Here is a 144,179-nt window from a genome sequence, read left to right on the forward strand (position 1 = left end):
CAGTAATAATAATGATCATAAGTCCAAATAATAGTCAAAATCTCTAACAAAAACCCAATGTCCTGAATAGTAATTAAATAATTGCCCCAAGCCTAAATGAGTGTTGGAATAAAGTTCCTAGTTTGTGGACAGAAGGTCCTGGTAATCCTCCCACTCACTTTTCAGTACAACATTCTTTATATTCACTTCTGAAATGGATGTAACTGAGTGTTACATCCCATGAGAAATTCTATACACGTGGGTTATGAGGGAAACATGTAAGACAGATAAATTAGGAGATGGTACGACATGAGATGGAGTCAACTAGAGAAACAGATGAGATGGTTCTGCTGCCATTAAGTATTTTGTAAATTACATAAAGTTCTGAGCTGATCAGTTATCTAATCTTGGATTAGCTGGACCTCCCATACTCAGTCACAGATATCCTGTGAAATCGATTCCTAACACCCCGCCCCAGATGAATCTCAAGACCTTGTGAAAGAATACTGACCCCCTCCTACTGGACTGGACTGATGCAAAATACACAAGCACCCAGCCGTGATATTCACAAAGTAAGCTGCATCGTTTGTGCATGGTCCAGGTTGGCAGCATTGTCTAGGTTTAAGGAAATACACTCTTCCTGATTCTCGTCCATTGACAACCCTTACATGAGGATAACTAGTGAAGTGGGAGATAATCACAACTAAGAAACAAACAGCTGGGTTCATTTGGGTGATTTCTTTAATAATGAAGATTCAAGACCCTTCCAGTATATTTAGATGGGAAATCATGGATATCTGTTGATGTGTTAACATATTAGCTGTTTTGTCATTTGATGGGGGAGATTTTTCATTATATGTAGTGAGAAAATGCTCTTCTTTGCATGGTTGTCTGAATTTTACGCTGGTTTTTAGACTCTACAAAGTGGAGCACTGCTGTCCAGTCCCCAATATATATATTCTCAGAACCACTAACACATATAGAAACTGTCTAATCCCTGATACGCTAATTTATCTTACTAATAAGGCCATAGTATATGGTGAGGAAAATACACCTATGGCATAGAAAGTTAAAATATCACCTGTGGACTGCAATACGTATTTTGTCATCCACTAGTGTGACAAAGGAAAATATGGCTTCAACCCTAACATTGCAGCTTGACTTCTGCTGCGTATCTTCTGCAGTGCAGCCTTTGAATATAACCCTTTTAGGTTGAGGCTAGATTCAGCGCACAAACACTGTTCTGGTGAAGATCTGCTGTAGTTCAGTACGTGAGGAAACCCCTGCCCATATTTTTCATTGGGTGATTTCTTTAATAATGAAGATTCAAGACCCTTCCAGAATATTTAGATGGGACATCATGGATATCTGTCGATGTGTTAACATATTAGCTGTTTTGTCATTTGATGGGAGCGATTTTTCATTATATGTAGTGAGAAAATGCTCTTCTTTGCATGGTTGTCTGAATTTTACGGCTGTTTTTAGACTCTGCAAACTGGGGCACTACTGTCCAGTCCCCATTATATATATTCTCAGACCCACTAACACATATAGAAACTGTCTAATTTCTGATACGCTAATTTATCTTTCTCATAAGGTCATAGTATATGGTGTAGAAAATACACCTATGGCATAGAAAGTTAAAATATCACCTGTGGACTGCAATACGTATTTTGTCATCCACTAGTGTGACATAGGAAAATATGGCTTTAACCCTAACATTGCAGCTTGACTGCTGCTACGTATCTTCTACAGTGCAGCCTTTGAATATAACCCTTTTAGGTTGAGGCTAGAGTCAGAGCACAAGCACTGCTCTGGTGAATATCTGCTGTAGTTCAGTACGTGAGGAAAGCCCTGCCCATATTTTTCATTGGCTTGTGTATTTGTCCTTCGAAAATGCTGCAGTCGGATATGATTATAGATTTGTTAGTCCCTCCTCATTACGGCCATATCATCATTTGTACCCTCCCATGGCTACTGGCCCTTTAATTGAGTGATACAAGGTACGTGTTATTTGGACTGTGAGCACTATTTTCTTTAATGTGATTCTCCTACTGCCTTCTCTAGTCCCCCTCCCTCCTGTTGTCTGTGCCTCCTCACCCCCTCCCCCACCCGCACTCCCATTGTCCATGCCTTTTCCGCCCTCACTCCCGTTGTCGGTAACACCCCCCACCCCCGCCCCCCTCCCGTTATCCGTGATGACTACTGTTTGCAATGCAATAGGTCTCTCGTAAATGCTAGCCCTATTGCATTGCAAATGCTTGTTATTTATTTATTTATTTATTTATTTTAAGGTTTTATAGAGCGCGAACTCCCGTGAGGGTATCAGAGCGCTTTGCATATTCAAAGGGTAGTATAGAGCGCAGTATATCACAGGACCTGTACATCATAGAGCTTACAGAATTGCGGGGTCATAAGGTAGGCAGGAGATTCTTTTAACTGGATTAGTTTAGCTGGGATTTTTTCATTGAAAAGCTTTGAATTGAAATTCAAATTGATTGTTTTTCAGGGTCCACGTCAAGGATTAGTTAGTGGTAAGTAATGGCAGATATAAATTAAGGTGACACATTTCCACAGCTCCAACAGTAGGACTCTCTCTCTTTGAGCCTGTCTCAGGCAGGTCGCCCCCCCAGCCGCCACACGGTCCTCCTGTGTCGCCGCCCCCGCCTGTGAGATTACCCTGCTCCTGCCGCTGATTGCAGCCTCATGAGTCCCTCTGCCCCTGCTCTTGTCCCTCGCTCACCTGCTGCCTGTTGATTTGCTTTTTGTATCTTACACCCCCTTTGCCTTCTGTGCCCCGTGTTGCCTCGCTGCATTTTGTTTTGGTGTACTTTTCTCCCTTTTGATTTCTGTGCCCCCCTCCCCCCGTATTGCCTCTGGGTCCTCTTCCCGTGTCCCTCTGTTCCTACTCTCCTGCCGCTGCGTCCCTGTGGCCCCGCCCCCGCTGCTCCCATTCGCCACCCCGCTCCCGCCTCCCAGCTGCTCCTCCCTCCCACAGCCCTTCATATGGAGGCCGTGCAGCGGCCGCGCAGCGGGCACGCCAATGGCGTGCCAAAGGCACCGCGCCCAGCGCCAGAATCCATGGCCCCCGCCGGAACCAGGGAACTCGACTGAGATACGACTCTTCCGCTCTCAACGCACTCAACACCGGTCGACAACCCGCCTGCTACAGAGCGACCCCGAAGCGAACCCAGGGACCTTTCACCTGTCAAGCCTGCAAATTCACCTGCCTCCAAACCTGCAGACCACCCACCGGACTCAACATCAACAACAAGCACCTCAATGCATCCTCCTTAACACACGCTCTGTCCACAAGCACGCCGTCGAACTCTGGGACCTCCTCGACACAACAGCACCAGACATCGCCTTCCTCACAGAGACATGGATGAACGCTTTCTCGGCCCCCGACATCACCATAGCCATCCCAGAAGGCTACAAGCACCAACCAAACCAGAGGAGGAATCGCCATCATCTACAGGGACACCATCAACATCAACATCATGACCAACGTCGAAGACACACTCTCCACCGCTGAACACCTACACTTCCAGATCCACACCGACCCCAAGACCACCCTCAGAGGAACACTCATCTACAGACCCCCGGGCCCGCGCACACAATTCAGTGAAACCATCACCGACTTCATCAGCCCACACGCCCTGGCCTCACCTGAATACATCCTCCTAGGGGACCTGAACTTCCACCTGGAGAACAACAACAACAACAACAACACCACCACCCTATTCGACAACCTCGGCACCCTCGGACTCAAACAACTGGTGAACACCCCCACCTACCTAGCTGGCCACACGCTCGACCCCATCTTCTCTGCCAGCAACCATGTCTCCTTCAGCCACTCCACCGGACTACACTGGACTGACCACAGAAGCCTCCACTTCACCTTCAAAAAGAATACTTCACACCACCGCATGCAACAAATCCCCCGTAGATGCTGGAGCTAAATCACCACAGACCAGCTCCTCTCATCACTAAGCCAGAACCCACCAGCCGACACCGCTGACACCAACGACGCAGCCCACAACCTCGCACAGTGGATCACCAACTGCGCCAAGGACCTCGCTCCACTAAAGAACCCCCCAGGCAAGACCGGCAACAGGAAAACCTCATGGTTCACAGACACCCTCAAAAACTCAAAGAAATCCTGGCGAACCCTCGAAAAAACCTGGCGCCGCGAACGGACAACAGAAAACCTGACAGCTCTCAAGAACACAACTCACAAACACCACCAGCTGATCAGCACCACTAAAAGAGCATCGTTCAAAGAGCCGCTAGACAACAACACCCACAACAGCAAAGAACTCTTCAGCATCGTCAAAGAGCTCTCCAACCCCAGCGCCTGCAACAACGACATCACCCCATCGCAAGATCTCTGCAACTCCCTCGCCACGTTCTTCCACCGCAAGATCGCAGATATACACGACAGCTTCTGACCCCAGACTCTGCCTCCAGCCAACGAAGCATCGACCCCCACCACCACCCTCAGCACCTGGACCCCCATCAGCACGGAAGACACCATCCACGTCATGAACACCATCCACTCTGGCTCCCCCTCCGACCCTTGCCCCCATCATATCTTCAAGAAAGCCGACAGCATCATCGCACCCCACCTCCGGAACATCATAAACAACTCCTTCAGGTCAGCCACCTTCCCTGAGTGCTGGAAGCACACAGAAATCAACGCCCTTCTGAAGAAACCCACAGCGGACCCCAAAGACCTCAAGAACTTCCGCCCCATCTCTCTCCTTCCCTTCCCGGTTAAAGTCATCGAGAAGACCGTCAATAAACAGCTGACAGCTTTCCTCGAGGCAAACAACTCGCTCGACCCGTCCCAGTTCGGATTTCGAGCCAACCACAGCACCAAGACCGCCCTCATCGCAGCCACCGACGACATCAGGACCCTGATGGACAACGGAGAAACAACCGCCCTCATCCTCCTAGACCTCTCAGCCGCCTTTGATACCGTCTGCCACCGCACCCTAACAAAACGCTTCCACAACACTGGGATCCAAGGAAAGGCCCTGGACTGGATCACCTCGTATCTCTCCGACAGAACTCAGAGAGTCCGCCTCCCTCCCTTCCGATCAGCATCCACCGAGATCATCTGCGGAGTACCACAAGGCTCCTACCTCAGCCCTACCCTTTTCAATATCTACATGAGCCCCCTCACCGCCATCGCACGCAAACACAACATCAACATCATCTCCTACGCCGATGACACCCAACTGATACTCTCCCTCACCAAAGACCCAGACACCGCCCAAGCTAACCTCCATGAAGGAATGAAAGACGTCGCAGAATGGATGAAGCTCAGTCGCCTGAAACTGAACTCAGATAAAATGGAGGTCCTCATCCTTGGACAATCCACATCCGCCTGGGATGACTCCTGGTGGCCCACAGCACTGGGCTCAGCGCCAACACCCACGAACCACGCACGCAACCTGGGATTCATCCTGGACTCCTCCCTCACGATGACCAAACAAGTCAACGCCGTCTCGTCATCTTGCTGCAACACCCTGCGCATGCTCCGAAAAATCTTCCGATGGATCCCCACCGAAACCAGGAAAACCGCCACCCAGACCCTCGTCACGAGCCGACTGGACTACGGAAATGCCCTATACGCAGAACCACAGCCAAACTTCAGACACGACTTCAACGCATACAGAACGCCTCCGCACGACTCATCCTCGACATCCCTCGCGACCACCACATATCCGCCCACCTGAAAGACCTGCACTGGCTCCCCGTCTGCAAGAGGATCACGTTCAGGCTCCTCTCCCACGCACACAAAGCGCTACACGACAAGGGCCCCGAATACCTCAACAACCGCCTCTCGTTCTACAACCCCACCCACCAGCTCCGTTCCGCCAGCCTCGCCCTCGCCACCGTCCCACGAATTCGCAGAACCACCACCGGAGGAAGATCCTTCTCCTACCTGGTAGCCAAAACATGGAACTCCCTCCCCGCGCACCTACGACTGACCCAGGAGCATCTCACCTTCAGAAAACACCTCAAGACCTGGCTCTTCGAGCAGTAGCGACACCCCCCCTCCCTTCAGCGCCTTGAGACCCTCACGGGTGAGTAGCGCTCTCTATAAATGTATTGATTGATTGATTGATTTATTGTTTTTGTTTTTTTTAAAAGCTTTATTAAAGATTATAAGCAAACAAAGACATCAGCAAAAAACAGTAAAAAGGATTTTAAAACAGAGTAAGGAACAGTGGGTGCTAATGTCAATGATTGGAGAACAAAAGCATTTTATGGGGATTTTTAAAGAGAAAAGGGAGAAGGGAGAGGTGGCGAGGGGGGAAAGGATAAAATCAGTGCATAGTATAATATTAAAAATAATTACGCCAATAAGCAAATAACATGTCGTGCAATACAAAATAAACTGCATAAAAGGGTGACAAAACATGTGAAATCCTTAAATGAGAAAATAATAAGAGGGAGAGAGTAAAGGTCCTTTAAGGAGGTTTAAAGTTTTCGGAGTGGACATGAGTAGGTTTTTTCAAAACTACTTGATCTAGGTATATGGTGAGAGGTAACCAGAAAAGATCAGTGTTACGTATAGGTTTGCAGGAAAATGCAAAGGCGACATCCAGCCTGTGAAAGTGACATAAGGTGTTCCACCAACCCTGTATGGAAATATTTGTAAGGGATTTCCAATTAGAAGAAATATGCTGGAAAGCAAGAGCAAGCATGAGGTCAAAAAGGCCGAGTGAATGTGCAGGGAGATCTAAAGAATCATAGAGACTACCCAGGAAGAGAATGGTGGGTGAGAAAGGAGTAGAGAATGTAAAAATACGAGAAAGGTATGACCACACCTTTTCCCGAAAAGAAGAAACAACAGGACAGAAGAAGAACAGATGAAGAAGATCAGCATGTAAGGCACCACAGGCAGTAGCGGTCGGCAGTAGGAGTTACTGCAGGGCGGTGACGTGGGCAGGGGGAGGGGCAGGGTGGGGGGTAGTAATGTATGGATTACGGAGTTTTACAGGTAAGTAAGCATTTAAATAAATAAATCGAATTTCGTTGCGCGCACTGCATCACATTCGGTGATGCAGTGCGCGCACGAAATTCGTTTTATTTATTTAAATGTTTACTTACCTGTAAAACTCCGTGATCCATACATTACTACCCCCCATCCTGCCCCTCCCCCTGCCCACGTCACCGCCCTGCAGTAACTCCTACTGCCGACCGCTACTGACCACAGGTCCAGCACTTAGAGTCAGAAGAGGAAATGAAGCGGGACAAAGCAAGAGGAAAAAGATATAGTCTATGATAGAGATAGAATAAGGATTGAGTGAGAGAAGCAGAACGAGAAATGTTTATAGATCTGGACCAGAGTTTATCCCAAAGAGCAACAGACCACGTACAATCGAAATCCGCCTCCAAAGCAAGCCCCACTTTAGTTTTAGCACGATCTGGAGCAGGAGAAGAGAAACATTTGTAGATAAGAGATGCTTTAGGGAGAGAAGCAAGAATAGTAAGCAGAAAAGGCTGAAGGGGTAATGATGTCGATGAAGGGAGGGAGTAATGACGATCAAGAATTATTGCCATAAGAATAGTGAATTTCTGCAAGAATGTACGTTGGCAATTGAATAAAATCTGAAACTGAGGAAAGGAACAAGGTAATGAGCCATCAAAGAGATGGTTAACCCAAATGACGCCCTTGAATCTCCAAGAGGGCCAAAAGATAGGTCTATTGTTTAAAAGAACAAGAGAATTATACCAAATGGGGGTGTTCAAGAACGATTCACGTGTGATATTAGTCGGGAGAAGTAAGGGTTTTAGAAGAGAAGAAGTATATTTGTATAAAGGAAAGGAAATATAGGGAGATTTGGAAGAGAAACACACCACCTCATCTAAAGAGAAAGGTAGCATTAGTGATTGTTCAATGTGTAGCCAAAGAGGAGTAAAAGGAGTAGGTTCCAAAGAAAGCTATCGCGATGCCTGGCGTAGAGTGAAGGATTTATGATAAAGGCGGAAATCTGAAAATGTAATCCCACCATTCAGTTTAGATTTGCGTAGGGTAACAAGTGAAATTCTAGATTTTCTATTCTTCCAAAGAAACTTCGAAAAGGAGGAATCAATACGTTTAAAATAAAGGGCAGGGATATGAACAGGTAGCATGGAAAAAAAAAAAATTAGAATGGGGGTTATCATCATTTTAATTGAATCTAAACGACCTCACCAGGAAAGAAAAAGAGGGTTTAAAGAGGAAAACAATTTATCTATATGGGATAAAACTGCGGACATGTTTAATTTAATTTAAGAAGAAATGGAGTTAGAAAAGAAAATACCTAAATACTTAATCTTTGAGCTATTCCAGGCTAAACCAGTTGAGGAAAAGAGATGAGGTAGACAAGTTTTAGTAAGGGTAAGAATTTCAGTTTTATCTGAATTAATCTTATAACCTGAGACTTGAGAAAAGGAGTTGAATCAGAAAGCAAAGGGGGAATGGACACTTCTGGGTTAGAAATAAACAAAAGGATATCATCTGTATATTCAGAAAGTTTCAAATGGTTGTCACCATAGGGAAAACCAGAAATAGAAGTCTTGTTACGAATAGAAGACAGAAACGGCTCAAGGGCGAGGACAAAAAGAAGTGGAGATAATGGACAGCCATGACGAACTCCCCGCGGAAGAGAAAAGGATGAAGAAAGTTGACCATTGACAAGCACCGAGGCTTGGGGCGCAGAATATAGCAAGGATATGAGAGAAATTAATTTGGGACCAAAGCTATGCCAACATAATGAGGCGAACAGAAAAGACCAATCAACCTTGTCAAAATCTTTTTCCGCATCAACAGAAATAGCGGCCAAAGGAATCGAAAGAGAGGGGCCCTTATTCAAGACATTAAAAAAGAGACGAGAGTTATCAGAGGAGAGTCTACCTTCAACAAAGCCACACTGTTCCTTACCAATAAGATGTGGAATAAAGGGATCTAAACGTAATGCGATTTATTTGGCAAACAATTTGTAGTCCACATTAACTAAAGAGATTGGACGGTAATTTTGACAAAATTTGGGGTCACGTCCATCTTTCGGAATAAGACAAATAATGGCATCCTGAAAGGTACCCTCGGTTTTACCAGATGAGAAGAACGATTGGAAAAGTGTTAAAAGTTTGGGAAGTAAAAGATCAGAAAAGTGTAAATAAAATTCAACAGGGAAACCATCAGGGCCAGGTGTTTTCCCCTTAGTAAGGGACGTCAGGGCTATCCTGTAATGAAAGATCATTTTCAAGATCTGGAAAATTGAGATAAGGAAGTTGGGAGACTTAGGCAGATTCTGAAAGTACTTCTGAATAAGTGAAGAAGTAGGAGGAGATTCTGGAGAATAGAGTTGCTGGTAGAACTGTCGAAATTGGTCCAATATTTCCTCATCTCTATGCAAAAGAGTATTATCAGAAGAATAAATGGAATATATAAGGGTACGTTCTTTACGAGATTTAAGGTAATTAGCTAAGAGTTTCCCAGATTTGTTACGACCACCATAGTAACGAGCACTACTACGTAGGAGAATTGAAGATGCATTGTCAGTAGTAAATTTGTTAAATTCTAATTTTGCTCTTAAAAGAGCTGGTGACATACACTTATCCGAGGAAGTATATCATTTATGTTCCAAAGACTTTATGTGTGCTAGGGAGGATTTGCGTTTCTCAAGAAATTGTTTCTTTTTCCTAGATACAAAATCAATAATGAATCCCCTTGCAGTGGCTTTAAAGGAATCCCAGAGAATATGAGGGAGGGTATTAGGATCAGAATTAAGTAGAAAGAAGTCGTTAAAAAAAGAGCGAATGAAGAAGAAAATTGAGAATCATTAAGAAGTGTGCTATTAAAGCGCTAACGAGATGGCTTGGGAAGCGGTGGAAGTAAACCAAGGTCTGTGACAATGGAACTATGGGCTCAATAGAGGAAGAAAGTAGATTTTGAGATAGGTGTGGAGAGAGAAAAATATAGTCCAATCGGGAAAAAGATGCATGAGGAGGAGAAAAGAAAGAATAATCCAAAGTGTCAGGGTGTGAAAGTCTCCAAGAGCCAATAAAATGTGATTGCATAATAGTGTCAATAAATTGCCTATGTGTTTTGTGAGGAATGAAACGAACTGAAGATTTGCGATCCAGGAATGGGTCAACAATCTGGTTACAATCACCACCTAAAATAAATAGTTCATCTTTATGTTGAATACACTTGTTTGTAATTAAAGGCCAAAAAGAACAGTCAGGATGAGTAGGACCATAAACATTAAAAACAGTTAAAGGTACAGAATTAATAAGCAACTTAGTTAGTATCCATCTACCATCATTATCAGTATCTTGTGACAGAACTTTACACTTTAATTTTTTATGACATAAAATAGCAAATCCATTCTTTTTGTTGGTAGTGGGGGAAAATAAAACTGTTCCGACCTAATTTCTTTTTAATTTGAGAGATTCAAGTTCTGTAAGGTGAGTGTCTTGTAAAAGGACTAAATCAGGGTTATAGGACGCTAAATGGGAAAGGACTCTCTGCCGTTTAATGGGATTAATAAAACTTTTCACATTCCATGAAACAACTCTGAATTTATAACAAATATAAAATTAGTAAAAACAAGAAATGCAAGAAGATTTATACTTAGAAAACAGCCGAAATATAGAAAAAAAGAGCAAAAGGAAGCAAATAGTAAGATAAGTATCAATAAGTGGAGTTGAGTGAGGAAAAGAAAGGAAATAAGAAACTGAACAAAGTCGAGAATTGATAATGGAAGAGAAAAGATGGAGAGTGAATACATAGAACCTCAGAGTAGAAGATGGAATGAAATGAGAAAGACAAAAAAACTGGTGAAAATCGGGATTTGATAGAGAGAAAGAAAAAAGAATAGGTAAGCACATAGAACCCAAGAATAGAGATTAGAAGCCAATGAATGGGGAGAAGGGAAGGAAGGGAAAAGAAGGGAAAGAGAGAAGACAGAAGAAGAGACAGTACATATCCAAAAGGATGACTGAAAGTAACGTACCTGAAGGAAACAAACAAAAGGAAGTTGGGGTAATGGCGACACTCGACAAGACGAACCAGGCAAAGGGTGGGAATCCAAACCGCACCAGGACATTAAACCGAAGAAAACAAACCACCTGGACTAAGAGAGAAAACATTGTGAACCTATGTAAGAATAGAAAAAGACAAATTACAATAGGGAAATAACAACAATAGGGGCGTACAAGGCAATATATTTAACAAACAAACAGAACAGTTAATCAAAGAGAGCAGGTGATAATAAAAAATAAAAAATAAATGAATAACAACGTATATTACATATGTAAAAGTAAACCTGAATAAAGAACACCAACAGAAATTCTATAAGAAGAAAAACAAGCACAAGCAAACAGAAATGATGATATAATCAGCCACAAGAAGAATTGGAAGTATCCATGGCACCATTGGATTGAAAATGAATAACGTTTTTAAGTTCTAAACGATCTTGAAAGGTCCATGTTCTATTTTGGTGAGTGACTTTGAAGATACAGGGATGAAACAAGCCATAACGAGCTCCCAGAGATCGCAGAGGCGCACGAAGATTCAGAAACTCCTTCCTCCTGGATGGTTTGGCGTTGGAAACATCCTGAGAGAGGAACACTCTCTGACCCAACCAGGATACTTGACGTTTGGATCTGGCTGCAGAAAGAACTGAAAGAAGATCTGTAAATGAAAAAAAATGAATAATAACTCCTCGTGATTCAGATGAATGGGGACCAAGTCTATGAGGTCTCTGGATACTAAGAGAAGTGGTGGAAGGCATATCCAACAACTTTGGAAGAAAGGAGGTGAAAAATTTCACAGGGTCGTCACCCTCCAAAGATTCTGGCAGACCATAAATACGAAGGCTATTCCTTCTATTTCTGTTGTCTAAATCCTCAGTGTGTTGCTGGAGGGCACGGACCGATTTCTCCAGAGAAGAGATGCCTTGAGAATTGGATTGAACCACCAAAACTTGTTGTTCCACTGATGTCTTCCAAAATTTGCATGTCCCTGTTAGTTTCCTCAACAAAGGGGCATAGAGCACGTATCTCCTCCAGAAGTAACTCCATAGAAATGGGAGAGGATGGTTTATCAGGCGATGGAGGATCTTGTTTCAGACGCTTAGAAGAAGCATTAGGAGAAGATTTTGTTGATGTTGAGTGTGTTGAAGAAGAACGATGTGGAGCTACACCAGCCATTTGATCCACAACTGTAGAGACTCTGTAGAATGAGGTGGGCACCTCTTGAGGAGGCTTAGAGGAGATAAAGACAAACTTTGGTTTACGCAGTTTGCCCATATAAAGAAAAAGACTGCTACTTGTGAAGTAGGAGACCTAAATACTTAAAATGAGGGCAGTGTTGCCCAAAAAAACTGCGCGGTGCATATGAAATAAGTAAGCAAAGATTGCGCTGAAACCCAGCCTCCCAATAGTGATGGTAGGAATGGGAGAATAAATAAAAATTCCTTGAGGCCAAGAGTAAAGTTAGGAAGCAGTAAGAATGTCACTGTAGATAATAATGTAGTAACCGTTCAAAAAAAACTGCTTGGCAACGTGGTACAATATAGATGCGAACCGGCATACAGAAAGTCATGAAAAAGGCATTGGAAAAATTTCCTCCTACGTAAGCCTGTTAAAAAATGCAGTAAATAGCCATACAAGTGGTTAAAAAGAGAGGTGTGCATCCAAGTGAGGGAGAATAGGCGTCATGTCATTGAAGCAACAAAGCGACATGGATGACAAGCCCTCTCCGAATTTACAGTGATGCACAAATATTGTTAAACAGTCAATCTCCTGTAATGCCTTGTGAGAAATAGGTATTTCTGCGCTTGAGGAGAAAAAAATACTGCAGTTCTAATAATTACACACTCCATTTCTGTAGCAGGAGGTGTAAAAAGCAGGAGAAAGATGACATAAATAATAGGGGGAGCCAACCTGTGGAAAACGAGTTGCCATGTCGAGTCGAGATGGGGAGCTCCGTGAGGAGAATTTGCGCCTCAAAATGGCGGACGCAGCAGGCTCCGGAGCGCAAAGGCTTCAAACAGCTGATAACGCACTGACAGCAAATATCCAAAAGAGCGCGTTAGACGCAACTCACATTCCGAAACAGCGGGGCGACATTAAAATCTCGAGAGGCTCCGTAAAACTGTAGGAAAAGCAATGAAGGCAGGTACGGTGCGTACGGAGAAGCACCCCTCAAGGACCTCCAATCGGGAAAAAGATGCATGAGGAGGAGAAAAGAAAGAATAATCCAAAGTGTCAGGGTGTGAAAGTCTCCAAGAGCCAATAAAATGTGATTGCATAATAGTGTCAATAAATTGCCTATGTGTTTTGTGAGGAATGAAACGAACTGAAGATTTGCGATCCAGGAATGGGTCAACAATCTGGTTACAATCACCACCTAAAATAAATAGTTCATCTTTATGTTGAATACACTTGTTTGTAATTAAAGGCCAAAAAGAACAGTCAGGATGAGTAGGACCATAAACATTAAAAACAGTTAAAGGTACAGAATTAATAAGCAACTTAGCTAGTATCCATCTACCATCATTATCAGTATCTTGTGACAGAACTTTACACTTTAATTTTTTATGACATAAAATAGCAAATCCATTCTTTTTGTTGGTAGTGGGGGAAAATAAAACTGTTCCGACCTAATTTCTTTTTAATTTGAGAGATTCAAGTTCTGTAAGGTGAGTGTCTTGTAAAAGGACTAAATCAGGGTTATGGGACGCTAAATGGGAAAGGACTCTCTGCTGTTTAATGGGATTAATAAAACTTTTCGCACGCCCCCCTCTCTCTTTATTGTTAAAGCAAACAAATTCAATCCTCGACTGAACAAGTATTGTGTATAATTTGTCACTGCATTGTAGTGGCTCATAGAAGTTTTTTGAACTTTCAGCACAAAAGGTTTCCCTGCATAACTCTGGAGGACGCGATCAACTGACGATCGTTTATTTCAAGTAAAACTATCATACTGATTATATTTTTTTTAATGATTTTATTAATTCACACCAACAAATTAATTCGGAACTGTGTGCACAGCACTGCTATCCCACATGCCCCATAGTGAGTTTCTGCTTTATTTGAATGCCTGATCAGCACACACAACAATCACACGTGTTTACCGTTGGTGCCCTGTGGCACCAATGAGACTCAGGGCTGTACGGAGTGTCCTCTTTTTCTGAGACTGGTAGCGCTGGCAGCAGATTCTAGGTACAAACTGTACCTAACTTGTCTTTAAGTTTGTCTGAGAGTTGCCTGTAATTTGGTCCTTCAAGCCATCTAGGTCGGACACGGGAGACACTCTGGTGTGGGGTTACTCCCTGTGCAGTAGGACATGTAAGGGAGCTAGTGTACCAGAGAGTGACTGTAGCAGCCTGGGGTCATATTGATTTGATGAACCAAAACCTCTCCTTTTCTGTGCCTTTTTTCTGGGAATCTCTTACCTGAGTTTCCTAACTTCATACAGCCATTCTGACACATTGAGGCTGGACCAGTTGGGAAGAATATGCAAAAGTCAGGAACTGTCACAAATCATTCTCAGAGTTGACCTTCTGAAATTCACAGAATTTTAGCCAACTTGGCATAAGTATGGAGCGGAAACTATCAACTGATGTGCTGAGATTTCTCTAAGAGAATCCAGGATCTCGGATCAGATTCTTTTGAAAATAAAATCATTGATTTAAGGTAGGACTTCCCTGAGATCAGCCCCCACACGAATCACCCTGCTCCGCTAAGGACCACAGGGACATTCCCCTGCTTCCAAGAGATCAGCATGGATCAATCAAGACATGCTATTCTGGCCTGCAAATTGGGCTCTCCTTTTGATCCCTGTCCTCCTAGAGTACTTCAGTTACTTGTAGACATTTTCAATCTGCCCATTTATCAAATAATTAATTAATCCTTTGAATCCTCCAATGTACCAGACATTTGGAAGATTGCGGCAGTAAAACCCCTCCAAAAAAGAAAACCTTGGATCCAGCCACACTTACCAATCTCAGACCAATCTCATTGTTACCTTAGCTGAGTAAATTAGTGGAAAAATTGGCTAACTCACAACTCAACGACTTCCTGTCGAAAGAAAACATCCTTCATCCAAAACAATCAGGTTTCAGACCCGGCCATTCAACAGAATCAGTGCTGCTTCACACTAGAGAAACATTAAAGCTTGCCTTAGATCAGGGCAAGGATGCAGTACTGGTTCTGTTGGACTTGTCTGCCGTGTTTGATACGATTTCTCACACCATTTTACTTAACAAACTCCTAACCAGTGGCATCACCAATAAGGCTCTAGCCTGGTTTTCCTCTTTTTTAGAAAATAGACGCAATATAGTTACCCTCGGTCAACACATGTCCATGGAAAAACAGCTTCTATCGGGGGTCCCCCAGAGCTCTTCCCTAAGCCCAACACTTTTTAATCTTTACATGACCCCACTGCTCGGCTTAATAGACTCATTTGATGTCGAAGCTATCACCTATGCTGATGACACCCAGATCATCCTTACCCTTGATAAAAACTCTTCAATATCTGAAGAAAAATGTTATCACTGCTTAACAGCTGTCATGAATTAGATGAATCTTAACCATCTAAAATGTAACAGCCAAAAAAACGAAATCATGCTTTTCGGGAAAACAAACCTCTTTACGCCCAGTCTATGGTGGCCTGAAAACTAGGTTCCACTGCAGAATACTGCCGACACTGCACGTAACTTAGGGATCAAGTTCGAGCATTCCCTATCATTTCACAGCCAAGCATTAGCAGTGGCAGGCATGTGCTTCCATACCATAAAATCCTGAGGAAGTTTCTGGACCTATTGCCCCTAAATGCTAGGAAAACAGTTGCAGTGGCTTAGTTCTTTCGCGACTGGACTACTGCAACAGTCTATATGCAGGAGCAAATGCATTGCCAACAAAAAGGCTACATGTAGTACAAAACGCAGCGGCCAGGCTGGTGCTCAGATTACCGAGAGGATTTTCCTCTAGAGAAGCACTCTAAAGTCTACATTGGCTACCGATCCACAAATTAATTCTGTTTAAAGTACTAACAATCATTTATAAAGCAGCAAAATCATCAGGTCCGACATATCTCAGGTCCAGAATCCGGCCATACACAACACAACGTCTTCTGCGATCATCTTCGGGCAATTATTTGGCTGTTCCCAGCTACAGACTGAAAACAAAAGGAGGCTAAACCATAGCTGTTCTAGGAACAAGAGCCTGGAACAGTCTACCATTACAGCTGAGACTAGCGAAATCAGAACGTCTCTTCAGGAAGCTCCTAAAAACTTGGTTGTTCGCTGCTCCAAACAGTATTGTGTTTTCCCTCATATGACACTAGATAAGAGTTCTCAGTTTACTCTTATGCCCTATTTTCATTCCTGTTTTTGTTTTGATCCTCTGTTTTACAGCGCCAAGATGCTCCTTGGAGTGAACGTAGCGCTTTACAAATAAATTCATTCATTCATTCATTCATTTATCAGTAGTGCCTAAGAAACTCTTGGGTGCTCCTTGATTGAGCTTGCTGGCTGACAGTTCCACTACTGAAGACTCAATACCAGGTACCTGGACATTCTGCAGTGTGCTGGGAGGCGCAGGCTTGGACCAGCCCTGAGGATAAGAGCAGACAAGCTGAGGAGGTGATGGCAATGCTCTTTCTTGTACCAAGGAGACTATAAGCGAATAAATGTGAGGAGCTGAGGTGGGAAGAGCAGAACACGCAACCTGATGCAGCACAGGGAAGGACTGTCACTGAAGGTCTTATGTGAGGCCTTGGACACTGTGGCCCCTGTGGTGTGTGAATAAGCTGACTTTCGGCATTCTGTGGTCTCTGTGCAACAAGAACAAATGCCTGTAACTTCGTGATGCCTGAGGAACTGAAATTGTATTTCAGGGGTCATATCAACAGACACCAAAGCACGTAGAAAGAATTGCCGGTACATCAGTTTCTGTCGTATGACCATCACGGCCCAGGGTGGGGTTCTTCATTTTCCCTGTGTGGTGCATTTGTGTTTGGAGTAGAGGAAGAACCACCAGTCAGGACCTATTAGTTTCTGTAGCCTCCATTGCATGTGCACTGCCCTGCACCCAGTGCCAGAACGCACCACTTGGCACCAGATGTGAGGCCAAAAACATCAGCAGCATCAACCTGGCCTGATTCAGCACATCTGTTCCAGGTGGGCCATGAAGAATACAGCCACTTGGAGCCATACAGTCACCACTCTAAGCTGGCAGAAGTAGGCTAACCCATTACAAAAGATTACAAAGTATACAGTGCACATACGTGGCATCGTGTTGGGGACTGGGGACTTTTGGAAATAAATTTGACCATAGCATATATAAATTCATGGGTTGGGCTAGGGGGGTGAGGCTGGTGACACGGGGAGGAGTGGTGTGCACACTCCACAGTGGGCATGCCTGCTTGGCTGGACGTCTTGGGCTGGCGAAACAGTCATGTGCATTTTGCATGTTCCCCACCAGGCTGCATTATACAGCCTGGTGAGAAATTTGCACAGGCTCCCTGTCCCAGTCTGAGCGTCGAACCACGGCACTCATACTAATCACAATGCTGCATTGCAACTTTGTGATTGGCTTAAGGGCTTAGGGGAGGGAGCCTGGGTGTTTCCGGTTTGTAACGAAAGCTGAGGAGAGACGCGGCGGAAGGAAGGGACCAGAGCTGGAGAGAGACGGAGGGTCTGCAAAAGGTAAATGTTCTTTTTAGATCCAATACTACCACCAACCATACCGCCACCACCAATACCACCACCACCAATTCCACCACCATCAATACCACCACCATTGCCAATACCACCACCAATACCAATGCAACCACCACCAATACCACCACCAAAACGACACTACCAATACCACCACCACCAATGTCACCACCACCACCACAACCTCCAACACCAATACCACCATCACCAATACCACCAATACCACCATTGCACAATAGCAGGGGAACAGTACTAGGCCGGAGCTGCAGCCCAGACCATCCCTCCCTCTATGACTGCCATAAAGCACAGCCTGCCCTGCACCAGGAGGTGAAGCCAGGGCCCTACTACAGCTGGAGTGTTTTTTATAAAGCCAAAGATAGCAATGACATTACGCAATGCCACACTGCACACTCAAATCACGGCGAGGTCAGGAAATAGCCCCCCCGTCCCGTTCTTCCTCCTGAGCCGTGACAGTGTAACCACAGAGCGAAAGGTGTTGGAGCACTTTGCTAGTGTTTATACCTCAGATCATATGCAGCTCTCACTTCACACTTTGTGCCTGTGGAATTTACAACACTTACACATCTTCTTCACTGCACTATTTATCACTACGTTGAAGACGTCGCAGGCCGGTCTCTTCCTTTGATATTTACAATCCAACAAGCAGTCGAGATGGCTCTTTATTGCAATGCAGTAGGTCTTGCATTTGCTAGAGTTTAAGGTATTAGTATTGTAAATGAAAATACCTTTTTTATATTTTAAAACCCAAAACATAAATAAAAGGCATTGTCATTTACAATGCCAATAGCTCAAACTCACCTGAATGCGAGACTTATTGCATTGCAAATGCTTGTTTAACAGGTAAATACCTCTCTTTTAACCAATAATAAGCCACCCATATGCAAGCATCGCAGCCCAAAACGTATGGTGCACAGTATTTAAAAGTGAGATATGTTGAAAATTATTGTTATCATGTCCTTACAGTGACAAGGCACTAAAAGCAATTTTCATAGACTCAGGCCTAGCAGTCGTCTGCAGAAAACCAGAGTACAGCTTGAAATACTAATACTGTATCTTAGGAATGGGACCACCTAGAAAATAATGAAAGCATGATTTTCTATATTTATTATCATCATCGTCATCCCAGATTCAATTTATTTGGCTATTTTTAGCTATAAAAGTTCATCAGGAAGATCAGATACACAGTTAAAATGAATGCAGTAGGCTCAGACCTATTCCAGGGAGGAATTGTTTGCCACACATAACCAGTTATCATGTGGCAACCACAGTCTGCACCCTGCCAGGCTTCCTTTACACTGTAAGGTATGTGATTTTAAAGCTGAGGTGTCTGATAGGCCTCCTTTTCTGCAGACCTGCACTTCACAGATTAATATCTTCAGTCTGAACTGGATGTCGCTAGTTAAACACCACAGAGACGTCTACGATCTCCTCCAGGACTCTGAACCAGACATACACTTTGTAACTGAGACATGGCTAACAAACGACTCTGTGGCAATCCCTACTCTGGCCCTCCCTTCGGGCTACTCTTTGCTGGCTCAGAATAGACCTAGTGGAAGGGGAGGTGGTCTAGCAGTAATATTTAAATCAACCCTCTCCTGCATTCTATCTCCCCATGACATCCCAGATTGTGAGTGTGCGCAGTTTAAAATTAGTATATCACCTACTTTTAACATTTCAGGGCTCCTTATTTACCGCCCTCCAGGAACCTCCAATGTTTTTCGAGAGGCCCTCGCACGCTCGGCATCCACACTTGCCTTGGAGGCGGCCAACTTCAGCAACCTGGGCGACCTGAATCTGCATCTGGACCGCCATGACTCCCGGGATATTGTTAATTTCCTGGGGGACTTGGAGGCCTGCCAGCTTATGCAGATAGTGGTGGGCGCATCTCATCTTGCTGGCCACCTGCTGGATCCTGTGTTTTCTAATATCCAGCCTGTCATCGCACATGCCCCCCTTCAACTAGCCTGGTCTGACCATTTTCTTATTCATAGAAGTTTAGATCTCGCAGACACCCCTTTTCAAGTCCTCCAGCATTCCACTATGAAGCGACCGTGGCATAAATTGGATACCTCTGGCTTTGCGTCCAGCCTAAAAGCTTCCTGCCCTAAATGGTCTAACAATCTGGAAGAAGCAGACACGGCTTACAGGAGCTGTTTTAGCAGCACATAAGACCACTGCATCCCAAAAAAACTGATCCATGCGTGGTACAATGAGTCGTTAAGGCAGGAAAAACAACACTGCAAATCCCTGGAACGCTTATGGAGACGCTCCTACGACCCCTCAGCAAAACTACTCTACAGACGGGCGATCAAAGCCTATCATAAGCTTGTCCAAAAGGCCAAAGCCGCATATTATACCAATTTAATCACTTCAAGTGACAATCCCTCCAAAACCATATTTTCCCTGGTCGATGACATGACGAAGCCCATAGCAACCACTAAAAATATCATCTCATCTAACCAACAGTGTGAAGAGCTAGCCCAATATTTCATCAATAGAATTGACCACATCTATGCTACACTCGATGTACGTAGGGCGACACTGGACTCTTTGCTTTCTATCATCACCACAGACTCCTCTCCCCATCTCCAAGCCCCACCCCCCCTATCCTGTAAAGACATGGACATCATCTCGAACAAGGTGAAATCTGGCTCTCCTGCCGACCCGGTCAAACCTGATATTTCAGGAAGTTCAAAGATTGCCTGCTGACTGCAGGGAGGGTGCTGATTAACAAATCACTTCAGTCAGCGGTGATCCCGAAATCATGGAAATACGCTGAGGTCGTCTCAATCCTGAAAAGGCCTACATTGGATGCCTCTGCTCCTGAGAACTTCCGGCCTATCTCTTTGCTCCCTTACCTGGCAAAAGTCATGGAATCCTATGTCAATACCACCCTTACCAGGTATTTAGAGGAGAATGAGATTCTGGACAAATCACAAAACGGGTTCCGGTCTAATCATAGCACGGAATCCGCCTTGCTGGCAGTCACAGAGCAGCTGAAGGCGGTACTGGATGAGGGTGGCACCACTGTTCTGGTGCTACTCGACCTGAGTGCAGCCTTTGACACGGTCTCCCATGGGATCCTACTCCATCCACTCAGGGAGATCGGGGTCTGCGGCATGGCCTGGGCCTGGTTTGCATCGTTTCTATCTGAACATTCCTTCCATGTTCATGCCCCCCCCTCATCAGTCCACTATCCATCCTCTCAACTGCGGTGTCCCACAGGGCTCTGCGTTGAGCCCTACACTTTTTAACGTTTACATTTGCCCTCTGGCCCTACTAGCCAAGGCCCGTGGGATTAAGATGTTATCTTACCCTGATGACACGCAGTTGTTGTTTACCTTCGCTAAAGACCCTGGCCTAGATAAACTGAGGTTCATTGAAGAAATTTTGGCAATCTCAGACTGGCTAGCAGACAACTATCTCCAACTTAAAGCCTCTAAAACGGAGGTGCTCCTGTTTGGGAGAGACTCGCATAACTGGGACCACCAATGGTGACCCGCTGAGTTGGGTCCTCCCCCTCAAACAAAGAACGCATTAAAAACTTAGGGGTCCTAATGGACAACTCCTTGTCCTTTGAACTGCATGCAAAAAAAGTGGCAGGCACCTGGTTTGGTCTCCTACATGGGCTGAAACCCATCCTAGGATTCTTTACTGCCTCCGTCTGTCAGACGATCATTCAAGCAGTAGTCTTGTCTCGTCTGGACTACTGCAACGGACTCCTACTGGGCACTACTAACATGGTTAAGAAGAGATTACAACGAGCCCAGAATGCTGCTGCCCGTACTTTGTTTGTCCTCCCTAAATACTGTCACACCTCCCATCTCCTGCGACGCTTACACTGGCTCCCGATTAAACAGAGAATCCACTTCAAGACTCTCTGTATCCTTCATAAGATCTCATTCAGCCAGGGCCCCCCGATTTTACAGGGCCTTTGCTCATTGTAGGTACCCACACGGGCTCTGCGCTCCGCTGACCTGCACCTGGCCTGCACTCCTAGAGTGCGCAGATGCAGAGCAGGAGGACGCTCTATCAGGTCTCTGGCCCCTCTCCTGTGGAACTCTATCCCGATAGCGGCCCGCTGTACCTTAGACCACTTAGCCTTCAGAAAACAGATTAAAACCTGGCTGTTCGCTTCCATTTAGCTGGGCTGCCTTCTAACCCTGCTAGGCCTGCTCTGCGGGCTTCTGACTCTTTAGCTCCCTCTTTACCTCTGACATGCGACCTGCTAGCGCTGGAACGCGCCGTTGCTGGGGTAGCCATGCGCTTTATAAAATTTGTTAACATAACAGTAAATCGCGGCAGATTAAATAATGTGCATTTACACAACCAGGGGAGCAATCTGACACAGACAATATAACATTTTACAAAGAGTAATATAAAGTGCATGATGTAAAGTAAAGCACAACAATTTTAGTTAAATGTGACCTAAGTCTGGAGTTAACTTGAAAGTGCATTAATATAAGATATAGATGATTAAAATGTAATCTTGCAAGAAAAATCAAAGATTAAAATAATTTGCCAGCAGCCGATATTTACTCATGAACCATTATACAAGCCACTTAATTTTGCAAAAGTTGTAAGTGCAACAGCGCAGGTCTACATTTTCGAATATTAAGGATCTTTAATAAAGGTTATAGAACAATTTCCTTGGCACTGTGTATAGTTTGAAAAAGAGCAAAAAATGAAGCATCGACTAAGAGGTAACCGAATCACAAGGAGAAACTAATAAATCTGAGTCTCTCAATAGTTATTAAAAAAGCAATTTAATGGGGAAGATTAATTTTTTATAAATATTTAGGAAGAGTAACTTTTAGAAGGGTACCCTTTACTTGCCTGAACTGCCAGAAGGCTAATTACCATAAGCCTCTGCCATCTCCCAGTCTTTCATCAAGCTCAGGAAAAGGTGTAAAATTCCTCCCAGGAGCACACAACAAGCTGACCTGAATGGGCAGAGTAAAAACCTCTGATCTCAATAGTATATGCAAGGTGGGAGCTGTGCCCCGCCTGCTGGTCTACCAGACTTCGGTCTCTGGGTTTGTTGTGGTGACATTGCATGCTTCAAACAGAAATATATTGTGTTAGATGTGGGAGGACACTAGTATTAGCCTGGGTCACTCCCCACTCTTACTTCCAGCTTCAGAGCCCAAGTACAATGTGGTTGAGGACTTTCACCATCTTGGATTCGCCATGACACATTGCATTTTGCAATAATGCAAACAAGAACTACTACAAAAGTAGGGAGGCCAGGGCCTAGGAACCTTTCCTCTATTGGTCAGTGAAAAACTAACAGTGTTTTTAGGGAGTCCCTCTCTCACTGGTTGGTGAACCCTACAAAGCTGGATGCTCACCCAGCCTTCCTCAGAACACTGCTGGACTTGAGAAAGAATACAGGCATACTCAACCTGCTGCACTTGAGACAGTAAGAAGGACCTGAGGAGGTTGGACAGCTTTCCATTTGATATCCAAGGACAGAAAGATCTCCAAGGATCATTAGGCTGGTCCCCTGGGTGGCTCCATGAACATAAAAAAGCTGAGGACGTTCCTGTGAAGAATCCAAGCTGACCAGTGGCAACTGGAACTGGAAAGGACTTTGTTGTTGCCCTCTGTCCAACACCCTGAGAGTCTCTAAGAGTTCCACCTGAGGCTCTCGGGGTCTAGGCAGAGTAGTCCTGTGGTTTCTTTTACGCCAATAGACCTTTGGGAACTTTTTGAAAACTTTCGCTCCAGAGCTTCAAGGGGACAAACCACAAAACGTTTCCGACCGGCAGTTCCATGGTGTCAGACTCAATTCCAGGTTTGTGCCGCGCGGAGACATTTTTTTAAAAACGTTCCTACTTCGAGACCCTATCACAACCATTGACTAATATTGCAGCTCTGTGGACTTTGGCACTATTTTCATTTAAATCCTTATAAAATCATATCCTTGGTTACCCTTCTTCGATTTTTATATTTTGGCGTCATTTTGCCTATTATATTTTTCTCTCTTTTTATAGACTGGAGTGGGATGTTCAATATGTTGGATTTTGAATGCCTTCCTATTTTGGTACTCCTAATGCTTTACACATTTTCTGTAGGTTAAGCCTGTCTGCTCTGTACTACAGCTAGCAGGGGTTGAGCACAGATTTAAACTTCTGAAACCTTTGAATGGACCTAATAAGTTAGTGACTTTATTAACTTGGGGTGGATGACCATCCACCCCGAATAATATTTCACTTTCTCACCTGATGAATTTCTTCCTTGTTCTTGTGATAGCTTTTCTATCCAAGACACTATGCATTTTACTATGTTTTGTGGGCATTTTTTAGCAGAAAGAAGGAAGTATCTTGTGCCAATCTTAAAAAAGGTAGGGTTTCTGCAAGTTAGACCAGCACTTCTTTATTTGCAGTTGTTAAATGACCCTAGCACTGTCTTTCACGTAGCTAATTACTTGGTGTGTGCGGTGCGCACCAAGAAAGGACTCATGGCGAAAGAGAGATTGGACACATTGTCATGAAGTATTGCACCTTGCACTTTAGTGGTTAAACATTATTATTAATGTATATCAGGATCAAGGGGATGGCGGAACGATATATTTTTAATTTTTTAATTACATAGTTTTTTATACAGTGATGATTTTTAAAATGTCTTGTATCTTTGTTTTTAGTTAAATCGTGATATGTGGTTTTTATCTCTAAAGTTGTATATTTTTAACTATTGTATAATGTGTGTTTTTAATTATGATTGTATGTTTCTTTTTGTACCGTGCCTTTTTTTATATTCATTTATCGAAATAAAGATTTTGACTGACTGACTGACACTTTCTCACACTCCTGAATAGAATGTGTTCACTCTGATCATTTCTAACCAACACCCTGCCATACTAGTTACACTAATGTACACCTGAATGGTACGTATGCTCTAAAATTGGAAGCTAGGATAAATGGGTGAAGGAATTGGCTCATGAAATCACAGACACACAGTGGACATATCGCTGAAATCCAACAAAATAAGCCTCTACCAACCGTTAGTTTAGATTAATACAATTTAAATGTATACATAGAGTATACCATACTCCAGTCAGCATGGTATAATATAGTCTAGCCACAGGCTCGGACTGATGGAGGAGTTGTGTGCCAAGCGATGCTTTTCTGCATCTGGCATGTGCCAGTCTGCTGGTCCACTCATACTGGCTGAGAGTCTTTGAGGTGGTGAGGTCAATCATTAAATCCAAACTAGTGATTTCGCCAATTATTGCCCTCCTGGGCTATGTGAAAGACAGTCCTACAGCGTACATGAAATATATTGCATTGGACATAAGGTTGAGCAATGCAGAGTTGCCAGAACCAGGGGTGAGGTTACATCTCCGCAGTTTGGAAATTGTCTGAGGAATCTCTCTATGTGTTGTGAAGCCTCAGAGGTGTACTTGTCCATGATTCCATGTACGTCTTGACCCAGTGACATTTTGGGAACACAACAGGCATACCTTGTTAAGAATGTTGCCCAATATTCCCCATTTTCCAGCAACCTAACCTTGTCCTTCCCGCATTTACTGCCAAACATATATGTACATGTGTGGAGATCTCTGCACAGCAAGCAGATCTCCACACAGATAAGATAGTTGAGGCAGAAGTGCATGTTTCGGGACGAAGGTTTGTGAATAACATTTTATAGAATGATGGCAGTACTTTTCTAACAGTACTAAATATGCTACAAAGTGCAGTTTGTTGATAGGCCCCAAAGTATTTTTCGGGGGACAAACCTCTGCAAAAGCACAGTTTTAGCAACAGAATTCACTTGTAAACACTTTTCATTTGTGCGTGCTGAAAGCGGGCTGTTAAATGTTTGCCAAAGTTGATAGACTCGGAAAACTTCACATTGAGCAGCGTGCTAACTATGCCAAACTTTAAGGGCTAAGTTTGAAACTCTGCTGAGCCCTATTTCAGTTGAACTTGTTGATTCAAAATAGCAAAGCTAGTATGTAGCCTTATAGCCGAGGGCTATATCGGTTGTTAAAGGCCCTGAACCCGAGTTAATAGTCCCAAGCCGCAGGCTAGGGCCTATAACGAGGGCGAGGGCATTTAACAAAAAGGTATTGCACTGGCAGATGAGCTGTAAGGCTATTAGGACAAACCCCTAAGGGTAGAATGTTCTAAATAAAAAAGGGAGAAACAAAAAGACAACAAATTGAATGTTGGAGCACAAGGCTTATACCAGCCATTATAAACCCTGATTCAATCCATTGTCTTCAATGGAGTTCTCAACATTCCAGTGTTCTAAAATAGGTCATTGCCAATGTGGCACATTGGTGACGTCAGGGTTTATGCAAATAAAAAATGACATTGTTCCAATAGTTACAGTTTCACAAATCAATGGCAGGATATGTACCGAAGTAAATACAGATTTTCACGTTACTCCACAATTCTCATACGCTAACTCCTTGTACCCCAATATTCTCTCAACCTGGAAGTGTCGATGTCCACAGTATTAATCACAATTGGGTTTCAACAAGTTGCTCTAGGCATTGTAGCAGGACTGGAGCCATTTTTTATTATTTTTCCCTTTTGCTTGACTAAAAAGATGCATGTTCCTCTGTGCCGGGGAAGAGTGAGTGCCCCCTTCTCCTATTCACTGAACACGTGCCAACGCTATTAGTAGCCTACACGGCTAGCAGGGAGTACCCAGATAGGCACGCAGTAATCCCAGATTGTAAACAGGGAGTTATATCCAAGTTTACTGTTGCGGTTATCCTGCATGTCCCGTAGATGGGTAATATTTTACGTTTTATGTTAGAAATGCGATAATTTACAAAGTGCACTACTTAATTCACACATATAAATGTATTATTCGACCAAAGTTTTGTGAAGTAAAACCAGGCCTTCATGAGAATCCAAACACCACGACCACACACAAGTAATGAAACCCTACCAAAATATTTGCGTAGGCCTCTTATTGAATTAACTAGTAAACAAATGCTGAATACATGGATTGCATACCTCATGACCTCACACAAGTGAAAGTGATATTGCTGATCTAGGAATACTTACATAAGTGCAGTTGAATACATTCTATCGTGAAATGTTTTCTGTAGGATTCTAGCATGCTAAACTAACCTGAATTTACAATGTGTATGTGTGCTATGTTTTCCCCTGGCATTCAGACGGAAGTGTAGGTTTAGGGTGTGCAAGCTGTTCTAATTATATATATTAAATGACTGTGCCAATTGTTCTTGAGAAAGTTTGTTATTTACAATGCAAGCTTCTGTTCTTGTTTTAGCAAGAAACACTGTGATTTGCAAACAGCACGCCAAGATCACATGTATGTTCTGATCCGACTTTAACACATTGCAGAACCTCAGCTAAAATTTCCAGCTGGGAAGAAAACAACAATAATCCAGCTTGTGGTCTTAGCCAGTAACATAAACCTAAGAAAATGTAATCTTAGCAACAACAGGATTTGGTATTTATGCCCAGGAGCTTTTCACAAGACTCCTTTGCAGCAATTAAATAGGAGAAAGCAATCTTTTCAAAGATTCCTTTGTGGAGAAAAAAATGGAGGCATGCAGAGGTGGAGGCGGTGAGGCACAGCCATGCACTTCCAATGGGATTTTGTGTATTAACTACTTTATTTAAATCAGACATACACTTATCAACCAAAAACAAGCTGCTTCATTAACAGGTGTGTCAAAGGTAGCTGTAATGTCTTGGGTTCATGCACAGTTTCTCCAATGCTTGTGTTATATTTAATTTCTAAACACCCAGCCTATGTTATAACAACAGCACCCTACAGTTGTGTAGTTGGTTGATAGTTAAAGAAGCACATATTGAAACAAAGTAAGAATTTGGTAAAATTAAGCAATCAGAAAATAAAATGTGCTATGGAAGAGAATGGTGTACATGTTTAATAGAAAGATGTCAGAAAGCATTGGATTAGGCTCGTACCGCCCCAAAATTAATCCACAGCTTCGCTGTCAGCAGTCTCTCAAGAAAGGTTATCAGGCTCTCAGCCTGTGTGAGCAGGCGAAGTGAAATCCATTTTAGAGGCCTTATTTACACTACAGGGGAATAAAAAAGATACACATAGTTTTCGGCCTGTGTTTTGCCTAAAATCATCCATAAAACTATGCAGAAATGTTCTGGCTCTTTAGTTACCAACACCCATTGGCTAATGGCAACAGAGAACAATTAAATAAAATGTGAATTAAATGGTTTGTAAACATATTTTTTTATACTACAATTCTAATGCAATCAGTATGAGTGAAATAGTTAATTCCGGTCCCTGGAAAAAAAACTACCTGTAAAGGGATCAGAATTGTTAGTTTTCTAGCAACTAGTGCTGTTTTACCTCTAGTAAAATTAGGCTTGTCAAACCTGAAAAATACTGTTCAATATCAAGACATGTGGAATGCGGTGTGAAAAGCACATGTTCCAATAAAGATTCTCTTTTCTCACTGAGGAAACATACAATTAGCGTCAATTTTGGCACCTGTTAAATTCCAAACCCCATAGTATCGGATTTTACCTGGTAAAATTATTACTTAAACCTCATACAAGGCACTCATAATGTCCCCAAAAATGTTATGACGCATTTCTAATTTCTATATATAACCATTTTTTGTATTTTGAAGATGCAAACCAGCAACTCAGAGGACAGGCAAAAACAGCTAAAGGTACTTTACTAATGAACAAGTTGCAAGTAATGGGGCCCCACCAGGAGCTGCGGTGTAGCCAACCCAGCCACTGGCTGTTGACAGAAACTCTGGCTGTCACACTAATAATATCACACATTCAACATGGCTCACAACATTCGACACCAGGCTAGAAAAGAAATAACACCAGCCTAAAACAGAAGGGAGAACGCTGTTGTTACTATTAAAGCAAACACAATGGACGGAGTGTTGAAACTTTTCAGACACTCACTCCCAGTCACAGATCTGGATTGAATCCATCATCATTCTTTAGTTCACTTTGCCACCCCAGTTCAGACCCCGCCATATGAAAATCAGTCTTGAACATGTGCCTCCTGGGTACAGTCCAAACCAAACTGCTATGCCAGGTCTTCCCTGACGGGAAACAAGCACCCTGGGACCGGTTTCGGGGTAGCACTCCTCACCAGCCAGGCTAGCTTGAATCCAGTGGCAAAGTGAGCAAGGTACACACATCTGAGCATACCCTACCAACTTAGGGATAACAAAGCAAACACAAGGAGATGAAGAACGGAGTCCTGAAACTTTTAAGACACTCACCCCCAGTCACAGATCTGGATTGAATCCATCATCATTCTTTAGCTCACTTCACCACCCAGTTCAGACCCAGCCATATGCAAATCAGTCTTGACCCTGTGCCTCATGTTTAGCCCGAACTGCCAAGCCAGGTCTTCCCTGGACTGGAAACAAGAAGCCTGGGACTGGTTTTGGGGTAACACCCCTCATCAGCCAGGTTAGCCTGAAACCAGTGGCAAAGTGAGTAAGGGACCCACGTCTAGACATACCCTGCCAACTTAGGGCGAACAAAGCAAACAGAAGGAGATGTCACTATTAACCATTTAAGGATACTCTGTACACCAACTTCACAAGGATGAAAGCTGAGCAGGTCTTGAGGGATTTAAAATCATGATATTAATGTCATAACATAGGTTAGAAGTAAGCCTTCTATTTACTGAACCTTATCAGCCTAGTGTACCACATTTCTTTGTTTTTTGTGCTCACATCTCTAAATCCAGTTAAATGTGGCAGTAATGTTATTCTTGCTTTCGAGCATTATCACTTAAATTCCTAAATATGCAACATATTCTAAATTAGGCAAAATGGGTATCACCATTGTACTATCCATTTATCTATTTGGAAGAGTAGTGGTTGTGTTGACAGTCCAATGCCACATTGGGTATGGAGAATGTTTTACAGATTGTATTTGTTTAAATATTAAAACAGAGTTAGGATATACTGGACAGTGTTTGTAGGACAAAGGAATGGCAGAGCATTATATTATAGTATGAAAGCCTGCTGCCAATGGCTATAATTGTTTGTTAAAGGCTCTCTTTCCGAGTTAGAGGTCTGAGCTGCAGGCTACAGCCTATACGAAGTGAGAGGGTCTCTAAAAAGATTATAGCCTGTGACTGAAGGGCTACCTTTGGGATAATTGACTCCACATTGTATATTATAATGAGAAGTCACTAAGGAGTTCTGTGACCATATAAAGGAACAAGACCAAAGGCAGATTCTTTATCAGGTCATGGAACTCTGGGGTGACTTGCATAGCTTTAAAATGTATGGAAAACTGTATGATATTCCTTATAATACATGGTAACACCATCACCTTTCCCACAAACTGCTTACATTCTTGGAGTCTTACTCTTCTATATGAAAAAGATTGTTGCAAACATGAAGAATAAAAGCAGTGTCTACTGCAAATTTTAAACACATCAAAAAACAATTAGGAATGTGCTTCAAAAAAATTTAAGATTCATTTTAATGTAAATCAGATTTTTAAAAAATGATGGAGCTTACAACATGTATCCTTTTATACCTGTAATGAGCTTTCATGTACAAAAAATAAACATTTCTGGATAAATAACTCCTTTCTGCTAATCACTGTTCCTTTGAGAATAAAAATCAGAAGAATGAAAAGCCATTACCCTCTCATAAGTGCTCTTCCTCCTAGTCATTACCTTAGAAAGGAGGGTGGCCCCAACCTCAGACAGGTACATAGAAGGCAGTTTTTCTTTGTAACCCTGGAAGGGCTCCTCCCTTCCTCCCGCCCTTCTGTTTTGATTTCCTGTCATAGACAGGTAAGATGTATGCATTCATTTTTCTAAAAAGTTTATGGTATTTACATTGCTTAAGTTAAAAGCTTAGGGCCAGATGTACGACCCTCTTTTGCGGCCGCAAACGAGAGAACCTCCCATTTGCGGCCACAGAAAAGGGTAATAGCATGTACAAATGCTATTTTGCGAGTCACTGACTCGCAAAAAAGCATTTGAGACTCTCGCTATTAGGAAGGGGCGTCCCTTCCTAATAGCGAGTCAACATGATATGTACTACTGTTTTGCGACTGCATTTGCGGCCGCAAAACACTTGCAGTTTACTACCTACACCAAGTAGGTGGTAAACGACTTGCAAAGGGGAAGGGGTCCCCAGGGGACCTCTTCCCCTTTGTGAGAGTGTTGGAAAACATTTTTAAGAGAAGGCAGTGGTCCCAGAGACCACTGCCTCCCCTTAAAAAAATGAAAAAGAAAAGTTTAATTTTTCCGTTTTAAATGCATCCCGCTTTTAAAAAATAAAAACTGCTTCATTAAAAAAGCAGTCCCAAACATGGTTGTCTGCTGAGCCCAGCAGTCCACCATCCCTAGGAGGGCCTGTCATTCCCAATGGGCTGGCAAATTGCAAGAGGCTCATTAATATTCATGAGCCTCGCAATTTTTGTCCCCATTGGAAATCGCAAACTATGTAAAACACACTGTTGTACATGCAAAATAGCACATCACCAATTGCGAGTTGCAAATGACTCGCAATTTGCAATGCGCTATTTTGCAGGTCGTACATCTGGCCCTCTTAGAGATCGTAGGTAAGTTCACCTACCACAACCGCTTTTCCCATTCATGTGTGAGGCTGGGGCGCTGCACATAGCAGACCGTGGGGCGGACGTACAGTAATTGGGGTTTCTATTGGTTCACTGGCTGTGGCAAGACACACAGTAGCACAGGTACCCACAGAGAGGCAGCACCTTCCAATTTCATTTATATGCCTTATCTGTCTTGATCCAATAATCATTCGCTTGCTATGCAACTTCATAAAAAAGGATGCAGTGCCTTTTCTTTTTGTGTCCTGGGTCTTGTGTTCTGCAGAGTATACAGTTCAGCATGGACACCGCTATTTTGGGAGGAAAGTCCTCACAAATGACTAAACATGTGGAGACACTTGAAGATTTGGATAGGCTACAGATTTGTAGAGCATACCTCCAACTCATGATTAATCAATCTGTAGGTGCAGCTCTTAATGATCCAAAAGTAGGGGCAAGACTTTGGTTCTCTCTTACTCAATGTATTGGGTACTTTCAATCATACAGGAAGGTCATTGGATCTAATTTATACATATCCCACTGAAGGCCTTTTTCTGACGTACACCGTTATCCAGAGAGGTCCCAAAAAGAATAGCAATGCCAGCAGGGACAGAGAAACTAATCATAATGGTGATTCTGGTTCCTCTCCAATACAAAAGGGAGGGTTTCTATTCAATACTCTTCTAGGTTCTGATAGCAAACAGATCCTTCTGACCAGTATTGGACTTGAAAATCCTGAATAAATATGTAAATTTGCAATCTTTTTTGGATGATTACACTCCAATTGATAATTCCATTAATCAAGGAGAGTAACTTCTTAGCTATGTTAGATCTGAAGGACAATTACTTTCATTTCCGGATTCATCTAGAAAGCCAGCAATTTCGTAGCTTCCAGTAAATGGGAAGCATTACCATTTTCAAGCTCTGCCATTCGGCCTCATAAGGTCACCAAGAATCTTCACAGAGATATTGGCACCACTTGTAGCAGTATTGCAGCTTAAAGTGTTTCAATTTTTCCGCATTTGGACTCTTTTCTTGCTAAGGCATGTGAGTGGGTGGCCGCAACAGCCAATATTCTGCAACAGGTGGGTTTCAATCTATATTGTTGGACTTTCAATGTAGAACCAGCCCAAGAAAGACAAATCACAGGTGCTCTGTGCAACTCTAAGAGGGGTTGAGAATTCCTCCCTTAGATCATGATAGATGTGCTTCACTAAAATGTACAGAATTACTTATCTCTTCAATCAGCAACCACTAGATTTTGATTATAAATTCAAGCACTAATGTCCGAAACAACATTGGTGGTGCCCTAAGCATGATTTTGCCCAAAATCAGTAGTTTACCATATTGTACATCATTGGACCCATTCTAGAGCAACTATGAATTCCAGATCCACGTTGCCACCTTTGATAATTCAAGATCTGAATTGGTGGCTCCAGAAAGCCAAACCTGGAAAAAGGGGTCTCCTTCCAACTTTCCTTACCTCCAATGTTAACAACAGATGACAGTCTTTGAGGGGTGGGGAGCAACCCTGGAAGGTTTGGAACGACAGGTGCAATGGTTTCAGGTAGAAAGAGGATATTCATCCAACTAGAAAGAGCTGGTGGCAGTATGGAACTTGCTCCAGTGGTTTTTAACCTCTCTTTCAGAACAAGAACCCGATAATTTGGACGGACAAATAGGTGGGGATGGGTTACCAAAATCACCAGGAGAGAATGAAAAGTGCCCAATTTAATCTGCTCGTGGTTCGGATATGTTCCTGGGCAGAAACTCACCTTTTATCCCTGTAAGCAGTGTACATACAAGGGGACATCAACTATTGAGCAGACAATTTATGCGAAACCTTGCGAAACCTTGCCTCGTCAGTACTTTACTATCTAGCCCATCCCATCTTCAGTCAGATCTGTCAGCTGTTTGGAACCCCATGGATCCACGTTGTTTCGCCAAAGAAGGTAAAAGTTCCAATCTTTAGCGCTGACCTGAACTGTCAGAAAGTTGGGCAGTCGATGCCATGCCGATCCCTTGGCCTTAGGGTCTGCTGTATGCTTTCCCCCTATTTCCCTCCTCCATAGTGTGCTTCAGAAGATTTGAGGGGAGGTTGTGTAGGTAATCTTGATAGTCCCTTTCTGACCAAGGAGTTCTTGGTTTCCCATGTTGCTGTATCTTTCCAGAAGCAACTTCTTCAAGAAAAGGCTAATTCCTTCCCCTCGCCAGTCTGCAAAGTTACTGTTTGAACAACTTCTGGCTCTGCATCTAACAGCCTAGCACTTGAGAGATTGGAATTAAAATATCTAAGCTGCTCAAGTCAAGTTGCTACAGATATTCAGTGATCCCGGAAAAGGTTAACTTTGTACTAATATAAAATGAATTACACATCTTTTTCTAATAAGTGTTTACTCAAGGGTTTAGATCCGGTTCCAGAGGATCCATTTCAAATCCTGGAGCTTCTTAGAGAACGTTTCATAAAGAATTTAACCCCTTCAACTCTAGCAGCTCCATGGGTAGATATAAAAGCCTTTCAAGTGGCCAGTGGTGGTTTAACTAACCTTTAGTAACTAGACTGTTGAAAAGTGTTCATTTGAGAAAGCCGGTAACCCAAAGAATCCTACCCACTTGGGAAATGCCTACAACAACACCTTTTTGAACTTCAAAAAAAGGCAAAAATGTATGGGCCCTAACTATTGAGTTTGGGCTTAGGGCCGCTAAAGTGCACACAAAATCCGATCAAGTAGGGGCCTACACATCTAATAAACCCATTCACACCAGCAGAATCAACTACATTCTAATTGCTTTTAGGTTATCGCCCTCTCTAATTGATATGTGCGTACTTGAGAGGACTGAAAGTGGCCATAACCCCTTCTCCCTGTTTCTGCTGGCACATTATGTGGCTATCCCCAAGTTCTTCTTACCAGGGAAATCGTACTGACCTCTGACAAGCGCCAGGTAAGGTGGAGCCAACCGGTAAACTCCCCAAATATTCTATCAACCCTCACTGGTGACCTTAATGACATCATGGCAGGGATTGAGGCAGGAGGCATTGTCCTCCCTGATCAATTGATTGTTACACATGCAGCATTTTTTAAATGCATGTCAGGGCATTTATTTTAATTCACTTTACTTTATTCCGGCAGTTAATATCTCGCAAGGGCGCCACTGTCGCAACAGAACCTGTAAACAACATTGCTCCATCTGGTTGGGTTGACTATTTTACCAACCTCTACTCAGGCACTCCCCAGGAATTCTCACTGACACCACTCTGGCTCTACATTGCCCATTCCCTGCCCTGCCTTTGTTTGACATCTCGGACGTGGTTCAATCTCTCTCAGCTGTTGCAAGGGAAAGGGCTGCATTGCCGGATGGCGCACCCGCTAATGTCTTTCTATCTGATATAGAGGCTTGTACCAGTTATAGTCTAACTATTGTGAACACTATTGCTGCGGGTCTGCCATCCCTGAGTCTTGGAAAGTTGCCACTGTAATACCCATCCGCAAAAAAGGTGATAGGTCTCTCCCAAAAAACTACAGACCGATTAGCTTCATTGACTGCATTCAAAAAGTCTTCTGTTGCTGTGTGCTTGCCAAACTCCACTACTGGATGACTGAGATTGACATCTTTAATCCCTTTCAAGCCGGAATCTGGACAAAAGTTTCTACCCTCCACCAGGCTTTCCACTTCCTTCTGATCCACTGGAACACTGTCACTATCGGCAAGGCAACCTTTATGTTGCCTTTGTGGACCTTTGAACTGGTCCAACGTCCAACCCTGAATGACATGAAAATGCCTCTGACTCTCCTGTCTTTGGTGATATGGCTCCTCAAGGATAGTTGTGCCCATATCAGGTGGTGGAAACAAGATGAGCTGACTGAGAGGACCCCATTCCTTAGAGGATTACACCTGGGTTGCGCATTGGTTCCCATGCTTTTCTCTTTATTCATTAATGACGTTGTCCTTTTTTAATCTCAGGTTGCATGGATGCTCCTTCGCTGCCCCGAGTCAAAACTCTAATTCTTTTTTTCACCTACAACACTCTACTGATCTCTAAGATGGCGAGACGGTTACAGAAATTCCTACACCATTTTGGCTTGCTCGGGGTCTGGAGATCAGCACTATAGGTAGCTGGCTCTGTACATACTATACCAAAGTGAGGTATAGTGCACAGAGTCCAGTGGAACTCCAAAGGTAGGCAGCGGTAAAGGTAGATAATACCTTACTCTCTATTTGTGGTAGCGTTGGCGAGAAGTAAGGCTTTATCAGAGGCTAGTATTAAGCATTTGTTGTACACACTGAGGCAAGAAATGATTTCACACACTCAAAGACTGAACTCAGTCCAATTTGTTTGTATAAAAATATTATTTAGTTGTATTTTATTTCTAGAACCAAGCCAGGCCTGGTGCATGTAAGTGAAATAATACTTTGCAAAAACAATACAGTTGAATGCAGTTGTATGAACTTGTTTTGTACACAGGTAGGTCAATTATTTATGAACAGTTGAGATTACTTTTCAGTTACTTTGCAGGTATGATTACTTTTTAGATTACTTTTCATACTCAATGTGATATCAACTAGATATCGCCCATGGACATTTCTTAGATAAAAGGTAAGTACAACAGTTTTTCTCAAAACACAGTTTCTTAGGTTCCCATTCAAAACACCCTCCACACTTAAGAGGTTTTTTAGAGGAAAACAATCAATGCAATCCTATTGGAGGAAAATAGGGTTAACGTTTTGCAGGTAAGCAAATGGTCTTGAGGGGTGAGTTTTGGGGGTTAGAACAACGGTTCCCCCAGGGTCAAAGATGCACTCTCAAAGCACCCTCAGCATTTCTAAGGCAGCCGGGTGCAGAGTGCTGAGGCCCAATGTTATGCAAAGGGGGATAGAGGGCCTCCGGTTGATTGCTGCTCACGAGCAGGCCACAAGGTTGAGGGAGCAAAGCTCCTATGGTTTAGCTCAGGGCAAAGGGGGATTCAAATTAGCACACAAAGTGCACCCACAGCAGCATAGGGCCGGCCGGGTGCAGGGTGCTGTTTTGGCTTCAGGTGCCCTGTTGTTTTTGCCGATTGTAGATTTTGGCTGCAGGCTTGGTCCAGGATGTCTTCTGAGAGGACACAATAGCTGAGCAGATAAGTTGGAGGGATCAGGGACGTAGGTGCACATCTGGTCCTCTTCTCCAGGTCATAGGGCGACCGGATGCATGAGTGCCTTTTGAGGTCAGATTTCACCTACCGAGACTCTCGTAGTTGGGAGGGTCTCCTTGCAGAGGGGTAGGTGACGTTGACGAGTCCAGGAGGGGACAACCCACGGTGTACTCAGACTCTGGAGTGCTGGGTGACCTCGCTGGGACTGGTAGACCGCTCGGTCTCGGGCCACAGGCGACGGGCGCAGTGGTGATTCCAGGCATCAGGTTTCTTTGTCTTCAGTAGGGTCTGAGTCATGCTTTGGAAATTCTTATTAACTGAGCCGCTGTTCACAGGAGATTCAGTCTTTGTTGAAGGGAGTCAGTTCTCCCAGGGGTTCTGGAGGTTGTTGGCTGCAGGACAAGGAGACTTTTGGTGCAGGGTCTCTGGAAACTGCAGATGGGCTGGTAGGGCTGAGACCAAGTCACTTCTTCTCTGCAGACTCCTCTGCTGGGCGTCTTCTTTCGTCCTACTTCTTCGTAGGTTGCGGGAATCTGCCTTCTGGGTTCAGGGCTGCCCCCTATATTCTGTAATCAGGGTTTTTCTAGGGGTCTTGAGGTCAGTAGCCAACGGGCTACTGACCTTAGGGTGACTACACCCTTGGTGTGCTCACCCCACGTGGGAGAAGTATGCACAATCCCTCACACTGATTGGATAGTACCTGCCCTCTGCAAGATGGCGGGCACTAAAGAGTGGGCTTAACCTCGCCTCCCCCATCTGAGGGGTGGGATGGCAGAGGTGGGCACACCTTCCGGGCTGTTATAATTGTTCCTGTCTGTCTTCCCGCTGAAAAGGAGACGAGACAGGAAGGTGGCCTACTCCTGATAGCAGGAGAGACTGGGGGGTCGCTTTACAAAGGCAACAAGGGTTTGAAGCTCCCCTACCACAGATGGCTCTTCCTGACCTGGGGGAGTTGTGACCACTTCCGCCCAGGAAAGGCTTTGTTTCTGGGCTCAGGGAGCAAAGGCTCACTCCCCAGAAATATGTCTAGTGGTGGCAGTCTGGTGTTTACCAGTCAGGGAACCCACCAGAGGCTGGTCGTTTTTCAGGGGGCATGTCTAAGATGCCCTCTGAGTGCATTGTATAATAAATCCCACACTGGCATCAGTGTGGGTTTATTATGCTGAGAATTTTGATACCAAACTTCCCTGAATTCAGTAAAGCCATTATGGTGCTGTAGAGTTTGCAATGACAAACTCCCAGACCATAAACTCTTTATAGCTTTACTGCACTTACAATGTCCAATTATGGACTTAGACACTGTAGGGGTACAGTGCTCATGCAACTGTACTCTCAAAAGTGGTATAGTGCACCCAGCTATAGGGGCGTCTTACCTATACCATAGGCAGTGGGTTGCACGCATGGCACACAGGGTTGTGTGCCATGGCGACTATTCAATTTTCTCCACACCAAAATACACAGCCTGCAATGACACTTACATGTGGCCAGAGAGGTGCTATTTGGGCTACAAGATACTCTTTTGGGAAAGAGCACAGGCCCTGGGAAACTGATTGGCAGGGACCCAGGGCATATCAAGTCAAATCAGAAGTCTGGCAAAAAGTGTGGGGGGGTTACTGCAACAGAAACCCAGATTCCTAGACAAACCACTAAAAGAAAGCTGATGTTGTTCAACCCCCCACAAATCCTTCAAGAAGAGTATTGGTTTGGAGGGGGTACCCCTTGGGACAGTGGACTGTTTTACTGACTGGAGTATTACGTTCAGTGGACACATGCCCTGGTACTCCATGTTAACAAAGCTGCTCTAAAGCTTAATCAAATAATGGGAGCAATACATAAAGAAGATTGTGCCTCCCATACCAAACCCATTCCTCCTGCTCTCTGCATCTAGGAGGTCAAGGCTCTGGGTTCGGTTCTTTATTGGGCGTAGTTGTGGGATTTCTCTAATATTGAATCACTAACTAGCACTGAAAACAAATTCCTAGGCAGCCTTGCTTTCCTCCCTCCCAGCACCCCTTTGTACCTGCTCTTTCATGATATTGGAGTAAGAAATCTCACTGGAACAAACAGTTTATGCCCCCTGTTATATTGGAGACAGCTGTGGACTACCCCAGAACTTGCCCACTACATTCGTACTCCAGGCTGTAAGGATAGCCAATCAGTTTCAAAATGTTCCCTGGCTTCTGAACATCAAAGAGTCACTCCATCTCCTCGGGTTGTCCGACCACTGGGACCACCCTACTACCACCAGCTTTATGTCCAGGAGCTCACTGAAGATGCTCTACTGGGCAGTCAGGACGTCAGACGCCACCAACGGCCGAGCCTCCTAGACGAAACCTTTTATCATTAACGCATATGTAAGTACTCCGATTTCCGATTCGGGCACGATAATATAGAATTTCATATTAGATTAGATTTAGTGATTCACGTTGCGCCCCTATCTGTTTCCTCTTTTTATTATGTAGCGTAACGAACCCTAAATGCAAGAATTACTGTCGACCAGATCCGGTGTGGCAGTTAAACAATTGGTGCCTTCACTGCGCCTTTTTTTTTTATTGCATTCAAAGGTATGTACTATTCAGTCAGATGTCGACATTAGGTGATTGATATAAGCTTTTCGCTCTTTGATATATTATTGATCACGCTTTATCAATATCAATTCCATTAGATTTACTCGTGCCGAATTTTAATAGATATCTACAAGGAGAAGCCTTCAAGCCGCTTCTATGTTTAATCTGATATATTAAACAAGGCTATTCTACATACAGGTAGGAGTAGTGTATCAGGACTTTTATATATATTGAAGTTTTGTACCACAACTATAAAAGATAATGAGAGAGAAGTTAGTTTTTCGAGTCACATAAGTCATACAGACTAAGCAAGTTAGATATATGTCGATTTTTTATCCATGACATATCCGATATGTTCATTATAGAAATAGAATACATATTTGGTAGAGTACTAAGACAAATTTCTATCGTTGCAAAACCATGCCCATAGCGATACTTACAATAAATGGAATATATTAGTCCAGAGAGAGAAAATAAAATATAATTGCCCATGTAGTATATCGATGTAGATTTAATTAAATAGGACAGATTCATTCATTCATTTTCCTATATTTGACTAACAGGATATCCTTGGATTGATCTTTTAATGAAAACTTTTGATCTTCATATTCGTTTTTATTGATCCCTATATCAATGAAAGTGGGACCTTTTAGTAAGTACCATTAAACCTATCCGTATTAGTTTATGCTACAGTGTATATTCAAATAGACCAGTATAACCAAAACCTTCTTACATATGTATATTTCAGAAAAATCTACCTGTCATGCCTGCCGAGTCCAGGAGAACAATGCGTGGTTGGCAACGGTTGGCAAGGAGGAAGATGCGGACCTTGAAGCATGCGCAGTAGCCGCGCATGCGCGAGAGATTAGTGTTGCAGCCTTAAGCCCACCCCAAACTCACAGGAAACGCTTCGCGTTTAGCCAGTGAGAGTCCCATTTCGTTCCGGGTCTTGTTGTGGTGTCCGAGGAGCTAGGTGTTCGTGTTGGCGTTTCTGGGCCGTTAGGCTGTTGGATTGCTCGTTTCGGGAGTTCGTAAGTTGAGGAGCGGCTTGCTTCTCAGTTCCGATTGCATTCTTGAATATTGCCTGTATCGTGTTGTTTGGATTTTGACCGTGGTGATGAACGGTAATCCTCGTTATTGAAAGGTCGTTTGCTAGGAGCTATTTCCTATATTTAGTGCCACCATTTGGTGTGGTGGAATAGGAGTTCTGTACCTAAGCTTTCCATTAGGTATTGGAGTATTTTGTTTGAGCGTGTTCACGTTATTTGAATTGGTGAGTGACTCTTCATTTAGAGATAAGATAAGTGTAGGACTTATGTATACCATTCATGAGGTCCTTTTCCCTTACAGATACAGTGACTAGTAGCCACCAGTTATACTTTCATCATTTCCAGTTCATTTCATACGTTCCCTATGTTAAAGGCATTCACCACTTCTCATAAGGTACATTGGGTAGCAGTACTTTCCATATTGTAGGAACATTAAGGGAGGGGATAGTGTGCACTAATTGTTTCTTATATATATTGCAGTGCTCATACCAGAAGAGAAGCCTCATCTGAAGCAGAGGAGGAGTGTGGATCGCTATCCTTTCTTTTCCTTTCTTACCCTTGTTTTGTTCCCCTGTGTTCCCCTTGGTTACTTGCTGGTTGTTGGTGTCTCTTCCCGACATCCGGGGGGTGACGAGGGGGAGACAGGGTGTTAAGCATCGTGAATCCAGGATACTTCCGAGACAACAAGGTGCGTGCATTACACTACCAAAAAGCCAACAAAATTAAGAAAATAAGCGACTTTTAATTTAAAGTTTGTTCCCAGACTCCACTTAATAAATAGTAAGTACATTTAAAAATTCATCTCTATAATAGACAATACATCACTTCTCTACATATTCGCCTCCTTATATATATTTCTTCTAATTTCTCTCTTCCTTTTTCTCCCTTTTTTTCTTAACTACCATCTAAACTGGTTTATGTATTCTTTATTTAATCCGAAGTAATTTTTCTACCTCACGTTTAATCATGTATCTTTCCCTATATTGAAATGTACTGACTATTTAGTATGTATGTAGGGGTTAATTCAGGAGTCTGGCACCTCTTGCATTAAATATATGTTGCTATCCTACTACATATAACAGTAGAGTACTCTATTAGGAGATATGGTTTAGTTTTAAATATTGTATGTCACTATATATATGAAGAATGGAGTGGTATCCTTTCAACAGACAGTATAGATGGATGTCCATAGATTCATAACTTTATAAAGTTTGTCAATTTTTAGCTATTAAAATTGTACAGTCCATTACAAATTTGAAACAATAATTTTCTATTGTAGGTTGTGTTGTAGTAATTTCCTGAAGAAGGCGTCCACTACGCCGAAACGCGCGTCAAATTATTACTACCTGATTTATTTTTTGATTGTATAATTGTATTGTTCTATTGATTAGATCATTATTGTCCGATTTATTATTGATTGTATAATTCTATTTTTTACTGACTGTATTTTTTACCTGATTTTATGAATTGAGATTTTTTTTTTTTTTTTAAACCTTTATTGCCAGAAAAGTCATACAAATACAGACCTACAACCCCACAGGGCCGGTCAGTAATAATCTGCATCACATTCGAAAACAGTACAAGGCTCACCAATCCCTGGGTTCAGCCGCGATGTTACACGTTAATAAACAGGGCTAGCGGCTGTAGGAGGATAATAAAAAGGTTTCACATTTTATATTTTAAACAAAAAAACACAGAAACAAAGTCCGAGGTAATGACTGCTATCGAGGTGACCATCTCCGTCAGCCGAAGGGGGAATCAAGCCAATGAGGCTGGTCTAAAGAAGGATAAATCCTAAGGGGGTGGAAAGAAGGGCCAAGAGTGGACAATCAGATTATGTATTATAGGAGAAGGATGTATGGAATGCGAGGTCACGGGGACAGAGGGGTAGTAACGGAGTCTATGAAGGGGGGGGTACAAATCTCTCCTCGATACGCATTCCACTGACCCCACACCTTTCCCCATTTCCTAGGCCTACCACGGGCGGTATACACCGTTTTCTCCCTAAACATACACCAATCCATGCATTCCATCCACGCCGACGCCGAAGGTGCCCTCTGGTACCCCCATAACTGGGCTATGTCCCTCTTGGCGATCATGTTGCCAAGGGCGGCCCACCGAGTCTGCGCCACGCTATAATCATTTGGCTCCCAGACGTTCAAGAGGCACCTCCTAGCCTCCGGCAGTAATGACACACCCGTCACCTCTTCCATAATGTCATGCACGCGTCTCCAATAAGATACCACATCCGGACACTCCCATATGATATGGAGAAAAGTAGCAAGCATACCACAGCCACGCCGGCACAACCCATCCAATGAATAACCCATCCTCATCAGGCGTGGGCCCGTGACATAGACGCGGTGTAAAATCTTCAATTGCACTAGCCGGAGACGCGCCGGAATCGCCACCTCCTTCGGAGACGACACCGCGGCCTGCCAGTCTTCGTCATCCAACTCAAGCCCATCCGTGGTCCAGGCATTACGAAGCTGTACAAGGAGGTCAGAGCGGTCGTTAATAAGCTTCTTATATATAAGAGAGATGGTACTGTCACGGACATGTCCTTCGAGCACCCAATCTTCCAGGAGGGAGGACTCCGGGATAACGGCACCAGCCGGGAATACCGACGCAAATGCATGGCGAATCTGAAGATAGCGGTAGTATTCCCTATCACTCAGGCTATATTCCCGCTGGAGTTCGGCAAAAGTCTTGATCCTGTCCTTGATCAGGAGGTCCCCTACTCGACTAATGCCTATAAGATCCCACTTGTCGAACCCCTTCGTTGCCCAGAGATTCCCCAGCCGTTCAGCCGCATAAAGCGGAGTTGCTCTGGTCAGCCTGTCCGTCCATCCCGTGGCAGCCGTCGCACTAGTCCATACTCGCACCTCGACCCCAGTAGGACCAGTAAGTTTCTTCCTAGCCGCTTTAGAGTAAAGTGCCCTATTGTAGTCGCCACCCGGTAGCTGCCATTTGTCCATCTCGAATGCAGGGTTAGGGGTTGGACCATTCATGGCGTGGTTGATAGCACTCAACTGAGATGCCCAGTAATAGCGCTTGATGTCGGGCAGCGCTATACCGCCATCATACCAAGGCAGAGTCAGTTTCGATAACGCAATGCGAGGCCGCCCGCCCCATACCAGCTGACGTTGGAGGCCCTCAACCTCACGGAAATAACTAGCGGGGACCAGATCGAGCGTATTTTGAAGGGCATAAAGGAATCGGGGGAGAGACATCATCTTAAACAGGGCGGGCCTCCCTAACGGGGACAGCGGCAAGCCACACCAAACCGCGACGTCCGACCGCAGCCGACGAAGCGGCGGCAGTAAATTCCTCTCGTACCTTACCGCAGAGTCCAAGGAGATATAAATCCCCAAATACTTAAAGCCGTCATGCACTACAGGTATCGGGCAGACACGGGGCAGTAATTGCATTTCTCCAGTGAGCGGATAAATACAGGACTTGGTCCAATTGATGGTCAAGCCAGAGTTTCTCCCGAAGGAGCGCAGCACGTCAAACAACACCCCCAGTGATTTACGAGGCTAAGTTAAGTACAACAAGATATCATCTGCATACAATGAAACACGATCTTCATATCCTGGGGACCAACTAATGCCCTTGAGCGACGGCTCCCATCTAAGCCACGCGGCAAGGGGTTCAAGAGCAAGTGCGAAGAGCAACGGTGACAACGGGCAGCCCTGTCGCGTGCCTCTGCCAAGAACAAAGGACTCCGAGGCCCTGCCATTCACCACCACTTGAGCCAATGGTTGTTCGTAGAGGAGCTGAACCCACCCGATGAAACGCGGGCCGAAACCGAACTTCGAGAGAGCCGCCCACAAATACGGCCATTCTATTGTGTCAAAGGCCATCGAGGCGTCCAAAGAAACCAAGATGGCCGGCTCACGAAGTGCCCTAGCCAGAACACCATTAAGACAGCAAAGGTTGAGCGCAGTATTACGGTGGGGGATAAATCCCGACTGGTCTGGATGTACTAAGTCCCCAATTATGTAACTAGACGATTCGCCAATACTTTCGTCAGAACCTTAGGCTCAACATTCAGAAGCGAGATTGGCCTATACCACGAACACTGCTCACAGGGCTTCCCATCTTTATGAATGACCACAATGGACGCCAATCTCTGATCCCGGGGAAGGAGTCCGAGATCTCGCGATTCCAAGAACATTTGACGTAGATGCGGCGCCATCTTATCCGGGCACAGCTTATACAGCTCTACCGGAATACCATTCGGGCCAGTGGCCTTGCCTGAACGAAGGGAACGGATAGCGAGCGCTATTTCATCAGCGGAAAAATCCGCTTCCATAAGCTCCTGGTCAGATTCCGAGAGGCTAGGCAGCGCGATATCTCTCAATAGCAAATGTGAACCCTCCTCCGGCCTGTCCGAGACCGGCGCGTAAACTTTCTGGAAGTGCTGAGCAAAAACCGCAACTATTTCAACAGGGTCCATAACCCGCGAACCATCCACCTTTTCCACAACAGGCACAACCCTATTCAACCACTCTCTCTTGTCCAACCAAGCAATCAACTTCCCGGCCTTATCACCAACATCATACATTCGCCCCTGTTGTACACGATACGTCATCCTGGCTGCATCCGTCACCAGAGCCCTGTAGTCAGCCTGTTTAAGGGCCAAAACATGCAACTTCTCAGGTGTAACCCCAGATCCCAAATCGTCCTCCAAAGCTGTGATTTCATTTTCAAGGCGAACAACCTCCTCATTCTTACTTTTCTTTGTGCTAGCAATCAAGGACAGGGCCTGACCCCGAATCACAGTCTTATAGGCCTCCCAGAGGGAAACGGAAGAGGACACCGATCCCATGTTTTCATTAAAGTAGTGTTCCATGCATTTAACCACTGCAGCCCTAGTTCTGGGGCTGCGTAGGTGCCAGGGGTTGATCGGGGCAACACGGCCCTCCGCTCCCAAGGACAAATCAATCCCAAGCCAAAGTGGAGAGTGATCCGAGACCCACCTAGCCAGGTGTCGTACTTCCGTTACGGAGACCATCTGCACCGCTGGCACTAGGATATAGTCAAGCCTCGAAAGACTACCATGCGCTCCCGAGTGAAAGGTGTACTGTGCCTGTCCAGGGTGCAGTTGCCTCCAGCTATCCACAAAACCCATTGCATCTAGGAAATCACCCAACCATGACTGCGATCTCAAGAGAGTTCTGGGGGGGTTACGATCATCATCGCCATTAACCACTGAATTGAAGTCGCCACCCACTATCAACATGCCTTCGGGGAAGCTCAAGACCACCCCACCCAAATCAGAGAACGTAGTGGACTGTAGACCTGGTGGGACATAGACAGAGAGTATGGAAATCGTCTTCCCCTCCCATCGCCCTGTAATGGCCGCGTATCGGCCACGATCGTCAAGCACGACGTCATCTATCTCCAAGGGGAGGGAGTTACGAACCAAGTTTCGAACCCGTGGTGAAACCTGAGTGCGCCACCAGACGATACCCCCCTCCTATTCAGCGCATGGCAATTGTTCCCTATCAAATGAGTTTCTTGAAGCAACATAACATCGGGTGAAAGACGTTTCAAATACTGCAAAACTATACTGCAAAAACTATCCCCCGCTTGATCCTATCACCCAGCCCATTCACATTCCAACTCAACACCCTCAGCCCCCTACCCCCCATTATAGAAATATAACCAGTGTCCCCCCCGCATAAAGACAGTCACGTCCAGCGAATTATGCATTGAAGTGAAACCTCGGAGTAAACAAAGAAACAGAAGCCCCCCCCCCGTCCCCAAGAGAATACCCAACACACACCCCCCCACCCTGCACCCCTGCGTCGATCCAAAGAATCACCCCAACTTGCAGTGTGCCTGTCGCCCCATTAAACTAATCTACGAAAAGAGAGAAGAACCCCTTAGAGGAGGAAGAAACCCGATCCCTCCCACCCCCGGGTAGACAATATACATATGCTCAGTAATAGTCAAACCGCTGCTGCAAGTCCATATAGCTGGCACTCCGGTGGGGACTCACTCCACCCGTTCCTCCAGGCCACCTTCAGCACCGCCGGACTTTTCAGATCGGTCGCGCTGCGTCGGCAGAGTATCAAGCCAGTCACTAGCAACCTCCGGGCGATCAAAAAATAAAGTGCGCTCCTCATATTTGACCCTCAAGCGGGCCGGGAACAGCATACCGTACTTTAGGCCCATGTCTCTGAGGCATCGTTTCACACCCGTGAAGCTCATGCGCTGTTTTTGCACTGCCTGGGTGAAGTCCGGGTAAAAACTAATGGATGCATTGTCAAATTTCGTGGGCCCTCCGGTGCGTGATGCCTGGAGAATAGCGTCTCTGTCCCTAAAGTTGAAGATCCTGGCTATAATGGGCCGTGGCGTCGCTCCCGATTTAGGCCTACCACCTGGGACTCTGTGGGCACGCTCCACGGTGAAAAAGTTACTGAGGCCCTTAGGTGCCAAGTGGTTCAGCACGAGGTCCTCAACCAAAAGACCCGTAGACACTTCTTCGGAACTCTCCGGAACGCCAATGATGCGGACGTTGTTTCGCCTGGCCCGGCTCTCGTAATCATCCAGCCGACGAGCAAACAAGTCATTAGACTTCCGGAGATTGTGGACCTCAGTCTGCAGGTCCGAAACATCAGTAGTGAGACTTGCTGTTTTAATGTCCAGCGATTTTACGCTCATTAGTCTTCGCAAGATCTGTTCTGATGAGGTTGACCTCGATCGCCACAATGTCTATCTTCGAGGCCAGTGTCTCGTACTGCTGCCCCATGGAGGTCTTCACACTGGCAATGGCGCCCATGACGTCTCGCAGCGTCAAGTCGTCTGTCGCAGGAGGGTCCTCTCCAGATTCACCCGGGGTTTTACCCAGCCCCCCAGGGGTGCCTTTCGGGCGGGCGAAGCGATCAATGGTATTAGACTGAGTGTGGCCCCCTCGGTTCGTGATCCTGGTGGCCCGCTTCTCGCTCTCAGGTTTACCCGACATGGTGGCCAAGGAGTCCTGGCAGTCCTCTCGGAGGGTACGGCGAAGGTAGCTCTCTACAGTTCCGCCGTGTACAATCGAGAAATAGGAGAGGCAGGAGATGCGCTGGGGGCGGGCTGCAAGGAGTGGGCCAGCAGTACTGCCAGGCAGGAAGCCACGGAGGACAGCGACCAAAACCGAAACCGAAAGTACCACGAGGGTTGCGAGCAAACCTCAGTGACCGTTGTTGTTCGATTACCACTCGGGTACTTCGGCAAATCGAGACCGTGGGCGTCCGCCGGTGTAGGCCATAGAGTTCGAGATGCAGCAAGTCCGGTTCCCGGCGGCCAAATCGAATTCTGAAAGACAATTTCGTGTCAGCAGGGCTTCTTCTAGTCGAACCCGTCGTCTAAATCAGGATATTGAACAGGATAGTCGGAGGAGGTGGAAGGGGTCTCGGGAGCCCTGTGCTCACGCGTCCATCTTGGATCCGCGCGAAGCTCCTCCCCCCTATGAATTGAGATTTTGAGTTATAATTGGAATGTATTATGATTATTAGTTTTAACTAGTGATGTATTAAAAATATGATACTTACCTTTATGTACATTGTTATTTGTCATTGTTTTCTGTGATACCCTCCGCCCATATATTTGTATCTACTATGACTGCCTAGGAACAGTTTTTTTCACATACATTAGCCAACAACTCCATGAAGGCTGCCTCTTTCACACTGACCAGTGACTTCTTTGCCTTTACGCCTGTGAGTGGGTAGGAGTCATACTGGGGTCAGGTGACTGTCCCCATAGACAGGAAGCTATCCTTTCAGTTTAGTATGGGCCCCAACCTGCTGAGAGTCTTCACCTCAAAAGTGGCCCTGCAGGGCTATTGTCACTTGTCCCGTTTCTATTTCATCAGAAGAGAGTGTGCACAAGTTTTCCTTGACTTCCCACTCTGCGCCCGTCCAATTGTTCCTGGTTAGCTCCCATTTGTAAATGCCTAGATGAGCGTAGTCATTCTGCCACCCTTTGCATTCTGAGGTCAGACTGCAGCCCTACTTTTGCCATACCAGTAGCTTAGAGCCCAATTTCGAATCTGGCGGTCTTGGACCACCAGACTTGCAGAGGCGCAGTGGTGGCAGTCCTGCATCTGCCTCATTATGATGCCGCTTTTAGGACTGGCCACCGATGCACTGGCTGTGCCAGGGAACCGCTGTTCCCTGGCGGTCGGGCAGCACAGAGGGCCTATATAATATGCAAGGCTGGCCTGCCACGGTCCACTGAGCATAATATCAGTATCCCCTCCATGAGCCTTTCAATGGCAGGCTCTGCACCTATAGGGCCCCTATGCCCCTGTTCTCATGGGGATGCATTCAGGGGGGCACTACATGTGCCCCCCAGTCAGCTTGCACCCCCATTTCCAGCACGGCAAGGACTTCACAGTCCATGCCATGCTGGAACATTTTTGCCGTTCCCATTGTGGTGCTCTTTTTCAGGGCATGGCTGTTGGTACAGCACAAGGACCGTCCACCTGCACGAGTTCAACTCATAATGAGGCGGATGGTCTTTGCGCAGCTTTGGCGCTGCTGCGCTGGTGGTGTCATAGTTAACCCCTTAGTTCCTGTATCCCATGTGAATACTTCTCAGAAAGGCACTCCCCCGCTTGTAACACCATGATGATTATTATGTTTTATCTCTGTTCTTGAAAATTGCATGCTGTAAATTCATTTGACCATTCTTGTGCTTTGTGTATGCAACTTGTCATTTTAATCTGTTATCATCTTAATACTTGGTGAAAAACCTCTTCATTGGCTGCTTGTTATTTTCTCACAAAGTTAATGGCTGGAACGAGGAGTTCCGATGAGGTCGAAATGAAACCATTACTTACCACTAAACTTCATTACACTGAACAAGGTCCTCCTCATACCAGTCAATGCCCCTTCCTTCTCTCCCACTGAGTTTTGCGCTCCCACTACTGTATGTACAGGAGGTTGGGAGGTAGGATAGAGGGAGGAACCTTTATAGAGTGTCTCCATTGACACTAAAAATACTGCGTGCTATGTGCCTGTCAGATGGCTGGGTTATCCTCCTCACTCAGGTAATGACTGGGATGAGGAGCACCTTACTTGGGGTAATGAAATTTACCGGTAAGTAATGGTTTCTTTTTTCGTTTTTGCTCCTTTATTTAAAGCAGGGCCAATAATGGCTTATATAAGTCATCTGGTCAATCATTCCAGTGTTTTTCTTTTTGTTTCTATCATTATAATTTCGAACATTCTACCCTAGTTGAGTGGAATGTAGCATGCTAGCCATTCTGCCTCAGGCCATTCCGGTTACTAAATGTTTTCGCCTTCACTATATAGGCCCACACCCGCCGCTCGGCCTGTACCTCTGGCTCAGGGTATTTGCCAACCAGAACAGCCCATGGCAGTGGGCTGCAAGACTATAGTCTTGGTTTTTACATTCCATTTCCAGTTTTTTGACCTGCTGCATACCCAGGTTGACAAAGCGAGCACACCTAAATGCTGCACGCACCACTGGGTCGATCCAAGTGATCTATATTCCTACTCCCTTAATGCCGGATGAATGGTTCCTCTGGCCCATGGATAGACGTTTTAGACTTTAAGGCACTGAAAGCTATGGCCTGACAGCACTAGATTTTAAATACCCTGGAGAAGCCACAACTAAATATAAGAAGCATTGGCAAATCCAAAACGTCTCGCCTATGCAAGATGTATTGGCTTCCTCAATTTTTTTTTAAACCATACTGTACAGCAGGGTGAACTTCAGTGCAACGTGGCTGAAAGTTTTTTAAAAAAGTGCTATGACGTGGCTAACGCTGGCTGTGTCACACAGCTTTTTTCCGTTACATTCAGCCATGTTGCAACATGGCTAAAATACATTGGCAAAGCCAATCGATCTCACACAGAGTAGACCTATTGGCTGTGTCAGTGCTTGTTTTCTAACAGTATATAGCTTTAAAAACAACATTTTGAACAAAACTGTAACAACAACGTTTTGAACAAAAGAAGTGTCTTTCGTGCCAATTTCAGTTAATTGATTCTCATGCAATAAATAGTTGTAATGTGCAAGATAATAAACAGTTTTTCAGGCAATGCCTTGCTTTACCTTTAATGATTTCTTTGAAGAAATTATTTCATTGCTACCCGCGTGGATTAAAAAAAAATACGATCTTGTAAGGAGAATGTGATGAAGAAGCAATACTCCATTCCCAAAGCAAAATGCTGACAGCTTAGTCAGCGTACCGGATATTACCCTTAAATCATATTGGTTTATGCTTTGCACCCTGTCCAAAAATATGAGCAAACTGAGGCTGTGTCATTTACACAACTTAAAGAACAGAGCAAATAAATAATTCTGTAAACACAATCTCAATTTTTTCCCCATATAAATTCGGCAGCCTCCGTCTGCTAGTTACGAACAAACTACGGATTTATTCATGGAAATACAAAGTCTGTGGCAGCAGAGGTGGTTTGATAAAGAAATGTGCGGTAAAGGCTTTGGTATGTTTCTGTACGAGTATCTTTGAAACCACCTAAACTGTACAATGTCTGTTTCCTTTCTGGCACATAGCCATGATACGGCGGGCTCTTCTTTGCCTCTCCTTGTGTACAGAGTCATGCGCAGCACCAATGAGGATGTGGTCCTTCAGCATAAACGCCCGACGTTGATGCTGGAAACCAGGGTTCGAGCCTCAAGGTTGCGTCCACATCCTGAGATTCTGGGCAAATCACTTAATCTCCCCGTGCCTGAATGTGTAATGTAAATACGGTGCTCATGTAGAGTGCTCCAATACCTTTGGGTTGAGTTCGCACTATATAAAATATGCAACAACAAAAAAGCAGCAACGGACCATAAAACCGTTGGTGTTTTTGTGTGTATCACATTAAGACCGGCTGTATTTGACCTTTTGCCATTTATCTATTCAGTAAAGTGAAATAGGACTATTCACTCGTATCAAAACAACATATTTTTTTACATCATGAGCGTATAGCGATTCCTTTAACATTGGTTAGAGAGATCAACAAGCATCGATGAGGGAGGAGGTGGGGGTAAAGGCCAAGCAGCAAAGCAGCAAGGGTTAGGGGATAGACAAGTAACACTAAAAAAAAGAAAAGTAAACAGGTGCCCTCAGAAAATAGCGTCTGACATTTGTCCTCAGTCTTTGAATGCACAGTAAATATAACAAGATAAGAACAAGATTTACAGACCTGTGCACAGAAACATAGCTCTGGCAAGTGAAAACACGAGGGCTCAAGTAAAGTGCTCAAAAACAAAGAAAAAAGTAGTTCCTAAAATGGGAGCAGTGAATGGATAGTAGTAATTGGTCCCTGCTCTCAGGGAGGGTTAAACACAGGAAGAGGTATGAAGCATGCATGCCATGGACAAATAGGGAGAAAGAATATGAGAGCAACGATGGAGCCTGCAAATGGGAAGCCCATGGTCGGGCTGAAGGCCACATATTGAATACAACAGTATCTTCACTGTGTAGCCGAGGGATGGTGCAAAGAGCCAGTGAAAATTTGCTGAATTTGCCCTATATGGATTTTCTAAGACAGGCAATGATTTCCACTACCTTGCGTTACACTACATTTACCAAGCCATGCTGATTGGCCTTGCATGGCTTGATAAATCTCATTGTAGGTTTTGTACCGCCCTATGTTGCCTTGTGAGGCGACATATTTATATAATATGTATCTATATAATAATTATATATATATATGTATTTATATATATATATATATATATATATATATATATATAATTATTATATAATTTAATAATTATAATATATATATATATAAATAATTATAATCTATATATATATAATTATTATATAATAAATGTCACTTGGTCTCTGATATAGAAGTCAAAATCTTCCAGTGGGACAAGGTTCAAGGCTGTCACTCGCAAGGCTCCTTCAAAGTTGGGTATGTCTTTGTCGAGCTCCCACTTATCCATTTGTTTTGGCACCAAAAGCTAAGACTAAGACAAGACTGGAGTTTTTGACCACAAAGTTTTTTTCACTGACCAGATGGATTTTCTGCCTTGTACCAGTCCAAGGTATTACCTTCAGACTTAGGGCCAGATGTAGGTGGCCATTTACCGACTGGTAACGGCCGATTTCGGCCGTTACCGACCGGTAAATGGGTTTTTGGGATGTAGGGGCATCATTTTACAGATTCGGTAAATTTACCGAATCGGTAAATTTACCGATTCTGTAAAATACCGAATCGGTATTTTTACCGATTCGATAAATCCCAGATGTAGGTGGGACTCGTCTGAGTCCCAAAGGCCTTACAGATTCGGTATTTTACCACCCAATCCAATTGGGTGGTAAAATACCGAATCCAGGTGTGCATGCACATGTGTGCATGCACACCTAGCCATGTGACAGACAGACATGCCCTTAGGGCATGTCTGTGTGCCACATGGCACACATGCCCGTCTTTGGGGTGCTAGAGGGTGTCAAAGTGACACCCCCTGCACCCTTGCTGGAATCGGTATTTACCGAATCTGTAAATACCGATTCGGTAATGCCCATTGATTCCTATGGGCTTCAATGCCCATAGGAATCAATGGGCATTACCGAATCGGTATTTACAGAATCGGTAAATACCGAATCTTAACGATTCGGTATTTACCGAGTCTGTGTTACCTACATCCCCCCCCCCTCTATTTTACCACTTCTTAAATGCCGAATCGGTAAAATTCGGTATTTAAGAAGTGGTAAAATAGAATTACCTACATCTGGCCCCAAGTCCCTTCTATGGGAATCAGAATCCTCCAGAATTCTTTAACACAAGGTCGCGGTGAACCTGTTTTCAACAAGGCAGAAAGAGGTACATGGGATTAACCTCGTTTTCTTGCCTGCCTAGTGGGCGACCTTCCTGGTCAAACCCCAGCACCATGTACCAGCCCTCAAGAGGTGGGGAAAATGGTTAAGACCCACTATTTAGCAACTGCTGAGAGGGTGCATTTTGGTCAGGTTACCAGCCCCTAGCTTCTTAGGACGGGCATCTAAGCACAAGGTCTTACTCTGGTCAGATCTCCTGCAGGCCCTCTTAGAGGCAGGCACGCTTGTGCTTGTTTGTCTCCCTGAAGAAGGCAAACAGGAGGCTAACCAACCAACCCTTGGAGATTAGTTCCAATTCTTGGGTGCTAGAAGGAGTAAGCAATCTTTGAGTCCTTCAATGAGCCCACTTCTTCCAACAAGAGTCAGAAGTCTTCTTCCAGCATGGCCCTATCCAGGTGCTATCCTCCCAGGTCTGGGAATGGTTTCAGGGAGTAGTGGTTAGTTTGCCATATTTAATCCTGTGCACTAACTTGTGACTGGGAACATTCTGTCACTTAAATCTAACTATATTCATGCAGTCTCCCACCCCCGTTGGCAGCACTTCCCCTTTGCCATACTGTAAGATGTCCCAGAAGCCACTATTTCAATACAGTAGAACCTCTCTGCTGACAGGCAGGTCTGACTTCAGCTCCTTTGCCATTCCCCTATTTAAATGAGATATCCTCCCACCTGAAAAGGTCCAAAGTGGGTCTCTCCCCACTATGACTGGAGTCTTGTTGTCTAGGAGGGTTTTGGGAATGAATAAGAGAATCCCTCACTGGCATCTCAAACTCAAGAGATAGTGCTAATACTGTTGTATGTTCTTTCAGTTGGCCTAGCCCAGTGACAGATAGCTACTTCATGCTAAATGGTTAGCAGTTAATACTACACTATCCTTCCTGGGCTCAGAGGCAAGCCATTGTCTTCTGAGACACAGCTGACAACTCTACCAGTCAAGGGTGTGTTTTCCAGCTCTGGAGAGGTGACGAGTGTCAGAAATGCTTAAAAGCCAGTTCTGTTTGAGGCAGTCTAAAGTACTTTTTTGTACAGTTACTTTCCACTCAAATATTAAAAATTAGATTTTCACAGTAAATCAAATGTTGAAAATTAGGTACGATATTACTTTGCTAGCATTTTCCAGGCGATGATATACAATTAAATATGTTAAACACGTGCTGGTGTGAACCTACACAGTGAAATGGCTTTTAGGCCTTCAACCACTGTGAAAACACACCTTCTCAATATATAGTTTGCCAATGTATTATATGTTAGGCACCCTTCTTTGTGCTTATAAGCATGTATTGGATTTAATTTGTTAATATATAAAAATAGTTTTTACTCTATGGTAAATGCACTTTCCGTTTCCATATAGCACCTTTAAATAGTTCAGACAAACCACAGTGAGGATCCTGGTAGCCATACACCTTAGTGAGTGTAACACATAGCCTGGATTACACTCCTTTTTAACCTGCACTACACTCTATTTTAAAAAGGTCCTGAGGAAAGCCAGATTTAGTTTAAGGCACTGGCTGAAACATGTCGACCAACTGATGGATGTAGGAGGTAGTAACTCGCCTCCCTTAAACATCCCCACGCCTTATTTTAACGGCTGACGGGGGCCCAGTTATTAAAATTTAATTTACCCTGGGGTACTGGGACCCTCGCCAAGCCGTTTTAACTCACACTTCATTTTACACCTCACACTGCACTCTCAGTAAAATACCAGCTCCGCTGTAATCAGGCGTCGCAGCACATCCGGGACACATTAGGTGTCACTGGGTGGGCCCGATGATGAAACATGCCACCAACCAGGTTGGTGGGTGAGGGCTTCATGAACTCACAAACGAGGTGCCCATGACAAATCAAATCAGAGTCCTAACAATATTGGTCACATTTAAGCTAGTCTCTTTTGATAACACATATAAACTACGGGGACTCAGACTAGCTTTCTAGTCCTCTTTCTCTCTCTTGATACGCGCAGCCATATATTTTTGTCATATATGTGGGTGGTGTAGGTACATACTGCAGCTCACATGTCATTTAATTCCCATGACACTGGCACTTTTTTGCACCCTCTACTATGACCTTAGGGAACAGTTAAACAAACTAATTGGGTGAAATCAAATTTGATTTTAGGGCCAGAGCACATGCACTGTGGCACTAAATAAAAGAGCCACATTGTGCAGTGCCCTAGGACCAGGAAATATAGGGTCCTGAGGTGACCAGGAAGAAAAAAAGGCTGCAGCAAGCAACGAAAATGGGGAAATAACAACAATAACTCACTAAAAAGAAGCTACATATAAGCATACTTGTATCTAACAAGCTTTAAACCAAGTGGTCTTATGTGAGGTCTATCTTTTAGTTAAATGATACAAAACAAAATATTTATTTAGAGTTTTTAGGTTTGATTATCTTTAAACAAGATCAAGCAAGATTAATAGATTTCCACTAGAGAGACAGGAAAAGTGACTTTCAGAGAGTTAGACTTTCTCTGCCTGAAACCACCCTTTCAGTGCTTTGTATGAAAACTGCCCCCACTGCAGAAACAATGACTTAGCCCTTTTGGCAGGAAGGCCTGGGTGTGAGGTATTTGAGTCATCCTCTTTCAGGAAATTGACTTGAGGAGGGTTTGGGAACTTCATTAACTTAAAAGGGACCATGGTGAGGTCTGTTCACTCATACCTAAATATAAAAATAGACCTGGGGAAGAGAGGCTCCTGATCTTAGGGAATGTGTAGCCATATTGGGACCATCCTAGTGGGGGAGGAAGGTGGTCCCAGAACCAGTTTGGTATGGTTGAGGAGGTTGGGACTGCTTATTTCCTGAGACAAATGCCTGGCTGGACAACTAGCTTTCTCCAGGGGGTGTAGGGTTCTGCCATGGTGGAGTTCCTTAGGAATAGTGCACTATAGAATAGACTGCAGTAAGGAAAGCAAGATGTGCTTCAGAAGTGAGAAAGGTCACCCCTAAGAACTTTCTGCCTATTGGTTAGGGAGTGTCCACTAGTCACCCCACAAAGGGTTAGTGCGTTCTCCAAAAGAGGAGCTCAGTCTCCCCATCTCCTTAGAACACATTTGGACCTACAGACGATCAGCATACGACTTGACCCATTGTCTGTGGCCTATGTGGAGAGAGATCTGAAGAGCTGGATCTGCTTTGACCTGCACTCAGGACCAGGAGGACAACTCAAACGATCAGTTGACTCACCTCCTGCTTTTCTTAAAGCGGACTGTTACTACTAGAGTCATAATGGATCGTACTTGGGGCTTCTGCTCCCCCCACCAGGTGCTGCTCCTGAGGCTCTTGGAACATCAAAAGAGAAAAAGAGTAATTGCACCAAAAAGTCCAAAAAGTTTGGAGTTCTAAGATATCTCTTGTTGCAGTGGAACCATTCAGCAAAAGTACCCGATTTTGAGAGGACTTTGTTAGATACTGCTTCCAGTTTGCCCACCTGGAGAATTTTGAGCTCCAAAAAACACACTAAGTTGAAAGGCAGAAATCTTGGCCAGGAGAAGGTGAGAAAATTACCCGTTCTTTGAGAGGACTTCAGTAGGTGCAAAATCTGAATTTTCCTGCTCACAGCTAACTAATGACTACATCTGCACATGACCAATGGGTATCTGACTTCATGTGGACTTTGTCAAATATAGCCTTGAACCATGCCCCGCTGGAGGATTTCAACTTCGATTTCAGATGCAAAGGGCATGAATAAGAGTTTTGCACACAGGTTACCTGTCATAACATAATACATATCCCATCTACCTTATTACAAGTGCTTTGGAAATAATGTACTTTTAATAAGGGGGATAAACAACTTCACTTCTGCCGTCAATATGTAATTGATATTATCGCTCTCAGAAGAAACATCCAACACTGGGAAGTTCACCACATGAGTTACAGATGTAGCCCTGGGGATGAAATCCAATTGCCTCAAATTGAACTTAGACAAGACCAAGGCGGTAGTCTTTGGAAAGAACACCTGGCTGATGAAAGGTGTTACTCCGAAATCTGGTCCAGGATGCTTGTACACGGTCCAGAGAAGACCTGGCTTGGAGTTCGGGCTGGACTGTTCCCATGAGGAACAGGGTCAAGACTGATTTGAATATGGCTGGATCTGAACTGGGGTGGTGAAGTGAGCTAAAGAACGATGATGGATTCAACCCAGATCTGTGGCTTGGGAAGAGTGTCTATAAAGTTTCAGAGCTACGTCCATCATCTTGTTGTGTTTGCTTGGCATACATAGCATAGTCAGACGCAGTAGAACTACATTACCAGAACTGTATTCAGTGGGCCATAATAGTTATCAGGTATAGATTTCGAGAACCTTTCCCCAGCACTCATTATGTTTGAGACAAGGAACAGCTTATAAACATTTTACAGAATTTGTGTTTTTGTTCGCTTTCTGGAATTTTTTCTCCTCGACGTAATGGCAGCGCTATTATTTTTTCTGCACTCTTTCTTGTCAGCTGTTGGACTATCTTTCTATCTGTCGCAGTAAGGCCTGTTGCTACAGGACATGTCCGCTTGGCTCTTTACAGTGCTTTACCAATGCATACAGTCTTGACCAGCTATAACACAGTTTGCAATTAGCCGTCTTGTACTGTTCTGGTATTTCAGATTGTCTGCACGTCTGCTGGCTGCTTCATCCTTTAGTACCTGTCACGCAGTGGCGATCATCTCTAACTAGAGGTCCTCTTTTTTACAGCATTTGTTTGGGCTGCTGGCTCTGTGCTCTTTTGCTTTTGCTTCTCACTGACTATATTTATTGCGTTTTTGTGGTCTTCTCGCTTTCACAAGTTGCACTTTTGAATCCGTCACACTCATCTTTTCACCATGGATCCTATGCAGTCTAACAAACCTCATGGGGCTGCAGAGGCTTCTTTTGGAGGTCGTAAGGACTCTGCAGCAACCACCAGTAAGCGACTTAAGAAGGATCCTTCTTCTCCATCTAAATCACCTCTTCCCCTCACGTTAGAGGACATCATGGATGAACTGCGCCTCATTCGCCCCTTTATCTCGGATACCTCTTCTACTCTCTGAGGAGAAATGGTCCGGCCTTGATTTGAGACTTAGAAAATCGCAACCGGCGTAATAACTTATGAATTTATGGAATTCCAGCAGGTTCAGAAGGTTCAGACAGGATTTTCTTCTTGAAATATCAAGTCTTGCAGACCGCTGGCCTTCCAAAATCAATGGATTTTAATATCCAAAGAGCACATTGATTAGGGCCTCGGAACGCATCTTCTTCCGCCAAACCAAGAGGTATCATTGCCTATTTTCTGCTGTATTCCGACCTTATGGCAATCCTTAATGCTGCCAAACAGCACAAACAGATGCTCTGGTCCGGTCACAACATTTTTTAAAGTCAAGATGAATCTACACCAACAGCCAGCAGATGCAAGGAATTCCTCGACCTCAGACCAGCCTTGAAATACATGAACGCTTGTTATGGCCTTATACACTCCTGCTTTTTCAAAGCGACTTATAAAGACAGAACATATTCTTTTGATGATCCAGCTGACCATCGGAAGTTCATACATGCTCACTGAGGAGAACTTATGGAACTTACCAATCATTGATTGTCTTGTTATTTGTTTTCTTTCGAATTCCCTCGGATTTGCATATGTTATATGTTAACGTTAATCGTTCTCTTGTCTGTTTCTTATTCATATCCTTTAGGTCCTCCCCGTGCTGTTGTTGAAGATTTCTGTCCACATCACCCGTTTGTCTATAATGATCGACTTATCCCGTTGCTTTGTTCCCTAAAAAATTCCATTCCTCCTCGTCACATCCATCTATTATTATTTATCTTCCTTGGAGTATTTTCTCCTTTTCCTTTCTACTGTCATGGTAAAGTTTCCTTGCCTCTAAAATGGATTCACCGGTTGCTGCCATCTTATTGGATGCTGAGAAAGCATTTGATAGGGTAAGCTGGGACTTTATGTTTGGAGCGTTGAGATGGCATGGCTTTAGTCCCCCTATTATTCATTGTATTCAGTTGTTATATTCAGCTCCCTCTACTTCTATTTGGGTAAACGGCTGTCAATCCAAATACTTTTCTCTCTGTAGAGGTACCAGACAAGTATGTCCCCTTTCCCCTCTCCATTTTATTCTTGCTTTAGAGCCATTCCTGGAAAAAATCAAGCGTTCACCATTCTATACAGGTTTCCAATTTCAGAATATTGATATTAAATTGACTGCTTATGCTGATGATATTTTACTTTACATCTCTAATCCGTCCACGTCTTTACCTTCTCTTTTCTCTTTATTACATAAATATTCCTTAGTTTCTGGTTAGAAACGAAATATTGATGAATATGAAGTTTTACCTTTAAACAAATTCTGTCTATCTCATACGTTTCATAGTTCTGGCTTTGAATGGAATCCCAGGAGTATCAAATGTTTAGGCGTCCTTTATACCAACACTATTAGGGAAAGTATTCAAATCAACCATGCGATATACTTAAAAAACTCTCCGTACTCATTGAGGGCTGGTCCCCTCTTTTCTTATCCTGGTGGGGGAGGCTAGCCACTATTAAAATGATGCTCCTCCCCATTATACATTTTTATCTCTCGATGCTCCCTATTTCTCTCCCGCTTTCTTTCTTTAGTACCATAAATCGTCCCCTAAAGAAAATCTTATGGAATAATCACAAAGCTAGGATTTCTCTTTCCCGCCTTCAACAACCCAAAGATTTGAGAGGAGTAAATTTTCCGAACCTTAACCAATATCACTCTGCCTTCATGTTAGAATTAGGGATCTCTGGTTGGCACAGGTATGCACTTGTGACAAGCAGGGATCCTCTCCTCTAGTCAGGGCAGGGGAATTATCCCCTAGAAATAACCCCTGCTCACCCTCTAGGTTGCGTGGCGTGAGCAGTCAGGGCTTATCTCAGAGGCGATGTAAGTTAAGTAGTTGTAACCACACACAGTAATCAAGTGACAACACTACAAATGGACACCACACAGGTTTTTATATTAAAAATAGTAGCTTTTTATATAAGACTTAGCACAAGACCAAGATAACGGCAAAAATAAACCACAATACTGTTAGCAATGCAGAGTTCTGGTTGAATGCGTAGTTTTTCAGTTCTGTGTGACTCGTTCCCTTGGTTCGGCTCGTACAGTAATTAAAAACGAACACAAGAGTCTAATGCGGGCAGCGGACGCTTCCGTCCGGGTCGAATTAGGATGGGGGTTTGAGGCGTACACAGTACCTTTGATTCGATGAGTCCAGCACGGACGAGGCTTGGTAACAGGAGGTGATGCAGCAGCGTTGTCGATCCCTACGGTGCGAGCCCCGGCTCATGTGCAGTCGTTGATGCGAGGCATAGGGCGGGGTGCCGCGTAGAGTGAGGCGGACGGTGCAGGCTGCGAGACGTTTCCTTTACGATGCGGCGTACGAGCCGTACCTTTAAGAGCGGGGCGCCTTTCAATCCCGGACAGCGCAGTGCGAGGAGGACAGTACGCTGCAGGTGTGCGAGCCGTACTCAGCCTTGCGGTGCACTCGTAACTTCAATGCCAGTGGCAGGGGGCCCGGCGAGCAGTGCGGCTCAAAGGAGGAGGGTGAAGCGGTGTGCGGTACGGGGCCATCCTCTTACAGTGTGAGCTACGGCTCGTGGGGGAGCGGAGTCGCTTTGTTCGGGGCGGACACCTGGCACGGGGCTTCACAGCAGTCGAGTCTTTGAGACGCACACAGATCGCGGTGCCAGCGTTACGGGGAAATCAGTGTTTTCCAGCAGCTCTTTTTAAGGTGGTTGAAGTCCACTAGTCCTGGGACTTCGTTCAGGGGCAAGCTCACCCACAAGCCCTTAGAGATTTTTAAAGCACACGTTGAAGCAAAAGTCTTTTCCAGTCTTTCTCCTCTCCTTCAGTAGCAAGGCAACCACTGCAGGCCAATCCCCCAGGTCAGGGACAGTACTCCTCCTTACAGCTTTCCCAGTTCCTTCTCGTCGGGCAGAGGTTTCTTCTTGTCAAAGCAGGATCTGATTTCTTGGGACCAGGGTCCCAATATTCATACCACAATTCTTTTGTTCTTTCAGGCCAGGGGGCCCTTGCCTAGTTCTGGAGTACTTTGCTTACATGACTCTGGCCTTTTATTTCAGTGTGCAGGGCAGAGACATCAGACGCTCCACAGGAGGTGGAGCCAGCATTGTGGTGGCAGAGCACAGCCCTATTCAGAGTCCAGGTGCACTCCTCCCACCCATCTGGATGTAATCTTTCTATTCACCACCTGGCTGCCCCAGCCTGTCTCTTGGAATTCCAAAGCCTAAATACCAACTTTCTAAAAGTAGTATTTGCAAACACAGAACATTAAAACAAACTTTACTAAAAGATGTATTTTATTATTCTGAGTTCAAGCATGCTAAACTCGAATTTCTACCATGTTTCCCGAGTCTGTTAGGATCATAGGATGTAACAATTCCAACAGCCCATTCTGGCTTATGAGAACAGGTAGCCTTGCAATAGTGAACAATGAAAAGGGCTGTAATTCACTATTAGGACATGCCACACACATCAGGGCTTGTCCTACCTTATACTTACAATGCACCCTGCCCTTGGGCCTACCATAGGGGTGACTCACATGAAGTAAGTGGAAGGTTTAGGGACTCGCAAGTGGGTGCACTTGCGCAGTCAGCATGACAGTACCAGACTGCATGCAGGTTCTACAGTGGCAGACCTTAGACACATTTTACAAGGCTGCTTCTGTGGGTGGCACAACCAGTGCTACAAGCCCACTAGCGGCATTTGGATTTACAAGCCCTGGGCACTCCGGGTGCACTGTACTGGGGTCTGACAGTAAACCAAATAAGCAAATCATGGAATCCAATCAACATAGACATTTTATACAGGGAGCACTTGCACTGTGGCACTGTTTGGCAGTGGCATAGTGCTCTGAGCAGCTAACATCAGCAAAACACATGAGGCACAGTAACAAAAAGGGGAAGGGAAACCCACGCCTAAGTGCCAGGTCTAACACTTCACGTTAAACAAATGTAGCCTTTCTTAACCGGCTCTTCTTGTACTCCCTTAACAGCGTGAAGTTCAATAGAACTCACGCAACTCTTACCCTTCTCATTTCTTACAGCTACTCGCTTGTCTCAGCCCCCGAAGCATCTTTCCACCCCCATATTTAATCAATCCAAAGCCCTTGATCTTTCCCTGTCTCATTCCCATCTCTCCTCTGATGATTTTTTCTCCTAAACTCTAATCTGGTATAATAAATTCTTAAAGATCAACAATAGAGCGGTATTTTGGAAGGAATGGATTGATAAAGGCATTATTACTTTTGACCATTTACTGAAGGATAATTCCCTGAGGGACTTCTTAGATACTTGTGACTCGTTTGGCATTTCCAACACACATTCTCTCCAATACCCCTTACTGAAAGCCTCCCTGCCTCGTATTCTGTCTCAAGGTTGCCCTCCTACCACTTCTTTTCTGACCCTTTCCTCCTCACTAGACTTTTCTATCCCACTTAAAGCTGCTGCCATTTATAAATTACTTTCCCGTCCTTCCGTTGATAGATCTAAGTCTAAATAAGAACTCTCATAGGAGAAAGAACGAGCCCAGGAATTTTCATTTCAGACTTAGGATTCTATATGGTCCAAAATGCTCACCTCTTCCTGCTCTGCCAACACCACACAGACCTTATATTTTTTTTTACAACAGACTCTTTTTCACCCCTTTTGAACTGCAAAAATTCAGACTACTAGAATCTAAGAAATGTTGGTTCAGCTCATGTGAGGATAGTGACTTTCTTCATATGTTTTTTCATTGCCCGTTGGTTAAATCCCTATGGTCTCGTATATGGTCAAAATTAAAAGACATTTTATCCACAGAATTCCCTTTTGAGATTGTACATATATTTTTGGGGGGTTCTTCACCTTTATGGAATGTTCAATATAATGTGTGTAAATTTATAGATCTGTATTTAGCCATTTCTTTTCAGATCATCACAACCAACTGGAAAGATACTTCAAAAATGTCGTATCACGCTTGGTGGAACTTGCTATGTCATCATCATAGGCTTGATTGTGCCATCGCCACCTCAATAAGTCTATTAATCAAAAAGGACTTGTTATGGTCAACTGTAACCGCTTTTCTTTCCAGACATGCTCCCTGAGTTACCCTTTTTCCTCTTCAAAGTACCTGTTGTTATCTTTATCACTATTTCACTTCTAATTGTTTACAGAAGTATTTGTTATCGAATATGCATTTCGTGCCAGCCCTCCCTCTCCCTACCCCCTCTTTCTCTTTCTTTTTCCCCTCCTCTTTACCAAACTTTGAAAGTATTTTTTCTTTTGTATAGTTTTATCTCCCTTTTTTGGGACTGAATTGCATATATGTTATTTTAATATCATTCATTTTTCGATTTAATGCCGAATGTTTTTGTAATGATGTTTTACTATGTTTATCATTTTCAATAAAGCTTTCTAAACTCAAAGCACAATCTACTTCAGTGCTCTTTATACATTCTACAAAATCCTTAACCAGTGACAAAATCTCCTTAAATGTACCAAATGTGCCACTAAACCACCTGCGGAAACATAATTTCGACCTTTGTAGTTAGTTATACCTTCCTCTAAGCTCAACACTGGTTATGAGTCCCATGGCCTGAGGAACAGACACAAGGCTCCTTGATGCTTCAACTTCAACAAATCTCTGCCTTGTGTCACATAAACCTTAGCTATTGGAGATCTTGCAATAATAGTCACAAAAATAAGCCATTGTGCTGTCAACGTATCATTATATACGGACGCTCGCTTAAACCGCGTATTTGAATTCCGGTTTCTTTAAAGATTGTCTGTCATAGCGCAGTAACCCTCTCGGTACCGCTAAATTCTCCAGCAAGGAAATGTTACCACTAAATGTGGAATTTTAACCTTGACAACAATAATGTCATGTAATGTCCTGATGATGATGTCTGCATTTTAAGAAAGGCATCGAAACGTCGACCTCCAACCCCATATGCAAACGTCCTAAGTAATTATTGAATGATGCAATGGTGTGGTTTATGCAAATATCCTAAGTCTGACTCACTGAAACACAAGTGTACAGACAGATCCCCTGCTTTTCACATCTTTCTGTTGTTGTCTCCTGTATGTTGAAGGTCACGGCTGTGCCCGCTTGACATTACCGAGAAACGCATAAACTTAAACTTAAATAAAAAATTGAAATCCTGTCCGGACGGACAGTAAACATACGACTTATTAAGTGTATGATCATTGTGCTCTGTGTTCACTACTTCCATATAGGGACCATTGTTCTCTGCAATAAAAAATAATAGTCACACCAGCATAAGTGATCTCTACCACGAACTGTGTCTAAGTCTTCACAATCTTCCCCCTACCCCCCATAAGTTTAATGCAAAATAAAATTACACAATGGACACAAATGATCAATCAAATTGACACTACCAACGAGAATATATACCAGCTCATTTACCAACGAGAATATATCTTACTCTACTTCCAGCACTACCTCCGCCATTCTCCGCTAAATATTTGAGAAGTTATCCACCCTCACTTTTTACTTGGGTTCTAGTCTTTTTTGCACATTCTTCGAAACTTAAAAAAAGCATCCTGTGTACTCTTGTATTTTGGAGTGGGGCACTCGTTGTCCGCGGTGGCAGACCCATAGGAAATTAACTCTGAAGCATGATGCTCACACACCTTCACCCAAATGTGAGTCTCACAATGGTCCAGTGTGTCCACAACCTTTTTATTTTTTTAACAAATTTTTATTGATATTTTTGTGGTACATTGTGGCCGGAAAGGCCGATTACATATATTCAAGTTAGAATGTGTTACAAAATAGTACTGGTATGTCGGATCATCGACAGAAGCATTAAGGTAACAAACTAATAAGACAGCCCTGGCTCAGGCTGTGCAATTCTCTCCCCCTCCCACAGAGAATGTCTGTTGAGTTCGATCAGATGGCCGAATCTGCTAGTCATGAAGGTGTCTGTGGCCAAATGGGTGTAGTACCCTTTCTATGAAGGGTTCTATGGATTGTTTGGGGGGCAAATCTATACCCCTGTATGACCAAATCTTGTTATGTTTCTGTGGGCAGCCTTGCGCCTTGAACACTGCCATTTCCATCCCCATGCACCCGCCCATGGCACGTTTCAAACCACCTATCAATTGTTGGGAGGTCCCTTTCTAGTACTGAGCAATGTCCCGCTTGGCCAGTGTAAATCACGAGAATAGGAGGCGCTGCTTGTATCTGTTTCTGACAATCCCTTCTGTACTGTGTAATAGGAACAATTTGGGCTCCAGTGCAAGACGCCAGGATAGGACTGTTCTAAACAGGAGGATACCTTACGCCAGAAGGGCTGAAGTGCCCCACATTTCAATACTGTGTCTAGAAAGGTCCCTTCCTCATCCCCACATCTGAGGCAGATGGGTGATGGGATAACATCCATATGCCAAAGCCGAGACCGCGTATAGTATGCTCTATGCACATACTTGAATTGGTTCAGGTGGTATCGTGGCCTCTGTCCAGTCGTCGTCCATGAGCTCTGGAACGTCTGCCTCCCACGCCATACACAGTGTGCTTGTTGTAGTATGGTTATGAGTGATTAGTGTTTGGTACATTTGTCTAATTTTGTGGGAACCCAGATCTCCCATTAACAAACACCCTTCCAAGGGGTGAAACTCCAGCAATCCACCCAGAGAACAGATATGCAGTGTCAATGCCTTCCTAAGCTGTAGGTATCTATAGATTTGGCTGCAGTGAAGATAATATTCTGTTTGTAATTGTTGAAAGGACTTAAGCACTGTCCCCTGCATTATGTTCTCCAATGTAGAGATCCTGTTATGGTCCCATGTACCAAAACCTGGAAGCGTGGCAACTTGTCGGGGGGTAAGTTTCGTGCCAAAGTGGGGTCATATGCGCCAAGCATCCTCCCAGCCCATCCTTCTTACTGTGCAGAGCCATACCTGTATTACTACTTTACAGGCTGGAGGTAGATGATGCAGGTTTGTCTGACTATAAAGAGGTCCAGAAGAGATTTGGAACTCATTGCACATCTCTATACTGTGAATGCCGAATCCGTTTGTGCGCTATACCACCACTCATTAATGTGTAGTAAGTGGGAGGCAGAATAATAGGCATAATAATCGGCTGCAGCGATTCCTCTACTGTAGGTGAATTTTGTTTAGGTCAGCAAAGCCACCCTAATGGCACCACCACCCCATAGTAAACCGTTAAGAAGTGCGTTGTCTTGTTGAAACCACGATTGCAGGATAGTATAAGGAAAAGTTTAGAATCGGTATAATATTCGCAGTAGGGAGACCATTTTGAAGGTGGCGGACCTCCCGAACAAAGATACGAGTAGAGGTGACCACCCCTTCATTTCTTCTCGGAGACAAGATAATAGTGGGTGAATATTATGTGACCAAGAGATGATCGGGAATGGTGAGATAAACACGCCCAAGTATTGGAAACCCTCTGTGGTGTGGGTCAGTTGGGTTGCCCATGAGCCCCTCGCCTGGTCTCCGCAGACTGGAAGTAGCACCAACTTCGCTGGGTTGGTTCCGAGTCCTGAAGTTTCCCCAAATGCACAGAGTTTTTGCAAGATTCGTGGGCCAGAAAACCTGGGGTCTGTAAGAAAAAACAACACATCATCTGGGTTTAATGCAATCCTGTTGGAAGCCTCTGCCGACCACTCATACATGCACAAAAGGGTCCTGCCTCACCCACGTCGCTAAAGGTTCTATTACCAATGAAAATAACAGTGGGGAGAGTGGGCAGCCCTGTCTCGTGCCCCAGTGGGTTGGAAAACACTCAGATCGCACCCCCGCTACTCGTATGGAGGCAGAGAGATATGTGTAGAGAAGATAGAGAAAACGCGGACCAAAATTGAGGATGCGGAGGAGAAATAAGTAGTCCCAACTTAGTGAGTCAAATGTCTTATCAATGTTGGCGAGCAAAAGGGCTGAGGGCAACCAAGTTCTGGGGCCTTCGCAATGGCATTATGAACCTGCCTGATGTTGGGTTGGGTGGATCTGTGTGGCATGATGCCTGCCTGGCCTGGATGGACGAGCTCATGAATGTGTGTACAGAGGGGCAACCAACGAGCACCATGCCCAGGAATTTAGATTCAAAATTCAAAAGAGAGATAGGGCGGTATGAGGAGGGTACCTCAATTTCGGCATGCTGCCAGTCAGGAGGAAGGATACATTGTTCCAGGGCTTCATGAAGTGAATGTAAGAGGTGTGGGCCTAATTGGGACATATGAGATCGTAAAAATTCACTTGGGAATCCACTGGGACCCGGTGCATGGCCGGGACGTATGCCCGATAGGGCGACGCCAAGTCCCTCAACCATGATTGGTTCATCGAGCTGTTCACGTATATGGTCAGGTAGTGATTTTGAAGGTATATCTCTCAGGAATTCACTGATTTGATATGGTGATATAGTTTCCTTTTTTGCGTATAGGGATGAGTAATTGGCTGTGAATGCTTGGGCGACGGAACATGGGGTAGTACATAGGATCCCATCTGTGTTTCACAGTACAGGTACCGGGGCGGGTGATGTAACATCCTGCTTGATTTGTCCCCAATTGATAGATTCTGTATTGGGTCGCTTGCCACATGCATTGGGCTCTATTTGTAAGCAGCTGGTGCAGTTGCTGTTGTGTAAGCAGGAGACAGCTCTTAGCTTTGGTTCCCTTCAATCAATCAATCAATCAATCAATCAGAGTACTTGTAGAGCGCGCTACTTACCCTAGAGGGTCTCAAGGTGCTGAGGGGAAGGGGGTGCTGCTACTGCTCGAAGAGCCAGGTCTTGAGGAGTCTTCTGAAGGCGAGTAGATCTTGGGTCTGCCGTATGTGGGTAGGGAGGGTGTTCCAGGTCTTGGCGGCGAGGTAGGAGAAGGATCTGCCACCGGAGGTCGTTTGTTGGATGCAGGGGACAGTGGCGAGGGCTAGGCTGGTGGAGCGGAGCTGGCGGGTGGGGGTGTGGAAGCTAAGTCTGCTGTTCAGGTAGGCTGGTCCGGCGTTGTGGAGTGCTTTGTGTGCGTGGGTGAGGAGCTTGAAGGTGATCCTCTTGTCAACGGGGAGCCAGTGTAGGTCTCTCAGGTGGGGGGCGATGTGGTTGCGGCGGAGGACGTTGACGATCAGTCGGGAAGAGGTGTTTTGGATGCGTTGTAGTCGTCGTAGGTGTTTGGCTGGGATTCCTGCGTAAAGTGCGTTGCCGTAGTCCAGTCTGCTACTGACGAGGGCCTGTGTCACAGTTTTTCGTGTTTCGGTCAGGATCCACTTATAGATCCTGCTGAGCATGTGGAGGGTGTTGTAGCAGGAGGAGGAGATGGCGTTGACCTGCTTAGACATGGAGAGGGAGGAGTCGAGGATGAATCCTAGGTTGCTTGCATGGTCGGTGGGTGTTGGTGCTGTTCCCAGTGTGGTCGGCCACCAGGAGTCGTCCCAGGCTGAGGGGGTGGGTCCGAGGATGAGTACCTCCATCTTGACCGAGTTCAGCTTCAGACGGCTACTCCTCATCCAGTCGGTGTCGACCTTCATTCCCTCGAGGAGGTTGGTATTGGCGGTGTGTGGATCCTTGGTGAGGGAGAGGATGAGCTGAGTGTCGTCGGCATAGGAGATGATGTTGAGGTTGTGATGGCGGGCCACTTGTGCGAGGGGGCCATGAAGATGTTGAACAGTGTCGGGCTGAGGGATGAGCCCTGGGGGATGCCCCAGATGATTGTCGGTGGCTTCGGATCAGATGGGTGAGAGGCGGACGCTCTGGGTTCTGCTGGCGTGGCTGTTGGAGGGTTTCTTGAGCGAGCGAGGGTGTTGGCGCAGTTGTCGATCCACTGTCTGAGGTTGCAGGCTGCAGTGTCTGGGTTGGTGAGGGCGGTGGGTGGGTTCTGGGCGAGGGTGGTGATCAGCCCGTCTTTGGTGACTTTGCTCCAGCAGCGGCGAGGCAGCTGTTGGGTGAGGTGGTGTGTGGTTGGTTTCTCGAAGGTGAAATGGATGCAGCAGTGGTCGGTCCAGTGGAGTTCGGTGGTGTGGTCGAAGGTGACATGGGTGCCTGTGGAGAAGACGGGGTCCAGCTTGTGGCCGGCGTTGTGGGTGGGTGCGGTGACGAGTTGTCTGAGGCCGAGTTTGGCGAGGTTATCGATCAGGGTGGCGAAGTTGGCGTCGTTGTTGTTCTCGAGGTGGAATTTCAGGTCCCCGAGGAGGATGTAGTCCGTGGAGGCGAGTGCGTGGGTGCTGGCGAGGTCGGCGATGGAGTCGCTGAACTTAGCCCGGGGCTTGGGGGGTCTGTAGATGAGTGTTCCTCTGAGGGTGGTGTTGGGGTCGGTGTGGATCTGGAAGTGCAGGTGTTCGGCGGTGTTGAGGGTGTCGTCTGCATTGTTGGCGACTTTGAGGGTGGACTTGTGGATGATGGCTATTCCTCCTCTGTTTCCGTTGGCGCAATCCCTGCGGGTGATCTTGTAGCCGTCCCGGATGGCTATGGCTATGTCGGGCGCTGAGGAATCGTTCCACCAGGTCTTGGTCAGGAAGGCCACGTCTGGGGGCGAAGGTGTTGAGCAGATCCCAGAGCTCGAAGGCGTGTTTGCGTGTGGAGCGGGTGTTGAGGAGTATGCAGCGGAGGTGGTTGGGTCCAGTCCTTGGAGGTTTGGTGGTTCTGTCACAGGTGAAGCTGCAGGTGCGGCAGGCGAAGGGTCCGTGGGTCTGTTTCGGGGTGGCCTGGAAACAGGTGTGGTTATGGCCGGCATTGAGTGCGTGGAGGATGCTGGCCTCGTAGTGGAGTCTGGTGTCATGGTGTTCGCGGGGTCCAAGGGTTCTGGCACTGGGCGCGGTCCAGGCGCGGGCGGGCGCAGACGGGCTTGCCTCTGGCGCGCCAGCGGCGCGGCCGCGCAACGGCCACCATTTAAGGAGAGGTGGGAGGGAGAAGCAGCTGGGAGGCAGGAGCGGGGCAGGATACAGAAACAAAAGGGGGCATGGCCGCAGGGGAGCAGCGGCAGGAGCGGGGACAAAGGCGAGGGGTCTACAAGCGAAGGGGAGGTGTGGCTGGAAAAACAGGGGTCACAGAGGGACAGACAAAGGGCCATGAACCCGAAAAACAGTACGAACGAAACAGTATCACGAAATTACAGGAGTGGCAGAGTCAGCAGAGCTGCTCAGCGCAGCAGGGCAGTGGCAAACTCACGAGGCAGGAGGCAGCAGGGGGGAAGACACTGGCACAACTGGTGGAGCTGTGCGGCGTGTGGAGAGACCTGGCCTGCAAGCAGGGTCAGGGGTCGATCTCACCACCGCGCAGTGGCCACCATTTAAGGCGAGGTGGGAGGGAGGAGCAGGTGGGAGGCGGGAGCGGGGCGGGCTACAGAAAGAAAAGGGGGCGTGGCCGCAGGGGAGGAGCGACGGGAGCGGGGGCAAAGGCGGGGGGTCTAAAAGCGAAGGGGGGATGCGGCTGGAAAAACAGGGGGCACAGAGGGACAGACAAAGGGCAATAAACCCGAAAAGCAGTACAAACAAAACAGTATCACAAAATTACAGGAGTGGCAGAGCCAGCAGAGCTGCTCACTGGAGCAAGGCAGCAGCCCTCCCTCACCTCGGCCTCCAGAGCACGCTGGCGGGTTTCAAGGTCCACCACCTGCGCAAGGTGGTGGCATTTGTTTCCTGTAAGGTAGCTGATATATACACCCCGTATGGTGAGTTTAAGGGCTTCCGACAATATTGTACCTGCAGTGGCGCTGTCGACATTGGACTCTAAATAATCTGTAATCGCTTGCTGGAGGACAGTTTGGTATGTTGAGTCATGCAGGTGCTATAGTGACATTTGTCTTCTAAAGGTTTTTTTTTTTAGGCCTTAGAGTGACGAGTAATGGTCTGAGATCCCCCTGGGCAGGAAGGAGACAGACAAGGCCCTATGGATGTGTGTGAGTGGAATAAAGAAGTAGTCTAATCTAGAGAGTGACCCATGTACTGCCGAGAGTAAGGTGAAGCCTGATTTTGCTGGATGATCAGCTTGCCATGCGTTTGACGGCCCCAGGGTGGAGACCAGATAGTGCAGTTTAGATTTTCCCATTTGGTGACCCTGGCTCATTTCTCGTCATCGATCAATGGGCGCCATAGTGTCATTCCAGTCACCTCCCATTACTGATAGACCATCGGGAAGGTCCCCCCATAGGCGTACAACTCGGTCTACAAACATTTGTCCCTAGGAAGGGAGGGAATAGAAGCTTCACAGCATCAGTGATTCCCCAAACAGTGTGCCTGATACAATGGTGAACCTCCTACCTAGATCAGATCAAACTTTGGAGTGTCTGTATGGGGCCCTACGGTGTATAAGGATTGCCGTACCACGTGACCCACGGACGAACCTTGAATGAAAGATCTGGTTGTATCCGTAGCGAGCTAAGCATGGTGCTTTATTACTCATCATGTGTGTTTCTTGTAAGAAGAGGCTGTCAAGCTCCAATCGTTTGACTTGCCTTAAGATCGCTCCCGCTTGATTTTGTCTAGGACCCCATGTCATCATTTTAAACTTACAGGCAAAGTACTGGTGGTATTCGTAGCCATCCGTGTTTCAGGTAATTTGCCAGGTGCGGAGTGCATGTGGAGAGTCAACGGTGCCATTGTGCCTCTGCCTAAACTGTGTTAATATTTGTATAGCTAAATATAATACACTTTCCCCTCTCCCCGTCTCAATACTTCGCCCAACATGAAGTATCTATTGCAGCTGAGGAGCTCTCTGGGCCCCAACAGGGGACCCCGGGATACTCCACCAGTGGTTCCCCAACTTCTCAATGTCTTTAACCAGGGCTCAGAGCATACAGGAAAAACCTATTAGGGTCCCCAAAGCCTGGTGGTTCTCCAAGCTTTCTTTTTCCTGGACTACTGATCTCTTCAGCGCCTGGACACCTCTGTTTGAGGTAGCTGTTGCGCTTTAAAAGTGTCCGTATTATTATTATTATTATTATTAAGGGTGGACCGTGCAAACCGAGTTAATGAGCGTCAAAATCCGGAGCCTGTGGCAGGGTGCTGGGCAATGATCCTGTTACAGTCATGAGTCTTCCCCCTGTGCCTGGGTGCACCAGTTAGACCTCGACCTGTGTTGTCTTTTTGAGGTGGATTTATTTGGTCAATTACTTTGAGTACCCTGTGAGGAGTCTAATTCCACTGAAGGCGGGGTGTGCGGTTTTGGGTGAACAGCCTCTTCAGTCATTGCAGAGATCGCGTCTGAGGTATCAAAGAATAAGGATTTTGACTTGTAGATGACTCTCATCCATGCCGGGTATAACAGCATGTATTGAATATTTAGTTCTCGGAGCCTGCACTTGGCCGTGATGAATGACTGACGCTGTTGTTGAACAAGTCGGGTATAGTCGGGAAAGATCATGATGGCATGAGAGTCAAAAATCCAGCAATCCACTACCTCCCCTAGAGAGACCTTTTCCATTATAAAAGGACTCCTTAAATGTCCAGTCCCCCCCCCGTCCCAGCGGACCACCCCACAGAACTCGCTGCGAAAACCAGGCTGAGTTCTTTGACAATAAAATTCAGAACATTCTAAAAACTCTTCCTCCAATCGACCCTTTAGCGACGTGTCCTACAGTAGACCTTCCTTCCACTACTCACTACCTGGAAGGTTTTCCCACTCCCTCCCTGGAGACGCTCGTATCACTCCTGCCTACAGTAAAAAGTGGTTCACCAAGTGACCCGGCGCCTATGAACATCTTAACCAAAGTCGTTTCTATTATCGGCTCCACAATCACCGATACTATCAATGCCTCCCTTGACACAGGAGTAGTCCCCCCTTTGTGGTAGGAAACAATGGTCAAGACCCTTCTTAAAAAAACGCACCTCGATCCCGCAGATTTGGGCAACTACCGCTCTATCTCCCTCTTACCAGGGATCTCATAAATCACTGAGAAATATGTAAACCACATCCTCTCTGAGTACCTGGAAACCTCCAACCTGTTACATCCTTCCCAAACAGGCTTCGGCCTGGGCAGAGCACGGAGACTGCTCTGCTGGCAGTTGTGGAGGAAAGAAGGAGACTTTTAGATGCAGGAGGCGTGGCGGCCATCATTCTATTAGACCTGAGCGCAGCCTTCGATACGGTGAATCACCAGGTTCTGATTCACCGCCTGGGCAAGCTGGGAGTAGCCGGTATCGCCCTGAGTTGGCTGCACTCCTTCTTGGAAGGTCTTATGATTTAGGTCTTTGAAGATGGCATGAGCTCCAAACCCCGGCCTCTCCAGTGCGGTGTTCCACAGGGTTCATCGCTGAGCCCAACACTCTTTAAAGTGTATATGATCCCTTTGGCATCTATTGTGGCCCCTTTTGGGATCCATTTTTTTGCCGATAACACGCAATTGGTCGTAGCCTTAAACCAATCTTCACCTCACTCCACGACCTTGAAAGTTTGGCTCACGGAAGTGGTAAAGCTGATGGGGTCCTCTTACCTGAAATTAAATGGAGGAAAGACCGAGGTCATGACCTTTGGCAACTTTGATAACTCGGCACTAAGAACCATCTGGCCAGTATGTATGGGCCAAGTCCCAACTCCAAAGCCTGAAATAAAGAGCCTAGGCATCTGGCTAGATAATAACTGACTTTCCAAGGGCAAGCCAGCAAGACAATGGCAACTTACTTTGGCCTTATCAGAACGGCAAGGAAAGTCCTCCCCCTGCTCCCTCCCCAAGCCAATAAAACCATGGTCCAGTCTATCCTGCTCTCCAGACTGGACTATGATAACGGTAACTGGGAGCCCCCACTTCGGTTATCAATAGACTGTAGGTCATCCAGAACTACGCAGCCAGATTGCTGACGAGAACTACCAAACTGTTTTCTGCAAAGCCCGCCCTACGCCTACTTCACTGGCTGCCAGTGAAAGAGCGAATTAGTTTCAAATCAGTTGTCCATAAATCCCTTCAGGGGATAGGTCCGCCCCTGCTTTCAGCCATACAAAGCCAGGAGAAAACTGCACTTGGATGACCTTCATCTCATTGCTACCCCTAGAATTAAACGATCTAGAAGTGGCAGCAGACTTTTTTCCTTGAACGCAGATAGACTTTGGAACGCTCTTCCTCTCCATCTCCGAAACGAACCCAGTCACTGCTCCTTCAGGAAACAACTTAAACCCTTCCTATTCCCATAAACCAATCATCCTGCTCTGTCCACCAGCTCAGTAGTTTTGCCTAGCGCTGGGAGGCTTCCAGGTAGCCATGCGCTCTAGAAATGCCCTTTTCATTTCATTTTATTCATTCATATATTATTTATCTCTCTGGCCCCATGCGTATTGGAGGATAGTGTCACAGTCCATATAGTTCAGCAGTTTGGCAGTGATGGGTCGGGCCGCTCTCCCAGGGGGGCCTCCTTATTAGCGCCCGGTGGACCCGCTCCATCACAAAACAGGAGGATAAGGAGTCTACTGGCAGGAGGGATCTCAGTCATTGCATTAGGAAGCCCTCCTTTGAGGCACCTTTGTATCCCTACGGAAAACCAATAAGGCGCAGGTTGTTCTGCCTATCGTGGCCTTCTGCGTCCTTCACCCATGAGGCCAGTTCCTGTGTTACCACTGTGAATAGTGATGTGACTGTGCCCTCAACAGACGATACTCTATTCGACCTAAGTAATGTGGTTGACGGACTTCCTAAGGTCTTGTCTTATGAAGGAGACTTCAGAGGCTACTGTGCTGATCTAAGCATCCAACGTGTCACGGGGCTCAGTTATCCCGACGAGCAGGGCAGCATTATCTGGGGTGGGGTCCCCACCATCGACATTACTTGTCCCTCCCGGGATGGTGGCATAGTGGTCCAGTGTACTCTGCTTTGTGGTGGTGCCTGAGGATTTATCATTTGTCATGATGGCAGAGGAAAGGGCCCTCTGATCAAGCGTTGCCTCTCCCACTGTCTATCAACAGGGGTGACTACCTCACAGCTCCTCTCACATCTCTGGGCGCCTCCATAGTGGACGCCGGGGTGGGCCCGGCCTCACAGAAACAGGCCATCCCAGGCTGCAAGCCTCGCAGGGCCTAGCCCGGACACCTCTGTGACCCAGGAACGGACCGCCAAGTGTACCCCCTCGGAGGACCACTGCCACCGGACCCCCAGCCCCCACCCGCATCTGGACTCTCCTGTGCAGGCACCAGGATTATTAGGGGCATATTTACAATAACTGGCGCATCCCTGCAAATCAGCAGGGATGTGCCAGTTATTGTGCGCCACAGCTCCGACATCATGGATGCGCCGCATTTACAATGTGGCGCACCATGGTGCAAAAACGGCACAGATGCGTCACGCATCTGTGCCGTAAAAGTGGCGCATTGCTGGAGTTGCGTCACAAGCGCGACGCAGCTCCAGCAATGCTCTGGGGGCCCTATCTAGTTAATTCTGCGTCAACCCTTACGCCTGCTTCAGGCAGGCGCAGGGTTTTGACGCAGCATGGGCCTAAAAGTGACTGAGTGAAATCTTGTAGATTTTACTCAGCCACTTTTAGGAGGCGTTCCTGCGCCGGAACGCCCCCCCCTGCAGAGGAACGCCTACATGTGGAGCAGGGCATTACAATGTGACGCATCTCCCAGATGCGTCACGTTGTAAGTACCACTGCACCATGGAGCAGGATTTGCGCCGTCGCTGCGTCACTAAAGTGACGCAATGGCGGCGTGAATAAGGCGCAAGGGGCTTGTAAATCTGCCCCTTAGTGCCTATGGTGTGTTTAGCGGGGGCCCCAGGCGCTGTTCAAACCCGGTCTCACACTGGGTGCCCAAACAACAGGGTGTCCCGTCCGGGACCCAGCCCTAGGTCAACACCACACTTCAGGAGGGAGAATTAGCATAGGGCCCCCTTTCTATCCCCGATGTCTCAAAGGCTGCTCTCGCACCATGAATCCTACCTTGCCAGGGTGGTTCCTCATTGGGTGGAGACTCTAGGCCTGTACTTCGGCCCCCGGGGGCGAAGTTTTCTGTCTGGACTTGTGGGTTGTGTGTTCACTGCGGATGTATCAGCTAATGGGTTATCCCGCACTGTCCGTAAAAGACTTCTCGACCCGCTGCTGGGCCGACTTCTCTGATAGGGACCTGCTCGTCCCACCTCGTCTTGGCTGCAACGAGCAATTCTGCAGGGATCCGCTGCACCCCACCACCGCTCCGGCTGCCTCACTGCACTCTGGGGGTCCGGGTCTATCTCTTTTCTCGCTGCGCAGGTCCCACCGGACCGCGCTCCCCGGTCCCGACCTCCATGCTATTGAAGTGGGCCGCGTAGAAGCAGAGCCGGGGATACTCCGGTTTGGGGTTGGATCTTTGTGCACTCTGGTGTGCCACCCCCCTAGTACCGAATCGTTGCCCGGAGGTTACACCACTAGGGCTGCTGTCATCAAGTCCACCTGATGGAGGTTTGGTACAGATACCATCACATTTTGGGCTTGGCAAAACGGAGCTTGTCTAGATGGCATCCGCCATGATAGCTTTCCAAGCCACGCTGTGTCCACTACCATTTGTGAACATCAACATTCTTCATACTACCCTTCCTGTTCCGGCCCAGTGGGTATTTTTGACAATGTTTATGCCGAAAAGTCACATATTTGCTGACAGATACAGTGTGCATCAAACACTACTGTCAAATTCAAAGACGAAGGGCATCCTGAATGGAGTAATCGAAATATGTTACAGATAAAATATAAAACCGGCTCTGGGCAAAGGAGGCATAGACAGAAGCATCAGACATAAATTCAGGCCTAGGTGTAAGTGTACTCTAGTGTGCCTGGTTGGCATTGCTGCGGTGGCGGGTCCTCCGCTATGGTGGAGGAGCGTCGCTCCTCTGCTTTTAAGCAGTGTGTAAAGGTAGAAACATAAAATTATAATAACTTTACGTTATTATCATTTTATACTTTGTGCTGATTTGCGGGTAGGTGGGTGGGAGGGGTTACTCTTCTCTTAGAGCAGGGCAGGGGAGGAGTTGTTTGCCAACTCCTAAGTGCCCAAAGACTGTTTGGTCGGCCTCCCAAACCAGTCATGCGCACCTTCCCCATTCTCCATGCAGGCTAGATAACATCCTGCATGGAGAACATGCCCAGGCTCCCATTCCCTGATTGAGCATCAGACCAGGACACTCAAAACCAATCACAACACTGCATTGCAATATTATGATTGGTCAGTGAGGGCTGCTGTGCTTCCTGTTCCTTGAGGAGAGCAGGAGCTGAGATGCGGGACTGGGCAGCAAGGTAATTTATTTTCTATATTCGCCCCCACACGACCGCCTCATGATCCCCTCACCATTCCCCCGTACCTGCCCTGCCACGAGTGAGCCATGCCAGCCGCCACTGCAATGCTGTTGCAATTCAGACATGCCACAGAGATTTATCTGTTATCTGAATGAACCTGCAAAGTATGTGGATGGGAACGCAACAATTCAAACTTTGTGCTAGACTGGATTACTAGTGCAACAATATCAATGCAGGGTCCAAAGCGGAATACAAAATCTAAAGTCATGGGGGCGTGGCTTGGAGAGCCATCATGGCGGACGCAGCCTGATCACGCTCTGTGCGTCCACACCATAATCCTGCCCAGAGGTGTTCTGTAGATGCAGCCGGCGCCCCTGACTGTGCAGGGTGCCGGCTGTTCCTGTTGCCGGTGGCGGACACGCTGCTGATGGAAAATTACTGGAGAACAGGTGCTGGTGAGGCGTCGGCCGGATCTCCCCCTTGGGGCCCCGACCGCACTCCGAAGACATTGAGGAGGTGCTCGAGGGCGGGTCCCGGCCTAGCCATGAGAGTTGCAGGAGGGCAGCCTGAATCTCGGTACCTCTTTCCGCAAGTGGCCGGAGGAGCCTGGCTCTTTTGACAGACAGGACCTGCCCCTCCCTCCTCCCGGAGATTTGTCATCTGCCACCAGCGACCGACGTTTTGCACGGCAGGCGTCTTCTCGCAGAGCTGCGCTGCTAGGACCTGGAGCTCAGGATCATCGCTGGGCCGTTGCAACTGCCGGAGCCGTGTGGGCTCCCAGCCACTGGATTTGTGCTGGGTCACATGTGGTGCGCGGCCCAGATATCCGCCGGCAGGACTTGATTCTCGACAAGTGCCACAGCGGGGAGAGGAGGGGGTGGTCCACAGCCCCCAGACGTGAGCGACCAGTGGCGGCGCTGGCCCACATCGTTCCCTGACGCCCTCCGCTTTGCTGCCCTCACCCCCCATCCCTATTGGACAACGGTGCCTTCTCCCCCCTTCCAACCAGGGGCTGAAATATTGGATTTGGGCCCTTCCATAGACTCTCACTCAGGGGTCCCGGATATCGCCAGCCTCGTCTCCCGAAAACGCCGGAGGGGTAGCCTGGACAATGGCGCCTGTGGCCCCGCTGCTGCCGTGTGGACAAGTTCAACTGGTGGCAGCCAGTAGGGAGCTCTGCTGGCCCCACAGTGAGGTGTATTCTGCAGCATGCCCTGGTGCCGAGGTGCACGGTGCCGCAAGGTTCACAGCCTTCCCTGTGTTTTCAGATTCCCAGGTGCGCCCATCGGGCCCACACACGGGAGGTGTAGCGCCTAATTCCTAGTCGGCGCTCATCGATGGAGATAATGTGCAGGGACAGATAGCTTGGACAGATAATACCCTGCCGGGCAGGCTACCCCCTTTCTCAAGAAGCAGCTATCCTGAGTCCTTTGTCCGAGGCTGTCCCCACGCTAACTAAAGGACTTTCTACCTGCACTGAAGCACCATCTTGCTTGGCAAGCACACAGACCTGTGTCCTCAACTTGTATCTCTTTCGTGGCTACCGTAAAATGTTGCCCTTTTCCACGATGAGCAGGGATAAACCCAGCACGGCGGGCACCAATCAGGGCACAATAGACCAGTTCACCACACCCACTGGGATCTTCACGGGTGGCGAGGGAGCAGGCTTGATACCTGACAACGCAGCCCTCCTAGCGGAGATAAACAGTGTCAGGGACATGCTAAACACCAAGATCGGGGCAGTGCGGTCGGAGGTCTCATTCCTGCGTCAGGATCTCTGCAAGGCCGTGGTCTCTACGGTGGAAGATACCAAATCTACCATTCAGAAACAGGTGAATAAACTCACCGTTCTGTCGTAGGAGCTGGCTTCCATGGTGGAGGATGCAGAGGGCCGTGCAAGATGCAACAAATTTCGCTTTGTGAGCCTGCCGGAGGGGTGTGAGGGCACATTCATGACCAGCTTCATCATTCTGTGGCTCACAGACCTCATGCCACGGGATCTCCTGTCCTTGATCTTTGTGGTGGACTGGGCTCACTGGTCCCTGGATCAAAAACCTCGCCCGGGAGTGACCCCGCGACCGGTGATCACCAAAGTTCTGTCCATCATGGTGTTCCCAGATGATACCCGCCTGGTCCAGCAACAACACCAATCCTTCGCCCCTGCGAAACGCAAGTTGAGAGACATGAACTTACAATATATGCTCTTTTATCCTACCAGGATGCATGTGATCTACAATTCTAAATTGTTCTTCTTTGACACTCTGGAAGCTGTATTCGTCTGGACACCAACAAGTGCCCCCAACTTCGGCCAGGATCTCCGCCATTATTGGAATCAGACTCATCACGTAGCTAACGGCCCCCTAGGTCAAGGAGGCCCAAGTCCAAGAGGCGACATGGTTCCGAATCAGACAGACTGTCCACGAGCCTGGAGCGGCCCCCTTGAGCTCTTCGGCACACCTTTGGTGGAAAAACAGCATTTCGACATTGTTTATTACTCAATGCAGACTCTCTGTATGAATATTCCTCTGGCTGGGTGGGTGGGTGAGTGTGGATGCATGGCCATGGGACTGCCGACTTTTTGCTCTCCGTTTGTTTTTTCCATGTTTCCTGGGTGTGTAGGGTACCTTTGGTGTGGGAGCGTGCGGTTCCCCTGTTGGGAGCCTGGGGTTCCAGACACCGTGACAGATACTCCTAGTTTATGGCAGTGTCGGGTGGCGGGTGGGGGGATATTGGGGGTATGTTGTTCTAGTTTGTTACATGCAGACAGTCAATCTCGATTCCGAATCTCGATTCCGATCTCTACGCTGTTATTTCATCAAGCTAAGGGATAATGGTGCCTGGTGATGTAACCCCCTTCGGGGACCTCACTGTAGTTTCGTGGAATGTCAGGGGTATCCTGAATAAAGTGAAACGGGGCACGGAATTACGTCAAGCTAAGAGGTATGGGGCGGACATTCTACTCCTGCAAGAAACTTACCTCCTAGGCACCAAAGCCCCATGTCTAGCTTGTTTTGGTTTTCATCAAGTTTATCATGCAGGGTTCACCAGAGGCTCCTGGGGGTGGCCATTTTAGTACATCACAGGGTCCAGTTCCAACATATAGCGCATAAGACAGATTCGGGGGTCACTGTATGGCGAACAAGTTACTATAGGCAGTGTCTATGCCCCTCCCCCGCTAGGGACGGCCTACATTGAAAGATATCTGGAGACTGGGGAGTTCTGCCGGGGGCGTGACCATTCTGGGGGGCGGCTGGAATGACACAATGGGGCCATTAGACCGGCAAATCAGTGCTGACTTCCAACAATTAATGGACCCCACTAAACTGAATACATTGGTTTCCACCCTGAGTTGGACTGACGTTGGGAGAGAATACCACCCCGCTGAGGATGGCTTCACATATTTGTCTGCAGTTCACGGGTCACAGTCTTGGTTACACTATTTCTTCACCCCTCGTATGTTCCTGCAAAGTTTCTCACAGGTCACTCACCAGCCCCCTGGGCTCTCAGATCACTGCCCAGTCACCCTGCAGTTCCATACATGCTCTTGTAAGCCTCCCTTCAGCTGGTGCATGTCTCCATGGCATCTCCGGTGTCTGGACTATCAGGATATGCTGCACTCGGCGATTACAATGTACCTGGTTGATAATGGCCCATCCGCCCCATCAAAATGTACCTTGTGGGAGGCCCTCAAGCCACCATTCGGGGTGATGAAATTAGTTATCACACCAAAGAAAAACGTGCACGACGGAAGCAACTTGAGGCTTTGGAGATGCGCCAGTTGGCCCTAGTTGCACAGCTCAACCTAGACCCTAGCCCTAATATACGGCGCAACCTGCTGCAGGTGCAACAAGAACTCCAGCAGTATTTAATGGGGGAGGCTAAGGCTATTTGGGAGGCGTCTCAGCATCGGGTTTATCAATGGGGCAACAAAACAAGCAGAATGTTCCACCGGCTATGTCAGGCTGATCACTATTCGGCGATTGTCCCCACTATTCGTAGTGCTGATGGGTCCTTATGCACGTCACCGGAGGGCATTGCCGGGGCATTTGCACAACACTTCACAACCCTATATGCACGACATGAACTGATCTCGACCGATCTAATAACGAAATTCCTCACTGATATTCTGCCGCGGTAGCTCCCAGACCATCTACGCGAGAAGTAAGAGGCTCCAATTACAGTGGACGAACTGATGGGCACTCTCAATGCGATACAGCCGGGGCATGCCCCGGGTACTAATGGAATTCCTAAGGCCAAACATACAGCTCTTAGGGCCCCATCTATTGACGGCAATCCAAGAGGCCGAGGAACAAACCATATTGCTCCATGCTGAGATTGCGCTGTTCCTCAAGCCTGGTCGACCTCCGGATGATCCGTCCTCATATCGTCCCTTTTCCCTCATCAATTTCAAACCTAAACTACCCTATGTCAGCTGCCCCAGCGCTAGGCCGCTGGCCGCCATGCTATTGGCCGATATAGACAAAGCTTTTGATTCCTTGAGTTGGGTGTATCTCTTCCAATTACTAGAGGCGGTCAATTTTGGTCCGCGCTTCATTGCCTATGTGAGCCTGCTTTACACCGGCCTAAAGGCGTCAGTGCACATTGCTGGGCACCGCTCCCTCCCCTTCGCTATCCGTAGAGGCACTATTCAGGTCTGTCCCCTGTCCCCGCTACTGTTTGCTCTTGCAGTTGAGCCCCTAGCGTCGTGGGTTAGAGGAGACCCGGTGCTCCGTGGCTTTGATTGGTCTCAGTCGCGATCGGACCGTATTGCATTATAGGCAGACGATGTCCTCTTTTTCTTGACAGACCTCTGGTTCTCTGGGCCCTGTATATTGGAAATTCTCAGGGTGTTTGGGGAAACGACAGGCTTACACATGAACCCTGCAAAATCTGTGCTGTTTCCAGTATGCGGCCATCAGGGACGCAATGCTTGGGCTTCGCAGCTGTCCCAGGTGACAGAAGGCTTCATATATCTTGGTGTTTTCGGGTCCCCATGCCCCAGAGGCACATAATATCACTCCATTGTTGGCGAGACTCAATAGTGAAACAGCAATATGGTCCTCCCTTCCCTGGTCCTTATATGGGCGCTCGGCCATCTTTAAGATAGTGTTGCTGCCTCTGATTTTGTATTGTGTCCAAAACTTCCCTTATCCTATTCCAAACACTTGGTTCACAAAGGTTGACACAGTTCAAAATAAATTCCTCTGGAACGGTGGCGCGGTGAGGGTTGCACTCTGTACATGTGTGCAATCCACATACTGCTGAGGGATCGCGGTCATCTACTCTTACTATGTGTCATCCCATATTCTCGTGGTGAATGAATGGTGGTATAACTCCCCCACAGACCCGGCATATGCAATCGAGCGTGCAGCAATGGAACAAGCTCCGCTCCTCCACCTCCTTTGTAGTGCCACACACTTAGATATTATGCCTCCCGCCGGTAAAGTCGTGATACAGCTGTGGCGATGGGTTGGAATGGGAAGATTACACAGATGACCCACTCTGGCAGGGCACATACCTCAACCCTATGGCCCCCCTGAGAGGGTTTCGGGGATCTCGACCCTGGGGGATGTGATTCAGGGTACTACACTGAAATCTTCAAGCGGGTTTTGACCTACACAAATCACAATTTTGCAAATTTCTCCAACTTCGTCATGCACTCACTCATCTGATCCACACACTTGAGACCCTCCCAGAATGCCACCCTCTGGCGGGCCGTCTAGTAATGGGTGACCTTGGCCTCCATAAGATTAGGCAAATATACCAAACTCTGACGACTCACACACTGACGACGCTCGACAAGACACATCTGACGTGGCAGGCCAATATTCCTGACCTGACGGACGATGACTGGGCCAAAGCTATCGCTAACCCACGGGGCACGGAGGTCTCAACCTGATACCGCCTGATACAGTTTAAATACATACACCGGGCTTATTACACACGGGCCAGACTCTGGAGGATGGGTGTAATCTAGTCCCCTACATGCTTGCAGTGTGACCGGGAAAAGGGGACTTTCATGCACACAGTCTGGAGTTGCACGGTATTGTGACCCTTTTAGCGTAGAATTTGGGCTTGTCTTAGCGTGGTGCTTTCCTGGGAGCTTCAGCTTGACCTGCGCCTGTTCCTCTCACAGAGCATAGACGACATGGGGGTAATAAGTACAAGCAGCATTTATTGTTTTTAGCTCTCACTAGCGCCAAGAGGGACATTGCACAATCATGGAAAGCGACATCTCCCCCGACCCTGGGCATATGGAAGATCAAACTAGATAGATGTATGGGGGTCAAAATTGCAGTATTTGTAGGACGTGGATGCCCAGCAAAATCTCAGAAAATATGGACTTAATGGGCGCCATACCGAGGAATCAAACTTCCCCCCTGCCACCCACAGACCATTAAATGGTATCCCTCAGTACTTCCTGATCAGACTTTACTGTACTGTCAGTCACCAGATCCCTATGCAAATATGTTATGTAGTCGCGTCTTGAGATTGAATACTGTCTGCCGTTTGTTGCATTTATATCACCCGTACTTTGGGCTGGTGTTTAAAATTGGTAAAAATGCTGGCATTTTCGTGTTGATAATCCTTTTTCTCCTACAGTACACTGTACGGCTGTTGCCCGACTTTTCAAAGAAAAACCTAATAAAATTTAAAGTCATTGTGGTAGCCACATTTGTCTCAAACAAATCAAGGATCACAACATAGTTACTGACACTGATGAAGGTACCTTCAAGTTTTCCAATAGTTGTACGGCCATAGAATGATGGCATGTCTTAAATTAATTTCATTTGATATTCTCTCAACCATCGGATGAAGGAGATCATCTTTGCTTCCCAGATATAAATAAACTTTGCCAAGGTACAAACACCCCATGAATACATGTATGAATGAATGCTACACTGCAATCTAGCACATTATTAAAATGTGCCTCCTTCTTTTCCTCAATAAGAGTGAACCAGTGATAGGATTTTATAGCGTCATTAACAGAATCATTACTGCTAGCTTCTATTACCACATCTTTAGGAAAGCAAAGCTTTGGCACAAACCAAACAAGGGTCGGTCGGCAGAAGAGCTCTGGCCATGCACTACTGCTGTGTTCCTGAGCGTTAGCCAAAGTCAAAGGAGCTTACATAAAATCTGGCAGTCCACGGACAGCCAGACTCGCGGGTGCGTGGCGGTGGTGGTGTTCCACTGTCTTATTATGACCAGGGCGGTCGGGCCACCCTGGGTTCCATCGCAACCACCAGGCATGAGAGATCCCTATTGGTGGTGCAGCAGTCTTGAGGCCGCAATATGCTTGGTAGGGCTGCTGCAGCCCCACAAAGCAGATTACGAGTTTCCTCACCGCCACATGTTTTCATGGTGGTGCAACCTCCATGAAAGAGTGGCAGTGAGGAAACAAAGGGGGCCCTACAGAGCCTCCTGGTGATGCATGCCATCTGGATACACACAGGGGGCACAACATGTGCCCCCCTGTGTGCATGCACACCAATACCGGCACAGCATGGACTGCAGAAGCCCATGCCATGCAGGTACTGCCTTTGATGTTCCCATTGCGATCCCTTGGAATGCCAAATAATCCAGCTGCCAGACCAGGAGAATACTCCTGATCTGGCAGGCGGTTCCTTTACGGGTTTGGGGTAAAGGGAGCGGGCTGTACCGCTCCCGCACCGCAAAACTCATAATTAGAACCAAAGTCTTTATTGTTCTTAGCTCAAGATGAGTTTCCAGAAGCGTTGTACAGAGTGCTTTACGGTAACTACACCTGCTGTAAAGTAGGACACCTATTATATTACCTCTTTCTGGTGGGACTTATGGAAGAAGATATATTTCGAAGTTGAAGCTGCTAGAAATATCAAATATCAAGTGGCGTTTTCTTCGTGTGGGCAGAATTTCGCCCACAGCAAACCACGTGTAGTAAATCTGAAAAATAAAATGGCAATGAAATCATTTAATTGCCATTTCATTTTTTTACCGATGCACCCGTAGCCTGCCCCCCGAGCCAAGAAAAATGCGGGCGTGCCCTCTGCTGCTGATTGGCAGCATGGCGGTGTGGAGCAGTGGCTGGCCAGACACTCCAAAGTGTGCATGCTAGTTTGGCTGGCTGTTTTGCAACTGCCAGCTTGATGCGCACTTTGAAGTTCCCCAACCCAAACTGTCAGACAGCTGGGTGAAGGAGCATCCAGCCAGCCTGCTCCATCCAATGCTGGTGCTGCTCTTATGCTGGTTAATACCATGAGAGCAGCGTCTGGATTGGTTAGGGTCCATGCCCTGGTATGGGTTCAAGAGTTTACTGGTGGCTGGACAGGATGCAAAAACACAGAAAGTGAAGTAAAGCAGATTTTAAAAAGCCCCAATATTGTTAATTGAACTTGAAGGATGTGTTCATTGGTCGTAAAGGATCATCATTTATGCAGAAATTGCTGTAGGGAAGTAGTGAGGACAGTACAATAAAAACTTGAGTTGCATGCTGTTTCACAGTAAAGAGTGGGGTGTGTCGGATTAGAAGCAGCACTTTTCCTGAGATGTAAACTGCGTGAAGGCTGTGAATGCCACATATGTCACTCCTCAAGAGGAACACAGAAAGGTACTATATTTAATTGAATTTGTGATGGATTTCAACAATAATGCCTGGGTATTTCTACAACACACTAGCCACTCCTTCCTTACAGAGCGCATAACAAGACGTTTCACCGCATTGCCACCTGACATGCCAGAAAACCTAAAACTAGATGAGAGGACACGTTATTGTTGTGTCCTGCGAGACACGCTCTAGTGTCTCGACAGGCACTGGTTTAGTAACCACTCCCCCTATGGGAGTGGGCACACAGACACCCCACACCCATCCACCACCGGCGTCACGAGTGACGTGACCAGGCTAATAAATGGGCCTGGGTGCACGTGCTCGTGGCCATGATAACCCTTGCCTCGGGTTACCCCTACACCCGTCACCAGTGCAGCAGCTCATCCGAGCAGTGCCGCACCAAATGCATGGCCCGCGACGCTAGGAATACTACCGTGGAATGCTAGCTGAAACCACTCTGTGCTACACTTACGGCGGTCTTCGTCCTGATCGGCTCTGAGGTGGGTGTGAGAGGTTTGTGAAAGGGAGGAGTCCCGAAGTCAGCAACACGGCCAAGGTGTCTTTATGCTGCCAATGAACTCTGCAAGAGATACGGTCCCCTACCGCGCTCCGGAATTGCTTGCATGGATGAAGGGCAGCACCGTGTCTCGAGATGCTTGCACTCTGCTATCCGACACAGCGAGGATCTGCCCTGCCCGGAGGTGAGGAAAGCGTGGCCCTGCTATGGCCAGCACGAATGCCACCCCTTAGAGCACCCTGAACAGGAGCCGGCAAGTAAGTGGGTCCACAATATTACAAAGCGCCCGTAAGAGAGCTCCCACATTAAGCTGTCACACACTAACCTGCAGGTAGCAGCTGCCACAGGGACCGAGGGGAGAACTGTTTTCGCTTGGCGCTGCGTAGACCCCACACCAGCGCAGCTCCGAGAGCCCTGCACGTGCGTCTGCAAACTGGCAGTGCCCGCAGGCTGCCGGCCTGCCCGCCGTCATTGTACAAGTAGACAGGGTCCACATTGGCATTGAAAGAAAGGGAAAGGAGCGGCCAACAGTGGGAGAAAAGTGCGCCATAGTAGGCCTTCCAACTGCCACTCCTGCTGAGAAAAGACAGCCTCCCGCAATCACAGCGCCACCTACCCCCACTCAGCAACACTGCACCGGTCCTGAGCGTCTGCTGCCTCAATAAGATACCTTGACCCTCTGCAACATGCACTGTCTGCATGGTGAGACCTCGTGGGGCCCGCAGTTATAGAAGGCCCGCTCTGGCCAGTAAAAGAAAGAAAATAAATAAGAACTGTGAAGAACCCAGCAAACAGTAGTGCCATCTAGCAGGGCCGGTCCTAGAACTCCTGGGGCCCCGGGCGAAAGGGAAGATGTGAGGCCCCTCTAATTTGCAAGTAACTTCCAGTCGTAGCCGGCATGACTCGCGTGTGGAGGGACTCGCGGGAGTTCGGGGGTGGGGAACAGGAAGCAGGCAGCCTCCCTCCCCTCCCCTAAGCCAATCCCAATGTTGCAATGGCATTGCAGCCTACATAGCGAAAGGCCAGAGTGTGCATGACTGGTTAGGTCGAACAGTCAGCGCCCTTAGCAGTTGGCAAGGCACTCCTCCCCTGCCCTAAAGCAGACCCGCCCGCCCCCAACAAAACACTTCTGCTTTCTCGCAGTGCTAGAAGTAGAAACATAAAACAGTCATTTTAGCATTTTGTGTTTCTGCTTTTGCGAGAAAGCAGTGGGGTGACGCTCCTCTGCCCTAGTGGAGGTCCCGCCCTTGGTAACATCACAAGAAGTGACATCTCAGAAAGTGACATCGCAGGACTGTTGATCTTATTTGGCATCACTGAAGAGACCTAACGTGGATATCAGTAACATGGACAAAAAACTAAATATACAAATGAAATAAGTCCATATATTTTAAAACTGTTAAATGGATTCCATTCGTCTCATTAGATGGAAAAGCTAGTTGCAGGTCTCACAAAGATGTATATTATTTACTCCTCGTTAACTGATTGTTTTCAGATGAGTGCATGATACACTTTCAAGTTCTGCCTCATAAAGGGGGGAGATCCTGTTGAGGTAATGAGGGGCGGGATCATTCAAAATATAAAATTACACAAGAAAAAACCTCTCACACCATGGATATAATTGCACATTTCAAAAGGCTCCCTTATCTTTCTGTGCCATTATTATGCTACCTTAGGATGACATGAATACTTCGTAATTTATTTTAACGTAAGTCCTCTCACCAGAATCCCACACTCCCATGCTAAGAGACGTAGGACAATCTTTTTTGTGTGTGTGCTCTTTACTCGCCAGAATTATGTTAAGTGCAAAAACACAACACATATAGTACAAAATTACAAGACACCATTGCAAACAAATAAAGATTGTACATAAACCAAAAAAGACTTAGAACAACCTAGACCACTGCTAAATCATACATTGATTTGAAGGTATGCTACAGATTCAAGGGGTCGTCAAATCAACGTTTTTGATTTGGTGGTAGAACTGTAGGAAGTAGAAGTGGCCAGCTTTAGCGCTGGTGGAGCCCTGTGCGACAATGTTGGTGCCCCCAATGACTTGCTCTGCCACGGATTCCCTCACCACCACCCATTAACAGTGCCCCTCAAGTCTCCATAACTACACTCTCTCTCAGATGCATTTAATTTGCACCGTCACTCGTTTTAGCTCTGTGCGCCATGCACACACCTTCGCGCTAGGGTGTGTGCATGAGTGTAGCATAGGTTTTGTACAGAAGGGTACCCTTCTTGTGCAAAATACTATGCTGGTATGATACAAAGCTTTTCCCACTTTGCATACGTGCTGCGCAGTGTAGCGCGCATGGAAAGTCGTAAAAGCATGGAGAAATGAAAGCATTTCTCTTGTTAGTGCCTACTTTGAAGGGGCGTTAACTTTTGTCACAAAACCATCTTCAAAAATCTTTGTAAATATGGTTTTGCGTCAAAGGGTATGGGTGGTTACATGTTAATGCCCATGTACCACTCCCTCGGCGCAAAGTAACGCAAAGCAGTGCTTTGCGCTGCTTTGCACTACTTGAAGGGTGCTTTCCAGCGCAAAACAAGTTTTCGCTGGAAAGAAAATAGCAGCAAAAAACAATTGCGCTGGTTAGCGTCACTCTTGTGATGCAAAACCAGCGCAAAAGGTTTGAAAATCTCACCCTTCATGTTTTATCTCTCTCTCACCTCTACCCTCCATTCGCTGTTTCTACCTCTCAAGCTTCCACCTCTCCCCTACATGCCTTGCTATTCACCACTCTTCTCTCCCGCCTCTTACCTTGCTTCACCTCTTGTGCCAGGACGCAATGGAGGCCCCTGCAGCACAGATGGGCCCACAACAATTCTGAGGGCCCCATCTCACCAGGGGGCTCCCATTCAGCCCAGGGCCAATGAATATCTGTGAGATGTGGGAGACTCTGGGGCCCATTATCACATTCTGCAGAACGGGGACCCCATCATTTTGTGTGACACAACTGCTTTTGTGTTACTTTTCAGATGCGTAAAGCAATGAATGGTGAGTGGCTTGAGGGGTTATATTACTTGGGTGTATCTTGGAGGGTTCATTGCACTCCCCTTGGGGTGATAAGGATGAGTGTGGGATCACCCCCCATCCCTCCCCCTAACTGAATGTTAGCATCTCCACTAAACTTTTAAAGACCGAATTGCTCATTCTTTCTTCAATTCATGTCAATTACATGAACATAAAAAACACCAAGGGCTTATAACCGGAGTTTATTATTTATGTTTAACTCCTTTTATGTTTGTTTTGTATGAACATGCTTGTTTGAGAAAAAAACCCAGTTGCAAAAAAGAGAAAAGAATATTAAGCCCTTTATCCATTTTCTGTCTTCTCCCTTACATGGAAGGAGCAGCGCCTTTTGTGATGTGAGATCACTCTGTGTTCTTGTGTTGTGAGCCCTGCAGGATGCTCTGCGTTTCATTCATGCAAGGGCAGGGCTCACTTCACACCTCACAGTTCAAGTAGGTGCCTAACTGCTGTTATGGAGATGGAGATGCAGCGATTAGGCTGATCACGGCCACAAACACAAACCCGCCTGCCTTGCCCACTCTGCAGCATCTGAAAGGATGGGGTGTCATATTGCTTTTTCATTCCATGGCAGGCATGGCGAGGTGAGAGGGGCCCCGCCGTGGGCCTCGCACACTACACCATGGCTGCAAACCCCAAGGGAGGCGGCTCCCCCCCTGTCACTCTTACAATGACACAGTTTCAAAAGGTTAATGGGCTCGTGGGGGCCCCCATCACAGGTTAGACAGCCGCGAGGCCCTGGGCAGCCGCCCACTCTGCCCATGCCTAGCGCCGGCCCTGCCATCTAGGGGCCAGTAGTGATTGTGGTACCAGTGAAAAGGGATCGGTTCACAAAGGAATGGCCCACATCTGACACAGGACACGTAATTCATTAAGGTAACAGGTCAGCACCACCCACCATGCAAGTCGTGTGAGGCGCCATGTGGGAAATGCCATAACTAGAGGCCGTGGACCTTGCCAGCACCATACATGCCCTGCATCTTCATATCGAGCACCTCCCTGCATGCTCCTGACTAAAATAGAACAACAGCCTGACTGAAATGGTGGCTGCAACACCACCTAGTGGCTATTCAAATTAAGCTCCTGAACACAGCACAAATATAGAGACCCTCAAATGAACACTACTGTGGTGCACAAAGCCGTCCCACTGCCCAGTATGAAATAGCAGGAAGTGCCAGAGACCTTTCCTCACACAATGGTCCCATGACAAGATTAGCAATGCCCCGCAGTACCATCATACAAACAGCCTTGCAGTAGATGCATTGAACAGGAAGTTGTTGGGCAAACACATGTACCTTCAGGTAGAAAACAGTTTTTCATCTTCCACACTGCAGCAACAGACTACACCTCAATGAGAGCACCACACGCTGCCTGTATTTCCAGAGAGGCACCTGGGAAAGAGACTGTAAACTACAGCACTGAAGCCCCAAGCAGCAAGAGAGTGCTGACCCCCAGGATGGAACTGCAAAGAAGACAAAGCTAATCTAGCCAAGGACACTGTAAAGTTGCCAAGCTTAGCCCAGCACACAAAATGGGACCAATGGCACCAAGCATGGAAAGAAGAGCAAGCCTACAGGGAACCAGCCAAGGGCTCCCGCGAAATGACTATACACAGGGTCACGCACCACCAGCACTCTGCCACAAAAACAAGTCTATGCAAAGGTTTCGCGCCCACCACTACTAGAGGCAAGTGATCGCGCAAGGCGCCAGCAGACACTGAATACTAGCCCCAGCACTGCCTGACGGGGCACCAACACAGGCCTGTCACATTGGAGTGGTGAGACTGTTAAACCCCACAAGGAGCCTCAGGAAAGACTGACGGAGAGTGCAACCTCAGTGCCTGTCTTATGCCACATCAAATGAGAATGGTGCGCCACACGCCCCTGATGGTGAGCGACCATCACCGCAAGGACAAAGAGCAGGCACGGCCGGTGCCAAAAGAGGGTGCCCTAGAAGAGAAGAGCGCGCAGTGCGAGGCACGCGCCTCATGCACCCAGAAGCGTGCAAGCACAGGTGCATGCCCAGGAGGAAAAGAGATCTCTCCGAAAGGAAGAAGCACTGCTGGAATCAGCAGGGAGATCCCTTACATTTCCACAGCAGCAACAGCAATGGAGCCCAGAAGAGGCCAAACACGGCACAGTGTCCTCCCTCACACTGCCGCACGCGGGAGTTGTCAGTGACCCAAGGCTGACGAGAGGAGAGTCGTACACCACAAGTGGCCAGCTACAGCTCACCACTGCCCGTGGAAGTCATTCCCGGGAGAGGGAACACCCGGAGTAGGAGCGTTGAGAAGCTGCCAGAAAAGGAGCACCCGATATAAGTGGCTACTTGCCATGCAGCCGAGAAGAGCGACTGAAGATTCGCCCGTATGGTCCGGAGACCATTGAAGGTAATAGGCCCGTTGGCCTTGTTAGAACATGGTGCATGTCACTGCACCCGGAGGAGAAGCAGAAGAAGAGTGGAGATAGAGTGGCGACCGTGTCACCCCAAAGAGCTGGACAAACACAGGTGTGTCAAAGACAATGAGAGGAGAAGCATGAGGACTCGTAGCACCACACGCCAAGAACACCTCCAAAGACACCAGACAGCCACCGAGGCGGAACGACGGCCCTGGCGACAGCACCAAGGGAGAACCACATGTAAGCCACAGCAAGCACAAACTGCGTTGCTCCCATCACTTCACAGTGAGACTGTCCAGACTGAGCGTCGGCAGTTGGAGTCGAACGGCATCCCTGCCCCTGATCGCAAATGCCAGAGGTGCAAGAGAAGATTCTGAAGAGGTAGCCAAGTGACTACGACGTTCATCCAGAAACCTCCTCTCCTAGTTAACCATCGCCACCTGTCGTCCAGGTTCAATGGCAGCTAGATCATCAGTGCCAAGTCCATGACACCACACTCCGCAAGAAACGTGGAAGTGTGATCGAAGGGTCTACACCAAGAATCGGAAAACCAGCTGAGGTCAGAAGAGGAAGTCGTGAGTGGCAGGGCCGGACGATGAAGAAAACCCAAGCTACATCAGGAGTGTGTTCTGACACAGCGACAGCAAGGGAAGAGGGGAATGACCCGAGAAGGAACTGGCAACCGCACAGCGGGAGTCCGAGAGTAAGCCGCACAGACTGCGCGAACCGAGTCTCAAGTCGAACGTTCCTCAGCGTGTTCATCACTCCGGGGTCATCAACGTCCCAACAGCCCAAGAACTCCATGTACACGAATGCAAGTACCTCACCAGAGAACACAGAGGTACCTGGCCAATCCCTGCCTCAGGCGATCAACTCCAGACTAGACGCCTACGCCCCTCAAGGCAAGTCGTCACCCGCCATCGTCCTGATTCACCACATGGCTGGCAATGATACCATGCCAGCCCTCATCAAGTGCGTCTACTGACACCGTCTCGAAGACACATGGAGTGGAGTCCTTCACTAGTGCCAAACCAGCCGACAAGAAAACTCAGAGGCTAACTGCTATCCCGAACTGTGGCAGAGAGAGCATGTCCTGACCAAGACCCATACACCCTTGAGGTGACTCACCAGCGGTTTGTAGCTGCCCCCTGCTGGCACACACGCAGCCCCAATCGCAGCCCATCAGCAGTCCTGTGGCAAGCCCGAAGCAGGGCCTCCCCAGGCGGGAGAGCTGGAAGAGACATTGCCCCACCGACCGGTCACCGGACACAGCAAGACAGCCTAAGAGAGACTTCAGGCGATCCGGAAATAATCCAGTGAACTTTCACCGTGGACTCCAACCATGATCTTGACGCACCCAGTTAATGAACTGTTATTAATCACCACATACCATCATTCAGGTCGTCGGACGGAAGTCAAGAGGGACTAAAGGACATGATTACAATGGCACGTTCCTAGTGCGCAGATGACATCTTCAAGCAAGAGTTTGTGTCCTGAACCGATCAGGTTAAATGATGAACATCTGTTGAGAGCATCCTGCCACAGTTGAACTCACCAGCCACTGTCAACCGTCTTCCTGATGCCGGGCTCCAGAAACTGATGGACCCTGTGGTGTACATTTCACTGTTAGTTATTTCTACAGGTTGAACTATTGAGTTTTTATTTTCATTAAAGTTTTGGAGGAATGTTGTGTCCTGCGAGACACGCTCTAGTGTCTCGACAGGCACTGGTTTAGTAACCACTCCCCCTATGGGAGCGGGCATAGAGACACCCCACACCCATCCACCACCGGCGTCACAAGTGACATGACCAGGCTAATAAATGGGCCCGGGTGCACGTGCTTGTGGCCAGTTAAGTACTCATAATCGTTCTGTCCGTTTCTGTCCTTATGCAGCATGTGGGCCTAGGGCCCACAACACAACAGTTATTGGATAGTGCAACACTATAGTGCATGCAGAGTGAACACTGAAGATGGCATGCTTCATGCACCTTGCCAGTGAGAGATTACCCTTTGGAAAAATCTTCTTCCATTCACCTTTGCATCAGATACCCGACAATAATTTCAAGCAGGGTGTCTGCCACCTCTCCTTCCGTACTCCAATGCAGTGCATTTAGCTACTTGAGCAAATTTAAAAATAAAACTCCAGGAATGTAGAAGGAACCACCGGTGCCCTGAGGAGACACCCTGGGGCCTGTCCACTCATTCACCAAAAGCGCCAGCTGGCCAGGGATTGACCATGCCTGGGAGCACCGCAGTCGAAGGGAGTTATGACCACTCCACTACTGAGTGTAAACAAAAATGTGAGGCTGCACCTTTTACCATCTCTGATATTCGAAGTTGCTTCGTGTTGGGGCTGTAGTGTAGTGTTTGGTTTTCCAGGACTCTGCTTGAAGCAGGCAAACTGTTTTTTTCTGTTTGGGAAGCAGTAGGGCACCATGCTCACACACCACTTTCAAAGGTTACCAGCCACCCCTGCCGATCAGTACATTTAACTCTTGGGGTTATGGGTTAAGTCTCCCTTTCTTAGTACCTGTCTCTGTGTTTCACATATATTGCCAGTGCCTTTGTTTTTCTGCTCCTTGAGTCTCTCTCTACTTTTTCCAGTGTAGTTGTCTGCTTGCTCTCATTTCCTTGTTCCTTGCCTGTGCAGTGACATTGCATAGTCAGAGTGATTTGGTGGGTTGAGAATCTAAACTTTTCAAACTAAAAAAGCATTGGGCTGCAGAGTGGAGGGGTTAGATTACCAAGGCTCTGGATAGACCGTTTAATTAAGGAACAGTGTGAGTATACATTTGCATGTCTAGAGTAGCACAGTGGGTGAAAGAAACGATGGTTTGGAATGATACCCCTAATAATTGCCACTGGTTAGACTATCTTCAAGCATTCACCTCATCAACTTTTAGGTGTTGGATTGTCTGTAGTATGCCTGGAAAGCCTGAAACTGGTGCAGCCTTCCAAGCCTACTACTGCCAATGATTGTTAATTTCAGAAAGTAGTAGATTTTCACCCAATCAAGGAGTACTTTTATGGATGCAGAATTGCAATTTTTTCTTTGGTAAACTGCTATTTATATTTAGGTTTGTGCTCCAAAAAATGAACATGTTAAAAGCTCTTATTGAAATGAGAATAACAAGAAAACCGAAACATACATAGCAAACCCGACTTTGGGCATTCAGACCCAACTACCAAGCCAAGAATGCATGTGGTGGGGTGTCACATCCCACGCACACATGCAATGACTACACCCATGCCTGTCCCACCTAGTCCTGGGAGCTCTCCTTGGGAACTCATGACTACGGTCACGTACAAAACAACGGTCTGAAGAGCCAATCCTGGGATCTCTTTTTTTTGGTGTATTTTCACAACACGCTCTTCTTTGTCTCTGTTACAAGAATCCTTGATGGTAGAGTTGTCAAATTAGTGCACGTAGCTAGAACTCCAGTTTTCCAGTCCTCAACTTTTATCCTTTTATCAAGTGACTGATGGCCCAATGTACTAAGCTCGAATTGCAAATAGAGGTCGGTGCACCAGCCGATTGATAGGGCGAGCAAAGCCTGAGCAGAAGCAAAGCTATGGCTTGGCTCTAAGAGTCCATGCATGAGTCAAGCCATGAAAACGTTTGCCATGTATATCAGGCAACAAACATACTATAAAAACATGATACTGTGTCATCAAAATCCAAAAAGTGTATTTCGTTAAAATGTAGAAGCTTTCCACCTTAGCTCATGAGAATGATGCATAGACAGACATTTATTAAAAGTGATAGTTTATAAACCTGAACTTAGAAACAGTAATGGCTCACACCCCCTCCAATGTCAATGCTATTAGTGAACTGAGAGACAAGCTAGTAATTATGTAAACCCTTAATGTGGCCTAGATTCTTATTATAGATGGAACATAATTATAGCCTATTAAATCAAACATAAAAGGGGCTGGTACAGCGCACTTCCAGAACCCAAGTATATGAAAATGCACTCATATGTTATGATAAAGAAAAAGGAGGCCTTTGTGAAATAAAATGTTTGCTTAGGATCACCCAATTTGGGCAAGCGAGGAAGCTGGTATTGTTTCCAGGTTAGATCGTTTCACGTTTTGACATTCAGCCACCAGAGGCATAGCCCTGTCCTTCACTCTCTCTCCTATTTTACATTAAATCTCACTGTATACAACAAGAAAAACTGACACAAACATATAAGACCCAAAAATGTACTCCAGATTCAACTACCAAGACAATAATGCATTTATATGGGGTGTACCACACCCCAATCAATCACCCGCCTTGAACATACGTCCCTGTGGCTATGTCCCATATTTAGTGTCTTCTACCCCTACATTCATGACTTCTTACTCAAGTTCTTGAGTCATTCCAAGTATATGTTCCTTTGTACCCGGCATCTGTGCCTCAAGTTTCAGTTTCATGTCGAATCTCCCTGTGACAGACCATGCATGTGTCTCCTTTTCTCAATGGCTTTTTAACCCTGATACATTGTATTTGACCTTGTTCCCCTATGCCAATCTCGTTGTTAATGCTCAGAGGCATAATGAAACCAAACAGATCCCCTCTGCAAAGTGTATGTAGTCCACGCCACACCTAGACAGACTTTCAGGGTAAGATGACACGTGGCTTAGAGTTTCCCCCCTCAGGAAAGTATCCTGGGAGTCCTAGCAACAAGGGAGTGGTACCCTCTGTTACACCTCTGCCCATGCTCTCCTGTCCTAGAACCTGATTCATAATGGTGAATATATTTGTGTAAATTTACTCATGTAGATCTACTCTGCTACCTATGTGTAATTCTCCATTTTTTGCTGTTCACCATTTCTGAATGGAGATTTCACATAGGTGTTGATTTACATGTCTCCACTACCTCAAAGGTGCTTCCTACAACTGAATTTACGGGTGTAAAGTTAGTACTAATAACTTTTCAACTGTTGGTCGAGAGCTTTCCCTCTGGGGTGGCTATCTCCACATGGCAAAGTATAAGGCAATATTTAAATTATAATATGAATGTAAACATGTTTCAAATATTTATCATTAACCTGGAACTGATAAAATATAATGTTATAACACATTAACTCATCAAATTAAATGTGTCTGAAATGTTAAAATAATTTAAATGTATAATTGAATTTGCAAATATTATTTTTAAACAATTTAAAAGAAATACCCCCCTCACTAACATTTAATTAAAATAGAAAAATATATAGTAAATGTAATTAAAATGTGTATATTAAATTAACGATTTTAAACATTTAAAAAAAATAAAAAAAATGTTTAATTAAGTTTATTATTACATGAACAAATGTATAAAAAGTATATGTAATTTCATCACTTATCCATGATCATGGCTCTAGTGAGCGAAAACGCATTGCGGGGAAGATTAAAGATATGCTTTAACACCACTACCCCAAAGTGAGTGTGTCCGAAGCCACGCCCCCTTTTAATATCACTCTTTAAATGCGGCTCCTGGTGCACTGCTGCTCGGGGGATGAAGTTCACTTCTGTCCTGAGGTCCTCAGGACTCAAGAGGGCCTCATCGCCCCACCAGCAGTGCGCTAAGAGGTGTGGTTGCAGAGTGGTGTAAAAGGGGGCGTGGCCTTGGACTCCCTCTCTGCAATCCAGCTGTGTGCTGCTTACTGGAGGTACCTTTGTGGGCTAGTTGGCCCCCAGGGACCGTCAGAATTCAAGGGGACTTAATTCCCCAACTTAGAACGCACCAGGGGGCGCGTTTGCAGAGTTGTGCAGGGAGAGGGCAGGGCCTCCTGCGAAATGCATTTTTTTAATATATATTTGTTAGATTGGGGGCTACATGGCCCCCTTCTTTAAGTATGTTTGAAGTCCTGGGAACCACATCCGCTAGGGCCTGACCCTTTTAAAAAAACAAATCAATATAAAAAATGGGAAGGGAGACCCCTTCCCTAGACAACTATTTGCCACAGGGAATCCATCCTTCAGGGCTGTCCTCTTTTTGAAGAAATTATTAAACGCAAGGGGGGCCGAGTGGCTCCCCTCCCAGGCCACTATTGGATCCCATCCCCCAGGTCATGGCCTCTTTAAAAAAAAAAAAATTAAAGGGGAGGGGAGCAGAGTGGCCCCCCTCCCGGGCCACTTGTGAGCCGATCCCCCAGGGCCAGTCCTCAGTATTGGGGTCCTTTGGGGGCGCTCCAATGCCCCCACAGTCCCAGCTGGCTCCCCGCCACCTGCGGGAGCCGGCATTGCTTTTGGACAAGGGAAGCTGCTGACATGCAGCTACCCTTGTGCAAAATCAATCTGCTTTGCTTCGTTAAAGGGAGAGCAGGTTTCCTGCACTCGCTTCAACAAAGAAAAGCAGGGTTTGGTATGACAGGACGGGAGCCGTTCCCCCACCCTGCCAGAGCAAACACCAATGTCCTGGGGGTGGGCACCCCGGGCCATTGCAGGAGCCAGCCCTGGGGGGGGGGGGGGGCGGTTCCCAGGGGCATAAAGGGCTCCACGAGGCTTGGGGGGTACATGCGTTCCCCGACCTTATTTAAATAAACCCCGGGGAGGTGGCTGTCCCAGGGGCTGCTGGGGGGCAGCGTGCTCCTGGGGCATAAATCATAAAGCCCCGGGGATGTGGTGGTTCCGGGCCTGTGGGGGCCTCCGCAGGCCCCCACATAATATTTTAAAATTGACCCCAGGACCTGGCCCACCCAGGGGCGTTTTTAAAAATAATTTCAGCTGGATCCAGTGTAAATTCGGCCTAAATTATTATTTTTTAATGCTTTTTTGGGGCCTGGGGGTCCTTGTGGGACGCCGTGAGCAGGCCTAGGGGGTCAGGGTGTTTCTACACTGTCCCCTTTTCTTGTTTTTTACCTTTTCTTTACTTGAATGTGTTGGCAGCCATCTTGTGACTCGGTAACTGAGTCACAAGTTGGCTGCCCACACATTCTGGTTTACAGTGTTGGCAGCCAATAAGAGTGAAGACCGTGCCTGGGAGGGTTAGCGAATCCTCTTCGGTGCTCAGATATCGATATACATATTTTTTTATTTCTTAGGAACTACAGAACGGATTTACACCATTTTTAAAAGGCACGTTTTCTAGACCAAGACCTACATTTCTGCCAAATTTGGTGTAATTCCCTTCAGCAGTTCGGGCTGTAGCTTTGTCTAAAGGTTCCTCTGGAAATTAAAATGGAGAAAAACGTTTTGGGACCCCCCTTTTTTCTCAGCCTCCGCTTGACGAATCACCCTGAATATTTCAAGACAGGAGATGACCGGAGCTGGCCATTAGTTTTGAACATTTAGCGAAGATTCATCAACCGGCGCCAAAGAAATTGGCAAATCAAAAAACACTTTTCCTATGGAAACTAGGTCCTAACCACCCACTGGCGATATATATATATATATATATATATATATATATATATATATATATATATATATATGTATGTATATATTCATCTGCTTTCAGTGTGTTGCCCTCAAGGCAGCTTGACTGCCGATGGTGCACGCAGTCACTGCTATGCCACACACTAAATTATTTTCTACAAAAGACGCCTCCTTCCTCAAAAGGATTCCACAGCACTCCTGTCCAGGTATAAATTGCCAAGTGGTGAACAAGGTGCTTGGAAGCACCAACAAGCTTTGATGTGATCTGCCTAAGTGTTTAAATATATGTATACCATGAAATCAAGGTGAGGGGGCTCTTTGTAACACAGGAATGGAGCACCCAATAACCATGAAGCTAAAGAACATTTTCCCTTTGGTCAGGATCTATTTCATACCATACAAGCCTCAAAGGCTAGGAAACAATCAGCACAACGCAAACACCACTTAGACCGTCTTAAAGCACTTATAAAGATATAAAAACACATTAGTTGAGTGACACAATGTCGAATGACTACAACAATCCTAAAGGAGAATCGACATAGACAACAAACTCTGTCTTATAGATGTTAATTTAGATCCTATTTAAACAACAGGGGGCACGGGTCCTGATTCCCTGTCACCAGGGATGCCGTGAGCAGGCCTAGGGGGTCAGGGTGTTTCTACCCTGTCCCCTTTTCTTGTTTTTTACCTTTTTTTACTTGAATGTGTTATGTTGTGAGGGGGGTATATATATATATCTATATATATATATATATATATATATAGATATATATATATATATATATCTATATATATATATATATATATATATAGATATATATATATATTCACTGAAAAAACATAGGTTTCAGGCCTTATATAGTTAGGAATTAACTTTTAAAAAACCTTTGAAATTCACTCAAAAAAATATATGTTTTAGGGGTGTTATAGTTAACTGGACATTTCACTCATGCAAAACCATTGAAATTGCTCCTATATAGTTAGTTGTACTAACTATATTTCGCGCACCCGCAATCCACTGCTGATGATGTCACATATTAGATCATTCATGACATGGTCAGTGATAGCACTGATGACATCTCAAATGACATCACTGATGACATCATCCAGTAAATGTGGTTTGCTTCCTTATTTAAATATGCATTATATATATAGCAATTTGCATTGAAGAATGAGTGGATATATATAAATAAATATTTGGATGGAGGATTTAGTAGCAGTGTAATTGACTGTTTACTTGACCAATTTATAGTGTCTCACTAAATATAGTGGATAGTGACTAAACTGTGTGAATATCTGTATCACTTTATCAGTTGTTGTGTAAACTGATTCTACAGTTGGTTACTAGCTATGTGAAAGTCTATATTAGTTATTGATTAGTTAACTGAGTATTTGTATGGGAGTGTGAAAGTGTGTGTGGTTCTGTGGGGGGGGTGTGACTGTCCAAAGATGTGTGAATAGTTGATTCAGTAGATATATGAAGTTAAAACTACATGTTCTAACAGTTTGGATGAGTGAATCTCTTTATGGGTGTGTTGATGAGCAAATATATTTCTCAATGGTACATGTCCAACAAACTAGAAAAATAAAAGGCAGTGTATGTGTCAGTTGTTGTATATAAATAAGTATACATAAGACTCAATGATTGTGTGAGTGACTGTATGGATAACTGTATACTTGTAATAATGATTTTATAATTCACTAAGTATGACTTACTATCTATATGAATAGATGAAGTGGTGTTTGTATAAGTGTTTTGCTAAGTAAATATGTAAGTATGATCCATTGTTTGCATAAGTGAGTTGGATGACTTCATATGTGAATAGGATGTGATTTGTTGTTTAATGTCGATATAGGTGTATAAGTATTTTTGATAGTGTTCTATTGTTCATTGACAGCATGTATGAGTGAATCTACAGGTAAGTGATTAGATGTGTTTATACATCTATGAATCACTGAGTGGATTTTTAGATACTTGTATTGCTGTGACAATGGATTCAAATATGATACTCTGTATTTTACAAAGAGTGATGAAAGATTTTAATAGTGTATGAAAAGGTGTATGTGATTGTCACGTGGATGATGTCATCAGTGATGTCATTTGAGATGTCATCAGTGATGTCACTGACCATGTCATGAATGATCTAATATGTGACATCATCAGCAGTGGATTGCGGGTGCGCGAAATATAGTTAGTACAACTAACTATATAGGAGCAATTTCAATGGTTTTGTAAGAGTGAAATGTCCAGCTAACTATAACACCCCTAAAACTTATAGTTTTTTAGTGAATTTTAAAGGTTTTTTAAATGCTAATTCCTAACTATATAAGGTCTGAAACCTATGGTTTTTTCAGTGAATTTCAAAGGTTTTTTAAATGCTAATTCCTAACTATATAAGGCCTGAAACCTATGGTTTTTTCAGTGAATTTGCAAGGTTTTTTAAATGCTAATTCCTAACTATATAAGGCCTGAAACCTATGGTATTTTCAGTGAATTTCAAAGGTTTTTTTAATGCTAATTCCTAACTATATAAGACCTGAAAGCCCACCAGGAATCTCAAATATGCGCCAGGGTACTGCATTGCAGAGAGGTGTAATTAAGCCACGCCCCTTTTTACACCTCTCTGCAACGCAGCCCCCGGGCGTGTTTGCAGAGGGGGAACTAATTCCCCTTGCATACTGGGGGTCCCTGGGGGCCAAGTAGCCCACCCCGAACCTGCAGTATGCGCCTGGGAGCTGCATTGCAGAGAGGTGTAATGAGGCCACACCCTTTTTAACACCTCTCTGCAACGCAGCCCCCGTGCATGTTTGAAGAAGGCGAACTAATTCCCCTTGCATACTGGGGGCCCCTGGGGGCCAACTATCCCACCTGAACCTCCAGTATGCGCCAGGGGGCTGCATTGCAGAGGTATAATGAGGCTATGCCCCTTGTTACACCTCTCTGCAACGCAGCCCCCTGGCGCGTTTGCAGAGGAAGAACTAAAATAACATTGCATACTGGGGGTCCATGGGGGCCAACTAGTCCACCTGGAACCTCCAGTATGCTCCAGGGGGCTGCATTGCACAGAGGTGTAATGAGGCTATGCCCCTTTTTACCCCTCTCTGCAACGCAGCCCACTGGCGCGTTTGCAGAGGGAGGACTAATTCCCCTTGTATACTGGGGGTCCCTGGGTCATGTTTGCCCAAACGCCGATATTCCGAACGATTGAAAATGACTTTTCTTGAGAAACATTTGGATTTGGATTATCATGTCCTATACTTTGAAATTTTTGAAAGACTGACTTTGAGGATGCTATAAATTACTCAAGTCTGCTCGAATTGTGTGGGTAAAATTGATATATAACACAAAAAATTTTGGGAAGGGTCCAAGGGGAAATTATATTTAACGACCACAAAGACCAGTCTACACCCCCAGTACACATGTAATTAAAACACAAAGACTAGTAGTGGTCAGCAACAAGTACCAAGGACTGAACAAAAAGACAGAAGCAAGAGACTATGTGTCGGAAAAACTATGTGTGTGAAAACAAGGAAATGAATCCCATCAGCCCACCGAATGGCGGAGCCTCATCATCTGGGATTGTAGCAGGTCAAGGTCTAGATAAGGAGACACACCTGATGATAATGTGTGTATTTCTCCAGTTCTACGAGACCTCCAGTGATGGATCCAACCCCAAATGTTCAGTGTGGGTAAGATGGTGTGGGAAAATAAATTGCAGTGAAGAGAAAGTGTGAACAAAAATCAAAGTGCCATCTAAAATTGGCTACCATAATACAAGGGAAATCTTTATTAGGGATGAATCCCCCTTTGGCTTAGGACGAAGTCAGAGGTACCGCCGGACAGAGCGGGCCTCTATTTCCTGAGCGGTGGCCAGGAGAGGTGAGGTTTACTCCCAAGAATTTTTGGGAAAGAATCCCCTATACATTCTGGAATTACCGACGCAGAAAGTAATTCGCGGACGGTATAGTATCCAGTATCTTTTGGTAATTTTTTTGTACGTTATTGCAGTAGTGTATTTCCAAGGTCCTGATGAAAGCCTGGTAGGGGAGATGCCCCTGCATGGCAGAAACATGTTGACCACTTCACCATCTAGCTTGGGCAGCCATTATTTCAGACTGTCATACACTTCTTTTTAATCTTGACACCATAATTCATCCCTGATTTTTGTTCACACTTTCTCTTCACTGCAATTTATTTTCCCACACCATCTTACCCACACTGAACATTTGGGGTCGGATCCATCACTGGAGGTCTCATATAACTGGAGAAATACACACATTATCATCTGGTGTGTCTCCTTATCTAGACCTTGACCTGCTACAATCCCAGATGATGAGGCTCCGCCATACGGTGGGCTGATGGGATTCATTTCCTTGTCTTCACACACATAGTTTTTCCGACACATAGTCTTTTGCCTCTGTCTTTTTGCTCAGTCCTTGGTACTTGTTGCTGACCACTACTAGTCTTTGTGTTTTTGTTACATGGGTAAAATTGATACCTAGTCACTTTGAATAAGAATGTACTTATGTCTCGTCTAACATTTGGAAGAAATATCTAGTTATATGACAACAGGATACCGACATTACTTGAAGGAAATAAGAACGCCCTGAAGAAGTTCTGTTGTACAGAACGAAACGCGTCGGCTGGCTGTGGTACATAAACTTAAGGAAAATAAAAGCATTTGAATATACACCAAGATTACGCGCTTCAATAAGGACTCTAAGTGATATGATTTGATTGGACTTATTGTGCAAGTGGTGCTGTGCCAAACTTTGGAATATTCTCCACTACTCTCTACTACTTACTCTCTACTTCTCCACTACTCTCTAATACTCACTCTCTACTACTCATTCTCTACTACTCTACTACTCTCTACTACTCTCTCTCTACTACTCACTCCCTACTACTCACTATCTACTACTCTCTACTACTCACTCTCTACTACTCTCTACTTTCTACTACTCACTCTCTACTACTCTCTCTCTACTACTCACTCTTTACTACTCACTCTCTACTACTCTCTACTACTCACTCTCTACTTCTCACTCTCTACTACTCACTCTCTACTACTCTCTCTGCTACTCTCTGCTACTCACTCTCTACTACTCACTCTACTACTCACTCTCTACTACTCACTCTCTACTACTCTCTCTCTACTTCTCTCGACTACTCACTCTACTACTCACTCTCTACTACTCTCTACTATTCTCTCTCTCTGCTACTCACTCTCTACCACTCACTCTCTACTACTCTCTACTACTCACTCTCTACTACTCACTTTCTACTACTCTCTACTACTCACTCTAAAATACTCTCTACTACTCACTCTCTACTGCTCTCTACTACTCACTCTACTACTTACTCTCTACTACTCTCTCTACTACTGTTGGGTGCGGTGGTGCGTGGTTGGTTTCTTGAAGGTGAAATGGATGCAGCGGTGGTCGGTCCAGTGGAGTTCGGTGGTGTGGTCGAAGGCGACATGGGAGCCTGTGGAGATGACGGGATCCAGCATGTGGCTGGCGGCGTAGGTGGGTGCGGTGACGAGGTGTCTGAGGCCGAGGTTGGCGAGGTTGTCGATCAGGGTGGCGGAGTTGGCGTCGTTCGCCATCGTCCACAGTAATCCTGTCGACGATGGAGATTCCTCCTCCGACTCCGTTGGTGCAGTCTCTGCGGGCGATCTTATATCCGTCGGGGATGGCTATGGCGATGTCTGGGGAGGAGGCTTCGTTCATCCAGGTCTCGGTTAGGAAGGCGACGTCTGGAGATGCGGTGTCGAGTAGGTCCCAGAGCTTGACAACATGTTTGCATGCGGAACGGGTGTTGATCAGGATGCATCGGAGCTGGTTGTGTTTTGTCGTGGCGGGTGTCTCTGCGTCTTCGATGCAGGAGAAGCAGCAGATCTTACAGGTGAAGGGGCCGTGGGTGCGCTTCGGGTTTGGCTCTGCAGCAGGTGGGGGTTCCTCCTGGGTTAAGAGTGATGAGGGTGCTGGCGTCGTATCGAAGGCGGTCTTCATGGCTGGTGCGGGGGCCAGGGGTTCTGGTGCTGGGCGCGATCCAGGCCCAGACGGGCGCAGACGGGCTTGCCTTAGGCGCGCCAGCGGCGCGGCCGCGCAGCTGCCACCATTTTAAGGGGAGCTGGGAGGGAGGAGCAGCTGGGAGGCGGGAGGCAGGGGTCAGCGAATGGGCACGGGGGCGGGCCGCAGGGGCAGCAGTGGCGGGAACAGCGATCAATGGGCACGGGGGGGCGAGGAAACAGCGCACAGGAATGGGCAGCAAGGAACAAAACAAAAGGGCACAAGGGCACTCAAGCGCTGGTGGAGCTGCAGCGGGGGGGGGGAGCGACCTACCTGGCAAGGTCATAACTGGTGAATTTCAGTAGTTTTTGGGTTTTAAAACCGTAGTTTGACTTTATTCTTAAATGACCTACATATACCTCTATCTATCTATCTATCTATCTATCTATCTATCTATCTATCTATCTATCTATCTATCTATCTATCTATCTATCTATCTATCTATTGCTATCAATCTATAACTCTGAGATAGATAGAGAGCAGGGCCGGACTGGGAACCACAACCGGCCCTGGCAAAGTGCTCGGCTGGCCCCCCTCCCCACTCAGGGGGGTTGGAGGTGCCCCCGAGCTCTTTGCCAGGGCCAGTTTTCGGCTGATTTTGGTACAGGGCCGATTTTGCAGCTATGCTGCAAAAATGACCCTGTAACCAAACCTGCCCCAGGGGCCCAATACCGGCCCCCACCCATGCGGCGCACCGGGGGATTGCCCGGTGCCCGCTATGTCCAGTCTGGCGCTGATAGAGAGATAAATATATATATACATAGGCAGGCAGGCAGGCAGGCCGGCCCGCAGACAGACAAACAGATAGATACATAGATAGTGTATTCTCCAGTAAAGATTTAGTTTTCATGTATAATATTTTAATTGGGTGTTGTGGAATGCCACATAACCCTATTCTCTAAATTCTTTCCCAGACTTCCATACACTTTAATCTCGGAGCTCACACATACTTTGGTGGGCGATTACGAGATTGGTACAGTGGCGCCAAACTCTCAAATGGACTGCCCGCCATATTACGAATTGAACTCATGTACAGCAGATAGTCCTTCACCTTTCACATTGTGGTGTCTGAAAAACAGGCACTGCAATGTGAATGGCAAAAAAATACCAGCACAGCATGGACGTTGACGTCCATGCGATGCTCGGGCTTTTGGGAGAGACAGACAGGGAGGCACCACATGGGAGAGTATGTATCCACATGGTGGAAGGCTTCAAGGGGGTTCCTCCATCACAGCCTTTTCATGGCACCAGCCTTTTCATGACGGGGCTCCTGCCATGAAATGGCTGGTGGTGGCGCAACTTGTATAATGCTTAACGGGACTGCGCCAGTCCCACTGAACATCTTACATTGTAGCACAAATGGGCCACCACCAGGGAACGACTGTTCCTTGGCACAGCCGGTGCTCCTCCACCCCAACGACTTTCAAAGTTGTAATGCAGATGATGGACAGCCACCATGAGTCTGGCAGTCGCAAAACCGCTAGACTCACAATCAGGCCCTTGGTTTGGAGTTCTAATGAGTGGTAGAGTTACTGTATTAGCTTTCCTTATGTTTTTGTTGGATTTGAGTTTTAAAAAAAAATGATCACACACTCAATTGAATCTCCAATAGACACTCTCACAAGACTAAAATGAAATTACAGTATCACAACTATTTAACAATAGGACACAGAATCTTAGATGCAAAAAAAACAAATGCTTTAAGTACCTTAGTAAAGATAACGATTTGTTTGAAGTAATCAACTTTTAAGCGGTAAGCAACTTTTATCCTCGTAATTCAATAAAGAATGTTCTTAATTAACACTCTTTAACCTTTGTCATGGAATATTTACCGTCCTACTAGTTTGGTTTTCGGGTTTGCTTGTGAGTTGCATTTCGATGGTACCAAGGCACCAATACACTGTGCTAACTGGAATTATATCTTATTGAGTACTTTCCCTGGGAATAAAAGACAGATTTGACAGAAACTACCTTAAAATGAGCATCAGCAAAACCGAGATGATTGTGGATCCCCTCAGAGTGTAATTCATCTTTGCGCCACTGTATCTTTCCCAACAATGACTTAAAGCTATAATTTTGGGAGTGCCCTCATTGATGCATCATGCACCTGTACATTTAGAACTCCTTTAAATACTGTGCATTGCCCCAAGTAATTGTTCCCTGATTTGCCATTTCTTCCTCATGAAGAAGTTAGAACATATCTCCCAGATCACACACATCAATGAAGCAGTGGTGTAGTTCTTATAGTTTGACATTTTTAGGAAGCAGTAAGCTGGAAGTCCTACCCGCTGGGTGCTAGATGCTTCACTGTAGAGCTCAGTGGCTTGTTAAATAATAAACATACATACGAAGGGGATCACTCTCATTCTATCTAAGAATTTGGATTTGATTGGAGAAGTAATCACAGCATTCCTGATTCATGTGTCTACTTTATTTTGTACACTGTTATTGGTATGCAATGTTCTTGATACATAGATTAAAAAAAATACTGAGATGTTTGTTCATTCAACTTTGTATTTTTGTGATAAACCAGTGTGTAACAATCACTCATATAATGTTTTTACTGGAAACAATCTTTAAAAAGGAATATCTGTAAATTGATTCAGTGTTACTCATTATGTGTTCTTGTATAATGTAAAATATACAGGGATGTTTCACCCATGGGCTCACTAGATCACCCACATTGAACATACAAATGACCTGTTTATACAGACACCTATTGGCGAATGTGAACTATTGAACTGCCATCAGGGTTACCATGTTGGCTAAATGTTTGCATTTAGGGCAAATGTGAGATTGATTTCAATTGTATGTGGACATATACTCAAATACGGCATTAATGAAGTTAATTACTTGCTTTATGATTGCAAGAGTTGTGTTTAAATTCAGATTGTGGCAATATATAATATGTTGATATTGCGACTTGTTTTACTTAATAGTTACATTATAATTCTAGAAAACATTGAAACTTATTTAGAGAACGTATTTCAAAAAATCCAAATCCTTAACTAATTATAGTTCTGGAAAACACTGGTATTTAAATAACCAACTTATTGTGCAGTCAATAGACAATGGGACACAGTCTAGTTTTTAGAGCACTTCTCTGTACAATAGTCATTTTCACTGGTGTGCAGTTGAGCACCCTTATCTTAACAAGCAAATGCATCACTGCAGGTGGCTGCTATGAGTACACTATGTTTCCCTCAATGTAGACTTTATTGGGTAGATTGGGTGAGTTTTTACTGCAGAGAAATCCAGCCTGGTGACAATTTCTCCTGCATGCAGCTCAATTGTGCAATATTTCATGTTTGTTTTTGCAGTGGATGACATATGAAATACTTAGAATTGGTGAAGAGAAGTCTTGTTTCTTCCCCTGCGCAGCATATTATTGCTGGTCCTATAAAGATCTTTTTTTTTCTTTGAGCATTTGCCATTTTGAGCCCTATGTAGAAAGAGAGTCTAAATCATTGTCTACATATTTGTTTTCAATATTACCTTCCTAGCTGCCCATTGACTAGTAAACCATTTCAGTCAATTGTGATATTAGCTTCTTAGACTTCTGCATACTGACTCCCAGTTATCTTTTTTCTTTGTTCCCAGTGAGACATTAAACATTTTAGGTTGAAATTTGTTTATTTCTTGCAGTATATGGCAGAGTTAAGGCAATATAATCTCTGACGTAGCATCAACATTCAATGCCAGTGCTATTAGCAATGCATATAAAACAGAAAAAAGAAACACAACTTTCCCAAATATCACCCACCCTAACCAACCGCCTGGGTGCTCGTATAAATATATGTTGCTATGTGACCATGATTGTAATACTCTGGATGGACTCTAGCCGCTAGGCGTATTTATGAGTTAGTCAAGCGTAACAGTCTGAGATATCTAGGGCAGGTATTTCTATGAATTCCTGTGACAACAGTGAGATAAAGGGCTGCCAAACCTCCCAAAATGTATCGACTTGGGATTGTAGCCTCACTGTGATTTTTTCCTTCCCTAATAGGTGCCAGATACGGTGTATTCACCCCAATTTTGTTGGAAGACTGTCAGTGCTCCATAAGACAACATTTTTTTTTTTTTTATAATCTTTATTCGGTAAAACAACATTATTACATAATGGTTAAATGACTTCAAATCCATCCAGTCATCATCATAGCGACCTGCCAATAGGGCCTGCTAGCAATTTGGTACGGTGGAATACAGCTTCATTCTCCTAGTACGGGTCAGCCATGCACTACTCAAATATTTAGCCACTCCACATACCATGGCAGAGGATGTTGGGTCGGTAGTGAGCACTCGTAAGGCCATTCTGTGGCACCTCAGACCGAACCCCGTGCATACTGGTTTCAACCAGACCTTCCTGGCAACTTTATAAGCGGGGCAGGCAAAAAGTAAATGCGCCACAGACTCCTTTGGAGCCGCGCACCCGGGGCAGGGGCGCGGAGGACCCCCAGCGTTAGACCACCCCGCGGTGAACTCATGCACCGGGAGGGTCCCATACCTGAGTTTTAAGTAGAGGGCTCTGTCCAGAGGCTTGGCTATGAGGTCGAGGAAGGGTTCCAACTTTCTAGTCCATTTGAACTCTAGAAACCGTTCAGTAAGTAAACCCCCAACCCCGCTGCGTGTTGCCTCTGCCTGAACCCAGTCCCAGTATAACTTCTTGATCACCGGTTTGGGGGGTGGCATTTGACTCACCCACACATCTCTCAAGCCCAATTGCACCACCAACTGCCTCACGTTGCTCAACCACCCGATCTTATTACCGATGTCTAGTAATATTAGTTCATCCAGCCCCGCAGCATATTTGGCAAGTTCCCTAGTCCTTCGCAACCGAGCCCAAAACAGTAGAGGGCGCAGCCGCACTAGATCTTTGAAGGATCGCCTGCCCAGATCTAGCCGTAATGGAATTAGCGGGGTAGAAACGGGGAGAGCCACCACGTCCCTCAAAAACTTGTTTTCCGCTACAACTAGCTCAGAAACATTTTCAAACCCCCACAACTCTGAGCCATATAATGCAGCCGGGAGTATCTGGCCCTCATAGATTGCCATACCCGGTGCCACAGGTTTACTCGTTGACTCCTGATGCTCCCTCAGGGTCACCCCTGATACTCTTTTGTGGGCAAGTAACATTTTAGCCAAGTGGTCCTTCCAATTCATCCGACTATTTATCCGCACCCCCAAATAGTCGAATGAATCAACCAACTCCAAGGGTGCCCCATTGAGCGTAAAGTTATTTCTAAATCTTTTGGAGGGTGAGAGAGCCATGAGCTTAGTTTTCGAGGTGTTGATAGTAAGACCTCTATCTATGCAAAAGGTGCTGAATCGGTGCAGAAGCTTTTGAAGTCCCACCGGGGATTTAGAGATCAGTATGGTGTCATCCGCGAAGAGTAGAGTGGGGATTCTTTCCCCCGCCAGGGATGGTGCATCCGCCTCTTCCTCTCTCAGATGATCCACCACTCCATTCACAAACAAAGAGAAGAGGGTCGGGGCCATAACACATCCCTGGCGTACTCCCCTCCTCACGGGCACCCTATCTGTCAGCTGGCCCTGGGTGCCCCATCTGATCCTCGCATAATTCCTTTCGTGGAGCCTTACAATAAAACTCAGAAGTGAACCGGGGAAACCCATCCTCTCCAGTGTCTCCCACAGCTTTACTCGAGGGACCTAGTCAAAAGCCGTCTTGAGATCTATGAAAACCATGTAGAGGCTACCCCTTTTGATGGTAACTGACTTCCAATAGATGACAAAAAAGCGAAAGACCTGGTCCATCGTACCCACCTTCTGGCGGAATACTGCTTGGAGGTGGGGGAGGATATGTTCCTCTTCCATCCATTCTCCAACCCTTGAGATAATGACCCTGCCAACCACTTTCTGGATTACATCTATCCGACTGATAGGTCTGTAATTGGCAGGGTCCTCTCTAGCCCCCTTCTTGAACACAGTGACCACCTCTGCCCCCTTCCAAGAGTCAGGCACGGGGTGACCCCTGGCAATCAAATTCATTATAATGGCAATTAAATCGGCCCAAGCCTTGGGTTCCTCAATCAGAAGGTCCCCTGGGATCCCATCCGGGCCAGACGCCTTCTTCGGGGTCAGGTGTCTGATGGCCACTACTACTTCTGAGGGCGAGAATGGGTCCTCGGGCTCCCCTATAAGTTCCCCACCTCCACCCCTAGCTACCGTTGGACAGGAGGCGGCTTCAGTTCCACCATATAGTGCCGAAAAATGGTCAAACCATTGCTGGCTTGTTATGTGGGCGGCTAATGGCTGAGCGCTCTGCTGCCTAGCTCTATTAATAAGGTCCCAGAATAACATTGAATTCCTCATGCTGACTGCACAGTTTAGGTCCTGCCAATGTTGTTCCTCCCACTCTCGTTTGGCCAGTGCCAATACTCTTGAGTACTCCTTCCTAGCCGCTCTAACTAGTGAAGGGTCTTTTTTAAGTAAGGCAACTGTCAGCTCTTTCTTTTTTCCCTTGCACTGGGCCGAGTACCAGGGATTACTAGAGATGGGGGGTGTGTTATTAACTCTATGTCTTTTCCCTTTAGAAAGAAAGTATTGGCTCACTTGCTCTATTGTGGTTTTGTAGGCTGTATCAAGGGCAATGGGCGGCTCCGAGGCACTTCCCATTCCCTGTTCCCATACCTCCAAATCCAAGTACAGGTCTACCACAAGAGATTTTATACTCCCAAGCTGATCTTCCTGCAGTTGGGCCTTGTCCCATTTCAACCTACGGTTACTATTGTAAGGGACAACTTCTTTGGTTAACCTCAGGGGGCCACTCGTCCCCCTACCCTTGGGGTTACCCCATCTAAACTTACTGCATAGAGGGTTGTGGTCACTATCCTGTGTAGCCACCACCTCCATATCTATTAGGTCTTTCCACAATCTAACGTCCAATAAGATGTAATCGATTCTGGACGGACCATTGAGCCTGTTAAAAGTCATTGCACCAACACTGTCGGACAAAGTCCTACCGTTGAGTGCTCTTAGTTTGTGTTCCCTAGTGAGGGCATTAATTTGTATTGCCCTAGCTGACCATTTTCGAATAGGGGGTAGTGACAAAGCTGGGATGGACCATTTAAAATCTTCCTCCTCAGGGCCTAAGGGATCGTCCCCAAAAAGGGGTTCATACGTGCAGTTAAAATCCCCGCCCACTATAATTTTAGCAGATGGGGGACACTTGGCTAATGCTAAGTCTAAGCTCATTAAAATTACTGAAGAAGTATCCCCCGGTGCCCCTCTGGCATAAACATTGAATAATTCGAGCCTGCTCCCCTCAGTATATCCCCTAGAAGAGAGATGTAGTATATCACTACACTCTGAATCATGGATGACAACATCCCAATCCAGATCAATTTTAATCCAAACCGTTAGTCCTCCCGCTGGTCTACCCTTCCCTCTGCTTAGTGCTGGGGAAAAATATGTAGTGTAGCCAGATTTGTGTAGTGGGAGCAGACTCCAGGTTTCCTGGAAGAGGCATACATCAAACTTCTCAATGAATATGTGCCATTCTGGTAGGGCCATCTTCCTTTTTAACCCTGCCACGATCCAAGATAACAGGTGTATTACCCTGTGACCCATAGGAACTATAGCAGGGACCTCCTTACTCCCACCCCTTCCACCCTCCTTGGGCATGGAAATGGCATCAACACAGCTAGATGATTTGGGGGATGCAATGCTACCATCTATGATGTCTACACATAATACCTCCGTAGAAACTCTGGTAGTACTGCTATCCGTACTTTGGGCTACTAAGGGGCCCACCTGACTATTGTCTTTACGTCTTACCACCCTTAGTGCCTCAAAATCTGTACCCTTTGGATTGGCCGCACTTGGACTGCCACCCCTCTCCCCCTTAGACTGTAAACATCAGTCGCAGTCTTCCACACCGGATAGCAACGAGAACCTGTTGCCTATCTCCAGAGGGGTAAAGGGTCTCAAGTGCTCCATTCTACTGTTGTTATTTCTATTTTGTCTCTGGGGTGCCGTGATCCAGCCAAAAGGGTCAGCCGCCTGAGCGGGGTGCTGGCCATAAGGAGCATAGTTATTACTATATAGTGGCAAGGGGTTGGGTCTGCGGGGATAGAGCCCACTTACATGAGTTAGGGGGAACACCGCTGATCTAGGGTAGAAATATGTCAGAGCTCGAGGGATAATGCAATTGTCTCCACTTCCGGTGGGCCAATTTAATATGTAGTCCACTGCCCGCGGGTCTCTAAAATTAACCACCACCAGATCCCCCTCAATGTCTTTACATCTGCTACCCAACCAATTGAGCCGCCTAACATGCACTATGTCCCCATCAATGTTATGTGTAATGGGCCTATAAGTGCTCAGCCAGTGTATTATTTTGTTTTTCAATTGAGCGTAACCCTCCCTCTTGTTATCTACTAACGGCGGCACCCCCGTCAAGACGACCACAAAAGGCACTGCTTGTGGAGGTATCTCCACTTGTGGGCCCCTTGGTCACTGGAGCTCTAGAGTATTTGGTGCTTCCCTGTTCCTCCCGTTTATTTCCTGCGGGGGCCATTATCGGTCCCCTTTGGGAATCACCCACTGGCCCTGCTACTGGGTTGTTTATGTGCTTTGGAGGGTGTGATTTTTGGTAGACGGGCTCAGCCCTACCATGGGGCTGTGGCTTCGGATTGGGGGGCTGAGATGAAATAGTAGGAGCACTGGTAGAGAGTAACCTGACCGAAGATGCGTGTGGCGCAACCCCGCTCCCCTGGGTTTTGGCTAAAGTAACCATACTGCTTATGGCAGTCTCTAAGATGGTTAGTCTGATCTCAACTTTCTTTATGCTCTCACTAATGGGCAGGAGCAGAGACCTGAGTAAAAATTCCAAATTTCCCAGTGATGTAGCGGGGAGTGATGCGTTCGGTGGTAAATCCCTAGAATTAGTGTCATAGTCTAAGGTGTTAGTACCCCTGACAGGTGAGGCTACCGCTAGCGGTAGTGGCTGAGTTGAAGGAGATTCTGGCACCTCCACTATAGCACTATCAGGAATGATAGAGGGCTTCGCTACATTACCGAAGTCGGAGTGGGGGATTTTGGCTTTACCCTGCCCTACCCTCAGCTTCCTTCTTCGCTTACTAGGTGGTGGGCCATGCATCTCTACCACAACTAGTTGTTTCGGCTTTGTCTTCCTAGGCTTTGCTGCAATAGGGGTCTGGGTAATTTGATCCACAGCCGTGCAGCAGAGACTAGGGGAGGGGAGACACTTACGATCTCATCAGGAGGCAAACAAGGGGTTGGAGTACAATCCCGCAACAGAAGGGGGACGCCATCCTGGCTTAATACTTCCTCACAAATGTCGGATGAACCTCCCTCATGGGCAGCAGTATAAGGAGCGATATCAGTGAGGGACCTATTTTTTAAACTTTCAACCGAGCGTCGACGCTCAGCTCTACGCTCAGCCATAGAGGATTCCTTGTCGCCCTCACTCAGGACCCTAGAGAAATATTTGTCCAAGGACCCATTTCGTAATCTACCCGCCTTCCCAGTTATTCCCTCCTCAGACAGCATAGCCATGACCGTTGCCTATATCAAGGTCCACAGGTCTAAGTTAATGCAGGCGTTAGAGAGTAGGCCCAGCCCAGCCTACACTGGCCTACGAGGGCCTCAGAGGGCCCGCCCTTTGCCCGGACCTAGCCCCGCGCTTCGTCCCGCGCGCGTCCCGCAGCGCGGAATGAGGAGTCTGATTTTATACCTCCCAGGCGGGGGGTCGTAGCCACTGCGGGAAGAGGCTGCAGGTGTGATGAGTCTGCCTCGCAGTCCCGCAGCATTGTGGGCGGTGTGGGCGGGTCCAGCGGCACTACCGTGGGGCGGGAGCCGCGACCGGGAGCTAATAGTTCTTGAATCCAGGTGCTGCAGAATCCAAGGAGCCCAGTCCTATGCCCCGCAAAAAGCAAACAGTGAGTGACACCCGCGAAGCGGGTGTTGCGAACAGTTATTGAGAATCCAGGCGGGGGGGCGTAGCCGCTGCGGGAAGAGGCTGCAGGTGTGATGAGTCTGCCTCGCAGTCCCGCAGCGGTGTGGGCGGTGTGGGCGTGTCCAGCGGCGCTACCGTGGGGCAGGAGCCGCGACCGGGAGCTAACAGTTCTTGAATCCAGGTGCTGCAGAATCCAAGGAGCCCAGTCCTATGCCCCGCAAAAGGCAAACAGTGAGTGACACCCGCGAAGCGGGTGTTGCGAACAGTTATTGAGAATCCAGGCGGGGGGGCGTAGCCGCTGCGGGAAGAGGCTGCAGGTGTGATGAGTCTGCCTCGCAGTCCCGCAGCGGTGTGGGCGGTGTGGGCGGTGTGGGCGGGTCCAGCGGCACTACCGTGGGGCGGGAGCCGCGACCGGGAGCTAACAGTTCTTGAATCCAGGTGCTGCAGAATCCAAGGAGCCCAGTCCTATGCCCCGCAAAAGGCAAACAGTGAGTGTTGCGAACAGTTATTGAGAATCCAGGCGGGGGGGCGTAGCGGCTGCGGGAAGAGGCTGCAGGTGTGATGAGTCTGCCTCGCAGTCCCGCAGCGGTGTGGGCGGTGTGGGGGGGTCCAGCGGCGCTACCGTGGGGCGGGAGCCGAGACCGGGAGCTAAAAGTTCTTGTATCCAGGTGCTGCAGAATCCAATGAGCCCAGTCCTATGCCCCGCAAAAAGCAAACAGTGAGTGACACCCCGTGTTGCGAACAGTTATTGAGAATCCAGGCGGGGGGGCGTAGCAGCTGCGGGAAGAGGCTGCAGGTGTGATGAGTCTGCCTCGCAGTCCCGCAGCGGTGTGGGCGGTGTGGGCTGGTCCAGCGGCGCCACCGTGGGGCGGGAGCCGCGACCGGGAGCTAACAGTTCTTGAATCCAGGTGCTGCAGAATCCAAGGAGCCCAGTCCTATGCCCCGCAAAAGGCAAACAGTGAGTGACACCCGCGAAGCGGGTGTTGCGAACAGTTATTGAGAATCAAGGCGGGGGGCGTAGCCGCTGCGGGAAGAGGCTGCAGGTGTGATGAGTCTGCCACGCAGTCCCGCAGCGGTGTGGGCGGGTCCAGCGGCGCTACCGTGGGGCGGGTGCCGCGACCGGGAGCTAACAGTTCTTGAATCCAGGTGCTGCAGAATCCAAGGAGCCCAGTCCTATGCCCCGCAAAAGGCAAACAGTGAGTGAGAGACTAAAATTGTTTGATGAGTTACCCCCAATGCCAGCGCTATGTGTCTGCCTCTCCTTGATTTGAGGGAAAAGGTTAGCGGATTGGGGAGGCCCAATAGTAAATAGGCCGGGAATCGGGGAAGCTGGGTACCCAGGTGGTTAGCTATCTCTGATAGCACATCGTCCCAGAATTGAGCTCAAGATGGGCACTCCCAGAGGATATGTAAAAGCATTCCTTGTGCTCCGTTATATGTCCAGCACCTGTTGCTACGTTGTGGGTTCACTCAGTTTAGTCAGGCTGGAGTCAGGTACCAATAGTGAACTATCTTTGTTGCTGTTTCTGAACTAGCTACATTAGTGGCTGTGTGTCGTACTCAATAATAGATATCTCGCCACTCCTGGTTTCCTTTCTCGTCTCACCGCGCTGCAGATCTAGAATCTCAGGGATTATCAAGAAGCATTTTGTATAGGTCCGAAACTAACCCCCAGATTCATGAAACCCATTTTCTGTGAATTCTAAATTGCGGGAAATACCGAATCGCAATTTAGAATTCGGATAATGGGATTCATGAAATTCTGCGGAAAAAAATAGCGATTCGCATTCGGCTGCAAAAGCCGATTGCGATTTTCCCTAAATCGCAGAATAATCGCTAAATCGGTCAATTTCCGTGTTGAAATTGCGATCTCGCTATTAGCGAAATCGCAAATTGCGATCTCGCTAACAGCGAGATCGCAAAAACGGGAAGTCGCATTTCGAGCACAGTGATGACATCACAACCAGGAAGCAGGCAGTTCCCTCCCTCATTCTGAATACTGAGGCTGATTTAGATGTAGCACTGCCCTGAGCTCCACTCTTAACCACCTCCAGCTTTGAATCAGGATACACCCCACTGCAGCAATGTCACAGGAAGCAGCAGGGACCAGTTCCACAGGGAGAAAAATAAAAATGTAATTCTCCGAACAGGAGCTTGAACATCTGATTGAGGAAGTCTGTAGAGATCATGACAGACTGTTCGGGAAGGACTCCAGGAGGGTGCCAGAAGCCGACAAACGGTGAATTTGGTTGCGCATCCGCGCAAAAGTCAATTCAGTTGGAGTCACCCAGCGATCAATCGACGATCTCAAGAAGAGGTGGTACGACCTCCGAGGTCGTGCCAAGGAGAGGATCGCCGAGAGGCTGGGTGAGCGTGTTGCAACAGGAGGGGGAGAGCCAACAGTCCCTCCCAACACCCCATTGGAGGACCTCGTTGAGGACACCTTGCAACCTGAGGCATGCGTGGGGGTAACCCGGCTGGACTCCTCCCGACGCACCCAAGAAAGCCAAGGTAAGTGCCATGCGACTGCGACCCTGTCCCCTAACAATGGCCATGACCCTAGAGCTACCCATTAGAAACCCCAGCCATGCAGCCCATGCACACCAGAAAATCCCCATTGCATTGTGGGACATGTAGTCTGACCACAATTTACATTCAGCCCCATACAGCCAGATATGTCCTAATAGAGTCAATCCAACAGCCAGTCAGGGAATGCTAGCCTGCATGCATGTAGCAACCTTCCATGTGCAAGATACATGTTATTAATCAACGTCCACTTTACATCACAGGTGGTGCTGAAGATACCAGCAGCGACAGTGAGGGGCTGCAAATTGACGAGAATCCTATGGATTCTGAGGGTGACGCACAACCGTCCACACAACCTGCTCCATCAGGGCGAGCACCAGCCCCAGCAGCCTTACCACCACCTGCAACGCCAGCGACAACAGGCGCACCACAACCGCCAACTGTGAGACCCATGCCAGTGGCATTGGCAACAACAGCAGCCGCCAGGCCACCAACACAACACACACCTACTGTGCCCACCCAGTCCAGCGGACAGGCCAGGGAGCGGCGCCAAACTACACCACACGCCAGCAGGAGGGGGGTGACTGTGCGTGTGCCGGGTCTTTCAATAGAGCGGCGCATGCTCCGCGTCCACCAACAACAGGCACGACACCTTGCAGCAATACATATGCAGCTGCACAATACAGCCAGGAATGTTGGCCAGCTGTCCGACCAGATGGAGCGAATGACCACAGCAGTGGAGGCAAACACTGAGGCCATGCTGACCCAGCGGGGCCTCACCCGGCGCCGCCACCGCCAGCTCCTAACACGCCTCTCGGCGTACACGCGCTCCAATTATATAATTGGCAACCCAAAATCCCAGCTGTCCCGAAGATCATTGGCCATGCACATCCAGATGGTCCAATGCTGCCAGGACGTGGCACGGGCACTTGAGCAGGCACACTTCCTGGCAGCCTTACCTTGCCGTGAGGGAAACGGTCGACTTCTGTGACATCCCAGCCGTGAGGGGAACGGCCAGCAGTGCGGACATCTTGCCGTGAGGGGAACGGCTATTGCGAGACCAGCCGCGTCGGAGGGACTACATCCCCCAGCAGCCCCGGCATCCCGGCGCTCCCGTGACGCTCCTGCTGCGCCTGCAGGCGCTATAACAGCGCGGGGCATCGAGCGGGGCGCGGGGACACTTCCTGGCAGCCTTACCTTGCCGTGAGGGAAATGGCCGACTTCTGTGACATCCCAGCCGTGAGGGGAACGGCCAGCAGCGCGGACATCTTGCCGTGAGGGGAACGGCTATTGCGAGACCAGCCGCGTCGGAGGGACTACATCCCCCAGCAGCCCCGGCATCCCGGCGCTCCCGTGAGGCTCCTGCTGCGCCCGCAGGCGCTATAACAGCGCGGGGCGTCGAGCGGGGCCCGGGGACACTTCCTGGCAGCCTTACCTTGCCGTGAGGGAAACGGCCGACTTCTGTGACATCCCAGCCATGAGGGGAACGGCCAGCAGCGCGGACATCTTGCCGTGAGGGGAACGGCTATTGCGAGACCAGCCGCGTCGGAGGGACTACATCCCCCAGCAGCCCCGTCATCCCGGCGCTCCCGTGACGCTCCTGCTGCGCCCGCAGGCGCTATAATAGCGCAGAACATCTCCCGCCTCGCGGGACGCCGGGCTAAGCCCGGGCAAAAGGCGGGCCCTCTGAGGCCCTCTGAGGTCAACAGTGGTCGGGCGGGCCACCCATCTAACATCTAACTTCCACTGGAAGGTGAGCCATATTGTCTATCATGGGGGAAAGTCATAATATCTCCACTAGTACAATCAATTTAGACACTCAGGCTATTGAAGTCCCTGCATCCCTACAACTCTCGTTTGAGAGTCTTTTGGATAATGCCTTTAATGAGATCGCTGAGACTGAAAGGAGGTTGTCCTTGGCTTCCCAAATCAACGGCCAGCTGACCATTATTATTAGTCCTAATCACACCATACCCCTACTGCCAGAGGTAATTGTAGTAAAATCTACCTCTGCGGTGTGTTCTTCTGTTGCATTACAGGAAGGAAATACCCTTGTCACAGCAACTGACGCTGCTAGTGATCTTGATTTGCCATCAGCGCTTCCATCGGCAAATACTAAGACCACAGGGGCGAAACGTAAAAGGGGCCCTGCAAAGACTGTTATAAACAAGAGGAAGCAGCCTCCTAGGAGTGTTAATCAGCCAACCCCACAGAGCATGTGGTCTAGGGGGAAGAAGCGCCAAACAGAGGTCCCAACAGTTTGCTTGGACACAGGGGATAATTGTGATACTGTGATAATAAATGATGGCACCAATTCAATCTGCACACAGACGGATTTCCCTAATGAAAATGTTCATCAACTTAAACCACAGGGAAACCTTATAGAGACTATTGCAGATACAATTTTTAAACAACTTGAAGGTCAAATGATTAAACAATTTAATATTATTTTTAAGAGGTTTGACAGACTGGAGACTCTCGTGAAAAATGATGAAGCTAAGAGGAAAGGTATGGTTTGTCTGGACCAAATTAGAGGTGATCGTCTGTTAAAAGACTTAGAGTCTATTACCAGTACTCTATCTAGCGGAGAGCCTAATAAAAACTGTAATTTAGCTACAACTAAAGGGACCACAGGGGCACCAAATGTCAATATTGCCCCTTTGACACCAGTGGAAGCTAATACAAGACAAAACGACCCTCCAAAAATTTCACCTCCCATTCCTCCACCATCCTCCGGTCTGCCTAATACCACAAACATTACCAAAAAGAGCAACCCCTCCAGTGGCACAGTTAAGCAGAAAGTACCTACCAGACCAGGCCAGTACAGGGGTCAACCGGAGGATAATAGACCAATAAAACATCAAGGTCCTGCTTTACATCTTCCTCCTGAGTCGTGCCCATATGTTTTGGTCTTGGCTGGTATACCACCACTTAGAGAGGGTCAAGGAGAATCTTGGGTACAGTTACACAACAAATGTATTGACTGGTTAACTAAGCACAAGGGGGTTGGCTACGACATAACAAATGAAATTCTCTCTGCTCGCCGGGTGACCTGGGTCGGTCCCCTGTTTAAAAACATCAACGGGGACTGTATTACAATCAATTTTAGGAACCCGGGCGTAGTAAAATACTTACTAAACAGGAAGAATACTCAGAATGGTCCATCTACTGTGGTGACCCCCTTACCTCTGAGTTACTTTTACAGACCCCCCAACAGACTGTTGCAACCACCACCAATGTTTCCATTACATAACAGATTCTCAGCACTATCAGACCAGGGCACCTTAGACTGACTGCCAGTAACTCGGAAAGATTCTGTTGTAGTGGTGCCCATTGCTGACGATCTTCTTAAGACTGTAGTTTCTGAAATGGTTTTGACATTACCCCACCCTTCTCTGCCATTAAACCCTCAATGTGATCAACTGGCTAATTCGACAACCTTCGCCACTTATGATGTTTGCCAGCGTATTAATGAAAATTTGTCTATTGTAAGTTGGAACATTGCAGGGCTAAAGGCAAAATTAGAAAATAAAGCCTGGAAGGATTGGGTAAACTGCTATGATATTTTAATGTTTCAGGAAACATGGAGTACAACTAATCTGTTATTAGAAGGGTATAGCTGTCACAACAGCATTGTGCCGTCTCCACCCTTAGGCCGCCCAAGTGGGGGTTTATCAATTTGGATAAAGATAACAGCAGAGGTAAAAACTGAAGTGATACAAACCAATAACCCGAGTTTTATGGCACTGGTATATGCAAGAGATGTAAAATTATGTCTGATTAATTTTTATAATAATGATTTTTTATCTCATCCAAATTGTAATTTTTTAGACTTGTTTAATTTCTTTGATGACATAGTAGAGGGGCGTAAATACGGGAAGTTTGATGGGATTTGCTTAGGAGGGGACTTTAATGCTCACATCCATTTAAGGAATCCCCCATGCAGGAGAGGTGTAGAACTATCTGATCTCCTTGCAACTAGAGAACTCATAAACTCTATGGAGTTTGCTGGCAACGATATAAGCAACAAACCGGTTCCTACTTACATCGGTCACGGAAGTGCAACAACTATCGACTATATATTTGTTTCATCTTCCCTTACCGATGTTTTATCAAAAGCAGAGGTAGTGTGTAATGTATATATAGCGACCACTACCCAATTGTGATTCATCTGAAATTGTTAGGGGGGAAAAAATAACATAGGGTAATTGGGGCAGCAAATCTGGCTGCCACAACGGATGGATTAAGGGTTGTTTGGAGGGGGGTGGATAATAGGGGTGTTTTGGGTACCGTGATTAGGAAACATCCTGCATTGATCTCGGATTGTCTAGATATTGACAACTGCGGGGGTAACCTGATTAAATCATTTGGTGAACTCTGCCTCGCAATAAAAAGCGAAATTTTCAAGCCAACATCAAGGAAAGTTGAGGAAGCCCCAAAATGGTTTGATGCCTCTTGCTCGAAGGCAAATCGGGATCTAAGGGCTGCTCTCATGGCAAAACCACAGGATATTTCCCGGGTAAGGCTTCTGAGAGCAAGGTATAAATCCACGCTGCGCATTAGATCAAATGAACTAGTTAAAGATCATTGGGAATCCCTTGTACGTACAGCTGCCCTAAAAGACACTCCAGGTTTCTGGAGGGAGGTAAAGAATTTGAGATCACTTGGCTCAAATACAACATCTATTAACTGTAATATCTTGGGACCTGTGTGGGTGGAGCACTTTTCAAAGATTTATACTGTATTTGATCACCCTGTAGTAAACCTTCCTCCCCCAACTCCTTTAAACATTGCATTGTCTGAGGTAGAGGATGCTATTGCCGAATCTGCCAGTAATAAAGCACCCGGCCCAGATGGTCTTTCCATCGACCAATTAAAATGTGAAATTAATTTCTGGGCTCCGATATTATGCAATGTTTTTAATAACCTAACATACGAATCCATCCCTGAAACATGGTCAAACAGTACTATCGTCCCCATTTTCAAAAAAGGCGACAGGCTGGACCCTGGATGTTACCGCCCAATATCATTAATTGATAACATCCTGAAAGTTTTGGGTAGGGTAATTTTTAAAAGAATTAGAACTTGGGCGGAGGAAAGTTCAATTTTACACCCAAGCCAGCTAGGGTTTCGTAGTAAGGTGGGCACGGTAGAACAGTGTTTAAACCTAAATTTGATAATGGCCAAATGTACAATTGCCAAAAAATCCCCCTTATATTTTGGTTTTATGGACTTGAGTTCTGCTTTTGATTTTGTAAACCGTTCCCGTTTATGGACCGCCCTTCTTAATTATGGTTTAGATGAAAATTTGGTGCATTTTTTATCTTATCTCCATAGCAACCTAAGAGCCCGTGTGCGTATTAACTGCTTTGGTGAAGTTTCAAGTGATATTTTAATCGACAGGGGGGTCAGACAGGGTTGCGTTCTGGCCCCTCTGCTTTTTATTTTATATATTAATGAACTGAGTAGCTCATTAAGTACTCTAACTAAAGATGTACCGTATATCAAGGGCATGCCGATACCCACCCTACTTTACGCTGATGATGCGGTCCTAATGGGCCGCACTCCAAAGGCCCTGCGTATTTTAATCTCAGGTTTCGTTAGTTTTATGGCTGACCTGGGCTTAAGTACAAATTTCAAAAAATCCCTTATTATGTCCTGTGGCCCAAAAAAGCACAAAATCACAAGGATAACCTCAGGGGAGAATGTTTTACACAGTACATGTACTTTCCCATATTTGGGGCTGTTGTTCTCAAACAGCGGTTCATGGCAACCGCATGTTTCTTATGCTAGAAACAAATTAGGCAAAGCTATCAACTCCATAATTTCTTTACGCCAACCCAACCATGCGGATGTGATAACACCATTAATTAAGATTTACCAAACACAATGCATCCCTACCGGCACTTATGGTGCAGAGGTATGGGGATATACAAATTGTCTCCATATCCAGACGGAAGAAAATAGATTTTGCCGAAAATCGTTGGGAGGAGTTATCTGTGCCTCAAATTACATATGTCACAGTGAATTAAACATCCCCTATATAGAGGACTTTGTTAGATCAAGGCCTGCTCTTTTTTGGTTAAAGATATGGACGAACCCGGCAGCCATATTGACCCAAGATATAATATCAGACTGCTGACTAAAATGTGATAGGGCACATTATATACCATGGCTAAAAGCAGTAAATGAAAGTCTAACGGATGTTGGGTATGGTCATTTGTTTACATCCACTAACCTAATAGATCGTTCTCATAAGAAGTGTATTAAAAGGGCTTTGTACAACCTGTACAGAGAAAAACGGGAAAGGATACACTTTCCAAAATGTACGGTTGCAAAATATTTGGGCCATTCAGAGCTCACTTCAAGTTACTTTGCCCCGCCCCAGAAATACCTACGCTTACATCTTGGTAGGTGGAATAGAAGTTTACTATTCCGTTTCCGGGACGGGAGTATAGTAAATTTGTTAAATTTTCCACTGGGTTATAACAAACATTTAGAATCGCTAGTTTGTCCATGTAACCCGACTATGAAACAAAGCCTTATGCATTTCATGTTTTTCTGCGATTTTTATAAATTGTTTACTGTGCACTTTTTAATACCATATTGCAGGAAATACGATCTGGTAGATTTTAAGATTGCAATGAGGAATTTGCTAATGTTAGGTACTGAGGAAATAATATTTAGAGTGAGTTGTTTCCTCAAAGCTGCTGTTCGCTCACGAGCAACTTTGCACATTGATTGATAAGAACTTACAATTTGCATATTGCACTTTATATCATCTTCTTTTTGCACATTTTAACTTGCACATATATATTTGTTTGGATAGTCGTCGTCATTTTTAGGATTTAAAAAAAAAATACTGTATATATTGTCTTGTCTTTTTTAACATGTTTCTGCATTTTTGCACATCAGACAGATCATTTTTACCGGTTGTTCATTTTCTGTATTGTATTGTATGTTATTGCATTTGTTGTGTACTTTTATGGATTTTTTTTTCCGAATAAAGATCTTTGACTTGACTTGACTTGAGCAGGCAACCACTGCAGTTCAGGCTCTGCAGGCAACTGGCCACGGCCAGGCAGGAGGGGAGGACGCTAGTGAGGGAACATCTAGCCACAGCAGCCTGTCTTTGCCAACGGTTAGAGTTCCCCGCCGCAGCAGCAGGCCCACTGCGGCATCACGTGCGAATCCGGAGGAAGATGTGGCGAGGCGAATCAGAGCCTCAGGCCGGAGGCGCCATTGACATTTTCCCTCATCATGCAGGGACATGCTGATGAGAAAAGCATGCCCTCTAACAAATCAGGAGATGTATGACGCAATACACCTCAAATGTATCTTTTGAAAATAATGCTATATTATTGTGAAAAAAACAATAATATTTATTCAATAACAGTACATCAGACTCATGTCATTATTTCAATTGTCATGCATGAGTGAAGTGTTGGGTGAGGGGAGTGGGTGCACTAGAAACAGTTAGTTGTGATTTGGTTGTGGCGTCTGTGTCCTTCAGCTGGATTTTCCCCACGTGCATGACACGCATGTGCAGGTGGGCGGTTGTCCCCTTCCAACTCACTGCCAGATATCTCTACAGGTATCCTGCGCTTGGTAGCAATGTTGTGGAGTATTGCACACGCGGCCACGATGCGGCAGCAGACCTCAGGCTCGTATTTGAGGGCCCCACCAGTCTTGTGCAGTATGCGGAAGCGGCTCTTCAAAAGGCCAAATGTCCTCTCAATGCAATTTCTAGTGCGGATGTGTGCAGCATTGTAACGCCGTTGTTGTGGTATGGCAGGGTTGAGGTTTGGGGTGAGGAGGTACTCACAGAGACCGTAGGCGCTGTCACCTGAATGAAAGGAGCAGAGGGTGAGTGCATGTTCTGCGCAGCTACATGATTACAGTGTATTATATGGGGGCATGTGTACTTACCTAGTAGGTGTTCTGCGCCAAAGTCTCCCCTGGCCAGTCGTGTGTGAATGCCGCTGTGCCGGAATATGAAGGAGTCATGTGTGCTCCCGGGTATTGTGCCACTATGTCCGTGATGTAAGGCTTTGCGTTGCACACCATCTGGATATTGAGGGAGTGGTAGTTTTTGCGGTTGCGGTACATGTACTCCGTTTGTGCTGGTGGGCAGATGTGGATGTGGGTACAGTAAATGCATCCGATGACATGTGGAATTGGGCAACGTTGTAGAAATGTAGCTTGGTCTCATTCAAGTCCTGTTGGGTGGTCAGGAATGAGATGTAGTGGTGAAGCCGTCTCAGCATTGCCTCCAGGAAAATCTTTAGGCAGCGGGACATGGTGCTCTGGGATATCCCCCCTGCAACAGCGACTATCCCCTGGAAGCTTCCGGAGGCCAGTAGGTGCAGGCAGCACAAGACCTGGACATGTGTGGGCACGGCATTGGTCCTCCTTGTTGGGTGCTGCATCAGGGGGTCTAGGTCCCGGATCAGCTTTAGGATCATTGGCCCATTCAGGCGGTACTTTGAGTAAATTTGCTCCCTGTTTGGCCCAGCAGGGTGACCTGCAAGCGGAATATTCTCTCCTGGATCCTGCGTCTGTTCCGTGCTGCAGCCTGGAGCCTGCGCCGCCTGACCACCATGTAGAGTCCTGGCATTGTGAGAGTCCTCATGCTACTACTGTGTTTCCTTAAGTGTGTTTGTTCAGGACTGCACCGGTGGCTCGTTAGTAATTTTTCTTTTTTTTTTCCTTAATGGTTACCACCTGATTTGGGTTCTCCTTAAATTGCGCCTCGCAAATAGCGATTTTCATCTTTTTCGCTAATTGCGAGTTTTCATGAATGGCGTTTGCGATTATTGAGCGAATTCACAAAACAAATCGCAGAATGCATGGATTCTCACAAATTCCGAATCGCTATTGAGGTTCCTCCGAGATTCTGCGTTTTTTTTTGCGAATTCGCAAATTTAATTTTGCGAATTCGCAAAATCAGTGTTTTTGACATGATGAATTGCTTTTCTGTAAATTGCGATCGCAATAGCTAATTCGCAGCTATTGCGATCGCAATTTTGCTTCATGAATCTGGCTGTAAATGTCTGTCCATATCTCTGCTTAATAGCCATTTCTCATAACTAGTCATTCGCCTCTGACCTGGCTGCGTTAGCCAATATCTAATCTGGAGGTATCAGTATCTCTCTTTCTAATGTATATCGGCTCGAAGCCTGGGGGCCTTTATCGTGGATAGATATAAACTGGAGGAGCGATGTTCCTTATTTAGAAAGGGAACCTTCCAGAGGGATGTGTTGCCACGTGCCCTATCCCTGAAAAGCCAGCTATTCTCAGATTCTGGGCAAGCCCACTTCACTAAACACCTGGCTTGCACAACCTAGCAGTAGAGTAGAATACTTGGGACCCCCAGTCTGTCTTTGGGTGGAACGACCGACTGTTGTTGAAGACTAAGTTTAAATTGCCTCCCATTATCACCCATTCATCAGGTGTAGTTAAAATGGCTGCTACAGCTTCTTACAGGAATCTATCTTGGCCCTACATTATACATTTTAATGTCAAACGTGATTAAGGGGCATGGAGGGTATGAGCTAGACGAAGGGCCCGAGTCTGGATCCATTCCTTATTAAGGAAGGAATTAAGACAGTCCCGAATAACTCTCTTTCAATCATCAGGCAAGAAAGTTTTCTATAAAGTTTGTCAGGGCCATGAGCCCTATGATCTTCAATTTATATGTGCTCTGCTTGCAGGTTTCGTTGGCTCTTTTTATTTCTTTTGTATGTATTATTCTGCTGATGCACAGTTGACGGCCTGCAAATCTTTTCATTCATGTCTTAGTGCTGGCTCACTGCATGTTCAACATTTGCCTGAATTTAAACTCTAACAAAACTGAGAATAGTTAGAAACTTATTAGGGGGCATGTGATGTTTATCTCTCTTTTAGAACTCATTTGCCAGTGACTTCACTGCATTAAGGTTTCAGACCCACTTGCCCATTCTCCAAGCAGTTGTAGGTGCTTGGCTGGACTATGACAAAGCGCTGTATCTCGGTCTGCAGAAAAGTATGGTTTCAGAACTTCAATTGGCGATGAATTCGGCAGCTGTTTTACTTCTGGTATTGCCCTGTTATGTTTCCAACAAGGGCCACTTGCAGGCTATAAAAACCTCCTCATAGAAATACATTATATTTAAAAGCCTCTGCATTTACTTTAAAGCTCTTCATATTAGCCATCCTTTCTTCATCAAACTAGTGTTCACATGGTGTTCTGAAATTAGCTCTAGATGTGTTTTTACCAACCTTTTACTTTATGAGAATAAACATTAACAGTGATTAACTGGAACGAGAATTTATTCAGAAACGGATTATCATTGAATGCTTAGACTAGTGTTTAAGTAGCATCCTTCTCGCCTTTCTAGCTACAAGGACTTGCTTGGTCCTCCATAAATCACCTGCTAATCCTGGATTGGTCTAAGGTCATTAATGCCTCATTGTCACAAGGTCAAATACCGGCCTGCTTAAAAACAGGGCAAGTCATCCCGCTACTAAAAAAAACATCTGAGAACCCTTTAGATGCGAACAATTATAGACCGGTAACCAATATTCCCATGTTGGCCAAAATTATGGAAAAATGTGTCCAACAACAATTGAGCCTACACATCTCTGACTTCAAGCTTCTTAACGATTGCCAATCCGGTTTCCGTCCAAACCACAGTACAGAAACTGCGATTTTACACATAGTTGATGATGCTTTACTGGATCTTGATCATAATGAAACATGCCTACTAATCTTACTGGACTTGTCAACAGCTTTCGAAACGGTGAACCATGCCTATATACTCGATCGTCTGAAAAACAGGATGGGATTTGAGGGTACAGTGCTATCCTGGTTCAGCTCCTTTCTGGAGAATAGATCACAATAATTCACTGTCAACCAGACCCTTTCAAGCGCAACTGACAATACTATAGGAGTCCCACAAGGTTCAACGCTATCTCCATCACTCTTTAATCTATACGTAGAACCTCTTATGGAAATACTTCGAAAATCTAACATTGCTTTCCATATGTATGCTGATCACACTCAGCTTTACATTAAAATTGCCTCGACTGATGATATAAAGACAATGAACCTAGCTCTAACAAGAACACTTCAATGGCTAACCAAGAACTACCTAAAACTAAATGCTCAAAAGACTGAATTCCTTCTGATTACCCCTAAAAAAAGCAAAACATTGATGGCAGGATGGTCCAACCTCATCACTGCACAAAAGTGCACTCCGAAGATTGTGGAGTCAACTAAATCTCTAGGTATCATTCTGGACAAAAACCTTAATATGTCTGCACATATCAACACAATGGCAAAAAACGCCAGATTCCACTTGAGTTACTTACGAAAACTAAAACCTTTTTTAAATAAAGCAGACCTCAAGACAGCAGTTCAAGCATTGGTCATCTAAAGGATTGAATATGGTTGTCCAACCTTAGCTGGACTCCCTAAGATCTCAACAGCCCCGTTGAAAGCATGTCTTAATGCAGCCACAAGACTCATAACGGGATCCAAAAAAGTCGACCATATCTCCCCCCACTTGAAAGCTCTCAACTGGCTTCCTTTCGAAGTTCGAATCCAATTCAAACTGGCATGCATCACCCACAAAGCAATACACAACAATACTCCAGTCTTCCTCGCCCAGAAACTCTTGCTGTCGGGAGAGTCACGTTCCTCCAGGAACAAGGCTGATCTACTACTGAAACCTGCGCGCTTTCATAAGAAAAGAACGTATGACCGAGCATTCTCAGGGGTCGCACCGAGAATTTGGAACGCCCCCCCCCCCCCGACTTGAGAAGAATTACAACCATCGCAAAATCCAAAAAAGAAGCAAAAGCGTTCTATATGAGGATATTTCTCCCATAATTCCTTAAAACTGTTCTTTATTTAGTTCATTCTGCCTGGCGGTTACAATTTTCACACTACCAGCTTCACTGTACAATGTTGGTCTTTTATACCCGTCTTTATCTCATTGTTTTAAAAAAAATGTCTAAGACTATTATGGAAATCTATTCAGTGAACTTTTTTGGTTACTATTAGCCCTTTGGAATTGCATTTACTGCAAACACCTATGTCTAGTAATATGTAATGTTAGGATTGTTGTTTAAATACTTCTGTAAAGCGCTCTGACTCCCTTTGTAGGGTCATGTTCGCGCTATCGAAAACACTAAAAATAAATAAAATAAATAAATAAGGAGTGATGGATATCTTCCAATGTTTTGGAGCAGAGTTCAAACTGGGAAATGACATAAGATGACCTTTGACACTTACTCCTTGCACATTATGCCACAAGATCGTAATCCTGATGACATTTTAATAATTAAAATCACTGAAGTGTAGCAAAAAGTGAAAAAGTATTGCTTAATCACAGCGAGAGGCCCAAGAAAGAGATTTAAAAGAACAGTAGTGGTTAGGCCCACTGGTACTAATTCTTAGGGACTATAAATGATGTTGTTGGTTTGATTTACTCGTTTTCATTGATAATATGTTTTGATTTATCATTACTTGTAAGGAACTATCACAAATGCTGAACACAGAGGTGATGGATAGTTCAAAACCATATTTTCCAAGTGGTCACAATAATGAACAAATTTGTTTTTTTAAATTGGTTTAATTTTATTTCGTATTATCAAGAGTGTGAATTCCACTTGTGAATTTGTTTATTTATAACTTAAAATTTAATTTTTGATTTGGATCTGCAGAAGGCAAACACTGTTCTTTAGAAGATTGTTTGGGTTTTGTGCTTGATTCTGCTTTTGCCACCTCTGAGGCCAGGGGTTGCAAAAGGAGGACTACAGGTTGCGAGAGGCAAGCCGGGGGTTCAACTGTCAAACTTGGTGACTCCTCCATGATGTCTATGTCTTCATTCACAGATGTATAGTGTGGAAATTACTAGAGCTATATTGACCGAACTAATGGCTATATACAGATAACCAAGACAATACATAATACAGATTACACTTACTGCAGTCTTGCATGCTACACGTGGATCCACTACTGAAGGCATTAATATGCCGTCTATAAAACTAATATAAGAACCTCCCCACCGGTTAGGGAAGAAATGACCTCATGGGTTGCACAGAAAAAGTACACCAGAGATATATGATGTACCCCAAAATTACTTTTCTAGATAGGCATAGAATTATGCCTATGTATTAACCTCTAGGTATGGTAACAGTAGAGGACACCTACAATGGAGGGAACCCCATTGTTTGCAGTAAACCGTTATGTTCTAAGGATAGTACAGGACAAACACTACACTTCTCTTCTAGTGGATCTTGATATCAGGTTGATTGGAAATATTGATACAGTTGCAGCAATATTAGCAGAATCAAGGAAGATGCAATAAGTCGAGCTGTCAGAGAGAGAGAAAGATGTGCAGACGTTGCTCTTAAAACAGGGAAGCTGAACTCCCTAAAATCATTTCACGAGTCTATGCCATTATGAGCCATGGCTTCTAAACCTTAATTGATATTTAAAAAAGTTGGTGCTGGTTGTTTTATTATCTATGAAACGCCGTAAGAAGTCATCTAAATTTGAAGTCAAATCGTGTATAGAAAAAATTAGGCCATATAAATATGGTGACACACAAAGTTAACATAGCTTTAGAAGTAGTAAGAAGACCTTCCACAGATTCTAATGGGAAAGGACACTTAAAGGCTTATTACGATAGTGCTTTCCAACCACCATCGTTGTTTCAATTCTAACCGGCTGATTGTGAATCAACCAGTCGGAATTGGAAACGGCCGGTCATTCCGGCTGGCTTCCAACAGGATCAAGGAGCCCGTCAGCCAGTCGGAGGCCGGCCAGTAATCCTAAAGGGCAGCCTTTCCACCCTAGGGATTACGATGCATGGTTTCCAGCAGGGTTTACATGGGGTCCTTTCTGACATGCAAACCCTGTCAGAAAGCGTGTTTGGGGGCCCCTAGCAGAGCCCCTATGTGTGTGTGGCTTCGGTTGAGGGCCAAGGGGGCACCTATTGTGCCTCCTTTTAATCCCTGCACCCCAAGGGAAGCACCGTGAGGTGCATGCCATGGGGTCAGGGATTAACACCACTTCCCATTTCCCTATGAGAGCATGTACTACTGCCTGTTTATGGCTGTAACACGTGCTCCCATAGGAAATTTTTTGAATGCGTCTGAAAAGTGTTCAGTGGCATCCTAATCAGGCAGTTGGGACCACCGACGGTTGGCCCCAAATTATGAGATGCTGTCGAGCGGACGCAAGTTAGAAATACATACATTCAGACATGGAATCCACACTCTTGATAATACAAAATACAATTAAACAAACTAAAGAAAACACATTTTGGTAAAATATTGCCACAGTCCATTATTGTGACTACTTGGAAAAACATGTTTTTGAACAGAACCATCTGTCACCTCTATGTTCAACATTTGTGATATATCCAAGACATTAAAGTGTTGTTTTGTTTTGCATCATTTGTTATTGTGAAGGTGAGAGAGAAATTCAGGTGGATCCATTGAAACATGTGTCAACATTTTTAATCTGCCTACTGCTATCGGCCACACAAGGAGAAAATAATTCATATTGTCTCCTTGAAATTTTGTCCATGCGTCTAAAGCAAGAGCCTTGTTTGGTCTTGATTGTAGGTTTGAGTAAATCTGTATGGTTTAGGGCATGGGTACTCACAAACTTTCTCTCGGGGGCCAAATTTACAGTGTGGTTTGTGTCCGAGGGCCGCACCGGTGGGGGCGGGGTCAGTGGGGAAGGGGCGGGGCTAGAGCAACAAAACAAACTGACCATGAGGTTGATCATAGGTCCCTGCAGCGGACGCCTTCGTCCACTGAGCCACCAGACCCGGCATAGACACACACCTCTCTCCCTCTCCCCCTCTCCCCCTCTCTTCCCCTCTCTCCCCCTATCTCTCTCCCTCCCTCTCTCCCTCCATCTCTCTGTCTCTCTGTCTCCCTCTGACTCTCCGACTCTCTGTCTCCCTCTAACTCTCTCACTCCCTCTCACACCCTCTCTGTCCATCTCTCCCTCTGTCTCACTCACTCTGACTCTCTCACTCCCTCTCTTCCTCTGTCTCACTCACTCTGACTCTCTCCCTCCCTCCCTCCCTCTGTCTCCCTCCCTCCCTTCCTCTGTCTCCCTCCTCTGTCTCCCTCCCTCCCTCTGTCTCCCTCCCTCCCTCTGTCTCCCTGTCTCCCTTCCTCTCTCTATCTCCCTCCCTCTCTCTGTCTCCCTCCCTCTCTGTCTCCCTCCCTCTCTGTCTCCCTCCCTCCTTCTGTCTCCCTCCCTCCCTCCCTCTGTCTTCCTCCCTCCCTCTGCCTCCCGCCCTCTCTCTGTCTCCCTCCCTCCCTCTGTCTCCCTCCCTCTCTATGTCTCCCTCCCTGTCTCCTTCCCTCTCTCTGTCTCCCTCCCTCTCTGTCTCCCTCCCTCTGTCTCCCTCCCTCCCTCTGTCTCCCTCCCTCCCTCTCTCTGTCTCCCTCCCTCTCTCTGTCTCCCTCCCTCCCTCTGTCTCCCTCCCTCTCTCTGTCTCCCTCCCTCTGTCTCCCTCCCTCCCTCTGTCTCCCTCCCTCTCTGTCTCCCTCCCTCTCTCTGTCTCCCTCCGTCCCTCTGTCTCCCTCCGTCCCTCTGTCTCCCTCCGTCCCTCTGTCTCCCTCCGTCCCTCTGTCTCTCTCCGTCTGCCTCACTTTCCCACATAGGTTATAGTTGGCAGCCAGAGCTCTGTAATGTTATATTCCAAAAGGTACTCCGAGTCTAACAAGTAGCACTGGGCAGGGCGGTGCATGTCCTGTGCAGCCAGTTTCATATGCGTAGCGTGTAACTGTCCTTATCACGATACTGGACAATTGCTAAGACAAGAGGAGACATAGTTTCTGTGGAAAACGACAGCACAGCCAAACATTGCGGTTAGGGTATGGGGTTGAGGTGTTATGTAGCTACCATTACTAGTGAACTATAGGCCGTGTAAAATAAGGATGCAGTGTTCTGCCTCAAAGTTTGAAGTGAAACGCACAATATTGAAACTAATTAAAGTCGGATCTAACCAGAGGACCAGTTGAGAAACTCGTATTTGGCAGAGTATGAAAGTTGAAGCAGGATCGATCCACTTGAACTATCGCTCTTCAGCAGATGCACACCCCTCAGACAACACATTGAATCTGCTTCATTCAACATGACGTGACCTACAATGGGAAGAAGAGAGCCTATGGAGGAGTTCTGATGCTCGGAGAGACACCAGCAGGAAGTGCAGCTAATGCCTTTGTGGCTGATAGTAAACACTGCTGGCCTACGTAGCTGGCGGTGCCGGTCACTACAACCGAAGTGGAAGGCCCCACATTATCACATATTCTGTGCACTGCACCCAGGGATTACAACCGACAAATCAGGCACCCTTAACAACAAGGCGTCAGCAGCACAGTAACGCAGCGGTGTGAGGATGCAGCCTGTGCTGGGGAAAGGGCAGCAAGGGAAGGAGGGCCGCCCCATCACAACACAAGAGAGTCTATGATCTCTCACCTCCCTGACACGGCGTGCTGAGCCCTCCGTGGAAGGCTCGAGTCCAGGGCTCTGTCGGCCCTCACACAGCACCACTGGGCAGTACAGGGCTGCTATGTTCACTCAGGCTTCTCCAGCATAGGAACAGGTCAAGAGTATAATGAACTTTCTGCTTGCGCCGCTACGTACTGTTCGGCCGGTGTGAGAAGCTCTGCAGCCCAGGGCTTTTACTCCATTAATGGCTACACGAAAACTCGCGGACACAAGTTACAATAATAAACTGTGTTCACCAAAGTTAGACCAAAGTTAGACACTGCTTTGCCTGGCGCACACCACGTTGGCCAAAGTACTTACTGAACTTGAGTTGAGTTCAGAATGCTGTCTTTGCGTCCCGGTCAGTGCAGCGGCCGCAGCGTGAGCCGCACAGGGACCAGCAAATCAAACAGCACACTGCATGATATTCTGCAGTGTAATTCCAATCCAGACTGACTGGTCCCCCACCCGCGCGTTTTGCGCAGCCGCCCGTGATCACCTCGATGTCAACGATGCCTGTGATCCGCGGTGGCTATGACTATCCTGTCGGAGAGTGACTAATTAATCAGTCACTGGTCAATCTGGCCTCCCGCCGGTCCGGCAACGCTGGGGATTTTATTGCGCAGACAGTCAGCATCGTATGGACTCGACTCTCTCTAATTGAGTCCCCTGCTGCTTCTGAGTGACCTTATCTCACTTCCTTTTCCTCCAGTGACCCGAGGCACTACGGCCACATTCGGATAATATTCCCGGGCCCCCCATGATGTGCCACAGCCAGTAACAGCAGCTAGGCAAGACGGGCTGCCCCCCCTCACCCCCCCCGCTGTGACAGCTTCCAGGCGTGCGCACACAGCCGCACCCAACCATTTCACAGGTCTTTAAAAGACCATTAGCATGTTAATGAGGCTATTTTCACCTCTCAGCTCCCCTGCAGCCCCACTCGGACTACGGCGGAAATCGCCCGGCCCCCACAGGCAGCAGAGTCTCTGAGACGAGCTCTGGTTGCAGACGGCCTTAAAAAAAAAAAAACTCGGGTACGTACGATCTCTGCAAGGTCCGCGGGCCGCCAGGGAAGGCTTGCCGGGCCGCCAGCGGCCCGCGGGCCGTACTATGAGTACCCCTGGTTTAGGGGCTAGTCTGCCTGTGTTAACCTTTTTGCTTTGGGATTCTTCTATATGTTTGTTAACATATGTTTGATTTCAGAAAATTAATGTATATCGTGGAGAAGTGTGGCTCACTGGTTAGAGGAGGCAGACCCTGATGCAGAGGTCAGACCCGGGACCAGGGTTCAATTCCCGACGCGGCAGGGTCTTGAGCTCAAAATGGCCACGGACTCGATAATTCTCGCCTCGGTGCCTACTCGAATCATGGCTTCACACTCTGCAACTCTGGGCAATAGCTTGCTTAATCTCCACTACGGCCCCACTGCGATGGGATGCCTGGTCTTCACCTTGGGGATGCCCAGTAGGGGTTATCTCGCAGGGAAAGCCAGGACGGGTTCCCAAAGCAAGCGCTAAGAGACCTGTCGGTGATTTGGCACTATATAAATCGAAATTAACATAACATAACATATTCTTCTAAAACCTGAGGCATTGTTTTATTGATGAAATGTGAATGAATACAATCATGACAAATTGAAATAATTGGACTTACCTCCCTATAACTTTTCAATCTCCTCTGTGACCTGTGCAGTTCTACTCATTTATTTTCTAAAGGTTTCATAGCATTGACACATAAGAATAGAAAAGATGATAGTGGTGGAGGAATGATATGAACCAACATATAGCCATGTATTCAAAGATTTCTACAAAAGGCAAAGTGATTAGTTACTAGCTGACAAAAGAATGGGGATAATTTTACAGGCACTATGCACATAGAGTGCTAAATAAAGAGAAACACATTTAAAACTTTTTTTGTCAAAGGTATTGTAATTGAGTGGCAGAGTTTGACGGAATGCCCGTTCGCTTTTGAAATGCATTGTGGAGTGCGTCCTCATGTTCCAAATCGCACCACCTACATGTGGCTCACATGGGCGTGGCCATCTTCTTTTTCTATTCTGTGTATGGTAATGGGCCTAACTTTTCAATCCCTCTTTAATCTCTTTAATTCACCCCCTATCAAACATATCTACCCCTTATTGTTATCTATTGGATTAGCGTGTTTCTTTGTTTTTGTGTATTTTACGTTTTTTGTAATGGTTTCTGTGTTTTTTGTGACTTTTAGATTGTGTTTATTTTTCCCCATACTTACTTACATTTTCTTTTATTGTCCTGTTCCTTCTTTTCTAATTTTTCTTTACCCCACCCAGCGCCATGGCAGAGGGTTGTTTTCCTTGCAGACAGCACCGCCACACAGGTGTACAGCCCTAGGGGATCTTCAGCAAGGAGAAGGTGGCAGCACTATCTTTTTTTTTTACAGCACCACCTCTCCTCAATGCTGGCAGCAGTCGACAGGCCCAGCAATGGATACCCCCTGCAGGAGCTTCAGCTGCAATGGAGGAGGTTGTGCCTGTGTGTGAGGTGCACCAGCCAGGCTTGGTGCACTGTCCAGAGGCTAACCCACCGCTGGGCAGTTATCCTTGACCGGGAGCAGGACCTTCTCGAACTGCTCGGTGTTCAGATTCTGAGGCTCGGTGAGTATGAAGTATTTTCGTGTTTCTACAATGCAAACATTTTTTTTCTGAATAGCAGCTCACACTCAGAGGTAAGTTAAGTTTAGTTTATGTCAAGAATATTATTATTATGTGATCCAGTTTCTAGTTTCTGCTAGGCAGGTGCTCAGCACTACCTAATCATTCTCATCATTGGTGCTCACTTTGGCTGATTAATTAAGAAGCCATTGCAGATCCTTCTGTCCTCCTGTCACCATGGTAAATCAAAGATATCAGTGAGTTAGTGTTCTCTATGACTTTGTTTATGTAGCTGGTACAGTTCCAAGCTATTTCACAGGAATGTGTAGTATGCATCTATGCACTGCTAAAAAAGGACACTGAGTTGTCCATAAAGGGAGTTGAGAAATGAGAATAGAATCAAAAATCACTTGCTTCAAGAGAGTAGCTCCAAATGTAGATTTTGTTAAGGAAATTTGGAATTACTATGGCCAACTCAACTATAGTCAATAGCCTGGAAATTAGTACTATAGGTGATCTGTCTTAGAGAAGTACAATTATGTGACTGAGTTTGCTTGTCATAATAATTTTGTGGAGATTAACTGAATCGTTTTCTTTCTATTTTTTTAACTTCTTCATTTCTCACATCAGTACCAAAGGGCAAGAAGAGGGACATTGCAGCGGGTTCGGGAGTAGCTGGTCAGCAGAAGGCGAAAACCATCAGCGCGCAGGCGATGGCTCTGCTAACCCCATTAAGCCCTATTATTATTTTTCCCTAATGCTAGGTTTTAATATTGTTGCGGGCTTAGGGTAAAATCAAGAGTTACTGGAATGTTGGTGCTGGGTTTCAGGAAGGGAATTACTGCCTGCAGACTGGTGTTGCTGGTGAGAAACAACATTGCTCTGATTCCCTCACCTTTCAAGTGACAACAAGGATGGGGTATGAACCCACTCCTGCAAAGCACAACGGATTCCATTTTGGTTTCATTCCTGTTATTCATGAATTCTTTTCTTCCTCATATTACATGTTTTTCTTTTTTGGTAGATACATTTTTCCTTATCTCTAGTCTCTAGTTCACTTATCTTCTGATTTTTTGTTAATTTGTCACCCTCTCCGATATATCTTGTGGTACTGTAAGAGTAAGACTAAGAACACATTTTTGGTTCTCTAAAGTATACTATGTAGATTGCAGGCCCAAATAAGCTATTATAATAATCACCATGTTTGTTTATTGAGAAGGCTTTCGTTTTCCTGCTCATGCTCTAACAGTTGAGTTTACGAGAGAGTGCCAATGGTCATAGACCCCCCAAATGTGGTGTGGTGTGTAATTAATTTATACAGTATACCAGCAGTTTCCATGACCGTGCAGAATGGCTGAAAAAAAGTATGAGGTCCCATTGCCTTTGCAAGCCAACACCATATATCTGTCATTTACAATTATTCTACTCCTTCATTGTACTTCAATGACTTAGTCATCATGATCATCATAGGTTATAGCTCTGCCCCTCAATTATGAAAAGTTGTTTTGGTTGGCTTCACTACCTGCCTTGTCTAACATCGTCTACCAACCAAATACCCAGAGTAATATTTTTGCTAGAAGATACTGCAGTGCTTACCGAACTATAGTGATGTATTGCGGTTATATTATTTTGTTTGAAAGAATTGTGGGGAGCTGTATCTAGTATCTAAAATATTATGTATAATGTTTTATTTTAACCATATAGACCACCAGTGGCGCTGGCTCAAGTAGTGCCACTGCAGGAGGATAGTCAGTTGGAGGAGGAGAACCGGCAGCAGGGACGGGAACTAGTAGGTCATATAATTGCTTGCTTATTGACAATTACTATTATACTCTCTAGCTAGTACCAGGGTGCCATCAACTTATGACCGTGAACCCTCGCCATCCTTACCGACTGCAGCGTTTGTTGAGTCATTATGGCCTTTTCTACCTGCAACTCATCAAAGCTCACATAATAAGCGTGGATGGCTTGAGGGAAACATGAATGAACAGAAGGTTAAAAGAAAGGAAAATGGTATTTGAGTGAAAGGGTAGGAGGGTGAAAGGGTGTATGGGTGGGTAAAGGATTGGATGGATGAAAGGGGGTATATTGAATGGATGGATAATGAAATGGAAATGTTGGTGAAAGACTGAATAAGAGAAAGTAAAGCTTAATCAGGGTGGCAATGGCTCAAAGAGGGGGATATTTTTTCAACTTTTGTTCTACTCCTTTGACTCACGGTATCTCTTAAGCAAAGCAGATGTAACACACCCATCATTCATCAACCCCCCCTCACCATCAATTGCATTTTGCAAACTATGACAGAAGTGCAGTATGGTTCAATTCAGTACTGCAGTGTTGGTTGTGCAATGTGCATCTGCATAAGCTAATGTGGCATTTACAAAGTTTTCAATGCATTGCAAACCAAACACACAAGGTGTGTTCCCTTCACCCACTCAGTCACCTCTCAGTACATCACTACTCTATTTTGTCCAAGTTCTTCCATCCCAGCCTACCAAACCATTTAAAAAACCATTCTTGGCATGCGCCATTTTTGATTTTATAACCATGTGAAGTGATTCCAAAATATATTTCATGGATTCCCATTTATAAATTAAACCTCTTAGTGCACTGCTGGTGGGGTGGTTGAGGTCCTCTTTTGTCCTGAGGACACAAGTGGACGTCATCCCCTGAACAGCAGTGCTCCACGAGTCGCGTTTGCAGAGTTGTGTTAAAAGGGGGCATGGCCTTTGAGCACACTCACCAATCTAGCTGTATGGGGCTTACTGGAGGTAACAGGTGGGCTAGTTGGCCCCCAGGGACCCTCAGTATTCAAGGGGACTTAATCTCCCAAATTAGAATGCGCCAGGAGGGGTGTTTGCAGAGTCATGGAGAAAGGGGGCGTGGCCTGTGTCCAGCTTTCAGCAATCCCACTCTCTGGAACATACCGGAGGTATCAGGTAGGCTAGTTGGCCCTTAAGGACCTCCAGCAGCGAAGGGGACTTCAATTCCCATCAAGTGCACGCCAGGAAGTGCGTTTGCAGATGGGTGGGGAAAGGGGGCGTGGACTGCTATGACAACTTAGAAATTCCGCTGTGTGGTACTTACTGGAGGTAATAGGAGGAGGATTTGGCCCCTAAGGATGTCCTTGGGGGCCAACTACCCCTCTTGTTACCTCCAGTAGGTCCCACACAGTGGGATTGCTAAGACGTCTTTGGAGGCCATACTACCCTTTCTCCACCACTCTGCAAACATACCTACTGGCAGAGTGCAGGATGGGGAAAGAAGTCTAATTTACTCCAGAGGGACTTTGGGGGCCAAGAATCCCTCCTGGTACCTCTTGTAAGCCCTATGCAGCAGAATTCCTGAATGCTGGTCGGAGACCCAGCACCCTTTCTCCACCGCACAGCAAACGCGACTTCTAGCTAAAGAAGTGTTTGCAATGCTATAGGTTTCGCATTTGCAAGAGTTAGTGCTATTGGCAATGTAAATGTAAACTTTTTTTATGTTTATGGGAGTGGAGTGGATGTACGTTATGTGTAGTAGAATTATGGGGTAAGTTGTGCAGTGGAATTATGTGGATAGAAAGTATGTGATATTTATTTTATAGGATTTATGTAGAGTGGCATTATATGTTATGGAGAGTAATTATGTGGTATAGTAGTCTGTGTTGTGGAGTGGTAATGTCAGGTTTAGTTTTCCTAGTTTCCATAGAAGTTCAACTATGAACTCAATGAGACAAAAAAAGAAGGAATCACTGAGGAGCACTTCTGGACCTAGTCAGAGGTAAGAGCAGGGCCACTGGAATTATGCGACTGTTTGGCTGCACCGACTTTCACACAAATATACATTTTCCTCATTAGCCTCATAATTCATCATCTGCTCCCTAATCTGCAGATTTGAAAAAAAATGCCTTGTTTCTAGCTCAAATGGCTCAACTTTACCAGAAATGCAGCAACAGTTGATACAGCATGGTAGAAGGCCCTTTACAAACCTTGAACGGTGACCTGTTACTTATTACTAAATGTGGGTGTTAAATTGGTACTAATTGTGTGCAAGCCACTCTTGCTTCCGTCTGCACCTCTCTGTGTGCCTCTTTGCCTCTTTCTGCATTACTGCTGCTTCTTTCTGCACATTTCTTTCTTTTTCTGTACCTCTCTTGCCTCTTTTTTCAAATCTATTCTACTTTATGCATCTCTCTTGCCTCTTTCTGCATGTCTGTTGCATTTTTCCCGCACCTCATTTGCTTCTTTCAGCAATTCTCTTGACTCTTTCTGCACTTCTCTTGCCTGTTTCTGTACCTCTCCCTCTTTCTGCAACTCTCTTGCCTCTTTCTGCACCTCACTTGCTTCTTTCTGCACCCCTGTTACTTCTTTCTGCCACCTTTTTCCGTACCTTTCATGCCATTTTGAGCACCTCTGTTACTTCTTTCTGTATTTCTCTTTTTTTTTTCTGCACCCTTCCTGCCTCTTTCTGTACCTCTCTTGCCTTTTGTGTACCTCTCCTACCTCTTGCTACACTCCTCTTGGTTCTTGTTGCACCTCTGTTGGTTCTTTCTGCACTGCTCTTGCTTCATTCTGCATCTCACTTGGTTCTTTCTGCACTTCTCTTGCTTCTTTTTAAACCTCTGTTGCTTCTTTCAGCAATTCTCTTGACTCCTTCTGCACTTCTGTTGCTTGTTTTTGTGCCTCTCTTGTGTCTTTATTCACCTCTGTTGCCTCGTCCTGCACTGCACTTGCTTCTTTCTATACCTGTCTTGCCTTTTTCTATACCTCTGTTGCCTCTTTCTGCACCCCTCTTCTCTCTTTGTGCAACTCTCTTGCCTCTTTCTACACCTTTCATTCCTCTTTCTGCACCACTCTTGCCTCTTTTTGTACCTCTGTTACTTTTTATGCACTTCTCTTGCCTCTTTCTGCACCCTTCATGCCTCTTTCAGAACCTCTATTGCTTCTTTCTGCACCCCTCGCCCACCGATACAGCTCCTCACAGATGCATTCTTGAACTCATACACCCAGTGAATTACCTACTCACAAATCTATGCACATTCTCACACTGCCCCTACCCACCCACCAACACCGACACTCAGGCACCCATACAATTACTCAGACAACCCATCAATAACCCATATAGACACTCATATAGCTACTCACCAACCCATGCAGCCGCTTACATACCAACTAACAGACTGATACAGAAATTCACACAATTTAGTAACTAACTAATGCATTCAGTAAGACATGTTTAATCACTCAGTATACAGTCAGTCACACACCTATTAAATCATCCATTCAGACAGTCATACGCCCACTCATTCTTCAATACACTTTGGCCTATATATATATATATATATATATATATATATATATATATATATATAGATATATATTACCTACTGGCGGTCGCCAGTAGGTATATATAGTTAGGATTTTTTCTCTATGGGTTTTTTGAAAATTCTATGTCTAATAACTTTGGCGTTTGTGGACGGAATCGGCTGAAATTTTCAGGAAAATGGCACATTTTGTTTCTGAGCAGCCCTTGAAAATTTGGGGGGGGTTCGTCCAGTGGGGGCCGAGAAAAAAGGGGGGTCCCAAAACGTGTTTTTAACATTGAGTTTTCCATAGGGCGGTTGGCCTCACTTTTAGCCCGAACGGCTGAATGGATTTGCACGAAACTTGGCAAAATTGTAGGGACTGGTAGCCCGATGTGCCTTTTGTAGGTCTCAATATATGTGCTCCAGTGGATTTTGAGAAATTAACGTTTAAAAAAAGATATATATCTGTAACAGCGGACCGGTTAGCGCTCTGGTTCGCGGACTTTTCGCGCAACGGAGCTTTGTGAAGCGAAGCTGATTGGTTCTCCGGCGTCTGTCAACATTCCAAACAGTCCGTAGCGGCCGCCATCTTGTCTCTCGGTAGGATCGAGAGACAAGAGGAGGTCAAAACAAAGGGGGAAATAACTATAAGGGGGCATAGTAGATCCTCGCTGACCCCCTAGGTTTGATGTGGAGGTTTTAAAAGGGCCCCGCGGGGCAAAAAAAAACCAAAATAATAATAATCGAACGGCTGAATGGATTTGCACGAAACTTGGCAAAATATTAGGGACTGGTAGCCCGATGTGCCTTTGCTAGGTCTCAATATATGTGCTCCAGTGGATTTTGAGAAATTAACGTTGAAAAAAAGATATATATCTGTAACAGCGCTCCGCTTCGCGTACTTTTCGCGTTACGGAGCTTTGCGAAGCTGATTGGTTCTCCGGCGTCTGTCAACATTCCAAACAGTCCGTAGCGGCCGCCATCTTGTCCCTCGGTAGGATTGAGAGACAAGAGGAGGCCAAAGCGAAGGGGGAAATGACCATAAGGGGGCATAGTAGATCATTCCTGACCTCTTAGGTTTGATGTACCATTTTGCCAAGTTTGGTGTAATTCCGTTCAGCCATTCAGGCTGTAGACGTATGTAAATGTCCTATGGAAAATTGCATGGGGAAAACACATTTGAAAGTGTTGAAATTTAGAACCAATTAAAATGTTACTTTGGTTTTGTATTTGTGTGTGATGAAAGTTAATTGGTTATGTATATATGTCAAATGAGAGGAAACCACAGCCATTTTGTGATACTACTGTCTGAGGTACATTTGTGAGGAATTTTTGGTGGTGAATTTCTGGTGTTTGATTTACACAGTACTAACACTTCTGCTACTTTTAAAAAGGTGAGTTGTTAATTTGTAAGGGGAACTATGTTGTACACTTGAAGATAATTTGAAAAATGTTTTCTGTTATTTATTTGCAGTCCTTCTGTTATACTAAATACTTGATGAAGTTAGTTTTATATTATGTATTACTAAAAACGATAAATGAAAGTGATTATTTTTTTCTGCAATTTACAGCAAGCAATTTCAAAATAAAATGGCTCACAATGAAGAGACCGTGGCAATTTCTTTTGAATTGTCCACTACATTGATTGAAATTGAGAGCACCAATAATGAAATATTGTCACAAGGAGGACATGACTTGTATGATTCCATTAGATTGATTGAAATGGACAGCACCAAGAATGAAATATTGTCACAAGGAGATGACTTGAATGATTCCACTACATTGATTGAAATTGAGAGCACCAATAATGAAATATTGTCACAAGGAGGAGATGGCTTGTATGATTCCATTAGATTGATTGAAATGGACAGCACCAATAATGAAATATTGTCACAAGGAGGAGATGACTTGAATGATTCCACTACATTGATTGAAATTGAGAGCACCAATAATGAAATATTGTCACGAGGAGATGACTTGAATGATTCCACTACATTGATTGAAATGGACAGCACCAATAATGAAATATTGTCAGAAGGAGGAGATGACTTGAATGATTTTTTTGATCAATCTCTTGATGGCGAATTTATCGAGTGTTTGGAGACCATAGAGTTACAAGAATCATCATTGCAGACTTTTAATGAGGAGATTCCAGATGAGATGATTGAAGAGGAAATTACTGATGAGGACATGTTACTAGTTGTTTCAAATTTAGAAAATTCTGAAGAATAAATTTATATTTAGAAATCAAAAATTGTTTGAGACATTATTTATTTTTATTTTTAATTTATGAGGTTGTAGCGAAGTGATTGTAGTAT

Source organism: Lissotriton helveticus, chromosome 4_1, assembly GCF_964261635.1.
Source record: "Lissotriton helveticus chromosome 4_1, aLisHel1.1, whole genome shotgun sequence".
Taxonomy (NCBI): domain Eukaryota; kingdom Metazoa; phylum Chordata; class Amphibia; order Caudata; family Salamandridae; genus Lissotriton; species Lissotriton helveticus.